Genomic DNA, 140,560 nt, shown 5'->3' on the forward strand with positions numbered 1-140,560 from the left:
GAGGTCTGCTTTGTAACACTCTCGCGTGAGTCTATAGATGACATGGTCAAATTTATGTTGATGTAATGAAGTCATCAAGCGTGATTTTAATTTCTTCAAGCGTAACATTTTAGTCTTAGAGAAGGATTTTTCAGAAGTCCTGAGTAAACAGGTATTTTTAAGATTGATATATACGTTATTTTAACTACACAAAAGTGTCCAATGTCAATGTTAATGTAGCAACCAGCACTTATCTTGGTTTTCGTCTTTATCTGCATCCAAAAAGACAAATTTAAATACATCCAAATACCTCCATACTGCTGGTCTGTAATGTCCAGTTGTTTTTAACGGAATATACCAGTCTCGATAGTAGAAAATAAAATAATAATCTTGACCTTTTGTTGACACGAGGGTGAGTAGAATTTTTAATTTTGTGTCAACTGTTCCTTTAAGATTTTCATCACCGTTTCATTTACATTTTAATACACATGTAAATATGCATTAAACACTTCTGACCATCAGACTGCACTGGAAAAAAAAACAAAGAAACACATTCCTCTAAATATGGAAACCTATGTTTTTAGTGATCACAAAATATAAATGTTCTCTTTAACCTTTAACATTTACTCCCAGCATATTTTCTGCATTGTTAAAACTTCAGCCATGTATTCTGACTGTTTATCCATCTTTTTATTGAGGAGCTGATATCCACAAATGTACACAATGACAAGATTTTGCACAGCACTGTGTGTTCTGGAGGTTGGATCCATTTGTCTTGATGAATAATCGAAGTTGTGCAGAGAAAGTATCAGACCACATTTTTTTGCAGTACACAATGCCAGCAATATCCAGTCGAAAAGTGCAGGATAAATGGAGTCGGTGACACATAAAGCCTGCACAGTTTCAACACAGGCAATAATTCACAATTAGGTCCCACAAACTCCTGACCCGGAGCGGTGCCTCACACAACTGCATCTCCCTGCTGGAAATATGACCTTCTGCCATTGAACCTTTGCTTGAATGTAAGGATGCTTAAAGGGGAATGTTCACTAAAACACAGGATCTTTAAACCTGCGTTAATAATGATATAGATAGTGTTATGTTTATGGAAATACTCTTGTGAGTTGAGTCACGCTTGAAGCCCACCAAACGTGTGATCTACTGCCATCTAGTGGCAATTAAAAAAAAAAGATTTACGCCAATCACGGTGAAGTCGTTACTGGACTGAAATGTCTCCACTTGTAATAATAGACTGTCAACAATATTTCTTTTACGTGCCAAGTGACCCTTAAGAATAGATAAATCTCATTTATTTGATTTTATTATTTAATTAAATCACCCACAATAGTTGGTTTAAAGACCAAGGAATACTTGCAAAGTGTCCTTGGCTAGGATGGAAAATGTGTTGAATGAACTTTTCTCAATCCTGATTTGAAATTCTATCTGAGCTCCCTCAGGTGGAAACCGTGCTCTGCTCGTGCAGCTGTGGCAAATACTCTGCAGGCCTTTTTTACCTCCAGCCAATTTTAGGGGTGATGCTGACGAGCGGCAGCATTTTCTGGGGTTTAGGAGCTGGATTGTCAAGACTAAGTTGTTAACGCTATTAGATAAATGTCTTTCACGTTCTCATAGTTTTACATATACTTAAAATAGTGAGGGAGAGAGAGAGAGAGAGAGAGAGGGAGGGGGAAGAAAAATGTTGGAACATTTCACTGTATTAAAAGGTCATTGGATATTGGACATGGAAATATACCTGTCAAAGTGCTCTGGTTATATGACTCTACAGCTTCGTCCATGAAAACAGACAATAAAGAAGGTTTACTGCGGAGATGAACGAGGTTTGAAAACAGTCTTCCAGTACCGAGAGCTAGAAAAACAGCTGTTCCAGAGATGGCTCATTTTTCTATTTTGATTTCTGCCTCGTATTGCAGGTTATTACCGGAAAGTATTTTTGATTAAAAAATAAATGTTTTTTTTAAATAAAATGAAAATATACTGACAAGCAGTGAAAAAAAACAGTACTGTATGTGTAGGGTTAGATAAATAGGTAAGATAGGTAGGAAAAAACAGATGTGCCAACTGTTCAAATAAATCATTAAGTCACGATTACCACTAAAACAAACATAAAGTTGTTTTTTTTTAATACAGTGGAATCAACCGTTTTGATCATTTCAGAAACCATGGACCCAATCAGTTGTTTATTAGTTGAACTCAATTTGGCTTATATAGATTGTTTCTAAAATGTGTCAACATGAAAGAGAGAATGACTTTGTCATTTTGATATACTATTGATAGTATTGGAACCTTATCAGGTGCAATCATCAGTTTCAGTTTTGTCCACATACTAACAAATTGTATTCAAAGCTAATTGTCCTTGTAATCATTCATATTTTAGATTAAATTAGATAAATTGTATATTGTATTGTATTGTATATTACATTGTTTCTGTATGTACTGTACAGCAAAGCAACAGCAATTTATGTGATGGACTTTCATTATGAAAGTTTCCTTATACTGTCATTGATCAGAGATTTGAAAATAAACTTTGTGCTAACATATATGAATGTTATGTCTGCAAAATAAAAGTCAGCTTGTTCATATTTGGACATGATTTTGTTCTCTATGTGGAGATGTTAATACATCATACGAACACCAACTCATAGCTCCAAATTGAGAAAAAAAAAAAATCAGGAATTGAGATGCTCATGATTTTATCATGATTATTTATTTCACATTTAGGGAAACAAATATATGCCATCAGATTTAAAATTGCTTTATTACATGATTTTAATTGATTAAAAATGAACACTATTCAAATCATTTTAAAATTAATTTGAATTCCTATCGTTTAAAAGTCGATATTTTAGAATAAATTGTTTTACAAAATCAATTTAAAAACATTCACTCACATGTCATTTTCCATTCTCATCCAAGAAGCTCCCTCTGTACCTTCTTGGATGATATTTGAAACCTCTTCCCAAACTCTAAACATGCCAGTTGCCACGTTTGGGACAGGTCTTCAGATAAACCGTGACTTGGACGAATGATCGTCTAAATATATATAAATAACAACTTGCTCTATTTTTCCACCCAATCATGTGCTGCGTTGGTTGTCATATGATACTCTGGTAGATTCCAATTGGCCCTGAGGCATAGGCCTACTTGTTCCTTTGGTGGAGAAACTCAGGTCACTTTATTTTGTTGGATTTACTTTTAAAAGGGAGCACAACACAAGGTAATCACACCTACGAATAGAAAACGTGCAAATAAATGCTGAATCTTTACGCTCATGCAATTTAGTTTAAAGTAACTTGCCTGTAATTTGATTTAAAAAATCATATTTCTTCAAACATAATCCATCCGACGTCACTCAACGGTCAAGGAGAAACAAACAGCCACGGCAATATAAATTCTATTTAGAAATAATTATGGAGAAACGTAAACAAGGAAGGAGAACCAATGCAGGGGAAAAAAACAGGGGAGCTGAGCAAAAAATGTTCAATGACAAAGAAAACATCAGAACACAAACAGGACGCAGCCCAAAAAAGATAAGAAGAAACAAAAAGCGACTCGGATTGTAGAATGACTAAATAAAAAGACAAATGTTCAAAGTCCAGAATACTGACAGGCCTAGTGCGAAACAGGACAACAAAGGAAAAAATGGTAACGAAAAGGCTGAGGTGCCATGGAAGCAGAAAAAGAGGGCAGACGAGGAGAAGAATAAACACAGAAATATTCCTGAGAAGACATATTCCTGAGACAAGGACCACACCGTGAGGGACTCGGGATGACACTCCGGCTCTGTGCAGGAGGTGTCGGTGCCTTTTAAACTCAGCAGGAAACAATCTGGGGAGATTGCTCTCAGGTGCTGATCCATGTCAAGAGGGAGAAGAGAAGGAAAGTGGGGAAGTGCAGCCCCGAAATAAAATAGGAGGGAGGGAGAAGCGTGACACTACTCGTTACATCTTTCACACAAGTTCTGTTGATACAATTGTAATTTAAGAAATCAAATCAATAAATATATAAAGAATAAATGTGTAAAGAAAAACACAAACGTTCATGAACAGAAATGAGAATCCCTGTAAAAAAAAAAAAAAAAGTTTTCTACAAAGTTTTTGAATAGTATTAAATTTGCAGGGGATTCTTATAAGTTATTGTCTTAAGTTTCTTTGGCTTTTGGGTTTTGGTAATAGCTTACCCTCATGTGTGTGCAATCTAATGAATCATAATTAATCACTGAAGTTCAAATTATTTAAACAACCGTCAGTTTACTAGTCTGTTGCACTAGTATGCACTGCCCTCATGTTGAAAAGCCACAAGATGTCACTCTACTTTGTAATGTTAGGAACTATATGGATATTTCAATTGAACCTGGTGTCAATCTTAAACTGAGTGTCATCTAGTGGTCTTTAAAGTGAAAACACTGGATCATGATACAGCTGTGTATTTTGAAAGGCCACTAGATGGCACTCTCTTCTTCACAATGTTAGGGTAAAATCCCATATTTGAATGAATCCTGGCATAATGTAAATTTAGAGTGACATCTAATAATGAAGTTAAATGAAGTCACTGTATCATGATACAGTGTTTTCACTACACAGGTGTATCATGAGGCCTCATCAACCATCACTAATTATTACCTACAAGAATCTTTCTAAGATTATCTGGAACATTGTTTTAAAACCTACATTTTAAAAATACAATTAAAAGACATGTTCTATCACTTACTAGAGTTAGTGACTACATTTAGTTTTTGTTTTAAGAAGAAAAGAGAGTCATGTAGTGAAAATCACGTGAAGTGGGAATTGTGTTCTTGTTGTATGTTCACATTAAAACAAACCCTTTTCTTGCTAGAGTTAAATAAAAAATATAATAATTATTGTAATAAACCATGAATAAAATAGTTTGTTGTGAGGATGGAGTGTGATTGTCATGCAGAGTTAAGTTAAGACTATACTTTCAGGGATCATTTCTATAGTTGTTAACTTGAGAAATGTGTTTCTAGAGTGTTTGGTGTCACTAACCACAATGAAGAGTCATGATATTCCTTCCTGAGCATGAAGCAGACAGAGAATAATGATTTACTTCATATGTTCACTGTCATTGATGATCCTTCTTTACTTCCTTGTGGAGTATTGAGAGGAGGAATATGATCAGAGTGGTTCTTTTATCTTGTTAATATAACATTTAAATGAGAGCAGTTACTGAATTGGTCAAAACTCTCTGACTTTGGTAGAATCTAGATTATTCTCATCAAATATTATTGGATAACACTTAAAGACATTAAGGAATCTATGAACAGTAACTGTTTCATTATTCATTATTTTTAAACAGCAATGAATGTAAAGTGATGGGTTTATGAGGCTTCATGATACAGCTGTGTATTTTGAAAGGCCACTAGATGTCGCTCTCTTTACAAACTTTGGTTGTAATCCAATAATTCAATGAATCCTGGCATCATTTTCAAACTTAGAAGTGACATCTAGTGGCCTCATAAATTAAGACACTATCATGTTGAAGTGTTTTCACTACACAGGTGTATCATGAAGCCTCATCAACCATCACTAATTAATACCTACAAGAATATTTCTAAGATGATCTGGAACATTTTTTTGAAACCTACAACAGAATAAATCTAATAATTAAACAAATTATAATTATTATTTAAACAAATTAAAAAAAAGATAATATGAATTAACTGAATTATCCAAGTATTTTCAGTATACAATGAACATTAGCCATCAATAGGTTTTGTTGAAACATTCTACAAAAGTCATAGACAATTCAAGCAACCAATTCAGTAATTGCTCTCATTTAAATGTTACATTAACAAGATAAAAGCACCACTCTGATCATATTCCTCCTCTCAATACTACACAAGGAAGTAAAGAAGGATCATCAATGACAGTGAACATATGAAGTAAATCATTATTCTCTGTCTGCTTCATGCTCAGGAAGGAATATCATGACTCTTCATTGTGGTTAGTGACAACAAACACTCTAGAAACACATTTCTCAAGTTAACAACTATAGAAATGATCCCTGAAAGTATAGTCTTAACTTAACTCTGCATGACAATCACACTCCATCCTCACAACAAACTATTTTATTCATGGTTTATTAGAATAATTATTATATTTCTTATTTAACACTAGCAAGAAAAAGGTTTGTTTTAATGTGAATATACAACAAGAACACAATTCCCACTTCACATGATTTTCACTGCATGAGAAAAAAAACTAAACTTAATGGAGTCACTGACTTTAATAAGTGATAGAACATGTCTTTTAAATTGTATTATTAGATTTCTTCTGCTGTAGGTTTTAAAACAATGATCCAGATAATCTTAGAAATATTCTTGTAGCTATTAATTAGTGATGGTTGATGAGGCTTCATGATACACCTGTGTAGTGAAAACACTGTATCATGATACATGATATCATGATACCATGATATGATCAGAGTGGTGCCTTAACTTGTTAAGAGGACATTTAAAAATGTGCAGGTATAACTTTAGTTAAATTAAACACAACATTTAACTTTGATAGTTTCTAAAATGTGACCATGAAAGAGATAATAAATGTGTAGTTTTAATATACTATCAAAAAGTATTAATATATTGGAACCTTTACAGACACAATCACTAGAGTTTCAGTTTTGTCCACATACTAACAAATGATTCAAAGCTAATTTTCCTTGTAAACTAAAAATACAATTTGAATCATTCTTAAATTAGAAGATTCTCAAAAAAAAAATTGTTTACAAAGGATTATTAAATTACAGTTTGTGACATTTATGGATCATGATACAGTGTCTTCATGTCTAAGGCCACTAGATGTCACTCTCTCCATTACAGTCTTTTGTTCTAACCCAATTATTCAATAAATTCTGGCGTCATTTTGAATCAAGATTACCATCAAGTGGCCTCATATATGGACACACTGTATCATGATACAGTTTATATTGAAATAACTTTTTTGGTTTGCTACAGTTAAATAATAAATATAATAATAATTGTAATAAACCATGGATAAAATAGTTTGTTGTGAGGCTGGAGTGTGATTGTCATGCAGAGTTAAGTTAAGACTATACTTTCAGGGATCATTTCTATAGTTGTTAACTTGAGAAATGTGTTTCTAGAGTGTTTGGTGTCACTAACCACAATGAAGAGTCATGATATTCCTTCCTGAGCATGAAGCAGACAGAGAATAATGATTTACTTCATATGTTCACTGTCATTGATGATCCTTCTTTACTTCCTTGTGGAGTATTGAGAGGAGGAATATGATCAGAGTGGTTCTTTTATCTTGTTAATGTAACATTTAAATGAGATCAGTTAACTAAATTGGTTGGAACTCTCTGACTTTGGTAGAATGTTTAAAAATGTGAATATAACCCAAAACCTATGAACAGCTAATTTTCCTTGTACACTGAAAATATTTGGATAATTCAAATCTAGAATATTCTCACCGAAATAATATCTTGACAAAGTTATTCAATCACGTTTGGAGACATTTATGGATCTGTGAACAGTAACTGTTTCATCATTCATTATTTTAAACAGAGATAAATGTATATAAAACTAGTTATGGGTTGATGAGGCTTCATGATACAGCTGTGTATTTTGAAAGGCCACTAGATGTCACTCTCTTCTTTACAATCGTTGGCTCTAATCTGTGGGGGTTTTCTGTTCCGGTGAACCGACCCCTCCCCAGACAAGCCAGAAAGCAAAGATCTCACAAAAATGGTGGATCTTTATAGTATCAATATTCAGGTAAATGCCTCTATTCATTGTACATGAGGGATTGGTCGGATACTCTAAACACTTGATTCTAAGATGGCCGTCGCACGTGGTCGTCGTGGAAATTCACCAAAGTTTGTTGTTTTCTAGAGAGAATCTGTTCCCAGCAACTTGCTGGTCTGTTGTGTCTTTCAGGGTGAGTTCTCACGCAGGTTCCAAAAAAACTTTGCTGGGAATCTGGAATTTTTTAATCTTTCTCAGTGTGTGAAAGACTTTATTTGACCTGGGCCTGTGAGTTGTTGCAGTGAATGGATTTTAATGCAAGACAATGATTATTTAATATAAATTAAATTTGAAAGATAATCAGTTAATCAAGTGACTATTTGAAATGTGTGATAAATATGTATGATTGATTACAGTAAAGTTGTCATATCCTTACAAATCGGATAATTCAATGAATCCTGACATCATTTTCAAACTTAAAAGTGCCATCTAGTGGCTCATATATGAAGACACTCATGATACAGTGTTTTCACTACACAGGTGTATCATGAGGCCTCATCCACCATCACTAATTAATACCTACAAGAATATTTCTAAGATGATCTGAAAGATCCTTTTTTTTTTAAAACTAAAGTACAATAAATCTAATAATATGATTTTAACATCTTCATCTACATTTTCTATTACTTATAAAAGTGTCTGACGACATTTATGCTTAAATAAAATAGTTATGCAGTGAAAAGTATGTGGAACATGAGTTGAACCCATGTTCTATGTTTGTATTAAAAAAAACGTGTTATAAAATAATAATAATCGTAATAAACCATGAATAAAATAGTTTGTTGTGAGGATGGAGTGTGATTGTCGTGCAGAGTTAAGTTAAGACTATACTTTCAGGGATCATTTCTATAGTTGTTAACTTGAGAAATGTGTTTCTAGAGTGTTTGGTGTCACTAACCACAATGAAGAGTCATGATATTCCTTCCTGAGCATGAAGCAGACAGAGAATAATCATTCACTTCATATGTTCACTGTCATTGATGATCCTTCTTTACTTCCTTGTGGAGTATTGAGAGGAGGAATATGATCAGAGTGGTTCTTTTATCTTGTTAATATAACATTTAAAAGTGTGCAGGTACAACTTTAGTTATATTTAACACAACATTTAACTTTGATAGTTTCTAAAATGTGACCATGAAAGAGAGAATCACTTTGTAATTTGTATGTACTATCAAAAAGTATTGATAGTATTGGAACCTTATTATCAGGGGAAATCATCAGTTTCAGTTTTGTTCAAAGCTAATTTTCCTTGTAAACTGAAAATACAACTTGAACAATTCTAAAGTAGAAAATGATCATCAAAATAATGGATTTGTTATTGAGATGTACTAGCAAAAAGTTACAAGGTACGTTTTCTTACATACTATACATACAATCAATATAATTACATTCAAGAATATTATCATCAAAATAATATGGTTACAAAGTATTATTAAATCACATTTAGTGACATTTATCACTATAAAAATATTAACTGTTTTGTCATTCATTATTTTTCAACAGCAATAAATGTAAATAATAATAGTGATGGATTAATGAGGCTTCATGGAACAGTTGTGTAGCTGTCTCATGATACACTGCCCTAATGTTGAAAGGCCACTAGATGTCACTCTCTTCTTTGTATTGTTAGGATCTATTCTAATATTTAAATTAAACCTGGCGTCAGTTTTAAACTGAGAGTGCCATCTAGTTGTCTTTGAAATGAAGTCACTGTATCATGATACAGCTGTGTATTTTGAAAGGCCACTAGATGGCACTCTCTTCTTTACAATGTTTGGCTATAATCCAATAATTCAATGAATCCTGGCATCATTTTAAATTTAGAGTGACATCTAGTGGCCTTAAAATGAAGTTACTGTATCATGATACAAGAATATTTCTGGGATTATCTGGAACATTGTTCTAAAAACCTACAGATTTTGTGACTAAGTCTATTTTAGTTTTTTTAAGTCATGCAGTGAAAAGCATGTGGAGTTTGAATTGTGATCTTGTTATATGTTCATGTTGAAACAACCTTTTTTCTACAGTTAAATAATAAATATAATTATTATATTAAACCATGAATAAAATAGTTTGTTGTGAGGATGGAGTGTGATTGCCATGCAGAGTTAAGTTAAGACTATACTTTCAGGGATCATTTCTATAGTTGTTAACTTGAAAAATGTGTTTCTAGAGTGTTTGGTGTCACTAACCACAATGAAGAGTCATGATATTCCTTCCTGAGCATGAAGCAGACAGAGAATAATGATTTACTTCATATGTTCACTGTCATTGATGATCCTTCTTTACTTCCTTGTGGAGTATTGAGAGGACGAATATGATCAGAGTGGTGCTTTTAAATTGTTAATATAACATTTAAATGAGAATGGATTTGAAATTTAGATGTAATAGCAGAACATATCAAGATATTTTTTTCTTATATACTATATATATTCACAATAATTATATTTAAGAATATTCTAATCAAAATAATATGGTTACAAAATATTATTGAATCACATTTAGTGACATTTATTGCACTAACAATTGTAACTGTTTCAAGGTTCATTGTTTTTCAACAGCAATAAATGTAAATAAAACCAGTGATGGGTTGATGAGGCTTCATGAAACAGTTGTGTAGCTGTCTCATGATGCACTGCCCTCACGTTGAAAGGCCACAAGATGTCACTCTCTTCTTTGTAATGTTAGGATCTATTCTGATATTTAAATTAAACCTGGCATCAATTTTAAACTGAGTGTCATCTAGTGGTCTTTAAAATACAGTGTCATGATACAGTTGTCTATTTTGAAATGCCACAAGATGGCACTCTCTTCATTAGAATGTTAGTCCACAATCCAATAATATAATGGATCCTGGTATAATTTTAAATTTAGAGTGACATCTAGTGGCCCTCAAAATGAAATTGATGTATCATGACACAGTGTTTTCACTACACAGGTGTATCATGAGGCCTTATAAACCATCAGTAATTAATAACTACAAGAATGTTTCTAAGAATATCTGGAACATTGTTTTAAAAACCTACAGTAGCAAAAATCTAATAGTAACATTTAAAATACATGTACTATCACTTATTAAAGTTACTAACTTCATTTTGAGGTTTTTTAAATAGTCAAAAGGTGCAAAGCATGTGAAGTGTGAATTGTGTTCTTGTTGTATGTTCACATTCACACCAAGTATTTGTTTGCTTTTCCTCATGTCTGTGCAATTTAATTAATCATAAAAATAAAATGTTTAATCAACCGTCACTTTAATAGTTTGTTGTGAGGATGGATTGTGATTGTCATGCAGAGTTAAGTTAAGACTATACTTTCAGGGATCATTTCTATAGTTGTTAACTTGAGAAATGTGTTTCTAGAGTGTTTGGTGTCACTAACCACAATGAAGAGTCATGATATTCCTTCCTGAGCATGAAGCAGACAGAGAATAATGATTTACTTCATATGTTCACTGTCATTGATGATCCTTTTTACTTCCTTGTGGAGTATTGAGAGGAGGAATGTGATCAGAGTGGTTCTTTCATCTTGTTAATGTAACATTTAAATAAGAGAATAGATTTGTAATTTAGATGTCCTAGCAAAAATAATTAAGGTAAGTTTTCTTACATACTTTACATACAATCAAAATGATATTCAAGAACATTCTCATCCAAATAATATGGTTACAAATTATTATTAAATCACATTAAGTGACATTTATCGCACTACAAATTGTAACTGGTTCAATTTTCTTTTTTTTTAACAGCAATAAATGTAAATAATAATAGTGATGGGTTAATGAGGCTTCATGAAACAGTTGTGTAGCTGTCTCATGAAACACTGCCCTCATGTTGAACGGCCACAATATGTCACTTTCTCCATTACAATCTCTGGCTCTTTTCAAATAATTCAATGAATTCTGGCATCATTTTGAATCAAGTTTAAAGTCTGGTGGTCTCATATATTAACACACTGTATCATGATACAGTTTGTATTGAAATAACTTTTTGTGTTTACTAGAGTTAAATAATAATAATAATTGTAATAAACCATGAATACAATAGTTTTTTGTGAGGATGGAGTGTGATTGTCATGCAGAGTTAAGTTAAGACTATACTTTCAGGGATCATTTCTATAGTTGTTAACTTGAGAAATGTGTTTCTAGAGTGTTTGGTGTCACTAACCACAATGAAGAGTCATGATATTCCTTCCTGAGCATGAAGCAGACAGAGAATAATGATTTACTTCATATGTTCACTGTCATTGATGATCCTTCTTTACTTCCTTGTGGAGTATTGAGAGGAGGAATATGATCAGAGTGGTTCTATTATCTTGTTAATGTAACATTTAAATATGAGAATAGATTTGTAATTTAGATGTCCTAGCAAAAATAATTAAGGTAAGTTTTCTTACATACTTTACATACAATCAAAATGATATTCAAGAACATTCTCATCCAAATAATATGGTTACAAATTATTATTAAATCACATTAAGTGACAGTTATGGCACTACAAATTGTAACTGTTTCAAGGTTCATTGTTTTTCAACAGCAATAAATGTAAATAAAACTAGTGATGGGTTGATGAGGCTTCATGAAACAGTTGTGTAGCTGTCTCATGATACACTGCCCTCACGTTAAAAGGCCACAAGATGTCACTCTCTTCTTTGTAATGTTAGGATCTATTCTGATATTTAAATTAAACCTGGCATCAATTTTAAACTGAGTGTCATCTAGTGGTCTTTAAAATACAGTGTCATGATACAGTTGTCTATTTTGAAATGCCACAAGATGGCACTCTCTTCATTACAATGTTAGTCCACAATCCAATAATATAATGGATCCTGGTATAATTATAAATTTAGAGTGACATCTAGTGGCCCTCAAAATGAAATTTATGTATCATGACACAGTGTTTTCACTACACAGGTGTATCATGAGGCCTTATAAACCATCAGTAATTAATAACTACAAGAATGTTTCTAAGAATATCTGGAACATTGTTTTAAAAACCTACAGTAGCAAAAATCTAATAGTAACATTTAAAATACATGTACTATCACTTATTAAAGTTACTAACTTCATTTTGAGGTTTTTTAAATAGTCAAAAGGTGCAAAGCATGTGAAGTGTGAATTGTGTTCTTGTTGTATGTTCACATTCACACCAAGTATTTGTTTGCTTTTCCTCATGTCTGTGCAATTTAAGGAATCACAGAAATTAAATGTTTAATCAACCGTCACTTTAATAGTTTGTTGTGAGGATGGAGTGTGATTGTCATGCAGAGTTAAGTTAAGACTATACTTTCAGGGATCATTTCTATAGTTGTTAGCTTGAGAAAAGTGTTTCTAGAGTGTTTGGTGTCACTAACCACAATGAAGAGTCATGATATTCCTTCCTGAGCATGAAGCAGACAGAGAATAATGATTTACTTCATATGTTCACTGTCATTGATGATCCTTCTTTACTTCCTTGTGGAGTATTGAGAGGAGGAATATGATCAGAGTGGTTCTTTCATCTTGTTAATGTAACATTTTAATTAGATCAGTTAACTAAATGGGTGGAACTCTGAGACTTTGGAAAATTGTATCAAAAATGTGTCACTGAACCAGAAATTGAATTTTGAAATTTAGATATACTAGCAAAATACTTTAGATTGACAGTTTGTCCTTGTATAATTATAATCCATAATATTCTCATCAAAATGTTTACAAAGTATTATTAAATAACATTTAGTGACATATGTGATCTAAAAACATTAACTGTCTTGTCGTTCATTCTTTTTAAACAGCAATAGATAAGATTAAAACTATAAATGGGTTGATGAGGCCTCATGATACGACTGTATATTTTGAATGAAAGTATCAAGGTAAGTTTTCTTATGTACTATACATATTCACAATAATTATATTCAAGAATATTCTCATCAAATTAATATGATTACAAAGTATTATTGAATCACATTTACCGCACTGAAATGTGTTACTGTTTCAATGTTTTTCAACAGCAATAAATGTAAATAAAACTAGTGATGGGTTGATGAGGCATGAAACGGTTGTGCAGCTGTCTCATGATACACTGCCCTCATGTTGAAAAGCCACAAGATGTCACTCTCTTCTTTGTAATGTTAGGAACTATACTGATATTTCAATTGAACCTGGCGTCAATCTTAAACTGAGTGTCATCTAGTGGTCTTTAAAGTGAAAACATTGGATCATGATACAGTTGTGTATTTTGAAAGGCAACTAGATGGCACTCTCTTCTTTACAATTTTAGGGTAAAATCCCATATTTGAATGAATCCTGGAGTAATTTAAATTTAGAGTGACATCTAATAATGAAGTTAAATGAAGTCACTGTATCATGATACAGTGTTTTCACTATGCAGGTGTGTCTTAAGCCTCATCAACCATCACTAATTATTACCTACAATAATTTTTCTAAGATTATCTGGAACATTGTTTTAAAACCTACATTTTAAAAATACAATTAAAAGACATGTTCTATCACTTACTAGAGTTAGTGACTACATTTAGTTTTTGTTTTAAGAACAAAAAGAGAGTCATGTAGTGAAAATCACCTGAAGTGGGAATTGTGTTCTTGTTGTATGTTCACATTAAAACAAACCTTTTTCTTGCTAGAGTTAAATAAAAAATATAATAATTATTCTAATAAACCATGAATATAATAGTTTGTTGTGAGGATGGAGTGTGATTGTCATGCAGAGTTAAGTTAAGACTATACTTTCAGGGATCATTTCTATAGTTGTTAACTTGAGAAATGTGTTTCTAGAGTGTTTGGTGTCACTAACCACAATGAAGAGTCATGATATTCCTTCCTGAGCATGAAGCAGACAGAGAATAATGATTTACTTCATATGTTCACTGTCATTGATGATCCTTCTTTACTTCCTTGTGGAGTATTGAGAGGAGGAATATGATCAGAGTGGTGCCTTAACTTGTTAAGAGGACATTTAAAAATGTGCAGGTATAACTTTAGTTAAATTAAACACAACATTTAACTTTGATAGTTTCTAAAATGTGACCATGAAAGAGAGAGTAAATGTGTAGTTTTAATATACTATCAAAAAGTATTGATATATTGGAACCTTACAGACACAATCACTAGAGTTTCAGTTTTGTCCACATACTAACAAATGATTCAAAGCTAATTTTCCTTGTAAACTAAAAATACAATTTGAATCATTCTTAAATTAGAAGATTCTCAAAAAAAAATGTTTACAAAGGATTATTAAATTACATTTTGTGATATTTATGGATCATGATACAGTGTCTTCATGTCTAAGGCCACTAGATGTCACTCTCTCCATTACAGTCTTTTGTTCTAACCCAATTATTCAATAAATTCTGGCGTCATTTTGAATCAAGATTACCATCAAGTGGCCTCATATATGGACACACTGTATCATGATACAGTTTATATTGAAATAACTTTTTTGGTTTGCTACAGTTAAATAATAAATATAATAATAATTGTAATAAACCATGGATAAAATAGTTTGTTGTGAGGCTGGAGTTTTATTGTCATGCAGAGTTGAGTTAAGACTATACTTTCAGGGATCATTTCTATAGTTGTTAACTTGAGAAATGTGTTTCTAGAGTGTTTGGTGTCACTAACTACAATGAAGAGTCATGATATTCCTTCCTGAGCATGAAGCAGACAGAATAATGATTTACTTCATATGTTCACTGTCATTGATGATCCTTCTTTACTTCCTTGTGGAGTATTGAGAGGAGGAATATGATCAGAGTGGTGCTTTTAAATTGTTAATATAACATTTAAATGAGAATGGATTTGTAATTTAGATGTAATAGCAGAACATATCAAGCTAATTTTTTCTTCAAAGTATTATTGAATCACATCTACCGCACTGAAATGTGTTACTGTTTCAATGTTTTTCAACAGCAATAAATGTAAATAAAACTACTGATGGGTTGATGAGGCATGAAACGGTTGTGTAGCTGTCTCATGATACACTGCCCTCATGTTGAAAAGCCACAAGATGTCACTCTGCTTTGTAATGTTAGGAGCTATACTGATATTTCAATTGAACCTGGCGTCAATCTTAAACTGAGTGTCATCTAGTGGTCTTTAAAGTGAAAACATTGGATCATGATACAGCTGTGTATTTTGAAAGGCAACTAGATGGCACTCTCTTCTTCACAATGTTAGGGTAAAATCCCATATTTGAATGAATCCTGGCGTAATTTAAATTTAGAGTGACATCTAATAATGAAGTTAAATGAAGTCACTGTATCAGGATACAGTGTTTTCACTACACAGGTGTATCATGAGGCCTCATCAACCGTCACAAATTATTACCTACAAGAATTTTTCCAAGATTATCTGGAACATTGTTTTAAAACCTACATTTTAAAAATACAATTAAAAGACATGTTCTATCACTTACTAGAGTTAGTGACTACATTTAGTTTTTGTTTTAAGAAAAAAAAGAGAGTCATGTAGTGAAAATCACGTGACATGGGAATTGTGTTCTTGTTGTATGTTCACATTAAAACAAACCTTTTTCTTGCTAGAGTTAAATAAAAAATAATAATAATAATTGTAATAAACCATGAATACAATAGTTTGTTGTGAGGATGGAGTGTGATTGTCATGCAGAGTTAAGTTAAGACTATACTTTCAGGGATCATTTCTATAGTTGTTAACTTGAGAAATGTGTTTCTAGAGTGTTTGGTGTCACTAACCACAATGAAGAGTCATGATATTCCTTCCTGAGCATGAAGCAGACAGAGAATAATGATTTACTTCATATGTTCACTGTCATTGATGATCCTTCTTTACTTCCTTGTGGAGTATTGAGAGGAGCAATATGATCAGAGTGGTTCTTTATCTTGTTAATATAACATTTAAATGAGAGCAGTTATTGAATTGGTCAAAACTCTCTGACTTTGGTAGAATCTAGATTATTCTCATCAAATATTATTGGATAACACTTAAAGACATTAAGGAATCTATGAACAGTAACTGTTTCATTATTCATTATTTTTAAACAGCAATAAATGTAAAGTGATGGGTTTATGAGGCTTCATGATACAGCTGTGTATTTTGAAAGGCCACTAGATGTCGCTCTCTTTACAAACTTTGGTTGTAATCCAATAATTCAATGAATCCTGGCATCATTTTCAAACTTAGAAGTGACATCTAGTGGCCTCATAAATTAAGACACTATCATGTTGAAGTGTTTTCACTACACTGGTGTATCATGAGGCCTCATCAACCATCACTAATTAATACCTACAAGAATATTTCTAAGATGATCTGGAACATTTTTTTGAAACCTATAACAGAATAAATCTAATAATACAAATTAAAAAAAAGATAATATGAATTAACTGAATTATCCAAGTATTTTCAGTATACAAGGAACATTAGCCATCAATAGGTTTTGTTGAAACATCCTACAAAAGTCATAGAGGATTCAATCAACCAATTCAGTAATTGCTCTCATTTAAATGTTACATTAACAAGATAAAAGAACCACTCTGATCATATTCCTCCTCTCAATACTACACAAGGAAGTAAAGAGGGATCATCAATGACAGTGAACATATGAAGTAAATCATTATTCTCTGTCTGCTTCATGCTCAGGAAGGAATATCATGACTCTTCATTGTGGTTAGTGACACCAAACACTCTAGAAACACATTTCTCAAGTTAACAACTATAGAAATGATCCCTGAAAGTATAGTCTTAACTTAACTCTGCATAACAATCACACTCCATCCTCACAACAAACTATTTTATTCATGGTTTATTAGAATAATTATTATATTTCTTATTTAACTCTAGCAAGAAAAGGTTTTGTTTTAATGTGAATATACAACAAGAACACAATTCCCACTTCACATGATTTTCACTGCATGAGAAAAAAACTAAACTTAATGGAGTCACTGACTTTAATAAGTGATAGAACATGTCTTTTAAATTGTATTATTAGATTTCTTCTGCTGTAGGTTTTAAAACAATGTTCCAGATAATCTTAGAAATATTCTTGTAGGTATTAATTAGTGATGGTTGATGAGGCCTCATGATACAACTGTGTAGTGAAAACACTGTATCATGGTACATGATATCATGATACCACATTTATTGCTGTTTTAAAATAATGAACGACAAAACAGTTCATGTTTTTATAACCAACAATGTTATTAAATGCAATTCAATAATCCTACGTAAACATATTTTGATGAAAATATTCTTGATTAGAATAATTACGGAAATTATCAGAGTGATTGATTTATCTTGTTAATATAACATTTAAACGATTGCAGTTACTTAAATGGGTGGAACTATCTAAGACTTTGGTACAATGTTTAAAAATGTTTGACTATGAAACAGAATGAATTTACAATTTAAAATATACAAGAAAAACATATTGACATCTTATTTCTCTTGTGCACTAAAAATAGTTTTAATCTAGAGTATTCTCATCCATATAATATATTTACAAAGGATCATTAAATAACATTTAGTGGCATTTATGTCTCATGATACAGTGTCTTCATTTCTAAGGCCACTAGATGTCACTCTCTCCATCACTATCTTTGGCTCTAATCCAACAATTAAATGAATCCTGGCATCGTTTTCAAACTTAAAAGTGCCATCTAGTGGCCTAATATATGAAGACACTATCATTATACACTATTTTCTACACAGATGTATCATGAGGCCTCATCAACCATCATTAATTAATACCTACAAGAATATTTCTAAGATGATCTGAAAGATTTTTTTTTTTTTAACTAAAGTAAAATAAATCTAATAATATGATTCAAACATCTTCATCTTCTTCATCTCCATTTTCTATCACTTATTAAAGAGTCTGACGACATTTAGGCTTAAAAAAAATAGTTATACAGTGAAAAGTATGTGAAACAAGAGTTGAACCCATGTTGTATGTTTGAATTAAAAAACATAAAAACATGTGAGTTATAAAATAATAATAATTGTAATAAACCATGAATAAAATAGTTTGTTGTGAGGATGGAGTGTTATTGTCACTACAAAGGTGTATCATGAGGCCTCATAAACCATCACTAGCTTTTACCTACAAGAATTTTTCTAAAATTATCTCTAACATTGTTTTAATACCTAAATTTAAAAATAGAATTAAGAAATGTTCTATCACTCATTAGTTAGTGACTACATTTAGTTTTTGTTTTTTTAAAAGTCATGTAGTGAAAATCATGTGAATTCTGTTCTTGTTGTATGTTCACATTGAAACAACCCATTTTTTGCTACAGCTAAATAATAAATATAATAATTCTAACAAACCATGAAATATAAAAAACAATATTTTTTACACCTAACTAATATTTTTAATAAAGTTTTTGAATTTAGTTATTTACAATGGATTTTTATCTTGAGCATCTTTGCGTTTTTCAGTTTATGTTATGTATAATCTTGTTGTGAAAATGATTGTGTTTATTTGCTGTGAAATACATCAAGTATTTTTCCTCATGTCTGTGCAATTTAAGGAATCACAGAAATAAAATGTTTAATCAACCGTCACTTTAGTAGTTTGTTGTGAGGATGGAGTGTGATTGTCATGCAGAGTTAAGTTAAGACTATACTTTCAGGGATCATTTCTATAGTTGTTAACTCGAGAAATGTGTTTCTAGAGTGTTTGGTGTCACTAACCACAATGAAGAGTCATGATATTCCTTCCTGAGCATGAAGCAGACAGAGAATAATGATTTACTTCATATGTTCACTGTCATTGATGATCCTTCTTTACTTCCTTGTGGAGTATTGAGAGGAGGAATATGATCAGAGTGGTGCCTAAACTTGTTAAGAGGACATTTAAAAATGTGCAGGTATAACTTTATTTAAATTAAACACAACATTTAACTTTGATAGTTTCTAAAATGTGACCATGAAAGAGAGAATAAATGAGTAGTTTTAATATACTATCAACAAGTATTGATATATTGGAACCTTTACAGACACAATCACTAGAGTTTCAGTTTTGTCCACATACTAACAAATGATTCAAAGCTAATTTTCCTTGTAAACTAAAAATACAATTTGAATCATTCTTAAATTAGAAGATTCTCAAAAAAAAATTGTTTACAAAGGATTATTAAATTACATTTTGTGACATTAATGGATCATGATACAGTGTCTTCATGTCTAAGGCCACTAGATGTCACTCTCTCCATTACAGTCTTTTGTTCTAACCCAATTATTCAATAAATTCTGGCGTCATTTTGAATCAAGATTACCATCAAGTGGCCTCATATATGGACACACTGTATCATGATACAGTTTATATTGAAATAACTTTTTTGGTTTGCTACAGTTAAATAATAAATATAATAATAATTGTAATAAACCATGGATAAAATAGTTTGTTGTGAGGCTGGAGTGTGATTGTCATGCAGAGTTAAGTTAAGACTATACTTTCAGGGATCATTTCTATAGTTGTTAACTTGAGAAATGTGTTTCTAGAGTGTTTGGTGTCACTAACCACAATGAAGAGTCATGATATTCCTTCCTGAGCATGAAGCAGACAGAGAATAATGATTTACTTCATATGTTCACTGTCATTGATGATCCTTCTTTACTTCCTTGTGGAGTATTGAGAGGAGGAATATGATCAGAGTGGTTCTTTTATCTTGTTAATGTAACATTTAAATGAGATCAGTTACCTAAATGGGTGGAACTCTCTGAGACTTTGGAAAGCTGTATCAAAAATGTGTCACTGAACCAGAAATTGAAGTATTTGAATTAAGTATTATATAAATTACATTTAGTGACATATGTGATCTAAAAACATTAACTGTCTTGTCGTTCCTTTTTTTTAAACAACAATAAATGAGATTAAAACTATAAATGGGTTGATGAGGCCTCATGATACGACTGTATATTTTGAAAGGCCACTAGATGTCAATCTCTTCTTTATAATATTTGGCACTTATCTAATAATTCAGTGGAACCTTGAATAATCTTTCGAATTTAGAGTGACATCTAGTGGCCTCATGAATTAAGACACTATGATGTTGAAGTGTTTTTACTACACAGGTGTATCATGAAGCCTCATCAACCATCACTAATTAATACCTACAAGAATATTTCTAAGATGATCTGGAACATTGTTTGTTTTTTTTAAACCTAAAGCAGCATAAATCTAATAATACAATTAAAACACCTTAATCTTCTTTATCTACATCTTCTATCACTAATAAAGTGTCTGATGACATTTATGCAAAAAAAAATAGTCATGCAGTGAAAGGTATGTGTAACATGAGTTGATCCCATGTTGAATGTTTGCTTTAAAATTATGTTATTTTTGTTAGAGTTATAAAATAATAATAAAAATTGTAATAAACCATGAATACAATAGTTTGTTGTGAGGATGGAGTGTGATTGTCATGCAGAGTTAAGTTAAGACTATACTTTCAGGGATCATTTCTATAGTTGTTAACTTGAGAAATGTGTTTCTAGAGTGTTTGGTGTCACTAACCACAATGAAGAGTCATGATATTCCTTCCTGAGCATGAAGCAGACAGAATAATGATTTACTTCATATGTTCACTGTCATTGATGATCCTTCTTTACTTCCTTGTGGAGTATTGAGAGGAGGAATATGATCAGAGTGGTTATTTTATCTTGTTAATGTAACATTTAAATAAGAGAATAGATTTGTAATTTAGATGTCCTAGCAAAAATAATTAAGGTAAGTCTTCTTACATACTTTACATACAATCAAAATGATATTCAAGAACATTCTCATCCAAATAATATGGTTACAAATTATTATTAAATCACATTAAGTGACATTTATGGCACTACAAATTGTACTGCATTACTAGTGATGGGTTGATGAGGCTTCATGAAACAGTTGTGTAGCTGTCTCATGATACACTGCCCTCACGTTAAAAGGCCACAAGATGTCACTCTCTTCTTTGTAATGTTAGGATCTATTCTGATATTTAAATTAAACCTGGCATCAATTTTAAACTGAGTGTCATCTAGTGGTCTTTAAAATACAGTGTCATGATACAGTTGTCTATTTTGAAATGCCACTAGATGGCACTCTCTTCATTACAATGTTAGTCCACAATCCAATAATATAATGGATCCTGGTATAATTATAAATTTAGAGTGACATCTAGTGGCCCTCAAAATGAAATTTATATATCATGACACAGTGTTTTCACTACACAGGTGTATCATGAGGCCTTATAAACCATCAGTAATTAATAACTACAAGAATGTTTCTAAGAATATCTGGAACATTGTTTTAAAAACCTACAGTAGCAAAAATCTAATAGTAACATTTAAAATACATGTACTATCACTTATTAAAGTTACTAACTTCATTTTGAGGTTTTTTAAATAGTCAAAAGGTGCAAAGCATGTGAAGTGTGAATTGTGTTCTTGTTGTATGTTCACATTCACACCAAGTATTTGTTTGCTTTTCCTCATGTCTGTGCAATTTAATTAATCATAAAAATAAAATGTTTAATCAACCGTCACTTTAATAGTTTGTTGTGCGGATGGAGTGTGATTGTCATGCAGAGTTAAGTTAAGACTATACTTTCAGGGATCATTTCTATAGTTGTTAACTTGAGAAATGTGTTTCTAGAGTGTTTGGTGTCACTAACCACAATGAAGAGTCATGATATTCCTTCCTGAGCATGAAGCAGACAGAGAATAATGATTTACTTCATATGTTCACTGTCATTGATGATCCTTCTTTACTTCCTTGTGGAGTATTGAGAGGAGGAATATGATCAGAGTGGTTCTTTTATCTTGTTAATGTAACATTTAAATAAGAGAATAGATTTGTAATTTAGATGTCCTAGCAAAAATAATTAAGGTAAGTTTTCTTACATACTTTACATACAATCAAAATGATATTCAAGAACATTCTCATCCAAATAATATGGTTACAAATTATTATTAAATCACATTAAGTGACAGTTATGGCACTACAAATTGTAACTGGTTCAATTTTCTTTTTTTTTAAGAGCAATAAATGTAAATAATAATAGTGATGGGTTAATGAGGCTTCATGAAACAGTTGTGTAGCTGTCTCATGAAACACTGCCCTCATGTTGAAAGGCCACAATATGTCACTTTCTCCATTACAATCTCTGGCTCTTTTCCAATAATTCAATGAATTCTGGCATCATTTTGAATCAACTTTAAAGTCTGGTGGTCTCATATATTAACACACTGTATCATGATACAGTTTGTATTGAAATAACTTTTTGTGTTTACTAGAGTTAAATAATAATAATAATTGTAATAAACCATGAATACAATAGTTTTTTGTGAGGATGGAGTGTGATTGTCATGCAGAGTTAAGTTAAGACTATACTTTCAGGGATCATTTCTATAGTTGTTAACTTGAGAAATGTGTTTCTAGAGTGTTTGGTGTCACTAACCACAATGAAGAGTCATGATATTCCTTCCTGAGCATGAAGCAGACAGAGAATAATGATTTACTTCATATGTTCACTGTCATTGATGATCCTTCTTTACTTCCTTGTGGAGTATTGAGAGGAGGAATATGATCAGAGTGGTGCCTTAACTTGTTAAGAGGACATTTAAAAATGTGCAGGTATAACTTTAGTTAAATTAAACACAACATTTAACTTTGATAGTTTCTAAAATGTGACCATGATAGAGAGAATAAATGTGTAGTTTTAATATACTATCAAAAAGTATTGATATATTGGAACCTTTACAGACACAATCACTAGAGTTTCAGTTTTGTCCACATACTAACAAATGATTCAAAGCTAATTTTCCTTGTAAACTAAAAATACAATTTGAATCATTCTTAAATTAGAAGATTCTCAAAAAAGTATGTTTACAAAGGATTATTAAATTACATTTTGTGACATTTATGGATCATGATACAGTGTCTTCATGTCTAAGGCCACTAGATGTCACTCTCTCCATTACAGTCTTTTGTTCTAACCCAATTATTCAATAAATTCTGGCGTCATTTTGAATCAAGATTACCATCAAGTGGCCTCATATATGGACACACTGTATCATGATACAGTTTATATTGAAATAACTTTTTTGGTTTGCTACAGTTAAATAATAAATATAATAATAATTGTAATAAACCATGAATACAATAGTGTGTTGTGAGGATGGAGTGTGATTGTCATGCAGAGTTAAGTTAAGACTATACTTTCAGGGATCATTTCTATAGTTGTTAACTTGAGAAATGTGTTTCTAGAGTGTTTGGTGTCACTAACCACAATGAAGAGTCATGCTATTCCTTCCTGAGCATGAAGCAGACAGAGAATAATGATTTACTTCATATGTTCACTGTCATTGATGATCCTTCTTTACTTCCTTGTGGAGTATTGAGAGGAGGAATATGATCAGAGTGGTTCTTTTATCTTGTTAATGTAACATTTAAATGAGATCAGTTACCTAAATGGGTGGAACTCTGAGACTTTGGAAAGCTGTATCAAAAATGTGTCACTGAACCAGAAATTGAATTATTTGAATTAAGTATTATATAAATTACATTTAGTGACATATGTGATCTAAAAACATTAACTGTCTTGTCATTCATTGTTTTTAAACAACAATAAATGAGATTAAAACTATAAATGGGTTGATGAGGCCTCATGAAACGACTGTATATTTTGAAAGGCCACTAGATGTCAATCTCTTCTTTATAATATTTGGCACTAATCGAATAATTCAGTGGAACCTTGAATAATCTTTCGAATTTAGAGTGACATCTAGTGGCCTCATAAATTAAGACACTATGATGTTGAAGTGTTTTCACTACACAGTTGTATCATGAAGCCTCATCAACCATCACTAATTAATACCTACAAGAATATTTCTAAGATGATCTGGAACATTGTTTGTTTTTTTTAAACCTAAAGCAGCATAAATCTAAGAATACAATTAAAACACCTTAATCTTCTTTATCTACATCTTCTATCACTAATAAAGTGTCTGACGACATTTATGCAAAAAAAAATAGTCATGCAGTGAAAAGTATGTGTAACATGAGTTGATCCCATGTTGAATGTTTGCTTTAAAATTATGTTATTTTTGTTAGAGTTATAAAATAATAATAAAAAATTGTAATAAACCATGAATACAATAGTTTGTTGTGAGGATGGAGTGTGATTGTCATGCAGAGTTAAGTTAAGACTATACTTTCAGGGATCATTTCTATAGTTGTTAACTTGAGAAATGTGTTTCTAGAGTGTTTGGTGTCACTAACCACAATGAAGAGTCATGATATTCCTTCCTGAGCATGAAGCAGACAGAGAATAATGATTTACTTCATATGTTCACTGTCATTGATGATCCTTCTGTACTTCCTTGTGGAGTATTGAGAGGAGGAATATGATCAGAGTGGTTCTTTTATCTTGTTAATGTAACATTTAAATAAGAGAATAGATTTGTAATTTAGATGTCCTAGCAAAAATAATTAAGGTAAGTTTTCTTACATACTTTACATACAATCAAAATGATATTCAAGAACATTCTCATCCAAATAATATGGTTACAAATTATTATTAAATCACATAAAGTGACAGTTATGGCACTACAAATTGTAACTGGTTCAATTTTCATTTTTTTTAACAGCAATAAATGTAAATAATAATAGTGATGGATTAATGAGGCTTCATGAAACAGTTGTGTAGCTGTCTCATGATACACTGCCCTCATGTTGAAAGGCCACAAGATGTCACTTTCTCCATTACAATCTCTGGCTCTTTTCCAATAATTCAATGAATTCTGGCATCATTTTGAATCAAGTTTTAAGTCTGGTGGTCTCATATATTAACTCACTGTATCATGATACAGTTTGTATTGAAATAACTTTTTTTGTTTACTAGAGTTAAATAATAATAGTAATTGTAATAAACCATGAATACAATAGTGTGTTTTGAGGATGGAGTGTGATTGTCATGCAGAGTTAAGTTAAGACTATACTTTCAGGGATCATTTCTATAGTTGTTAACTTGAGAAATGTGTTTCTAGAGTGTTTGGTGTCACTAACCACAATGAAGAGTCATGATATTCCTTCCTGAGCATGAAGCAGACAGAGAATAATGATTTACTTCATATGTTCACTGTCATTGATGATCCTTCTTTACTTCCTTGTGGAGTATTGAGAGGAGGAATATGATCAGAGTGGTTATTTTGTCTTGTTAATATAACATTTAAAAGTGTGTAGGTACAGCTATAGGTTAATTGAACACAACATTTAACTTTGATAGTTTCTGAAATGTGACCATGAAAGAGAGAATGACTTTGTAATTCTGATATACTATCAAAAAGTATTGATAGTATCAGAACCTTATCAGGCACAATCACCAGAGTTTCAGTTTTGTCCACATACTAAAAAAATCATTCAAAGCTAATTTTCCTTGTATACCGAAAAAAACATTTGGAAATTCTAAACTAGAAGATTCTCATTAAAATAATATGTTTCCAAAGGATTATTAAATTACATTTCATGACATTTATGTCTCATGATACAGTTTATTCATGTCTAAGGCCACTAGATGTTGTCACATACCAGTGATGTCACATGATATATATATATTGTACGTTTTGGCAAATATTAGCATGTCTGTTTAAAGTTTGATGCTCTATAAATGATGTCATTGTATATTCTGTTTGTGTATGTTGTTTTGAATGGCGGGAAAATCGGGGGGAAGTTTTTTTTAATGGTTTGATGGGAGGGGAGACGGGAGTGTGAGGTGAGGGAAGACACCTGTGTGGAACCAGAGGAGACGCGGAAGAGAAGCAGGATCCAGATGGACAAACTAACCGAGGACATCAAGCGGGGATTCTTCTTTCTTTCTGAAGGACATTGACTCTTCACGCCGGAACTCGGATAAGTAGTTTGTTTTCTTGTTCATCTATCGTTGATGCAGTGATTGCACGCTTGATGACGCGACTTCACGGCAGGCCGACCAGCGTCTCTGCACCTCACCGTGTCCATATAATCCAATAATTTAATGAATCCTGGCATCACTTTGGATCAGGTTTAAAGTCTAGTGGTCTCATATATGAACACACTGTATCATGATACAGTTTGTATTGAAATACCTTTTTTTGTTTGCTAGAGTTAAATAATAATAATAATAATTGTAATAAACCATGAATACAATAGTTTGTTGTGAGGATGGAGTGTGATTGTCATGCAGAGTTAAGTTAAGACTATACTTTCAGGGATCATTTCTATAGTTGTTAACTTGAGAAATGTGTTTCTAGAGTGTTTGGTGTCACTAACCACAATGAAGAGTCATGATATTCCTTCCTGAGCATGAAGCAGACAGAGAATAATGATTTACTTCATATGTTCACTGTCATTGATGATCCTTCTTTACTTCCTTGTGGAGTATTGAGAGGAGGAATATGATCAGAGTGGTTCTTTTATATTGTTAATGTAAAATTTTAATTAGTTATCTAAATGGGTGCAACTCTCTATCACATTAGAAAAATGTTTCCAAAATGTGTCACTGAACCAGAAATTGAATTTGGAAATTAAGATATTCTAGCAAAATACTGTAGATTGACATCTTATTGTCCTTGTATACTTATAATTATAATCTAGAATATTCTCATCACAAGAATATGTTTACAAAGGATTATTAAATTACATTTAGTGACATATATGGCTCTAAAAACATTAACCCCCTTGTCATTCATTATTTTTAAACAACAATAGAACTATAAATGGGTTGATGAAGCCTCATGTTACCACTGTGTATTTTGAAAGGCCACTAGATGTCACTCTGTTCTTTATAATCTTTGGCTCTAATCGAATAATTCAGTGGAACCTGGAATTTTTCTAATTAAGGGTGACATCTAGTGGCCTCATGAATTAAGACACGTGCTGTGTCTCAAATCGAATATTAGGGTACTCAAAGTTAATATTTTTAGTGCGTACGTTTTAAACGGAAGTTACGTCATATATAAATGCATATAAATGCATATACTTACAGGTGCATTTTCAGCAGCAGTAGGAGGATGAGACGTCTTCAGTGCTGATACCAGCTTAAATATCTCACGAATATGTCGATACTCATATTTTTTCTTTATTTCTTTTTTCAAACTGGCAAAACGTGCTGCCAGCAGGTGTCGGCGATAGCGTTCAAACAGCTGGTTGCAACCATCGTTAAATAGAAGTAGAAGAAGAAGCTGTCGCGTCATTTCCTGTTAGTGCGTAGCAGCAGAGTTTGATTTGAGACGTACTATCTGTCGAGAATTTGTGTTTGCGATTTGAGACACAGCAACGATGATGTGGAAGCGTCTTCACTTCACAGGTGTATCATGAGGCCTCATCAACCATCACTAATTAATACTTACAAGAATATTTCTAAGATGATCTGAAAGATTCTATTTATAAACCTACAGTAGAATAAATCTAATAATATGATTCAAACATCTCCTTCATCTAAATCTTTTTAAAGTGTCTGAAGACATTTAGGCAAAAAGAAAAAGAGTCATGCAATGAAAAGTATGTGAAACAAGAGTTGAACCCATGTTGTATGTTTGTATTAAAATTAAAAAGAATTTGTCAGAGTTATAAAATAATAATAAAATTGTAATAAACCATGAATACAATAGTTTGTTGTGAGGATGGATTGTGATTGTCATGCAGAGTTAAGTTAAGACTATACTTTCAGGGATCATTTCTATAGTTGTTAACTTGAGAAATGTGTTTCTAGAGTGTTTGGTGTCACTAACCACAATGAAGAGTCATGATATTCCTTCCTGAGCATGAAGCAGACAGAGAATAATGATTTACTTCATATGTTCACTGTCATTGATGATCCTTCTTTACTTCCTTGTGGAGTATTGAGAGGAGGAATATGATCAGAGTGGTTCTCTTATCTTGTTAATATAACATTTAAATGGAAGCACAGATAGCATTAGTGCGAAGTTGCTAGACTGTGTGTCTATGAAACAGGGAATACATTTGTAACATGAACAAATTAGCAAATAGTATTGGGTAAAGTGTTCTAATATACTATAAATGCAATCAGATATCCTCATAAATATATGTTTACAAGGTATTATTGAATTACATTTAGAGACATTTATGGATCAAAACATGAACTGTTTTGTCATTCATTGTTTAAAAAAGAAAAAAAAAAAAATTAATACTTGTGATGGTTGATGAAGCCTCATGATGCAACTGTGTATTTTTAAGGCCACTAGATGTCACTCTTTTCTTTACACTCTATCTCTAATCCAACGAATCAATAAAACACGGCATAATTTTCCAACTAAGAGTGCCATCTAGTGGCCTCACAAATGATAGTCTTTCGCTACACAGCTGTTTCATGAAGCCTCATCAACCCATCACTAATAAATACCTACAACAATATTTCAAAGATAACCTGAAATATTTTTTTAAAACCTAAAGTACAGTAAATCTAATAATACAATAGAAACATCTTCCTCTTCTTCATCTAAATCTTCTATCACTTATTAAAGTGTCTGATGAAATTTAGGCTTAAAAAAAATGGTAGTAAAGTCGAAAGTACTTGGAGCGTGACTTGAGCCCATAGAGTATGTTTGCCTTAAATTTACATTTTTTTGATAATTATAAAATAATAATAATTGTAATAAACCATGAATACAATAGTTTGTTGTGAGGATGGAGTGTGATTGTCATGCAGCGTTAAGTTAAGACTATACTTTCAGGGATCATTTCTATAGTTGTTAACTTGAGAAATGTGTTTCTAGAGTGTTTGGTGTCACTAACCACAATGAAGAGTCATGATATTCCTTCCTGAGCATGAAGCAGACAGAGAATAATGATTTACTTCATATGTTCACTGTCATTGATGATCCTTCTTTACTTCCTTGTGGAGTATTGAGAGGAGGAATATGATCAGAGTGGTGCCTTAACTTGTTAAGAGGACATTTAAAAATGTGCAGGTATAACTTTAGTTAAATTAAACACAACATTTAACTTTGATAGTTTCTAAAATGTGACCATGAAAGAGAGAATAAATGTGTAGTTTTAATATACTATCAAAAAGTATTGATATATTGGAACCTTTACAGACACAATCACTAGAGTTTCAGTTTTGTCCACATACTAACAAATGATTCAAAGCTAATTTTCCTTGTAAACTAAAAATACAATTTGAATCATTCTTAATTTAGAAGATTCTCAAAAAAAAAATTGTTTACAAAGGATTATTAAATTACATTTTGTGACATTTATGGATCATGATACAGTGTCTTCATGTCTAAGGCCACTAGATGTCACTCTCTCCATTACAGTCTTTTGTTCTAACCCAATTATTCAATAAATTCTGGCATCATTTTGAATCAAGATTACCATCAAGTGGCCTCATATATGGACACACTGTATCATGATACAGTTTATATTAAAATAACTTTTTTGGTTTGCTACAGTTAAATAATAAATATAATAATAATTGTAATAAACCATGGATAAAATACTTTGTTGTGAGGATGGAGTGTGATTGTCATGCAGAGTTAAGTTAAGACTATACTTTCAGGGATCATTTCTATAGTTGTTAACTTGAGAAATGTGTTTCTAGAGTGTTTGGTGTCACTAACCACAATGAAGAGTCATGATATTCCTTCCTGAGCATGAAGCAGACAGAGAATAATGATTTACTTCATATGTTCACTGTCATTGATGATCCTTCTTTACTTCCTTGTGGAGTATTGAGAGGAGGAATATGATCAGAGTGGTTCTTTTATCTTGTTAATGTAACATTTAAATGAGATGAGTTACCTAAATGGGTGGAACTCTCTGAGACTTTGGAAAGCTGTATCAAAAATGTGTCACTGAACCAGAAATTGAATTATTTGAATTAAGTATTATATAAATTACATTTAGTGACATATGTGATCTAAAAACATTAACTGTCTTGTCGTTCATTGTTTTTAAACAACAATAAATGAGATTAAAACTATAAATGGGTTGATGAGGCCTCATGAAACGACTGTATATTTTGAAAGGCCACTAGATGTCAATCTCATCTTTATAATATTTGGCACTAATCGAATAATTCAGTGGAACCTTGAATAATCTTTCGAATTTAGAGTGACATCTAGTGGCCTCATGAATTAAGACACTATGATGTTGAAGTGTTTTCACTACACAGTTGTATCATGAAGCCTCATCAACCATCACTAATTAATACCTACAAGAATATTTCTAAGATGATCTGGAACATTGTTTGTTTTTTTTAAACCTAAAGCAGCATAAATCTAATAATACAATTAAAACACCTTAATCTTCTTTATCTACATCTTCTATCACTAATAAAGTGTCTGATGACATTTATGCAAAAAAAAATAGTCATGCAGTGAAAAGTATGTGTAACATGAGTTGATCCCATGTTGAATGTTTGCTTTAAAATTATGTTATTTTTGTTAGAGTTATAAAATAATAATAAAAATTGTAATAAACCATGAATACAATAGTTTGTTGTGAGGATGGAGTGTGATTGTCATGCAGAGTTAAGTTAAGACTATACTTTCAGGGATCATTTCTATAGTTGTTAACTTGAGAAATGTGTTTCTAGAGTGTTTGGTGTCACTAACCACAATGAAGAGTCATGATATTCCTTCCTGAGCATGAAGCAGACAGAGAATAATGATTTACTTCATATGTTCACTGTCAATGATGATCCTTCTTTACTTCCTTGTGGAGTATTGAGAGGAGGAATATGATCAGAGTGGTTCTTTTATCTTGGAAATATAACACTTAAATGAGAATGGTTTTGAAATTTAAATGTAATAGCAGAACATATCAAGATATTTTTTTCTTATATACTATACATATTCACAATAATTATATTTAAGAATATTCTAATCAAAATAATATGGTTACAAAGTATTATTGAATCACATTTAGTGACATTTATTGCACTAACAATTGTAACTGTTTCAAGGTTCATTGTTTTTCAACAGCAATAAATGTAAATAAAACTAGTGATGGGTTGATGAGGCTTCATGAAACAGTTGTGTAGCTGTCTCATGATACACTGCCCTCACGTTAAAAGGCCACAAGATGTCACTCTCTTCTTTGTAATGTTAAGGTAAGGTAAGGTAAGGTAAAACTTTATTGATCCCTCAGGAGGTCTCCTTTGGGAAATTGTTTTTTTTACAATAGCCAGCAATTTTTCATAAACAATAAAAAATAATACATAAAAAATAAAATAAGAAGAACATAAAGAGGAAGAACAAGATGACACAATCTAAGTCTAAAGACAAAGACAAAGAACATAGGTCAAGGAAAGAAAAACAACAAAGACAAAGATACAAAGACTAACATGGAACAGAACAAGGATCTATTCTGATATTTAAATTAAACCTGGCATCAATTTTAAACTGAGTGTCATCTAGTGGTCTTTAAAATACAGTGTCATGATACAGTTGTCTATTTTGAAATGCCACAAGATGGCACTCTCTTCATTACAATGTTAGTCCACAATCCAATAATATAATGCATCCTGGTATAATTATAAATTTAGAGTGACATCTAGTGGCCCTCAAAATGAAATTTATGTATCATGACACAGTGTTTTCACTACACAGGTGTATCATGAGGCCTTATAAACCATCAGTAATTAATAACTACAAGAATGTTTCTAAGAATATCTGGAACATTGTTTTAAAAACCTACAGTAGCAAAAATCTAATAGTAACATTTAAAATACATGTACTATCACTTATTAAAGTTACTAACTTCATTTTGAGGTTTTTTAAATAGTCAAAAGGTGCAAAGCATGTGAAGTGTGAATTGTGTTCTTGTTGTATGTTCACATTCACACCAAGTATTTGTTTGCTTTTCCTCATGTCTGTTTAATTTAATTAATCATAAAAATAAATGTTTAATCAACCGTTACTTTAATAGTTTGTTGTGAGGATGGAGTGTGATTGTCATGCAGAGTTAAGTTAAGACTATACTTTCAGGGATCATTTCTATAGTTGTTAACTTGAGAAATGTGTTTCTAGAGTGTTTGGTGTCACTAACCACAATGAAGAGTCATGATATTCCTTCCTGAGCATGAAGCAGACAGAGAATAATGATTTACTTCATATGTTCACTGTCATTGATGATCCTTCTTTACTTCCTTGTGGAGTATTGAGAGGAGGAATATGATCAGAGTGGTTCTTTTATCTTGTTAATGTAACATTTAAATAAGAGAATAGATTTGTAATTTAGATGTAATAGCAGAACATATCACTTTTCTTATGTACTATACATACAATCAAAATATTTGTATTCAAGAAAATTCTCATCAAAATAATATAGTTACAAAGTATTATTGAATCACATTTAGTTACATTTATGGCACTAAAAACAGTAACTGTTTTGTCGTCTATTGTTTTTAAACAATACAAATAATACTGCTGATGGTTTGATGAGGCTTCATGAAACAGCTGTGTAGTCAAGACACTGTATCATGATAAAGCTGTGTATTTTGATTGGATACTAGATGGCACTCTCTTCTTTGTAAGGCAATGTAAGTAATTTTTATTTATATAGCGCTTTTCCAGACCACTAAGGCTATAATCCAATAATTCAATGAATCCTGGCATAATTCAAATTTAGTGACATCTAGTAATGAAGTTAAATGAAAACACTGTATCATGATACAATGCTTTCACTACACAGGTGTATCATGAGGCCTCATCTAACATCACAAATTAATACCTACAAGAATATTTCTAAGATGATCTGAAACATAGTTAAAAAAAAACCTAGATTAGCATAAATCTAATTATACAATTTAAAACACATGTTCGATCACCTATTAGAGTTACTGAATATTAATTGTTTTTTTTAAAGAGTCATGCAGTGAAAAGCATGTGGAGTGTGAATTGTTGTCTTGTTGTATGTTCACATTGAAACAACCTTCTTTTTTTTAACTACAGTTAAAAAATAAATATAATAATAATTCTAATAAACCTTTTTTTTAAATAATATTTTACACCTAATTCATATTTTTAATAGTTTTTAATTGTTATTTAAAAGGGATTCATATGATCTTTGTATTGAGCATCTTTGCGTTTTTTAGTTTATGTTGCATATAATCTTGCTGTGAAAATAACTGTGTATTTGGTATGAAAAACATAAAGCGTTTGTTTGCTTTTCCTCATGTCTGTGTAGTTTAGTTAATCACAAAAATGTTTAGTCAACCGTCACTTTAATAGTTTGATGTGCTTGACTGGTTGGAATAAAAACCTACACCACCCTGGCCCTTTTCTGGACCAGTTTGACACCCCTGCTGTAGATTGACATCTTATTATCCTTGTATACTTATAATTCTAATCTAGAATATTTTCATCAGAATATGTTCACAATGGGTCATTTATTGATCTGAAAAAATTAACTGTCTTGTCGTTCATTGTTTTTAAACAACAATAAATGAGATTGAAACTATAAATGGTTTGATGAAGCCTCATGACACCTCTGTGAATTTTGAAAGGCCACTAAATGTCACTCTCTTCTTTATAATATTCGGCTGTAATAGAATAATTCAATGGAACCTGGAATCATTTTTTCAATTTTGAGTGACATCTAGTGAGATCTTCACATCTTGACATCTTCCTTCCTGAGCATGAAGCAGACAGAGAATAATGATTTACTTCATATGTTCACTGTCATTGATGATCCATCTTTACTTCCTTGTGGAGTATTGAGAGGAGGAATATGATCAGAGTGGTTCTTTTATCTTGTTAATGTAACATTTAAATGGAAGCACAGATAGCATTAGTGCGAAGTTGCTAGACTGTGTGTCTATGAAACAGGGAATACATTTGTAACATGAATACATTAGCAAATAGTATTGGGTAAAGTGTTCTAATATACTATAAATGCAATCAGATATCCTCATAAATATATGTTTACAAGGTATTATTGAATTACATTTAGAGACATTTATGGATCAAAACATGAACTGTTTTGTCATTCATTGTTTAAAAAATATATATATATATGATTAATACTAGTGATGGTTGATGAAGCCTCATGATGCAACTGTGTATTTTTAAGGCCACTAGATGTCACTCTTTTCTTTACACTATCTCTAATTCAACGAATCAATAAAACACGTCATAATTTTCCAACTAAGAGTGCCATCTAGTGGCCTCACAAATGATAGTCTTTCGCTACACAGCTGTTTCATGAAGCCTCATCAACCCATCACTAATAAATACCTACAACAATATTTCAAAGATAACCTGAAATAATTTTTTAAAACCCAAAGTACAGTAAATCTAATAATACAATAGAAACATCTTCCTGTTCTTCATCTAAATCTTCTATCACTTATTAAAGTGTCTGATGAAATTTAGGCTTATAAAAAATGGTAGTAAAGTCGAAAGTACTTGGAGCGTGACTTGAGCCCATAGAGTATGTTTGCCTTAAATTTACATTTTTTTGATAATTATAAAATAATAATAATTGTAATAAACCATGAATACAATAGTTTGTTGTGAGGATGGAGTGTGATTGTCATGCAGAGTTAAGTTAAGACTATACTTTCAGGGATCATTTCTATAGTTGTTAACTTGAGAAATGTGTTTCTAGAGTGTTTGGTGTCACTAACCACAATGAAGAGTCATGATATTCCTTCCTGAGCATGAAGCAGACAGAGAATAATGGTTTACTTCATATGTTCACTGTCATTGATGATCCTTCTTTACTTCCTTGTGGAGTATTGAGAGGAGGAATATGATCAGAGTGGTTATTTTGTCTTGTTAATATAACATTTAAAAGTGTGCAGGTACAGCTATAGGTTAATTGAACACAACATTTAACTTTGATAGTTTCTGAAATGTGACCATGAAAGAGAGAATGACTTTGTAATTCTGATATACTATCAAAAAGTATTGATAGTATCAGAACCTTATCAGGCGCAATCACCAGAGTTTCAGTTTTGTCCACATACTAAAAAAATGATTCAAAGCTAATTTTCCTTGTATACCGAAAAAAACATTTGTAAATTCTAAACTAGAAGATTCTCATTAAAATAATATTTTTCCAAAGGATTATTAAATTACATTTCATGACATTTATGTCTCATGATACAGTTTATTCATGTCTAAGGCCACTAGATGTTGTCACATACCAGTGATGTCACAGGATATATATATATTGTACGTTTTGGCAAATATTAGCATGTCTGTTTAAAGTTTGATGCTCTATAAATGATGTCATTGTATATTCTGTTTGTGTATGTTGTTTTGAATGGCGGGAAAATCGGGGGGACATTTTTTTAATGGTTTGATGGGAGGGGAGACGGGAGTGTGAGGTGAGGGGAGACACCTGTGTGGAACCAGAGGAGACGCGGAAGAGAAGCAGGATCCAGATGGACAAACTAACCGAGGACATCAAGCGGGGATTCTTCTTTCTTTCTGAAGGACATTGACTCTTCACGCCGGAACTCGGATAAGTAGTTTGTTTTCTTGTTCATCTATCGCTGATGCAGTGATTGCACGCTTGATGACGCGACTTCACGGCAGGCCGACCAGCGTCTCTGCACCTCACCGTGTCCATATAATCCAATAATTTAATGAATCCTGGCATCACTTTGAATCAGGTTTAAAGTCTAGTGGTCTCATATATGAACACACTGTATCATGATACAGTTTGTATTGAAATACCTTTTTTTGTTTGCTAGAGTTAAATAATAATAATAATAATTGTAATAAACCATAAATAAAATAGTTTGTTGTGAGGATGGAGTGTGATTGTCATGCAGAGTTAAGTTAAGACTATACTTTCAGGGATCATTTCTATAGTTGTTAACTTGAGAAATGTGTTTCTAGAGTGTTTGGTGTCACTAACCACAATGAAGAGTCATGATATTCCTTCCTGAGCATGAAGCAGACAGAGAATAATGATTTACTTCATATGTTCACTGTCATTGATGATCCTTCTTTACTTCCTTGTGGAGTATTGATAGGAGGAATATGATCAGAGTGGTTCTTTTATATTGTTAATGTAACATTTAAATTAGTTATCTAAATGGGTGCAACTCTCTATCACATTAGAAAAATGTTTCCAAAATGTGTCACTGAACCAGAAATTGAATTTGGAAATTAAGATATTCTAGCAAAATACTGTAGATTGACATCTTATTGTCCTTGTATACTTATAATTATAATCTAGAATATTCTCATCACAAGAATATGTTTACAAAGGATTATTAAATTACATTTAGTGACATATATGGCTCTAAAAACATTAACCCCCTTGTCATTCATTATTTTTAAACAACAATAGAACTATAAATGGGTTGATGAAGCCTCATGTTACCACTGTGTATTTTGAAAGGCCACTAGATGTCACTCTGTTCTTTATAATCTTTGGCTCTAATCGAATAATTCAGTGGAACCTGGAATTTTTCTAATTAAGGGTGACATCTAGTGGCCTCATGAATTAAGACACGTGCTGTGTCTCAAATCGAATATTAGGGTACTCAAAGTTAATATTTTTAGTGCGTACGTTTTAAACGGAAGTTACGTCATATATAAATGCATATAAATGCATATACTTACAGGTGCATTTTCAGCAGCAGTAGGAGGATGAGACGTCTTCAGTGCTGATACCAGCTTAAATATCTCACGAATATTTCGATACTCATATTTTTTCTTTATTTCTTTTTTCAAACTGGCAAAATGTGCTGCCAGCAGGTGTCGGCGATAGCGTTCAAACAGCTGGTTGCAACCATCGTTAAATAGAAGTAGAAGAAGAAGCTGTCGCGTCATTTCCTGTTAGTGCGTAGCAGCAGAGTTTGATTTGAGACGTACTATCTGTCGAGAATTTGTGTATAAGATTTGAGACACAGCAACGATGATGTGGAAGCGTCTTCACTTCACAGGTGTATCATGAGGCCTCATCAACCATCACTAATTAATACCTACAAGAATATTTCTAAGATGATCCGAAAGATTCTATTTATAAACCTACAGTAGAATAAATCTAATAATATGATTCAAACATCTCCTTCATCTAAATCTTTTTAAAGTGTCTGAAGACATTTAGGCAAAAAGAAAAAGAGTCATGCAATGAAAAGTATGTGAAACAAGAGTTGAACCCATGTTGTATGTTTGTATTAAAATTAAAAATAATTTGTCAGAGTTATAAAATAATAATAAAATTGTAATAAACCATGAATACAATAGTTTGTTGTGAGGATGGAGTGTGATTGTCATGCAGAGTTAAGTTAAGACTATACTTTCAGGGATCATTTCTATAGTTGTTAACTTGAGAAATGTGTTTCTAGAGTGTTTGGTGTCACTAACCACAATGAAGAGTCATGATATTCCTTCCTGAGCATGAAGCAGACAGAGAATAATGATTTACTTCATATGTTCACTGTCATTGATGATCCTTCTTTACTTCCTTGTGGAGTATTGAGAGGAGGAATATGATCAGAGTGGTTCTTTTATCTTGTTAATGTAACATTTAAATAAGAGAATAGATTTGTAATTTAGATGTCCTAGCAAAAATAATTAAGGTAAGTTTTCTTACATACTTTACATACAATCAAAATGATATTCAAGAACATTCTCATCCAAATAATATGGTTACAAATTATTATTAAAACACATTAAGTGACATTTATGGCACTACAAATTGTAACTGGTTCAATTTTCATTTTTGTTTAACAGCAATAAATGTAAATAATAATAGTGATGGGTTAATGAGGCTTCATGAAACAGTTGTGTAGCTGTCTCATGATACACTGCCCTCATGTTGAAAGGCCACAAGATGTCACTTTCTCCATTACAATCTCTGGCTCTTTTCCAATAATTCAATGAATTCTGGCATCATTTTGAATCAAGTTTAAAGTCTGGTGGTCTCATATATTAACACACTGTATCATGATACAGTTTGTATTGAAATAACTTTTTTTGTTTACTAGAGTTAAATAATAATAATAATTGTCATAAACCATGAATACAATAGTGTGTTTTGAGGATGGAGTGTGATTGTCATGCAGAGTTAAGTTAAGACTATACTTTCAGGGATCATTTCTATAGTTGTTAACTTGAGAAATGTGTTTCTAGAGTGTTTGGTGTCACTAACCACAATGAAGAGTCATGATATTCCTTCCTGAGCATGAAGCAGACAGAGAATAATGATTTACTTCATATTTTCACTGTCATTGATGATCCTTCTTTACTTCCTTGTGGAGTATTGAGAGGAGGAATATGATCAGAGTGGTTCTTGTCTTGTTAATGTAACATTTAAATAAGAGAATAGATTTGTAATTTAGATGTAATAGCAGAACATATCACTTTTCTTATATACTATACATACAATCAAAATATTTGTATTCAAGAAAATTCTCATCAAAATAATATGGTTACAAAGTATTATTGAATCACATTTAGTTACATTTATGGCACTAAAAACAGTAACTGTTTTGTCGTCTATTGTTTTCAAACAATACAAATAATACTGCTGATGGTTTGATGAGGCTTCATGAAACAGCTGTGTAGTCAAGACACTGTATCATGATAAAGCTGTGTATTTTGATTGGCCACTAGATGGCACTCTCTTCTTTGTAAGGCAATGTAAGTAATTTTTATTTATATAGCGCTTTTCCAGACCACTAAGGCTATAATCCAATAATTCAATGAATCCTGGCATAATTCAAATTTAGTGACATCTAGTAATGAAGTTAAATGAAAACACTGTATCATGATACAATGCTTTCACTACACAGTTGTATCATGAGGCCTCATCTAACATCACAAATTAATACCTACAAGAATATTTCTAAGATGATCTGAAACATAGTTAAAAAAAAAACCTAGATTAGCATAAATCTAATTATACAATTTAAAACACATGTTCTATCACCTATTAGAGTTACTGAATATTTATTGTTTTTTTTAAAGAGTCATGCAGTGAAAAGCATGTGGAGTGTGAATTGTTGTCTTGTTGTATGTTCACATTGAAACAACCTTCTTTTTTTTAACTACAGTTAAAAAATAAATATAATAATAATTCTAATAAACCTTTTTTTTTAATAATATTTTACACCTAATTCATATTTTTAATAGTTTTTAATTGTTATTTAAAAGGGATTCATATGATCTTTGTATTGAGCATCTTTGCGTTTTTTAGTTTATGTTGCATATAATCTTGCTATGAAAATAACTGTGTATTTGGTATGAAAAACATAAAGCGTTTGTTTGCTTTTCCTCATGTCTGTGTAATTTAGTTAATCACAAAAATGTTTAGTCAACCGTCACTTTAATAGTTGGATGTGCTTGACTGGTTGGAACAAAAACCTACACCACCCTGGCCCTTTTCTGGACCAGTTTGACACCCCTGCTGTAGATTGACATCTTATTATCCTTGTATACTTATAATTCTAATCTAGAATATTCTCATCAGAATATGTTCACAATGGGTCATTCAATTAAATTGTGACATTTATGGATCTAAAAAAATTAACTGTCTTGTCGTTCATTGTTTTTAAACAACAATAAATGAGATTAAAACTATAAATGGTTTGATGAAGCCTCATGACACCTCTGTGAATTTTGAAAGGCCACTAGATGTCACTCTCTTCTTTATAATATTCGGCTGTAATAGAATAATTCAATGGAACCTGGAATAATTTTTTCAATTTTGAGTGACATCTAGTGGCCTCATAAATTAAGACACAATCATGTTGGAGTGTCTTCACTACACAGTTGTATCATGAAGCCTCATCAACCATCACTAATTAATAACTACCAGAATATTTCTAAGATTATCTGGAACATTGTTTTTAAAACATACAGTAGAATAAATCTAATAATACAATAAAAACACCTTTACCTTCTTGATCTACATCTTCTTACACTTATTAAAGTGTCTGATGACATTTATGCTTAAAAAAAATATGGTAGTAAAACAAAAAGTAAGTGGAGCGTGACTTGACCCCATGTAGTATGTTTGCATTAAAGTACATTTTTTATAGTTATATAATAATAATTATATTAAACCATAAATAAAATAGTTTGTTGTGAGGATGGAGTGTGATTGTCATGCAGAGTTAAGTTAAGACTATACTTTCAGGGATCATTTCTATAGTTGTTAACTTGAGAAATGTGTTTCTAGAGTGTTTGGTGTCACTAACCACAATGAAGAGTCATGATATTCCTTCCTGAGCATGAAGCAGACAGAGAATAATGATTTACTTCATATGTTCACTGTCATTGATGATCCTTCTTTACTTCCTTGTGGAGTATTGAGAGGAGGAATATGATCAGAGTGGTTCTATTATCTTGTTAATATAACATTTAAATTAGAGCAGTTACAACTTGAGTTAAACTATACACAATATTTAACTTTGACAGATTATTTCTAAGATGTGACCATGAAAGAGATAATGACTTTGTAATTTAGATATACTATCAAATATCATGGGTATAGTATAGTATTGGAACATTATCATCAGGCGCACTCACCAGAGTTTCAGTTTTGTCCACAAAATGTTTTTAAAGCTATTTTTTCTTGTAAACTGAAAATACAATTTGAATAATTCTAAACTAAAAAAATATCATCAAAATAACATGTTTACAAAGGATTATTAAACTACATTTAGTAACATTTATGTCTCATGATACAGTATCTTCATGTCGAAGGCCACTAGATGTCACTCTCTACATTACAATCTTTGGTTCTAATCCAATAATTCAATGAATCCTGGCATTATTTTGAATCAAGATTACCATCTAGTGGCCTCATATATGAACACGCTGTATCATGATACAATGTCTTTACTGCCCCACTGTATCATGAAGCCTCATCAACCATCACTAATTAATACCTACAAGAATATTTCCAAGAAAATCTGGAACATTGTTTTAAAATCCTACAGCAGCATAAATCTAACAATACAATTTAAAACACATGTTCTATCACATATATTTGTGTATTTTCACATTGAAACAACCTTTTTTGCCGGAGTTAAATAATAATTATAATAATAATTATAATAAACCATGAATTAAATAGTTTGGTCTGAGGATGGAGTCCGATTATAAAAATGGAAAATAAAATAAACAACAAATTTCTAGATTTAAAAAATAAATAAAAAAAACATTTAAAAAATATATATACTGTATATGAAGATAAATTAGCCTCGTCCAAGCTGAATGGATTCCTCTTGTCATTTAAAAAAAATAGCTAGAAAAAATATATTATTTTATTACGAAAAGCAAGTGTTTACACTTTTGATTTACCATTGTAAATTGAGGTTAATTTTAGAAAATATACAAACAAATCTCAGTGTAAATTTAAATCGACACTAAAGGAAACAGACACTAGATGGCGCTTTTATACCCCTGTTTTATGAAGGTAAGGTAAGGTAAGGTAAAACTTAAAAGAGCATGTTTACGATAGTCAATGTGATTATCACGAATATAAATGTTTAGAATAAGAATTCTTTTTCCACCAACTACATGAAACATGAAAAAATAAAATCTTAAATACAGAAAATCTTAAACAAAAAAATACAATTGAACTATTAGGATATTTAAATTATTATTAATTTATCATATTAAATTAAGTGTTGCTGTGAGTGTAAAGTGTGGACAGATAACATACTAATCGCATTTTTTTCTTGTGAGTTGAATTGTTGCTAAAATACTGTTTAAAAAGAGAAAATAAAAATAATGAATATATAAACAAATATAAACAAAGTGTTGCTTGAAGCGATCCACCAGAATCAATGAGGTTGTTTTTTTTTCAATTTTATGAAAATAGATGTATTCTGTAAATACAATCATTTTTATATACTTAAACATATTCATATTTACTACATTTTAATGTATTTTATGCAAAGTCTTGCGTCTTGCCTATACGTAACTTGGAAAGAGAGCTTTAAAATACATAATGTTTTAACTATCAATTTCAAAATATTAATTAAATAGAATTATACATTTTTCACTTTGTATCAATTGCTCCAAATCATCAGAAAACTTTGGTTTTCCCTGGTATCCACTTTTATTTAAAGTTGTATTTCTAAGTATTTTGTTGAATGTCTTCAGTTCCAAACATCTCAACAAGACCATATTTATTTCTAAGCAGTCTGTTCTTTATCGCTTCCTCATTTAACTATCATTGTTACTTTATAATAATATAATCATTTAATAATAATTTCCAAAATCCAAGGTACACACTGTGGGACAGAACATACCAGCTCAACCATCAGGGGCAATGAGGTCACAAGACTCGTTTCAGTTGTGTATTTCCACAAATATCTTTTATTTTAATGACATCACAAAAACTAAACATAAATAAAAGCAAAATAGTAAATGTCAAAATAGGTGATTTAGAATATTTGACGAGCGGAACCATGCACTTGATTCTGGTGTTAAAGCTTCGTGGTTGTAGAACCCACTGATCCTGGTACAGCATCTGACATTTGCCCTCAGCAACTGCAGCCGGAGCTTCTGAAGGGAAAATCTAATCAATGCTCCATTGACTCTTTCAGAGCGTGATGGAAATCTAATTAAAGCCCCCGAGGGCACAACTGGTCATTTTATGCAGCCGAGCACTCTGACCTGCAGATCAAGCCACAAATATGGGTACTGCAGCAATACTCCAGAACACTTGTTCACTGGATTGCCCCGAAATAGTACCTTAGATACCGTTTCACGTGTTGACATAAATCTCCGTTATTTCGGGTGATTTTCCAAGGAATTCTGGTATAACTGCTAGTTTTTATCTGCTATCCCCAACCATAGCAGACAAGATTGGTGTGAGATCTGCACTCTGATCATCTCCAAAATAATCCCACTTGCAGATTGAATCCATTCGTGAACAAATCCAGCTGAATCACGTGTTTCATTCTATACAATCATGACATTTATGAATCCGGTGACACTGTATCCACTTGACCGCGATAAATTCCTGTTTTTTTGTTCTGTCATCACTGGCACCAAATTGCTATGCATGTTGTGTGATTTGGTGTTTTCGGATAAATATTTAGGCCCAATCCCATTATCTCCTTTAACGGGCCTCGTTTCTTCAGGCTCAACCCTAAAAGGTCAGTCCTCAAAGCTGGCCCTAAAAACTAAGGAATGAGGCTCATTTGCCGACTTAGAAATGGGACACACCTTAAAACACGAATACGTCGTCCATTACCGTCAACATAAAATTACGTGACGGTTAACAACAGAACCAGCAAGAATTGTGAAATGTATCATTGTAGGTTAACCTAACTAGCCGACCAGGTCCTAACGCAACAAGTTCCTTTTATCATAGTAACGTTGAAATGGTAACATTGTGTCCATCCATTAATGATAACGTATTTATCCATGTGTTGTTGTGGGTTAGCGAAACTAGTCGACCACTTGCTAACACAACAAGTTCCCTTTTAACGCTAGTAACTTTTAAATGGTAACATTGTGTCTATCCATTAATGATAACGTATATATTCATGTGTTTTTGTGGGTTAGCGTAACTAGTCGACCACTTTCTAACGCAACAAGTTCCCTTTTAACGCTAGTAACTTTTAAATGGTAACATTGTGTCTATCCATTAATGACAACGTATTTATTCAGGTATTGTTGTGGGTTAGCTTAACTAGTCGACCACTTGCTAACGCAACAAGTTCCCTTTTAACGCTAGTAACTTTTAAATGGTAACATTGTGTCTATCCATTAATGATAACGTATTTATTCAGGTATTGTTGTGGGTTAGCTTAACTATTCGACCACATACTAATGCAACAAGTTCCTTTTAGCGTGACTAACGTGCTTTGTGATCAAAAAGCAGATGCTGTTGTGGGTTTTTTTTGTGATCATTTAATCTAATTATATGATCTAATATATTAATTCAAACTTTTTTCGTTCCCTAATGTATTTCCCAGAGTTCCAGACAAAAATAGCAGACCTCAACACAACACAGCACATTGTGAGCTTCTAGATCAGCAATTTCTTTTAACTAATAATCATAATAACATTAAACATACTCCATCAAACTGAGGCTGACAAATTCCTTCTGTCCCATTGAATATGTCTTCTCTCACTAACACTCGTCCAACTTCCATTGGTGTGCTGATGTTGGTAATCAAGTTTATTCTGACTTGCTTTTTTTGTTGTTATCCATTGGATTGTTCAAGTGTCAGTTGCGTTGTCTGGTATATAAATAGAGAAAAGGGTCGACGGATGCTATTCAGTCCGAGCTGAGTCCACTTCTTTGGGATATGAACCGGACACATCATATTCCACAGCAGCAGGACCGATCCTCCGGATGTTGTGGGTGTTGCTACCAACATTCACGTGAGAGGCTGTGCTCACATCCCTCGGGGATGCGTTTGCCATCTCAGTCCAAACATCCCTCCCACTGTTCCAGTTTAGATCCATCCAAAGTGACGACAAAATAGATCAGTCAGGCTACTGAAGAGATTTTTTTTTACACACACTACAAACACATGATGCAATACTGTTTTTGTTTTACCTTTGATTAGTTAACCGCAAAGAACATCGGCAAGAAGATGTGTTGAACATACAAATATCAAATCCCCTCTGAAGCAGGGAGATCAACAGATATTGATGGTACTGTTTGAAATGTGCATTACCGGGGAGGGGGGACGGGGTGGCAGGGGGCGAGGTTGTGGAGGCATTGTCCCGTCGGGAGTTGATCAATGGTAACATCCTATGAGCCTGGCCCGGAACATGGAGAGCACTCCCACCACACGGACAGCACACATACACACACACACACACACACACACACACACACACAGATGCAAACAAAACATCAAGCTGAGTGGATGGGAGACTAGGATCGGGAACCAGTCGTCCTCCAACCATGGGGCAGTGAACTGATGGTATCCTGGAATGTAAGAAGAAAACACAATGAATCGCAACCAAAGGTAAGAAGAGAAGCCAAAGCCAGAAACATAAGTAGGCCGTTACAACTTTGCACGTCAATCATATGTCTTTTTTTTTCCATTACAGTTTGAGGGCATGTGACACTGAAGGGTGGAAAAACTGACCATGGGTGACTGGAACCTTTTGGGCAGCATCCTAGAAGAGGTTCACATCCACTCCACGATCGTGGGCAAGATCTGGCTCACCATACTCTTCATCTTCCGCATGTTGATCCTCGGAGCCGCGGCCGAGGACGTCTGGGATGACGAGCAGTCGGAGTTCGTCTGCAACACCGACCAGCCGGGCTGCAAGGCAGTCTGCTACGACCGTGCCTTCCCTATCTCACTGATCCGGTATTGGGTGCTACAGGTCATCTTCGTGTCCGCACCATCTTTGGTCTACATGGGTCACGCTCTCTACTGCATCCGGGCGCTGGAGAAGGAACGCCACAAAAAGCGGATTCAGATAAAGGAGGAACTGGATGAGACGGATTTAGATCTGGACGAGCACAAGCGGCGGGAACGAGAGTTGAGGCGACTCGATGAGCAGAGGAAGGTGAAGAGAGCGCCACTCCAAGGCTCGTTGTTAAGAACATATATCATCCATATCCTTACACGTTCTCTGTTGGAGATTTGCTTTATTTTGGGACAGTATTTACTTTACGGTATCAAACTTGAACCACTGTTCAGATGTGAGAGAGCGCCGTGTCCGAACACAGTGGACTGTTACATTTCGCGGCCCACGGAGAAGTCCATCTTCATGGTTTTCATGATCGCTATTGCTTTTGTTTCTCTTCTTCTCAACCTCTTGGAAATATCTCACCTGGGCATTAGGAAGATCAAGCAGACGCTCTATGGGGAGCGCTACACAGAAGATGACGGTCAGTTCTGTAAGTCCAGGAGGAAGGCTTCGCACCTCTGTGTCATGAGCAACGCATCGCCACACAACGGACCTTTGACCCAAACTTTCAAAGTCATTCCAGAAAGAGACATAAAAACTCCTGATTACACCGGAATGAGACTTAATCAGGAGGCCATTGGGCACAATATCCCGCCGAATCTGGGACACGAACAAACCAGTTACATTTGCCCAAAAGCAGGGATACTTACCAGGTCCCTGCAGAACTGTGACTCACAGTTCCTCTCCAATGTGGACAAAGGATTACAATACGATCAAGATGATACCCGTGGATCACCACAGCTTGTTCAGTTGGAGGCGGTAATGGCCAGAAGCAGCTTCAGACCAAGTCTCATTCAAGACCTAGACGACAGCAGGGAGTCCATGGGTAGTGACACCCATTATTCCAACGCCAGGAAAACCAGTTTTATGATCAGGCCGCCATCTGAGAGCCTGTCATCAATCAGTGGCACCATGAGTCCTTCTCTTCACTCCTCCGAAGAGTCAGATGAACTCGGATCCTTGCAAGGAGACATGCCCATGATGCCGCCACCTGGGGGTCGAAGAATGTCAATGGCAAGTAGAGTGATGTATTATTTACTGTTGCTTACTCACAATGACGCGATATTTTCTAAACTGATCATCATCTATACGTGTATACTAGAATATAAATGATGATTAGTTATTGGTCAATCCTCGAGGTTTGTCACCAAGCGTCATCCATCCCAGAAGTCATCACCTCCAAGGATCTCGTTGTATAAACAAAGCGGGTGCATTTACAGCTGGCTTGAGGAGTAGTGAAGCTATTATTACATCAAAATGGACTCTCGTAACCTCTCGTTCACTGAGGTATCAGGCGGGGGAAAACTTTATCAAGTTAGAATTTCAAAACATGGTCATGATGAGGGATTTACTGCATCTTGGAGAGGAAGACTAACATTTGAAACATGTGAATAAGTCAGTAAATAAGTCAGCCAATAAGTATTTCTAAGGTGTTCACATTATGCATAATATGGCATAAACTGGATTTTGTGATTCACTCCTTGTAAATCTCTTTTGAGTGATGCTATAAGAACCACTTTGTCACAGTTTGAGCCTCATCATCTTCAATAGTGACCAAAATCCCTTGTGTTGTCTCTGAGTCAAGGTGAATGACCTCCGTGGCTGCCAGAAATACATATATACATATGCAGTCACCTTAACCCAGAGATAACACAATTCGTAGATGATCAGAATCCGTGAGAAAGTATTTTTCTCTACCTATTATGAGTATCAACATATTAGATCTTAGCAGATTCCTATTCGACAATCTATACTTATAATCATGAATTGAACCTAAAATACATTCAGAATCATACGTGACTGCCCAAAACTACAGGCTAAGATAAGAACAGAGCCAACTATCACAAAAGGTATTGAACTTTCGACGAGCGACTTTACAGGTTTGATTGAATTCAATTTTAACACAAATAGGGCATTCATAGAATAGTTTGTACATAGTCCTATGTCTTTGAAACAGTACCCATTTAAAAACTTTAAATACTTACTACCAGACCATGTTCACAAGCACACTCCTTTCACTATTTAAGCTTCTGGAAAATAAAGAGGATTATTGACTAAATCTGCAACTTTTTAGGTCGAAAAACACAAGGTTAGTTGAAGTAAACCTGGTTCTACGATTGTTTTTAACGCACACTATCAAAGGATTTAATATTGGGTTACTTCTCAAAAATGACCAATGTATAATTACCAGCCACCATGATGACCCCCCTCATCATAGGGGACCACCCTACAAAAGGTGTCAAACTCCTCAATTGTCATTTTAGACTCAGCATAATGGGTGAAATGCCTTGCACACACTGGTAGAATCTGTGTTCCTTCTTTATGTATCCAACCACCAGAGGTTCACTATTGGGAAAAAAACACCCAAATACTCGTGCTCTCTGCAGACCACGAACAGACTAAGAGCCATTAATCTTGTCCAAAGAGGTCTTGCAGAAAGTATACTTAACCTGTGGCTTCAGTTTTTTTTATTCTTTGACCTTGATTTGAATTTAAATGTTACTATTATAGATAGAACCCAAACAGAACCGTGTTTCAGTTTCTTATAGGAACTGCAACAGCTGGTCTCTTAGCCTGGAGGACTTTATGAGAGGGACTCACACTGGCTGTACTTAATGTGTCGCTCATAAGTGGGACAGACTGAGAAGGACCCTTTGGAGCCTATTGCCATCAGGACCTTGGAGAGCGCCTGAATTCAATCCACTATTTTTGTATGTAAATTAAAATGGAGTTTTTGTCACATTGGTGCTCAGGCAGGCTGTAATCTCCAAAGTCCATTTATCTTTTTAGCAAAATAATGACCCAGGTGCTAAAAAAATAAATCAGGAGGTATATCTTAATCAGATATATGTGTAAAATAGGAAAACACAAATCCGAAATTCATTGGGATCCAAAGCATGAATCACAATTTCTTCCCTTGCTTGAGATTTCAGTCTATTCTCTCTCTGTTTGTACACTTTGAACAGCTTATAAAGAGATCAGCTCCTCTGATGCCTCGAATATGAGGTCTTTACTTTAAATGTAAAACCGGTAGAGAAGAACCACGTGTTGAAAATGATGAAAAATACACTCTTAGTCTGTAAACTTGTGTTTCACTGATATCTATTCAGAGCCTCTGTATGTCATTGTGACTGTATATGATCTGCCTTATAAAGATTGTTAATTGGTTGTGGGAATAAAAAAAAAGTTAAATTAAAAAGGTCCACGATAGATTGATGCAGAGAAGTAAATATTTGTTTTGATATACTATTATTTTGCCAGCCTACTACAAGAATTATATTTTTCGGCAGGTCACAGATACAAACCTGTACATTCATTCATTTCAATATGACAACTACAGTGAACAAATAACAAAATCAACATGCAATATTATGTTACATTTTTATGTATGTGCTAAATATACAGTTACAGCCAAATCTATTAAAATATTTGGTCCACAGTGTGAAACACTGTACTCAGGTTGAGGAGAACGTTTACCCGTATCTAGAGACTTAGAGATAATCTTCTCTTTTTTTTCTAAAGATTGGGAATAAAATTCAGCTTTCAAATGTGCTTCTAGTTGAAGGAAGCTAAACTACAGCTGATTTTAAATAAGATTCGACTTGACATGATAACAGGGAGGTGTTGATTATAGACACCTGATGGTAGGACTATGTTGATTAGCCATATTCAAACAGGAACAGTTTTTGTAAGCACAGATGAAAAAAATGTGGGCAGGATATCAACCCGACCAGAGGATGACCTTATACTGACCAGATCATTTAAGCCATGAAGCGTGATGGGGTTGAAACTTACCAGAATTGATAGCTTATGTGTCAACAGAGTGCATGGAACAAGAGAGGGGGCGTGTTGGCTCCTACATTATCAATCTTTTCACAAAGAACAGGAAGCTTGCAGACTATGTCAGAAAAGACAGGGACATCAAGGTATGGCAGGAGTAATGGTCTCAAATGTTGCCTTCTGTAAGCAATCAAGTTTGAAATGTATGATATCCACGCATCTTTACCCATGATATTATGTTAAATTAAAAGATCTTCGTAATGTAGATTTCCACCGCCGTTCCATCCTTAAACATGTTTTACTAGTAGATGCATATAAACTTAAATTTTTCTTTCATTGACTCATTGTTTTTTTTAATTATTTATATAACGCCTATAAATGTCTGTGTAAGAGGACAAAGTCTCAAGGATCTATAAAGAAGAATTCCGCTGAGAGACGATTTATAACTCTGTGTCTGCAGTCAGGTGCAGATTAAATTAAAGAAAAATAAAATAAAGTTAAAAAAAAACAAGGTTAAATGTATGCTTGTTGTTGTATGGCGGTCCAGACACATGTTGGATGAAGTTAACTTTTTTTTTTGTTACTGATAAAATCAGAAAAAGAGCTGTTAAAGGTATGGTAAATGTATATGTTGAAATCACCAACCATAGGAATGTTGTCCAAATTAATAATAGATGTGAGTTATTAACAATATTCTGGAATAACTGTTAAAATCAAGAAGGTGGTAAATTAACACACAAAAACAAGAGATTATCAGTCCCACCTTCGAAACCTGAATCTCAAAGCGGAAGAAAATACACAAGTTTACTCTAAAGCGATGAAAATAATTTCTAAAAACCACAACTATCTTCCTCTTAGACGTAAAAGTCTATTAGAGCAGATAATATTGTGGTCAGGTGGACATAGTGTGGGATGTAAAATGGTATTTGCCAGGATTCTGTCAGTAACATAATCAAAGCCTTTGGCAGTAACATAACTGTTTAGAGTCAATCAATTCTTCACACCAAAGGAACCATGATGGCCAACAGAGGCACTGGCCAGGCGGTGTAGGGGTCGAGGGACTGTCCACGCACGTGCAAAACACCATCAGTGCTCAAAGTCTGAATGCAGTCGTGAACCTGGGCAGAGAACCAGTGATGGCTCAGATCTAACATGAGAGAGTGTGGTCTGGAATGACATAGGAGCGGTAGAGGGACATGATCCCGGTTTTTCAAGTCCCTTCCCTTCAGTCAATAAATGAATTTGGGTCCAGTTAGTTTCCGGTTTTGTGCAGATATTCAATTATTATCACAAATCATGCTGTTAAAACTCAGTATGAACAGAGCTCTAGAAGTTTCAAATGGTATGTTGCTTCTTATGAAAGCTTTATCATCATGTTAATGATTTTTTGATGTTTGATTATTTTTTTAAAGAATTTTGCCGTTACTAATAAAGCATCGTTATTACTGAACCAAGAAGGACATGATGATCGAACGTCAACTTATTGTTGTATTGTGTATTTAAGTTAAATTAATCAGTCATTTAATAATAAGCAGATTATCCAAAGTGTTTTGGTTGTGCTTTAATTTTAAAATGCATATACTAATGAAAATAAGTTTTGAGTGTGATGTGTACCGACTAATCCATGGAATAATGACTGGCACTGACCTTTAGCTCTCCTGGCTTCTCCGAGGTTCCATGAGATATTACAAAAGAGAGGGAAATAGTAGGGATGGATTGATGAGGCCGCATGATGCCGATCGAAGTGAAAATACTCTATCATGATACAGTGTTCTACCAATTGATTTTGAAGTCGAAAAAGTTGCCAGGTTTCATAGAATTCTTGGATGAGTCGTTGTAAAGAAGAGTGCCATCTAGTGGCCTTTTGTCCACAGCTGTATCATGAGGCTTAATCACTAGGAAACACTATAAATTCCATCAAAGCATAACCCTAAATTGTTTACCTAATAACTATTGATGGGTTGATGATGCGACTAACGATTCATCTGTGTAGTAAGGACACTGTGTTATGATACAGTGTCTCCTTTATTAAGGCCACTAGATGGCACTCTCCGTCATAAAAAGTGATGCCATAATTGTCCTATAGTGGAGCCATTAGGGGACATTATGATACAGTGTCTTGTATCATGAGGCATCATCAACACATCAATACTATTAATGTATTCTCAGCTGCAAATAAATCATGACACTTGGGCAATCGAAAAAAAACATATTTTTGATGGTATAATTGTTTTGTTCATTATATAAAGGACGTGTGTGACCTTCAGTCCTTCAGTTTCTTTTAATCATAAAATGTTCCGAGGGCTAGACCATTCAATGTTTAAAGAAAACAACAATTAAAAATACAATTCTAAAACTCACAGTCAGCCAGTGACGAGAAGGTCAAACTTTGACTGTAATGTTTTTCCTCATACTGTATGTGACAAAGATGACAGTAGTTGCAGTACTTCCAGACGAGTTGTTAAATTGCTTGCGCACACTACACAATTCAATGAACACAGATTGTAAATGCCATATTGAAGTTATGTTCACCAAAAAATACAGTCAAAAAACATTTTAGTGCATTTTAAGCAACATTTTTAAAAGTTAATTAAGTATAATACACAACTAATCGTCTATAGACGATGTTTTAAAACTTTTGAAAAGTCATGCATCAACAACTGAGACCTGACGAAACAGTTTGAAGGGACCGTACAGAAGTACAGACAGAAGTACAGACGACCCTGACACTTTGGCCTCGAACTGTCTGAGGATACAACTCAGCCGACCTGCTGAGCCCAACGTTCAAAGGGATCAGACTGGTCATGTAACCTCTTGCAAACGGAATCCATGCCTGTTGAATAAGAGTGTTCTGGTCGATAACCTCGGCCATGTTGTAAGAGGAGTCTGTGGGTGTTTTGGATATAAAGTTGTTTTCTCATTTGGTTGTGTGTGTGTGTGTGTGTGTGTGTGTGTGTGTGTGTGTGTGTGTGTGTGTGTGTGTGTGTGTGTGTGTGTGTGTGTGTGTGTGTGTGTGTGTGTGTGTGTGTGTGTGTGTGTGTGTGTGTGTGTGTGTGTGTGTGTGTGTGTGTGTGTGTGTGTGTGTGTGTACAATGATTATTCCTAAGGCTAGTATTTTACACGGATTGTCTGTGTGTGTGTCCATTGTGTTCATATTTGTTTTGATTTATCCAAATTGTTAAGTCCAAGTTGTGAAAATTCTTCATCATTATCAGTACCTGACTTTTGACAAACACAAATGCAGATTTCGAAGCTATGGAAAATGTTCTCTCATTTATAAAAGCTCAAAGTAGAATCATATTTACAGTAAAACAGTATTCATCATTTTTTAATGTGTTTCTGAACACTATCCTTTTCGTCTTGTCATCCTCAGAGTATGTTCCTGGACATCTCCTCTATCATGAAGAAGTAAGGTTCAGATCAGGGCCAGTGGATCCCAGCTCTTGCAAAACCACACCGCCTGTCAATGATCCAGCCAGTCAATTGATCAACGCTTCAGTTCCACGGCGTGAGCAGTAGCATGAAGTGCCGCTCGTGAAGCTGATGATGAAAAGCTGCCTGCGTGTCATGAACACAGAAATGGTATATACCTTTTATTAAAATAAAATAAATAAATTCAGTATTTGTCTGTCTGTTTCATTACGAACACTGCAGAACTCTGCCTTCTGGGGAAAATATTCTTTTTATATTTATTCAGAAACAAAAAAGGAAAACATTTACAAAAGAAAAATACTTTATTTTAGTAAAAGGTCCTTTATTGTCTGCCTTATTTGGCTCTGTGGCCTGAACATGCAGCCATGGTGATGTTACTTTGATCTAGTTATAGTAAATTACAATTTCAGTTTTTTGTTAAAGGCTATGCAACTAATACGTTATAATTATCAAGTTCTGTAAACGAAAATCGTTTTCTCTTAATAAAACCCATTTTATTTATTCCCCAAAATGCTTTATTCTGTGATTGTTACCTGATAGTCTCTGGTTCGAATTTAACTGAATAACAATCCGATTAATTAGTTTAAGCTTTCTAGCCTTAAATGTGATGCTTTAAGATTTCAAATCTTTTTATTTTTTGTTTTATTTTCAAGCCAACACTGTTCTCTGATATAAATTAGTTTGTTTAGCCGAGTGTTTTTGAGTGAACATTGTTTTTTCCATTAACTCCATTTAACGCTTTTGAATAATTATTAACACAAACATTTATGAATTTGTCATCATCAGTCATCGCTCTATCTATTCTGCAGTTAACTGAACTGGTCAACACAAACAACCCTTTCTAATGGCTCCCTCGTGTGGTCCAGATTTTAATTACATACATTTTAAAAACAATTTATTTATCAATTGATAAAGAACTGTGCGCTCGAATATCGTTTAAAAAAAAAGTTTTCAACAGAAACAATACACAGACTATAATCTAACCTTCCACAACCAAACTAAATGATCATTCATTCATTTTCTATCACTTAAAAACAAATCACTTACTGAGGAACAGAAAAATAAGAAATGAGGCAAATATAAGTAAGTAAGTAAGTAAATTATATGTCTAGAGCGCTATTCCAGACCATGGTCACAAAGCGCTTAAACAATCAAAACAAAACTCAATAAAATATATACTTTAAAGATCAAGATAACACTGAAAGCAAAAGACAACTCAATAATAGTAATAATAATAACATAATAATAATACATTTGGTCAACAAACCTCAAAGTGCTACTGTTTTAAAACAGAATACAAGCATTGAAAACTCGACTTGCAATAAACAATATTAAAAGTTAACTATATGCTTTTCCAAAAAGGTAGGTTTTGAGTCCTTTTTTAAAAGCATACTCTGACTGTGGATCCGTGACGTGGCCAGGCAGGCTATTCCACAGACGGCAGCTTTGAAAGCTCAGTCCCCGATGGTCTTGAGTCATGTCCTGCGGCAGTGAGTGTCTATTCTATAAAAGAAAATCGAGATACATTCTGCCCCTGGAACGTGCTTGAGGCAATACACCGACTAAAAGGTATCTTGTTGAACTCGAACACGAATACGAAATGTGTTTTGGGGTCTATCTCTCTCTGACACATGCACCTGGTTGTACCCACCAGCAAGATCTATATTTGAAACCAGCCAGCACTACAGAGTGTATCCAGTATCTGCTCATTGAAATGCAGAAGGTAAAGCACCTTATGTAATATGTAGTATGTCTACTGTTGGTTGCATAGAATGGCAATACTAACTTTATTCTAGTACGACAACAACACAACTGTTATTGTATTTTCTCTTCTAAAGCAACTTTTTATCTTCATCTTTATTTTTAATATCTCAAATTACTCAGCCACACCACACAAATTACTAACCTCACCTCAATGATCCTGTCAGTGAAGTCTTTGATTTTGCAGTTATTATTCTAGATTGCTGTTCAATATCTTTTTACAGATAACTTTAAGATAATTGTTATCGCTACTTTTTGCCTCCAATAACAAAAATAAGATTTCTATAAGTGGTCTATTAGTAATTCCTATTTTGATTATGTTACTTTCTCACTTGCTCTCCCTTTTTTTCAATGTTAGGCTCTAATCCAATAATTGAAACCTGAATGAACAAAACCTAGTATTATTTTCAAAAATGATGACACTGTTAATGATACATGGGCCTCATCAACCCGTCACTTATTATCAGTTTTCTCTTGTTTTGAATAAATGTGTGCACAGAAAAAAAGACGATCCAACTATGAATATTCTAAATTAAAAAATATATATATTTATGTAGCCTTACATATTGCAGGTTTGAGTTTATGACGTGGTGGGTTGAAAGTTTGGACCAAAATATGTTATTACAGAAGATGATAGAGAATGCCTTACTGTCAAGTATTGACTATTAATAAAATAACATCATGTTCTCTGACAAGATGATGTTTCTGACTTTTTTTCATTTTTTTTCAACCTTGAACAATTCAAGTCGTTTATGATTATTTAAGCGATCATAGGTGATCTACACTGACAGATTCTCTGTAAATAAAATAAAATAAAATAAAATAAAAATTCAGTTCACTGATTCAAATGTAATAAATACCTTACTTAATACTTAACTAAATTAAAAACTATCTTCTGTGGAGCATACTCAACCTACAAAGTGGTCGGTTTCTGGTTAATGTATGATAACAAATCAAAATAATGATCAGTTGTACAGTGTTGTTCATTCGTTCATTTGAAGTTTATTCAACCAATTAAAAAAGCTTTGGAAAATCCGCTCGCAACTGCAGGAAGTGACGTCACGGTGTAGGAAGCCGGTAGCCGGTGGCAGTTTTTCGAATTCGGTCTTCCTCAGTCCACTTTGGCATTTATGTCTACATACACACCATACAATGTCTTGAAAACGTATTTTTTAAGTTTTCGTTGGTTTTAGTTTTATTATTTTTCCTCACCCATAACTACGCGTCGTTTTGAACGAGTGGTCCCTGAACGCATCATGGTCGCGCTCCACTTCCTGTCATAAGTTCACTGTTGACACTCCTCAACATCAACACTCGTGTTCCCACCATGTTCGCAGCACCGTAAGTGTTTTTCTTCTCTTTCAAACCTCCATAAAGAAGCTGAAGGAACCGCCGTTTGCTGGACAAATGCTAATAGGCTTAGCAAAGAGTCCATTATGAGTAGGTTACAGTCAGACTACGACATGCGTTTAAAGTTGCTTTGCAGCTCGTGTTTCAGAAGTAAATAGTCACTGTAAGAGACAATTTATACTTTAAAAATACTCCGTTCAGATGGATACACGTTTGGTTTATGAGGGGATCTGGAACTCCTGGTAGAAAGTTGACAGCCAGGCATGAGAACAACAGGCGAGGATTAAAGTATGCAAAGTAAAGTATGTTAGCTGCTCTGTGGGGGGCGTAACCTTCGAGGTGATCCTGGAGCGAGGAGTAAATTTAGTCTTGGTGCTCGTAAACAGTTAAGAAATAGCATAACCAAACTATGATGGCCTAAAAGGAATACTTATTGTATTGTTTCAACATTTGTCGTGTTGGTGACGTTTGGATTTGGTCACAAGGACCCGTTCTGGTTTTCAAAAGGAAAAAAAAAGAAGAGAAGGAATGTTGTGGTTTGGGGGAAATGAGTCATTCAGAACTATGGTAGCAGTGAATACAAAAAAAGTACATTCTGCTACTGCCAAAATGTATTTTATTGCTCACAGGTCTTAAATATTACTTTAACGACAAGTGGAAAAAAATAGTAGCACCACAAAAAACCTAATATACTAGTTATTTGAACATTCTTTACTGCATATGAACATTGGATTTAAAAGAGATGTATCAATCCAAGACTGTAAACAAAAGGATTTGAGACTGCTCCATGTTGATTTAAAAGTAATTTTATACATTTCGGTTTAGCTTGATATTAAAAAACTGAAACCACTCTTTATTCATCTTTATCCTTGGTCAAAATAAATTATTGACCATGTTCATAATGGACATGTTTTCCATTAAACAGGACATTTTGTTACTGAAGTTAAGAACCAAAGATTTATACAATCACATTAATAAAAATAATTCTAAGCAAGCCCAGTGTATTTTTGTCACAAGGGCAAATATCAATTATTCCTGGCAAAAAGATGCATGCACTCACAGAGTGGGAACATGTCTGATACGAAAGACCATTCAAATGATCTATTCTGTCGCTTAAATGACGAGCAAGAAAACCTAATTTTTCTCCTAAGAGACAGCAGAAGCAGTGATCGAGGAAGCTACTCCAGTGACCGTGTGACAAAATTAGAATTGTGCCATGCTTCTCAAAACACAAGCTGCTTGTTTAGAAGTTAGACAAAATAATTTTGGCGCTGTTGCCAAGTCAGCTGCTTCAGTTTTGTATGTGCCGACAGGAGCGTTCTGTTCTTTAGTCTTTATTTAACAGGGCATGTACACAAACAGTGATTGTTAGACTTGATGTTAAGTATGAGAAAATAAAACCCTTGTTAGTAGCACTTGTTTTCAGCATAATACAGAGGGGACACATTATAAGAGGGAAGAGAAAGTAAGAATGTAACTACAGATTTATACACTACATGCTGGAAAGATGAAGCGAGAAAAGCAAAGGGCAATGCAAAATAAGGTATAATATCAAGCAGGTTTCATTCATTTAAAACCTTTATTAATTATTTTGATAAAAGGATATTGATAAAAGTGTTTCTAGGTGCTTGATATTAAGTAATATACAAAAAGTAAATCAGGTCGTACTAAAAACTTTGTGTTAAATTATCATATACCCTCCACAGTCTGTAAAATAATTGAAAATAACACAGACATCTCGAGCATTGAACTAGTAAGTGATTTAATAGAGAGAATTTGAACAAAACGGGTCACAGGGCAACTGACAATACCACTGACAGTTTATACAGTATATATTTATTTATATAATTTCCTTACTTTGTCATCAAAGTTAATCAATTCTACAGCAACTATTCTTTGCTAAAATTAAAATCTAAATTAAATGCATAATAAAAAAGGAAATGTGATGGGATACACATGCTTGACATATTTTAATTCCTCTGTAATAGTGAGGGAACAACTGGAGTTCTGCCAGGAACAGCTGGATTGTTGCTGACAGGTAAGATTACAAAAGAACACAATGTTCATTATCTTTGTCCAGGTAATGGTGGATTGATGATATCTGACTGCAACAAGATGCTTTGCCTTCTTCTCGCAGGAATAGTCATGACTCAGCAGGAGTTTACTGAGAAACTGGAGGCAGCACACTCTTGGATGCAAGCAGTCCAGGAGAGATTGAAGGTCATTGATAACACTCAGGGACCCCTGGATGCCTTGAAGATCCGACTGCAAGAATCCGAGGTGACTAAGGAGACGTGCTTGTGCAATCAGATGTTTGTTGATAAAAAATTATGCATTTTCTTAGTGAGTTGAAAACCTTTTTCACGGGGTATGTAAGATGTGTGAATACATAAAAAATCAACATTTTTGATAGTAGCAAATTGTATTTGCAGAACATCCACCATTCGCAGCATGAAGGTCTTGAGAAGATTGACGCGGTTATGGCGGCAGCTGAGAGTCTTCTACAGAATGGAAATGAAGACCTAAGAAACCAAACAAATGCCCAGCTGAAAGAGATCAAAAATGACTGGGAGGAAACCAGCACCTACATCGTCCACTGTCATAGGTAACTCAATCCTGACATAATCAGGACATTTTTAATATGGTCATAACCCATCAGTGGGTTAGTCATTACATTTTAATAGCATTCTAATTCTGTTCCCTCCACAGTCGGATTGAGTGGGTGTACCTGCATTGGAGTGAATACTTAAAAGCCCATGAAGAATTTGAGCAATGGCTGATTAAGACCCAACGGATCATAAACGTGGGCCCGGAAATGCAGCTAGGAGTGAAGGAGAAGCTCTGGCAGGTCGACCTGCACAGGGTGCTCATGAGTGACATCCATGGTCAGGAAACTTTACTGGAAAGGTTGCTCGATGAAGGAGCAGCTCTATATAACCAAACGCAAGACTCCAGTGTGGAACCTGAATCTCAGGAGAAACTGCAGGAGGCATACAATGACATCAGGGATAGAGCTAAGGTAGGTTGTTCCCAAAAATCACTTCAGGGTTCTTGCTAACGTGGTTAAATGTAAACCAAAGTTTCAACCAACATAGAGAGAGTGTTTCGCTACTGTTTTTTTTGTTTTGATTTTGTAGATATTGAAGGTATAAAACTCAAGGACTAAAATGATTTGGTTGTACTGAGAACATGATTCATCTTTCCCTGACAAGTATCTATACCCAAGCTTGATAATGTATCAGATTTATTTATTTTTTCAAAGCGAAAAATACAACTTGTGACGAAAAATGTATTAATTTTTTTTCAAGTATCACTTGCATTGAGGTAAAAGTAGTAATTGCATAACAATATAATATCATATCATAGACCTCAACATGGATGGTAGTGTAGGTATAACTGTTAAGAAACATCTTAAGACATTTTTATTTGTGCAGGCTATTCCTTGATTTTCTGGAACTCCTGTGTTGTTGTTGTTGTGTGTTCGGTGTTATCTTGACCTTTTAAGTATATATTTTATTGAGTTTTGTTTTTATTGTTTAAGCGCTTTGTGACCCTATATATATTGACATTTAGTTGCATCCAAAACTATATCCTAAAAGTCAATGTCCTTACCAGTGTAAAAAATAATATAAAAAACAATAACATAAATTAGGTAAACTTTTACTCGCTTGTGACAAAGTCAGCACATTCTAATTGTGTTCTGTAAACATAATCAAAACACACTTTAAGTTAAAATCTAGTGGCTAACATAATAAACTGGTAAGAAGTTCTGTAAGCATTATTGTAATTATAATTGATATTAACTAAATATTTAGCACTAATGTAAGAGACTCTCGTCGGGGATGTGTGTTAAAAAATGTTTTTTTTTTCTGCAAGGAGACCGTCGGGCTGCTTCACAAAATAGCGGAAGACCACGAAACATTCCAAGGCTGTGTCCTGAGGTTCCAGTCCTGGCTTCTATCAAAGACCAAGGAGCTAACACATCTGATGGAGAAGGACGATACACCTGAGCTCAAACTTCAAGCTTTGCAAGTAAGTTCGTAGAAACGTACATCAAAGAAGAGCCTTTAAGGCTACATTTTATAAATGTATAACTTTCTCGAAAAACTATTCCTGCATGTTGAGGTTCATGTTTATCTCTTTTATACAATGATTTTTAAATCCACTGCTTATAATACTTTTGGTCTTACATTTCTTCAGATCTGCTGCAAAGCCTTTAAGGGTCATTATAATGTGTTATTAATGCGCTTCATAATGCATTATACAATAGAACTTCTTAGAAAGTATTGACAAACGTCCTAATTTCTCTTCTGGTGTCGTCCCTTGTCCTCTGTCACCTCAAAGTTGCTGCTGCACAGAGCCAAAGATCTGCCGCAACAAATGTAACTGCTAGTTTTGTATGAGTCGCACTGGTGCACTTATGGGGAGGAAGATGTCTCATGGTATACTGGCCTGTCCCTTGGACTCTTGCATCAGCACGCATTGATGTGCCTTCATGGAGGATCTGTCCTATCTTAAAAACCTTCTAGGGTGTTGAGGACAAAATGGACCAAAAATCTCTTTAAAAAGGACTAGGACAGGTAAATGGTCCATAGCATTTGTCCACATGAGCATTTCTGTGGCGGTTGTCTTGCTAATTCCCTAATTATTTGTTTAATTTGCACAACAGCAGGTGGAATTGATTGATTTATGATTTTTTTTTTATTATGGGACAGTGTGATTAATATGGAGTTACATTGTGATTTACCCTTTTTTTTTTTAAATATTCATATGTGTTTCCTGTAGTTGCTAGATGGTCATGTGGCAAATGAGGAGAAAACGCTGCAGCACATCGAGAGCCTTGTGGAAACTGTCAGGGCCAAGACTTCTCCAGCCGGAGCTGAGATCGTCCTGGAGGAGGCTGAGGAGCTGAGACTGGGCTGGCAAAGGCTAAGGCAAGGGCTTTGTGAGGCCGAGGACGGACTTCGGATGAGGCTGGACTCCCATGGCCAGTACGTGACCAGGTGCCAACGCCTAGGAGAGGACCTAGGACGATTGCGGGTGTTGCTGCAGGGCCTGGATCAAGAACTGGAGAAAGGGGAGGTTGACAAAGGGGGCTGCAGTGAGAAGCAGCTGCTTGATCAATGGACAAAATATGTGGTAAGTTCACAGAAAAAGTAGGAAGTTGTCGCCTACTGTCGACACATTATAAAGGCTTTGATGAGGATCTCAAACTGTACAACATCTGTTAGCAAAGTAGACTTGCATTTTCCTCACAATTTCTTTTTTAACTGTACTCTGATAAAGAGGCATGTTTTATAACGTTAATGTTAAGAGCAAATCTTGCTGGTTTAATGCTTTAAGGATCAACAAAGCCTTTGTGCTACAAATGAAAAACATTCAATTCAAAAATTGTTGTTGTTTATTTTCCAACGATCCAACAAACAATGTTAACTAACCAACTGGAATTTATTTAGGGCTTAAAGGATTTATGATTCGACATGATTTGTAGCACAATGTTGCGTATTTAATCGAGATGTAATTGCAGAGCTTGAGGAATACTCTGGCGGACGAAGAATGTCGAGTGGAGCAGGTCAAATCCCAGCTTAAGGATTTGCTTCAGTTCTCTGAAAATTCCCGCCGTCTTTCTGAAGATGTACTTGCTGTGGTCAAAGAACACCAGAGGTATTTCAACATCATTTCCTTATTGTGCACTATTGTGCTCCACAATGTCATTTAAGTTTTTTTTTCCGACAAATATCTAATAGAATACCATGAAAAAGTAAAGTGGTGCTATTAAATATTATTTTATTAAAATTTGTCATTAATCTAAAAAGCTGAAGTATCGCATATAATTAGAAAACTATATAAAAAATATTCCATACATGCTTGCTTTTAAGGCCATGTAGTATTGTGATCTTATAAAGAGAGTTTGGGAAGAGGTCGTATTTTAAGGTAACCTAATAGAGGTAGAAACATTATAGACAAGACACTATTCATTTTTACTTGTTGCGGTCACATTTTTCACAAGCTGTTATCTTGGGCTCTTTATATACAACTTGCACATGAACACCAACCCTGATTTTGTGTTTCTATTTCAGTGTTAAAAGCAAAGCAACACGGCTATGTTCCGAATCAGAGTCTGGACTAAGACACTCCCTCCAGGATCCTTTGCTTGTCTATAACAAGTGGAGCGATATGGTCTCTCAAGTTCTCGAGGCTTCTGCTGAGGAAAAGGATTTCTCTAGCATTGCTACATGTGTCAGAAAAATCGAGGTACATTCCACTTTTATTACTCCATATTTCAACCTTTTAAGCAGAATTTGCCATAATTTCTGGACTATAGAGAACCAACGAAAAGTTGGAACATGAGATACCTGTAAAAAGACAAAAGGGTTAAATGTTATACATTACACTTAAAAAAAAAAAAACCTGCTGGTAACACGGCAGTAAAACGGCAGTTAAACAGTTATTTTCTACTTTGGCAGCCCAATTTAAAATCTGCATCATATGCATTTCTCTGTGTGCTTTTCCTTCATGGTGTATGCGTGATACACAAATTACTGTTCAATACAAAATCGAACTATGGTCATCCTCTGTGCATTCGCTCTTCCACACAACTGTCTCACCCTTGCGCTTCCGGCTACAGCGCCTCATTGAGGCCTTTAACCGTAAAAATCAATAGATTGACTGCGTGATTGAGAGCTGTAGGGTTAATAATGTGTATTGAAAAGTACATTTTATAGTCTGGAAATTATGGTGATTATGTTCATGCAAACTCGAGTAGAGGTTCGAACGGATGACCTGCTGAAAGGACACTATGTTTTGATCAGTTCTATTCAATGTAAATGGTTAAACGAAGGAAATCGACTAAACCAGAGATTGTTAATTTGTCCGGCAGTGCTTACTGAAAGATGGAGAGCAGATTAAGGGGCGCTTGGATCAGGTGCAGGGTATGGAAAACCTGCTGAAGTCTATTCTTGGTCATGAGAGGTCAGAAACTTTCCAGGCTGAATTGGCCTGTGCCTCCAGGAACAGAGATCTGCTGTACTCTCAGCTGATGCAGAGGAGAAGCAGGTTACAGGTCAGAGTGAAAATGTCACTAATTTTTGTAAATATTCTCACTAACTGTTTAATTTTTTTTCCAGGGCTTACTATCCAGAACCAAAGATTTTGATGGCACCTACCAGTTGATTCAAGCCAAGCTGACTGATGTGCAAGACAGACTGGTGTCAGCTGAAGGCCTGCAGCCTGACCTTTTAGCCAAAAAAAGTCAATCCAACCAGTATAGGGTACGTAGAAAATCACAATAAGCAGGAGCGACAAACACATTTCAATGTAAAAAAATAGGTTTACTATTACTTCACTTTGTAAGAGATTAGAAATATTAGAGGAAAAGCATGACATCCAATTATTTAACATTTCTTAACACACTCTCTATACTAATGAAATCCAGAACTAGAGATACTTTATGTTTGCCTGAAGTCTAAGGGTCAGTTCCAGTCTCCGGTCAAATCTAGTTACATTCTAGAATAGTTCAGGAGAGATTCAGGATGAGGATTTTTTCCATGGTAATAAATCTGACTCTGCACTTCTTTTTGCTTTTAAGGACATCTCTCTCCTCATGAGTCAGAGTTGGATAAATATTCCCTTAATTAACTATAAAACACCTCTATCAACAATTATCGTTCATTCGTTCACCCACATCACAGAGTGCATTAAAATAACTATGATAGCTAAAAATATGATTATCATATAATGTAGCCAGACTTTCTCTTCTTTACTGCAGTACCTGTAACAGTTTATTCATAAAAATAAATCACCACGTTTCTTTTTTTCACAAGCCTGCTGTTTTAGTAAAATGCGGGAAATCAGACCTTGTTTTTTCTGTTTGCACGCAATTTTTTTTCCCCAAATTGGTGACAACCAGTCCTGACAATAACTACATAATTCTGAATACCAATCGATTCTAAGGCGGATAAATAAAGACAATGTTCTCTTACCTGTCAAGAAAGAAGACAGCCATGGCATCAATTTAAATGTTTTTCTGCAATGTATTTTAAATCAATGATTGTCTTATCCTGTGCTTTTTCATCAGACTAGTATCACAATTATAAGTATGAATAATGAACTAAACAAAGTTGTTGTTTTTTTTATCAGACGATTCAGACGGAGCTGGATGACTGTGAAGCACACATCAATGTTTTGGAAACTCTAATTTCCAGCCGTCAGGACAAGTCACAGTTGGAAAAACTAAGGAACAACTTCATGCAATTGTGCAATATGCTCAAGGTATGTCACGTTATAGTGAAGGTGTGAAATGTTAAGTCTCTTCTCATCATCTCTCTATAACTTTTTAAGTATAATATCAGTGCTTTGGGCCATTGTGTTAAATAAACAATGTGATACTTTGTTCAGAAGTATTCTAGCCTTGATGGTAAATTAGAGCTTTTGAGTTATTAAAGATAATTGCTATGATATTTCTATAGTATTCCTATAATAAGATTATTAATAAACTTAACATTTCAAAGTTTTGAAGAGGGTTTTGTTAGGGAGCATTAGATAATTTGCCACTGCATAAACAGGTTTTAGACAAGTTAAGAAACAAGGTCAGAATAGGCAGAATTCTTACACTGATGTAACACCCCTGAGTGGTTTGTATATTATAAATATTATTTATTCTAATGGGACAGCCCTAAAATTGTGACAAAACAAAACGATACAAAACAGTAGGAAGTCCTACCACCATGATACTCTGCAAAGACGCATATTTTCTTTGAAACCTTCAACAGTTTCCCACCTCACATAAGTTTGTTATCATGGTCTCTTTATAAATAGAGTAATGTATGTCCTTAGTTTGCCTGTATTCAGCAAACTGTCTGCTGGGCTTTTAATAACACTCAAATTTAATGCTGTGGTTTTCTATACAATTGGCAAATATAACATCCCTTTATGGTATGGCCAATGATATAATAACTGTATAAAACCTTCTTTAGAGCTGGCGTATGTAGTGGCTTAAATTTTATTTTTCCCTAACTCGGTTTACAGAAAACAACAGGAGCCTCCATCACCAATTGCTTCTGTTTCTTTTTCTATATTAAGTAGTTATTAATGGATAATTTATTTTAGGACCAGTAAGTTATAATAGACATATTAGTCACTGTGTTTTCTGTTTTGTGTGGTTTCCATATGCCCAGGTCCAATTGAGGAAGAGTGACGAGTGCGTAACTGAGCATGAAGGTTTCCATGAAAACCTCCTCAACTTTGAGAAGTGGCTTAAGATCTACAGTCAGAAGATCCGGTCTTTCATCAGCCCTTCAGGACAGTGGAGCGTTGAGGGTCGTGAACAGGAAGCACAGGTCAGCCCTTCAACATTTAAACAAGCATTACTTTTCGAGATGTCGTTTAACTGTGCCTTGGTTTGAATCCTTCGATGCTTTGCCTGATTTATTGATTGTTTTCTAACTAGCATGGTGACTGACTAGGATTGTGACTTCTCCTTATCTTAAGATACACCCATGAGTCATTCCGGATATTTGCTATGTATCAGAATGAACAGTTATCTTAGCTTTCTCTGTTCACGAGCTTTTATCTCTGTAGTGAAAGATTAACACTGAAAGTACTCAATAGTTTGAGTGAATCAGTAAAACTCGCAGCACTCCACCTTCTGACATGCATGTAAAAAGTCTTTGAATTTGTTTTTTTGTTTTTATGTGTGCTCCTGTAAATTGTTGACACGGACAAAGACGGGGAGAAAATAAGTACATTTCTGTAATGGATATGTTGCCTCCATTTGCAGAAGATTCTGCAGGAGTTACCTGAAAAGGAGCTGGAGATCCAAGAGCTTGAGGTGAAAGGAGAACACGTACTACAGAAAACTTCAGATGAAGGAAGAGTACACATTACTAAGGATCTTAAGCGGCTACGAGAGTCCTGGTTGGAACTATATAACATCAGCTCTATTCTTCACAGGTATTTGACTTTCTGTAAAAATGTTTATTTTTTTTTAGCTCTGCGTTACTTCATTTTATGCTTATTTATTTATTGCAATAAAATTATATTTCCCACAACAAAAACTGAACACAAAACAAAGTCCTAAGTTATAAAATGGAAGAAAATTGTTTAGAATGTTATGAGCAAGCTGCATTTGAGTATCAAAGTCTAATTCTCTGTGTTGAAATGATTGAAACTATTCCTCTAAAGCTGCACAAGATCGATCACTCAACAGGATTTTTAGAAAAATACCAAAAACTATTAACAGTTAAATGCCTAATAATTAGCAAAAACAACATACGTTAACTAAGGTTTGATACGGTCAGATATCCTCATAATTAGAGTGATTTGTATTGTCTCATGTTGATCGTTCTTCGGTTGATATTTTTTGTTAACACACATCCAAAATTCTTTTGTTGTTTGAGTTGTTTTTTCAATTTTATGTTTTACAGACTCTTTGGCAGCACAACACAAGCAACAGGTCCAGATTCCCTGATGATTGAGGGTCTGTCTGAGGCCTCTGCAGTCTTTGGAAGACCTGTTGAAGGAGAAAACATTTTGTTTAAAGATGAGTTCACCGGAAACCTCTTGGACCAAAAGGATCTTGATGCAGTGGATTGTTCTGAAGGGAAGATGAAAGGAAATCTTCAAGTGTTCACTGTACCACCTGAGGAAAGCCTTACACTGGCAGGACGGAAGGCGGTGTATCGTAATAGGTCCAACATAGAAGAGGAAGTGGCTTCCTCTTTTTTGACCGCTGACGTCGGAGCAGACTACCAAAGTGAGCAGATACATGATGGAGACTCTGACATTGAATCAAAAAGAAATATCTCGGCCCAAGTAGGAATGACCATCAAAGGAAGTATAGAAGGGCAGGATAAGGTCGTGGGACAAGAACAAATTGTTTCACAGGTAGACTACGGACTTTCAGGACTGGGAACGACCTTTAATCGAAGCAAGATTTCAAAGGTATTGTGCTGAATAATTTCTCTTTTTTTGATTCGATCGTAGCTCTGTCAGACCCAGAATTCTATTTTTTGTGTGGAATATAATAAGAGACAGGGATGGGCTTTTTGTTTTCATGACCGCATACTTCCATGACTTTTAGCTGTAATACTAGCAACTAGTGATGTGTTGATAAGGTATCATGATACATCTGTGAAGTGAATACTGAATCATCAATCATACACCCTTGTATATTATTGCAGAGCGACAAGAAAGGGTCCAGGCGTATGAAGTTTGAGGCCTGGCTCCTCCAAGAAAATGAGCTGTTGTCAGATGTTCTCAACCAAAGATCACAAGAATCTCCAAACTCGGAGCAACTGAAGAAGCAGCAGCAGACCCTGGAGGTAAAGTGTAAATGTAAATGTATCAAACAGAAGTTTCAGCCTCTTTAATATGACACAGGCTTTGAATGGAAGACTGGGCTGGGGCCAGGAACAGTTCCAACTTCTGCTTCAGACTTCCGATGATGCTCAAAATGCTACAGAGTTGGAGGATCTTCGCTATCACTGGATGCTTTACAAGTCAAAGCTGAGGGCTGCAGGAAACTTTCAAGCTAAACTTGTTGCCAAGGTGAGTTAAAGGGAGAAGGTGTAAGGTTATACAAATCAAACTAAAGGTCACATCAAACAAGTGAATCAGCCTAATATGAACTTCCCTTCAATTATTTAGTTAATTTTTTTTTTTTTTAATATATTGCCAATTCTCAGTAAAGCGATGCGTTCTTGGAAATTCACTTTCACTTATCAGACCTTACAGTTGCACAACATGTCCCCCATGCTGAAGAAACACCAATTCACTTTTCAGTTATGAAATAAAAATGTCTCTCTAGTACTCATGCAAATCCCACAGTAAGAATACAGGCCAAAACTTTGTACTACAGTTGGAAACTTATTCTAAAATTGGACCCATGCTCTGGTGTGTTGTATGTTTGCGACTTTGAGCAAAGACTTATTGAGTCGTCCTAGAAGTTTTCCTTGATCTAGGACAGTGATAAAATTGATGTATGCGAGGATGTCTCACTATTTAAGTTGACATTGTTTACTCCTTCAAACACTTGGTTCCCTATTAAGACTTAGATTTTCCAAAAAAAATGATTCTATTAGCTTAACAATTTCACCAGCCATCAGCAATTTTTTTCTTTTGTTTTGTTTGCTATGCGGGAAATTAGGAGGCTAAGCGCTCATAAGTTAGAGGAATCATTGGCACCGAATCTGGGTCTCTTATAAGTCTCTTATAAAAGTACATTTCTTTCTTCTTGCAGAAAGGTCCAGCTGAAAAGGAGAACTTTGAGGAAAGGATGCAGAAGGTAACAACCAAAATATTATATCCAGCGACAAGGCCTGTCCTCGGGGTGGTAACCTATTACAAATTCGGTAGAGGGCACAGAACACATTAAGTAGAATTCTTAATTTTATAACCTTGTAAGACAATAGGACATAAAAATGAGCGATGTGCTTCTGTTAAAGACTAGTTCTTACTTCTGTCTTTTCAACTCAAACATGCTTGTCGTTCTTAATATGTTCTGCAGGGTGTTCATTAAGACTAACAAGATGCTTCCTCTCTCAACAGTCGCCGAGCTTCATGCAGCGGGTTTGTCGATGTGCGGTTCCTCTCTGGCTCTTTTTACTCACTTTGCTGCTGTTGGCATTCCTTTTGCCTTTGGTGGACGAAGGCAGCAGTTGCTCGCTTTCCAACAATTTTGCCCGATCGTTCAACATCATGCTCCGCTATGAGGGACCACCACCGACATAGGAAAAGGAGTTTGATCTTTTGAGATTACAGCGATTGAAGTACATCGGAATGTCTTAAGCCATATATTGCTTCTCATAACTCTCTGAAGATATTTAGTCTCAGAAATATCCTTTATTTGCAGTTTCTAAACGTTGTATTGTAGCCCATATCAAATGATCAAGATTGGTGCTGAAGTCAAAAAGACTAATGTATGACAAAGTCTAAAAATTAAATAAATTAACATTTTATTTATTATAATTAATTTTAACAAAGTAAAACTAAATACACTTGCCAAGTGCAAGAACAAAGGTGTTGCCGTCTTGCCATCATGTTTGTTGTTTTTCATTTCTTAAAAAGCCATGTTTCTTCTCCCCAGACAAAATAATGTTCTTACAATTTTGCTACACACAATAAGGTTATGTTATTGTATGACACTTGGACAAGACATTTTATTGTTGTTTCTGAGTTTGAAAATAAACTATTGGTTACATAAATGTCCCAGCTGTGAGCATTTCTGAAATAATTGTATTAATCATATTCACACTCAAAGTGAGCTTCATCCTATTTGGGACTCATAATTGTTAGAATTCATGTTTGTCATTTCAGTTGTATGGATTGTAGGGACCTCTTTCAAAAACATTTTGACACATTAATGCCTGAAATGTATTGTGTTTGATCAGATATTCCAAAGTTGTTTTTTTTTCTTTCCAGAGTCGTTTAGATCACCTTTGAAGTTTCTCCTCAGTCATCAGCTGTTAGTACAACTTAGTATTTAGACTATTGAGATTGAGTCAAAAGTGTGGACTGTTAAATGATTATTCTATGAAGGATCCGCTCTGCATTTGACACATCAGACTCATTTGAAGGCCTGATCCTTCTAGTGTAATTTATAAGTGATTGAGGGAATGAAACAGGAACAATACAATTGCCACGTACCAGTTTGTTGGATCCACTCTCCACTATGGTCCCCATCTGGATGCTCCACTGTCCTTTTGGTCCTGGAAGTTTTCATTCCCTTCCTGTTACAGAGTCAGGTGAGACACACTACATCATCATCCAAATATAATAATAATAATAATAATAATAATAATCTCTATTTATATAGCTAATATGTTAATGATATCCATTTGGAATGGAATTTGAGTATAGTAAGATTGTGTCATTCAAAGCACATACCAGGATCTTAAAAGTCAATCTTAGTGGTAATTGATACCAAAAATGTATACCCTCACTTTTCACAAAGGATAAGTACTGTAATAATTTTTGTCTCACCACTAAAGATGGACAAGAGCACTTATACAATATGCACAGGAGGACTATTATGTCTAATTCCATGCTTTATTTTCAAAATGAATGCAATTTATAAATGGCTCTGTGTGTCATTTTTGGAATTTGTTATAATCATTTAGGTTGGCATATGTGTCAAACTTTAAGAAGGCCACTGGTGCACCTGTTTTATAAAATAAATAAATGTTAATATTGCTCAGTTTATATAACGTTTATGGAGCCCCTAAGTGGTCAAATGGGGAAAGTTCAAATCATTGAATTTGGTTTTGAAATGTTCATTTAGTCCAGTGTTATTAACTCATGTTATTACATAAACTTTTTTTTTTTTAAATCAAATTACAATTATGCTACTGAGTTGAAATCCCACCAAAGGGTAAAGGTCATCATAATCTGTTAAATAGAATAGAAAATGTTTATTTATCCCCAGAGGGGAAACACACTTTTACAACAGCACAGTTGAAAAAAATAAAGTGCAAGGAAAAAAGAAATAATAAAAAAGATAATAAAAAAAATAAAATAAAACGATCTTAAAAATATACAGAGTATTTACAATATTAGACATTTAACACTATTAACAAAATAAAATAGAATAAAATACAAATAAAATAAAATAAAATAAAAACAAAAAATAAAATAAAAAAATAAAATAAAATAAAATAAAAGTTTTTTTAAGGTTTTACAATAGATACAGTCAATGATTCCACAATCATTAAACAAAGAAATATATAAAAATCTGACTGACAAAGCTTTATTTTGAAAGTGGTTGGACACGACGGACAGATCCGTAAGTGACGGATCAGTTTCCGGTCGCGACTGAGGTTGAGGCCTACGTCTCAGGAAGTAGCCGTCGAAAGGCAGCACACAGTCTGCTCAGGTGCAAATAGCCTATTGAACCAGAGACGAGAACTGCCTTTTTTTTTTTTGACTTTTCTGTCTGCTCATTATTTCAATTCAGGTGAGGAGGTGCGCCATTTTATTCCACGGTCATGCAATGGAACGTTGTCCCTATTCCCTCTCTTGCTAGCCTGAGCCATCTAGCTAGCTTGTCTGTGTTGTGTCTGCGTGGTGCAAACTTCAACTGAAGTCAATGACAAATAACCCATTGTTTTGTCTTTAAATGTAATATATAAATTAAAGATATAGATGAATACACATTTTCGTTGCAAAAACCCATTTAAGTATGACTTAAAAGTGCCGATTCGGCATCCGTGCAAGACTCCCATTTACCTTTGATTTGACATTAGTGTTATTGTAGTAATAGACTTATGGCGCCTTTTATATGCAGCTTGTTTCTACTTTTTAGAAATGTTAACTCGCAGCTTGACATTTATGTCTTGTATCTCAGATTATACCTGAGAGTCTGACGGCTAACGTGCTAGCTTGCTACGTCAGCATGGTCTTCGATTTTTCGTAGGCGGTGATAGAACAGTCAATGTTGACAGTGTAGAAATACTTGGGTCGTATTTGTGTTTACTTTGATAACAGAAGATTCAAGTGAAGTCATTTTATTCTGGCGAACATTCATACTAGTGTCTGACTGAAGTTGTGTCCTCATTTATGGTGGTCCTCAAAAATCATATATATAAATGTACTTTTTTATCTGTTGTGTCAGCAAAGACATGTTTTGATTTCAGTGAATGCCCTAGTTTTATGTATTTAAAAAAAAATCTAGATGGGATAATAATATAAAATATAATAAGAACAAGAGAAATAAAGAGAAATAACACAATTACACAATCTAAGTCTAAAGACAAAGAACATGGATCAAAGAAAAATAACAAAGACTAACATAGAACAGAACATCCAGATACTTTCACTCCACTCCTGCCCCCGAACTCAGAATTGTACAATTTAATAGCCCGAGGAATGAATGAGTCCTTGAGTCTATTAGTTTTGCACCTGGGAAGGAGCATTCGTGCACTCATTCTGACTGTACCTTAATGTTAACCTTATGTTCTTTATCTTTAGACTTAGATTGTATCATCTTGTTCTTTCTCTTTATTTCTCTTTGTTCTTATTTTATTTTGATTTATTTTTTATGAAAAATTGCTGTATTTACTGTGGCTATTGGAAAAAAACAATTTGTGTCAATTAAATAAAGTTTTACCTTACCTTAATGACTGAGGAATAGTGTGTTTAAAGGACTCTTTTTTTTTTCTCATGATATTGAAGGTACCATGGTTGGTTGTACAGTACTGAATTATTTCCAAATCGTACATAACAATCCAGTGCAGTTAAATCTTATTTGTGGTTTTTATAAACCAAGGGTGGCAATATTAGTCTATGGCATAGAGAAGAATACAGTGATTTCTTTTGATGTGATTGAATGGGGAAAAAAATGGAACTAAGGTCTACTATAAAAAACGGTGTTGGTTCTTTCTTACAGGAATTTCTTTCCCGCTGATGTAAATAGGAACATCTATAGGGGATCAACGAAGATCTTGAAACATGATTTAGGTGTCGCCTCCTTCAATCTTATAACATGTAAGTATGTGACATTAGTTTGTCAGTGACTGTAACCTGATTTTATTTGCTCTCACGTATTTGGAATGTGTAAGTTGAGATACAATCCAAGCCTTTAAAACAAGGCTAAATAATATATGAATAGGTTCTAATTACATTTAAGTCTATATATCTATATAATCACCTATTTGAACTCCACTAATATTACAGTTTTTTTTCTCTTTGCCAGTGAACATCAATGAAATGAGAAAAGATAGACGGCCGGAAGAGTTCCGCGCATGATGTCAACTTTTTAAAGCATGGCAGGCCTAAAACTCATCACCCCAGCAACATCATCCATGGGGCCTTTCTTTGCTCTTCCATGGCAGCAGGAGGCTATTCATGATAACATCTACACGCCGCGGAAATACCAGGTATTTGAACTGTTATTCTTTGTTCACTCTTCAATTATTTTATTTACCGAATCTGGGATATTACAAGCAGCTTAATAATAACATATAACAGCAATACATGTGAATGAGCTCACTTAGAATGAACGTAAAATATGTTTTAATGTGTGTATCTTTTTTTTGTTGGATGCATTTGAATTTCCATGGGGGTCTTGTGACACCCCCTTACCCTGGACTTGATCAAGTCGCCCTCCCCTCTACATGCTAATTTTGTTATCATGAAGATATTGCTCTAATTGCTCAAATATTTGATATTTTTTTCAACTTCCTCAGTGTTGCTATAATCTATACTAATTATATCACAACACCGTAATTTTTCTTTCTAGTGATGTAATGGTTAAAAAAGGTATATGATGTCGTGACTATATTCTGAAATTGGATAGTCTCTCTAGTGTTCCGTGTAATCTAAAAATATCTTCTGTAATACGAGGTCTCTTATTGATCATCGTTTTTGTAAGTTAATTAGCAAAAGCTTTTCCACCTTGAAAACCTTCAGTGATTAATCATTCCATGATAAACTTTCTATTTCAGCATCTTTACAATGTCCTCGTCATGTGTTATTAAAACAACTTAAATTAAGTCGAACCCTGTGGTTGTGTTTCGGCCCAATTTAAACTTATCTCTGAAGCCCATATTTAAAAATTCGGCTCTGGATCAACGAGCCCCCAAAAAAATTCCCTCTACATTCCTTTTTTGTTTTGTTTCTTCTAAATTTTTATTTGCTCCCCATCTTTGTCCACAGGTAGAACTTCTTGAGGCAGCTTTGGAACATAATACAATCGTATGCTTGAACAGTGGCTCAGGGAAGACATTCATTGCAGTACTGCTAACAAAAGAACTCTCGCACCAAATACGTGGGGCTTACCAAGAAAATGCAAAAAGGACTATATTTCTTGTCAACGCAGGTACCCTCTCTTGTCCTTGAATAAGAAAACTTTGAATAGGTTTTTTTTCCCCCACAACCTTTATAACTTATTTTCCTGTGAACATATTTCAGCCTCCTCCGTAGGTCAGCAGGCAACAGTACTCCGAACTCACTCTGACCTCCTCGTGGGAGAATATACAGATTCGGGGGAGACTTTATCATGGACGGACCAACAGTGGAGTCATGAGATAGTCAATAAACAGGTGAGTAAAGTTATTTTAGTTCTAACTTTTAGACCTTTTATCACGTTATTATCCAAGTCATTTGCATGAAAATAAACTGTCAAATTTACGAATTTCAACATAAGAGAAATAAGATTATTTAATAATTCTCGTTATTGATCTTGCCTGGTGCAGATTATTTATTTTGTTACAAATGGACCAGTAGTACTTGATCATGCGATGAGCAAATTGTTTTTACACTTAGTTCCAAGAATGTGTTGATAGCATGCAAGTAAAAATAAGCTTAGGAAGCTTTTTTTACTTGCATGCTATCAACACATCCTTGAGAGTAACTGTGCTGCTGTCCTTGGCCTACTTCTCCTGCACAGTCCTATCAGCTCACAGGATTAAACATTGATGAGAACAGAACTTAATTTAGTCTCTGCTCCATGATGTCGATGCTGCTGGATTTAATGTGATAGTTCACCGATGGTGCAAAAGTCACTCTTTTTCTCATGTCGAGTAAGGGTTGGGATTATTATCAGATTAATATGTTCCTTTTAAGAGTTATAGACAAAAATGTTTGTTAATTTTAATGAAGCTGTTTTTTTTTAATTCAGTGCTTTTCCCTCGCCATATTTTCCAACATGTCAATAAATACTTGTTCTCTTTCCAGGTCCTGGTCATGACTTGCAATATATTTCTTCATATATTGAAAAGTAAAGTCTTACCTCTGTCAAAAATAAACCTGGTGGTTTTTGATGACTGTCATCTGGCAATCACAGACCACCCTTATGGCAACGTTATGGAGGTGAGGATCTCGACATGTTAAGTATATTTTTGACAAAATTAAGTTACCGATTGACCTTCCCCTTTTTCTGCAGCTTTTCGATGGCTCGTCCTGCCCTCGCATACTTGGCCTCACAGCGTCCATTCTAAATGGAAGGTGTAACCCATCGATATTGGAGCAAAAGATCCAGAGTCTTGAGCGAATCCTGAAAAGCAATGCTGAAACTGCTACTGACCTCGTGGTCCTTGATAGGTTTGATTTGCACATTATTTCAGTTATTTGAACTTTGAAAGGGTTTGTTAGTTTTTAGTTGGTAGTTTTTAATGATATCTCAGTCAACATGCTAGTGTAAATAAAAAAATAAATCAATTTAGTCACAGAAACAGTTTAATGTGTGTGTTGTTGAAACATTTTGTATTAAAACGCATATAACCTTTGTAGGAAATAAACCATTTTGGTTAAGCCTCGAAAGAAGGAACCAAGTTAAACCTCTGTCTGAAACCCTTAACTCCTATTCCAGTGGAGAGTCTTATAGGAGTTATTGTTATTATTATGTTAACATTTTTGCAGCGTGTGAAAGATGACACCAAAAAACACTGATGAATGAATGTAAGGGAGATGATTTAAAATGTATTTAGTGTCATATATAGCTCTATTACCAATTGTGTATTCTGATGGTCTGAGGTACACTTACTTCAGTAGTTGTGTCTGTGACATGTCTATTGCACAATTTTCTCAAGTTTCTTATACGCACATGTATTCATTTCAGACACGCTTCTCAGCCACGAGAGGTTGTGCTGGACTGTGGAACGTACTTGGATGAGAGCGGTCTCTCATCGTCTTTGATGCAGGAGCTGAACAGCGCTCTCCACTTCCTCAATGACTGCAATATTGCTTTTGGAGTCGAAGAAAGGGATCCCACCTTGATCTCCAAACAGGTGAAAAACACTTAAACACTAAAGCATGACCTAAATGTATTTGTAAAGGAAATGAATGGGTTAAGTCAGCAACATTTATCTGTTACTTCTTATTAGTTTAATGTGTTGTTGTAAATATTATTTAAACAACAGCTGAGATGAGAAATTGTTCTTGGTAAAACTGTAATTGGTCACTTGACAGGGCAGCTAAATAAATGAATGTTCTGAAACTCGATATTTATTTGATTGATTAAAGCAATTGCTAGTTTTGTGAAATATATTCTGACCTAAATTCATGGAAAATTATCCCCACAACCTCAGTGTCAAAACATGAAAGTACTAAAAGCATAAGCTGGGGTAAACTAGCACTGTTTTGGAACCGTACTGTAAACTTAGGAAGTAACATTTTCACTTGTCTTTTGCAGATTCTTTGCGACTGCAGGGCTGTGTTGCAAGTGCTTGGGCCCTGGTGTGCAGATAAAGCAGCCAGCATCATGGTCCGTGAGCTTCAGAAGTACATCAAGCACGAGTTGGAGGATTTCAATCGCAGATTCTTGCTCTTTACTGAAACCATTCTACGTAAAGTTCATGCCCTCTGTGAGGTGCACTTTTCTCCTGCCGCTCTGGACCTCAAGTTTGTCACGCCAAAGGTTCTCAAACTGTTGGAGATCCTACATGAATACAAGCCTTTTGAACGTCAGCAGTTTGAGAGTGTTGAATGGTACAACAACCGCAATGAGGACAACTACGTCTCATGGAGTGACTCCGAAGATGAAGAGGTGGAGACTAAAGAAAGACCTGAAGCAAACTTCCCTTCGCCTTTTACGAACATATTGTGTGGAATCATCTTCGTGGAGAGGCGCTACACCGCTGTCGTCCTTAATCGGTAGGTTATTACATCACAATGTCCTGTCCAATTGCCTGTTTTGTTGAAAAACAGGCAATTTGTTCTGTTGACACATGACAAGCATGTCTCCAAGAAGGAAACCAGAGACAAACGCATTTTATGTTTTATATACATTCTAAAGAAGCTGGAAGTGATTTCAGGGGATAAGGAAGTATTCCTTTAAAGATATATGGGTGGAATTATACATATACTTGTTGGTCTCTTAAATTTTCCCAATGTGGGAAGAATAAAGTCAAATCTTACTCGTAAAAAGTGTTACAAATACTCATTTAATATGTCTTAAATGCTACTTTAATTCAAAACCAATGCCCAAATTTCAATCTTCTTTTAAAGTGTTTATATTTTAAATGGTGACACACTCAAACTAAAGTACCTGCACCAAGAATTGACAAAACAGCAGCAGTACCTTGATCATGTAGTATCAATAAAGTTATGAATAAAGTTGCTTTTATTTTTAACATACAATTCTGAAGTGCAACAGAGATCATAAAAAAAATACTCCACGAATGCTCTTAAAAGATTGAGGTGTTGTTGAATTAATCCTCTTTTACTTTTCTTCTGGGAGTTATTGCTTAGGTTGTTAAAGATATATATGTAAATCCCCTACTGAAGGGATGAGTAAGATGTTGGGGTAGAATAAAATAGAAAATTGTTCTTGACCCTTGTGTTGCAGCAATTGCGTCAGAGAACCTCCATTTTATTCCCCGCAAGACCCTGTGAATAAGAATGATAGATGCCTTGATGGGTTTTCATTTTTCTTTTCTTAGTTGACTCTTCTTCTTTTTCAGTCTAATCAAGGAGGCAGGAAAGCAGGATCCAGAGCTGGCCTACATAAACAACAACTTCATTACTGGCCATAGTATTTGCAAGAACCAGCCCCGTAACAAGCAGATGGAAGTAGAATTCAGGAAACAAGAGGAGGTAAACATCTTTTAGTTTTCCCATTGAAGTCATTTTATATCAGTCATAAAGGTGAACCTTTTGATTTCTTCTTTTTTTTATATATATATACAGTATATATATAAATTTACAAAAGATTCATTAAATCTAGTACGACTAATTTTATTAAATCAGTTATTGCTTTTGGTCTGTTTAGTTTGTCTCTAAATTCTTTGTTATAAATCATTTGCAGGTTCTGCGAAAGTTCCGGGCTCATGAAACAAACCTGCTTATTGCTACAAGCATTGTGGAAGAAGGGGTGGACATTCCAAAGTGTAATTTGGTGGTGCGCTTTGACCTCCCCACCGAGTACCGGTCTTATGTCCAGTCTAAAGGCAGAGCCCGGGCTCCTGTCTCCAACTACATTATGTTGGCAGATAGTGAGAGAACAAAGTCTTTTGAGGAAGATCTCACGACGTATAAGGCCATAGAGAAGGTAAGGCCCACATACTTTATTTAGAAGTTGATTATAAGGCTTGCATATATTAGGGATGCACCAAATGTCAAATTACGTTTACGGTTTTAAGACGAAACTGAAAATGATTGAAAGCCAGGGCAAAAAAAGAATCTTTGCTGCACTCAGCCAACATTGACTTTACAACACTGAGACTGAATAGGGAACAGGTTTTCTCTTTCTGTCCAGTTTTGGCGGCTTAAGAGAACTGGGGCCTCAAGTATTAATAATTCTGTCAATTTTATTGTTTAAAAACAAGCATACATTGAAATGTTTTGCACAAAAGTATTCACATGTATGAATCTGTGCGTGCACAAAAATCCAACCACATTTCCTGTGTACCTCCCAATAAACGTAGAATTAAGCCAAGAGGTTAACGTACCCGACCTCTCCCTGCACGACCTGATTTTTTTTTTTTTAAACATGATTTAGAGTTTCTTATTCTTAGTTTTAAACAATACTTAAATGGATCAAAGACCAGAGCACATCTGCACACAAATTAGTATATAGATTCTCCCGTGCAAATGTTTATATTTTTCATACAAGGTAATTCAAACGGATAAATCTAGGACTTGTTAGACAAAACAAGACTGAAAATATTTTACCTAAAGCGCTGACTAGTGATGTAAATGTGATTTAATTTGCATTGCGAACACCTATTACATTGATGGGATAAAAGTGTTTCCTGTTCTCAATCATGCAAGTGTCAGCATATGATAGAGCTTCTATAGAAATGTGTGTTTCAGGAGATGGCTCTCATCACTTTGGGAAAACTGTCTCTCACTCTTTGATATTGATCTGTGCAGCCGCAAGTAGACATTTGATATAAATGGCTGACATGCAGATTATTCCGTCTCAGAATGGCATTGGTCTGCTCTTGGACGATTGGCCAAGTCTTGATCATCCGGGGAGCTCGCTTTTTGAATCTATTACAATATTTATCGACCTACATCCTGCCTGAATGATCCGGCTGAAAAAAAGAACGTCTGCAACTCTCGATGAGTAGAGTTGAAGCGATCAGACACAGATAAATCTTAATTATAGTATTATTTTTTAAATCCTTCACATTTCCTCGGAACCACACTAATTTCATTCTTGATACATATAAACGCTCACGTGGTAAAGTATATATGCCACTATAATTCTTGGTACATGAGGCCCCAATCTCCTCTGATGCAACTGCTTCAATGTCTTTCCTTTTAATTGTAGAGACGGATTACAAATTGGAAATGATGAAAAATACTCCAAGTCTGTCAACGCGTGGGAACCTGGTTAAAGCCACCGTGTGTAAAATGGAATCTTCGTTTTGATGAAATGTTCTGTCATCCGACAGTGAGTTAGTTACAGGCCTGTACATCTTAATAAGCAAAGCATAGTTTGATAATAAAAATATTTTGTTTTATTCAAATGACACACAAACGTTTGTAAAGCACCTATCAGATCCCCGGGGTCACAAACTGGTGTATACATTAACAGTTGATGTATTTTTGTAATTTTTTTATTTTACTGTATTTTTTGAGCAGATTTTGAGGAACAAGTGTTCAAAATCAGTGGAGGTGAGTGAGTTTGACACTGATCAAGAGTTTGATGATGACAACATTCTTCCGCCCTATGTTCTTCGATCTGAAGATGGAGGTCCCCAGGTTACCATAAACACAGCTATTGGGCACATTAACAGGTATTCAGAAGTGACTGTTTCTGTTTTATTTATTTTTTTAAATGATGATTGCTCACAAATATAACCCATTACCTGTGTTTTTTTCCATTGTGCATAGGTATTGTGCCAGATTACCCAGTGATCCTTTTACCCATTTGGCACCAAAGTGTAAAACTGTGGAGACACAGTATGGAAAGTTCCAGTCATACCTCTATTTACCCATCAACTCTCCATTGAGAACCCCTGTTAAGGTAGTTCTGAAACATATTATTTTACATAACAATATTCTACTGAATTTATCTCATAAATAACTAAATATTTGTCTATCGTTAAAGGGTCCTGAAATGAGTTGTGCCAGACTGGCAGAGAAAGCAGTTGCACTAATATGCTGTGAGAAGTTGCATAAAATGGGTAAAAACACTTTCTAGATGCTCAATTATGTTTGTTACCACATGCATTTTTTGAGAATCCCATTTTTTTTGTCATGTTAACAGGAGAGCTGGATGACCATTTGATGCCAGTGGGAAAGGAAACTATAAAGTATGAAGAAGAACTTGATCTACATGATGAAGAAGAGACCAGCATTCCAGGCCGTCCTGGTTCCACCAAAAGGAGGCAGTGTTACCCCAAAGCTGTAAGGCATAGTATTAAGTTACCTCATGTCTTTAAAATTTGTCTTATGATATACGCTGCTTTAAAAAAGGGAACATGGTAAAATGTTAAATTGAAAATCTTTATTAATCAAATATTTGAATGACAACCAAATAACAATGGATCCAACTTTAGTAGAAATTCCTCAGGACATGAAGTGTGGTTGACTTTGAGTTACATTGTGTTGTTACGGTGCTCACTATATTTTAAAAGCAGTGTATATGACCTGGTAACTTTCGTAGATTGAGTGCATTCGTATATCCTGCCATGCATAACATTCAAACTAAGGCAGTTCAATATAGAATGTTAAATGACTGGTTCCAAGTTACTGTGTTAGTACTTCTTCAATATGCATGTTATTACACGGAAGAATATCTTTGGCACTCGGTGCTTTAGAAACCTTTCCATTTTGATGATTCTTGAAAAACACCACTTTCTGAGCGATTCATAAAATGATACTATGCTATTCTCTTCTGCTCTGCAGATACCAGAATGTCTGCAAGACAGTTATACAGAGCCAGAGCAGACTTACTACCTGTATGTGATTGGGATGGTCCTAACCACCCCCCTTCCTGACGAACTCAACTTCAGACGCAGGAAACTGTATCCACCAGAGGACACCACCAGATGTTTTGGCATCTTGACTGCTAGACCTATACCACGAGTAAGTAAAATCTGGCTTCTCATTGTAATGATTTACCTAATTATACAAATGCCAACTGAAAACTTACAACTACAAAAACCTTCGACAGATCCCATATTTCCCAGTTTACACCCGCTCAGGGGAGGTGACCATCTCTATTGAACTGCAAAAGTCCGACTTTAAGCTCACCTCTGGCCAACTTGACCTCATCACTCGCCTGCATCAGTACATCTTCTCCCACATCCTCCGCTTGGAGAAACCTGCCCTGGATTACAAGCCAAGACTGGCAGACTCGGCTTATTGCGTTCTACCTTTGAATGTTGGTAAGTGGATAAGCCCGTGCTGAGATGTATGCTACGACAAAATACCTGCTTATACTAGTAGTAGATAGTTAAAGAATAGTTATTCCTGGATGAGCCTGGTGTAAGGAGGTACAGGAAAATATACTCACGCCCTACATTATGGTGTTTAAAAGGGCCAAAAAAAAATATTGTGTAGTAATATTCTAGGTGCCCTCCTCCGCCACACAAACGTGAGTCAGCATTTTAGGTTTTTCCACAAATGTAACCATTAATGATCATTTCAAAACAAAACCTGCCTGATTACATTTCAGCCCATGTTCTTTAGTTTCTTTGCTTAGCAGATTGTTGCACATGTTTGTCAGTTATCATTATTCATTTATTGTATATTTTTGTCTTTTCAGTTGGGGATTCTAACACTTTGGACATTGACTTTAAGTTCATGGAGGACATCGAAAGCTCCGAAGCCCGTACTGGTATTCCCACCACCCAATACACGAAACAAACCCCCTTTACTTTCAAACTGGAAGACTACCAGGATGCTGTGATCATTCCAAGGTACTTAATTTGGAATCTGCTCGTGGATTTCTGATGCGTTTTCAATTAATTTGACCGTTTTGTTCTCTTCTTCAAGATACCGTAACTTTGACCAACCTCATCGGTTTTATGTGGCGGACGTGTATACAGACCTGACGCCTCTCAGCAAGTTTCCCTCACCAGAGTATGAGACTTTTGCTGAGTACTACAAAACCAAGTACAACCTGAACCTCTCGAACCTGAACCAACCTCTTTTGGATGTAGATCACACGTCATCCAGGTGAGTCAAAGTGTGAACTCACAAATTTAGATTAAAAAAACAGGATAAAATACTAGTAATGTTTTGACAAAAAAAAGCATATTGAATGGCCAATCCAACATGTATCATTACTGCCTTAAGCTTGAAAGAGCAACCTTTATTCCGGTTTAGGAGAAAAGCAATGATGTCACTTTAAATAGTGTTGCAACATCAAATCAAATGAATATCCAAGAGGTAGGGAGATAAACACAACACACAAAAAAATTTTTGTTACCAAAAACTGAAAAATTTAAATAATGATTTTACTATTATTATATACTTTTTTTGTAGTGCTACTGAAAACATGACATAGACACCTACATATGCATGCATAGTCCCGTGAATTCTTACAATGGATTTAACTTAAAAGATGAGCATTAACTTCGGGACTTCAGCTTTAAGTTGAGCGTATTTGCATTCAAATCGGATTATCTGTTTTGAAATTATATTAGTTTGTATATTTGCTTCCCACTTTTTAGGTGACCAAAAGTGATGCAAGGGTCAAATGAATTTCAATACATGCAAATCATTTTCAGATCAGATCAGTCATAGCCTGCAGTCTGGTTACATCACCAGGCACTGGGTTTATCCCTGGTGATGCTCTGACAGGCCTCTACTGCAAATGTCATTAGTCCCTGCTGGCGTTATACTCTGGGGTTATTATCCATTGAAATTGAGGTATGCAGTCCAATGATTTCTGAAGCATATAGCTTATCTTCCTATAACTCTTATTGTTGTCTCATATCTCCAGAGGAAGTTTGAATCATTTGCCCCCTTTCACCACTTTACAACTAACTTGTGTATAAATATATTGTTTGAATTGAATCAAAATTGCTTTGGCTCCTTAAACCTCCACTGAGAGATCAGAAGTCCACATGCTGGCGGTTTAAATTTAATCGAAATTGGACGCAATAAAATTTCCCTGGGGGGGGCGAATGCTCCCCCTGTTGTCACATTTCTTTCAACATGATTGAGTTGTTCTGAAACCTTCACTAAGGATTACTAGTCTACATGCACATTTCCTTGAAATGTCGAATAAAATAGGTGATACAAAATGATTGTGGTCTTAATCGACAGGGAAATGGAAAAATATTTCACATGCTTATATGATGGTAAGAAAGAAAACCTCTGGTCTATATTGTGTAAGCAGATTCCTTGAATAAGAATAACTACAATATGGAAACTATACGCCTCATGAGCTTGACCTTCAATTCTCTTGTATAGAACTTGATTATTATTAATTCCCTGTTCTGATTACAGATTGAACCTGTTAACGCCTCGACACTTGAATCAGAAAGGAAAGGCCCTGCCACTCAGCAGTGCAGAGAAAAGAAAGGCCAAGTGGGAGAGTTTGCAGAACAAACAGGTTTGGATGCTTTGGCTTTTTCCCACAAAGATGTATTAATAATTCATTAAAGTTCATGCTAATTCCAGCCATTAATCCCTGGAATAGAAATCAGCGAAGCCTTATATCAGTCATTCCAATTACGTACATAAAACATCGCCTTTTACCCTTTAATGCTAAAATAATTGGCTCGGCAATAGATTAAATGTTTAGCGCTGCTTAAACCTAACAATGAAAAAACTTAAAATAAAAGTTGTAATAACATTTCGCCCAGGTTGTATGTCAGTGTCAATTACAGTTGTCTTTAATAATTTCTAACACTTTATTTAACACCGACTTTCGCACATTCAAAGCCCCGCTTCATGGCTCGGAAAAAATTAGACGGTGACCAGAAATTACATAAAAATGTGCAAAGCACATAAGCATGTTATTGTCGGGTGTCAGAGCTTTTACTGGTTCTGCACTCCAGCTCACAACCCAATCTTATAACGCACCTTCACTCACTGAACATCCTTGCAAGAGGCTTAATACTGCTTAATAATAATAATACATTTTATTTAAAGGCACATTTCTTGACACTCAAGGTCACCATACATAGGTTACATCCATAAAACGTTTTAAAACAACAATAAAATATGTATAAAATAAAAAGAAGCAGACAAGGGTAGAGCAATAGCATCAAATGGAATAAGCAGTTTTAAACTGAGATTTGAAATGGGGGAATGAGTCAATGTTTCTGAGTTGGGGTGGTAGTGAATTCCAGAGACGAGGAGCAGAGCGGCTGAATGCTCTGCTCCCCATGGTGGTGAGACGGGCGGTGAGGACAGACAGATGTATGGAGGACGAGGATCTAAGAGAGCGGGACGGAGTGGGAACATGGAGGAGATCAGACAGATATGGGCGGGCAAGGTTATGAATGGCTTTGAAAGTAAACAGGAGGACTTTAAACTGGATGCGGAACTGAACTGGGAGCCAGTGGAGCTGGTGAAGGACAGAGCCCTGAGGCACACCTGAAGTGACTGAGGAAGGGATGGATTTAAGGGACTTTAACTGAATGAACTGAGTAGCAATGATGGTTGGAGTGGGACCAGACAGTTCGCAGACAGCGGATTCAAACGAGCTGGAGACAGGCGACGACACCGGCTAGACTTTCCACTTCTCATGGAAGATTATCGCGAGACCTCCTCCCCGGCCGGAGCCACGGGGTTGACAGGTGTAAACAAAAAATAAATATACAAAAAGGTTTTTGACTTAAAGTAGAACAGCATCACATTTCAAACTGACTCACTTTCATGACACCATTATCAAAAGTTTTGACATTTTGTCCACTTAAAATGACTGATGTACTTACTCTTAATAACGATTTCTGCTGATGAACGGCTTTAAAGAGTGCGTCTTTCTGTTTCCATTTCATTTTCAGATTCTAGTCCCAGAGCTTTGTGCCATTCATCCCATCCCTGCCTCCCTTTGGAGAAAGGCGGTGTGTCTGCCCAGCATTCTCTACCGCCTACACTGCCTGCTGACTGCTGAAGAACTCAGATCCCGAACAGCGAAAGAAGCCGGAGTGGGCTCTCAGAACTTGCCTCCTGACTTCAGGTATTACACTTTTAACATATAATCGTTACAAGGACATTTGTAGTTTTACAGAGACTGGTACACTATTCACTTTATACCGGACATTTAGATTTTGGTGGAAATGTATTACACTATAATACTGTGGATTTATGAAGCTATTCCAATGATGCCTTATTTTTATCAATGGACACATGACATTTGTAAACAAATGCTCAACAATGGTTGAGATGTATTCAACAATTATTGTTTCAATAATTAGTCAAGATTAGAAAAAATATTTTTATCATATATTTATGGGGTATTTCTTGCCTAAAACTGCCCTGCGCGTATAAGTACCTTCTTTAATTACTGAAGTGGAGGCATCTTCTCCCAGATTTTTACAGAATTCTATTCGTGTGTGTATTTAGTTTTTATCTCGCTATCAATTTATAAGGCAAAGAAAATGGTGGTTTTATAAACATAAATATTGAACTTAAATCAGCGATAGATCAAGGATGCACAGTGTGAATTGTTATCTGGAAAGGGATTGCTCTAATCACTTATACCCATTTATTTACTTAACCCTCGTTATCTCAGGGTCATTGTGACCCGAAGGCCGGGATTCATTGTTTTGTCTTGAGATTTGTAGCTCTTCAGCCTCTTTGTTTCTGCTGTCTGCCTTCTTATTGTAGTGAGTCGGCTTTTATTGTGGCCAGCTGAAGCACGGATGTATGCCGTATGTAATTATTATACTGTTGGCATAACATCTTGATATTCCACACCTGTGAGGCGTATGAATTGGGAGAAGTGCTCACTAACACAGACTGGTGAACGATTTTTATGAAAAATGTGCCTTTTTGTGATAACAAAATGTTTTAAATTAAGCTCATAAAAAATGAGAGCAAAGGCAAAAATGGTCTGCAGAATAACAGTGCTTTTATACAGGACGATTAGTACAATCTGTTTTACCCAAGAGTCCTCTCAGTATTGTATTGAATCATCTGAACATGTGACTTGTCTTTGTTTTCTGCTACTTACTCATCTCTCTGAATTTGACAGATATCCAAACCTGGACTTTGGCTGGAAACAAACCATTGACAGCAAAATATTGATCTATGCTGTCGAGTCCTGCTCCGTTGACAGCGATGATGACACTACACCTTCAGAACAATTTGCCCTTGATTGCTCAAACCCCACCTTTCTGAGCCATCACGTCTCTGACCCGCCTAAAGAAACCACCTGCGCCATGAGCCACATCAACGGTAGTTCCCCTGATGCCAAGAGTAATTCACAGGAGGGGCATCTTTCCCAAGATGAAGGTTTTTCACTCCCCCGTAACAGCTCGCCCGAAGTGGGAAGTTCTGAATCACTGCAATGCCCTACCTCATCTCCTGTAAAACCCCGTCGCAGTCTGAACAAGTCGTGCACGAGCCCTCATCAGCATAATAATAAACAGACGCCCAAGAAGTTTTCCGAGCACACAAGTATAGCTACCTCTGTCGAGTGCAAGACCCTCACCAGTCCCACTGCTCACGATACATGCACAGTGCTCTCAGTCCCTTCATCGGACTGCAATACAGGCCCCCAGTCTAAAGAAGTGACGGTTTTCCATAAGAGCCTGGGACCAAACCCGGGTCTCATCCTGCAGGCCTTGACGCTATCCAATGCCAGTGATGGTTTTAACCTGGAGCGGCTGGAGATGCTGGGCGACTCTTTCTTGAAGCATGCGATCACCACTTACCTCTTCTGTACCTACCCAGATGCCCATGAAGGCCGACTCAGCTACATGCGCAGTAAAAAGGTGAGATTTTTATCTTGGTACTCAGCATTGAAGGCAGAGTAGATTAGTCGGGTTTAAAACTCTCTGTCAGACGGTTGGATCGCACAGACCTCTTGAGTTAGACATGGGTAGAGTGACAAGAATAGATGAATGCATTAGCTGCTGCTATTACACGTTTTTCTCTTCTTTTTTTAACTTTGATAATGAACTTTCACATTCGGTTCATATGGGAGAGTTAAGGTGTTGTTGACTGATTTCTTAGTTGTATGTCAAACACTTGATGATCAAACACTCACAATGATTGAGTCCTACAGTTCATTTTTCAGTTTAACATTATTTGTATATTAAACAAAAAATATGCAAAACAAGTAATGGCTAATAAAGTATTACATTATAAGACATATATGGCATAAATGCAGTTATTCGATGCACCTCTAAGAAAATAAATAAGAAATAAAATGTAATGCTTTTTCTTGAACCTTATTTCCATTTGTCCATTACACTATCTGATGAGTGTTACATTGTTCAATGTTCTACTTGTTTGGCAGGTAAGCAATTGTAACCTGTACCGCTTGGGGAAGAAGAAGGGACTTCCCAGCATGATGGTGGTGTCCATCTTTGACCCCCCTGTCAACTGGTTGCCTCCGGGATATGTTGTCAACCAAGACAAGAGCATCACTGACAAGCTTGAAGAAGAGGACGAAGAAGAAGAAGAGGAGGTAGGTCTGTAGTTTGATGCAGAAGTACCTGATTTACAAACGCATGTCTCTGATATTCTTGTTTGATAGATTTTTAATGGATTTGATTGTTTGTTGTGAATTTACAAAGGCTGAATATTTCCTTGGCTTATTAAATTACATAAATGCCCTAATGGAGGAGAATTAAAAAAAAATCATACTTCACTCATTTTCTACTCACCATCTTCCTCTCTCTTTGCGCTTGATGGAGTCTACTGACTCCTTTAAGAAACATCTTAAGACGTTTTTATTTGTTCAGGCTTTTCCTTGATTTTCTGGAACTCCTGTGTTGTTCTCAGTATTATCTTGATCTTTAAAGTGTATATACTTTTTTGAGTATTGTTTTGTTTGTTTAAGCGCTTTGTGACCCTGGTCTGGAAAAGCGCTATATAAATAAATATTACTTACTTACTTATTTTCCGATTAATCCCTTCCTTTTTTTGGAAATGGGCAAAAATGTATGTTCACGTTAATGTAGCGACTGGAGCTCAGTTTTCATCGCCCGAACAGAAGCACCACAACATCCAAATACCTCCATACTGCTCGTATATAATGTGCCTCTTGTGTTGAATCCTGAAATGAGAATTTCTTTCGAAAGGAAATTAACTAATTGTGAAGCGGTTACAAAGGATTTTTTTTTTTTTTTTAAGTTTCTGCTTATTCAAAAACAAAACAGTGATGTACTTTTAACACTGAAACCTCATCTAAAGAAAATTGCATACTATATTTTTTGGAATACAATTCGCATTTTTGGGAAATGTATATTCACAATATCTGAGACCAAGAATAGACATTTCATGTTGAAAGGCAATACTGATAATAAAAAGAGATAACAATAGTATCCTAGTGTAACGCATCTATGGCTATTCAATAATTAATATTTAATTATTAGCAAGTTCTTTATTCTATAGTTATAAGTCTGAATGAACAAGTTTACCAAACTCTCAATTTTACTCCAAATTAAATCCATTGCATTCTTTATTATCATTTATTATTCCTCTGTGTAGTTTCTGCAGGGCTACAGTGCCCCCTAGCGGTTGTCAGCGGGAAAATATCAAACGGCTAATAATATTAAGTATTATATCTATCCTTTTTTAATCCCCATATAAGTATCTTGAGTATTAATCGATTATATTCCATGAACATTCACTAATTTCTGGTCAACAGGGTACACTCTTTTAGTTGTGAAATTAACTTTCTCAATATCTACCCAAATTTTTGTTGGTATCATTGGAAAGCTTGCTTAGCAAAGAAACCGAACAAATATGTTTCATTATGTAATAAGGATGTTAACCATTTTTAATTCAATTAATATTTTTAACCCATCGCAATGCATTTTTAACAAATTAACTTTCAAGTAGAAGAATTTGGCTCTCAAAATATACATATAAAAATCAAATTAATAGCCCGGATTGAACAAACATGATATAAGTTGTTTAAGTGTACAGTAATGAAACATGAAGCACAGTTACGGTGTATTATTAGTTGGTCAAATTCATGAAATTAGGTTGGAAGTGACGGAAAATGTCAGTAAACATGGCTGGTCAGACTCGACCAGATACTTGCAGGTCCAGAAAAAAAAAAGTTTAAATCGATACATTTTAAAGATTTTTGGCACCTAAATGTATAATTTATAATATAATGGGGATTATAATGAATATTCTACTCACCGAAGATATTTTGCAAGGGAGTTGTCGAGTGACAGTTCAGTTTAGTTGTTGAAATGGTATAACCGATCATGGACGTAAGGGATTTGAAGACTTTATGACATTTGTATTGGCTAAAAATCAATCTAACTTGTTCTAATGTGTCTATTCCATTCAGGCTGATCAGGAGACCCTCGCCAACGGGGATACTATAGCTGATGAGGTGGAGGAAGAAGAGGTTGATCCAGACAGTGAGCTTATTGTGCAGGAGGAGCCAAAGGACGAGGCCAACATGGAGGATGATCTCGAGTACTACAACGAGCACATCAAGTTCATAGACAACATGTTGTTGGGATCAGGAGCATTTGGAAAAAAGATTTCTCTCGGCGGGCCACCTGCGTCTGACCCTCCCGCCAATCCAACCGTTTCTCTGCCGGCAACTTACGAGTGGAAGTCTCCCAAAGCGCAACTCAATTCTGCCGTCGGTAAATACCACTCGGAGACGGTGACCCGGGCACATTCCGTGGAGGAGTTCGACTACAGCTCCTGGGACGCCATGTGCTACCTTGACCCCACCAAGGCCAGTGAAGAAGACGACTTCGTGGTGGGTTTCTGGAACCCGTCGGACGAGAACTGCGGAAGTGAACTCGGCAAACAGTCCATCTCCTACGACCTCCACACGGAACAGTGCATCGCCGACAAGAGCATCGCTGACTGTGTCGAGGCTCTGCTGGGCTGCTATCTGACCAGCTGCGGCGAGCGAGCTGCCCAGTTGTTCCTCTGCTCGTTGGGACTCAAGGTGGGAAGAAGATGACTTCATTCATTTAATGCTTGAATGTCTTCAGATGGTTGGTAAATGTTGGATGTCTACCATTCTTCACAGGTTTTACCTCTCGAGCAGCAATACAAGCAGGCGTCAGGAAAGGCACTGCAACAGAAGTCGGCGTTGGATCAGTGCTACGGCTGGCTCAAGATCCCGCCTCGCTGTATGCTGGACCATCCGGACACCAAGCGCCACCTTCACCACTTGATATCTGGATTTGAGAACTTTGAAATGAAGATTAACTATACGTTCAAGAACAAGGCCTATCTTTTGCAAGCCTTCACCCACGCTTCGTATCATTACAACACCATCACAGGTCAGATTCCAGCTAGTATAAATTTTTATTTTTAATTCCATGTTTGGGTTTTAAACATTTTATTTATGATGTTTACTTTTTCCCTCCGTCTCTTTAGATTGCTACCAGCGTTTGGAGTTCCTCGGTGATGCAATTCTCGACTACCTCATAACGAAGCACCTTTATGAAGATCCCCGGCAACACTCCCCTGGAGTGCTGACCGACCTGCGCTCGGCACTGGTCAACAACACCATCTTTGCATCCCTCGCAGTCAAGTACGACTACCACAAGTACTTCAAGGCCATTTCCCCAGAACTGTTTCACGTCATCGACGACTTCGTTCAGTTTCAACTGGAAAAGAATGAGATGCAAGGCATGGATTCTGAGGTAAATTTTATTTAGTTAATATGATATCAACACCTGAGTATAAATGATATCACTTGACATTTGGAAACAAGAACTTTTACATAATCAAGTTCTTATTAAAGCTGTTACTAACAAATTATGGTTTTATTATTATTTTCTTCTGTTAATTCAATAAGCAAAATACGCAGGTGTTTCATCTGGTGATTCAGGATTTTTTGAATATTGTTGCTAATGACTCAAAACGATAGGAATTTAAATGTACAGTGAACACATCTTAAGCGTCTGTTTTCTATCAGCTGCGTCGCTCTGAGGAGGACGAAGAGAAGGAGGAGGACATCGAGGTCCCGAAAGCCATGGGAGATATATTTGAATCGCTTGCCGGAGCGATTTACATGGACAGTGGGATGTCTTTGGAAATGGTCTGGCAGGTGTATTTTCCAATGATGAGGCCACTTATCGGTAAGAAAGCATGAACGACTTCCATCGATGATCCGTGATTGTGTTTGTGAAGAACCTGTTAAGAACGTCTCGTGTTCTTTTTTCTTTTTTTTTGCACCTTCAGAGAAATTCTCTGCTAATGTGCCACGTTCTCCCGTGAGAGAGCTGCTGGAAATGGAGCCGGAGACCGCAAAGTTCAGGTACGAGATCAACGTATAGACAGCGATGGATTTATGGATGGACTTTATTGATCCCTCTGGAGCACCGTTTAGACTAACAACTGTCACTCAAAATTAGACAGAAATAAAAGTCAGTTGAACACGACCCACTTCATTAAAAAAGGCTCAAAAGATTATGACGATAAAACAAGTATGAAATACAAAACAACAACTGTACTATATTTTTTTAAAAATTAATGGTATTTCTCAAATGTATAACAGTAAACACTCACTCTGAGATGTGGAAGCAGCATGTTACAAAACAAAAAACGGTGAAATAACCTCTAAAAGAGCTGTTGAAAATAAATTCTGGGCAAAACTATATTCAGAAATTTCCTTTAAAATGTTGTGGAATCAATGTCAAAGTACATTTATTCATCCTAGATATCATCTATGCTAAAAAACAAAACTAGTCAAATAAGTAACTATGTACAGTATCAATTTTATCAACTCAAGGTCTTATCCGTTTCTTATTTCATGGCCTCTGGTGTTTTATTTTTATGTTGAATTGCTCACATCTTTCCCAATATGCAGGTGGTTCAGGTGGAGTAAATCATTGATTGAAACCTGAAATTAAACTTTTGGTTTGAATTAGTTTATTCAAATTTAATTTAGAAACTTCCTCATGTGACAAAGGGTATTAAATAAATGTAACCAACCCAGAAAATAGAAACATTAAAAATAAAATGCTATGGCGTTTTATTTGTGCCTATTTGTTGAGCGCGCCGGTTGGAAATGTTGTGCTCCTGAGAATATGCACGCAAGTGACAGTTTGCATGCAATTTTTACTCCAGCAAAAAATAAAGTGGTTTGAGGAAACCAAAATCTCTTTTTCGTTCAATAAATCTCACTTTACGCACGCCCTTTTCTTTTTACGATCGCTCAACTTCTACACAGCGCTTCATTTGTTCCAATGAGCCAACCAATCACAGAGACCGGAGAAAGCTTTAGTAAAAATGACGTGCAAACTGTCACTTAGGTGCACGCAAAACATATTCTTAGGTGCTCAAAATTTCTAACTGCGCGCTCAACAAATGGACACAAATAAAATGCTGGTGACATGAAAGGTCAATTATTTTCTATTGCCTGTGTCAAGTCTTGTCTCTTGAGCGAACATCACGTACTGAACTCCCTCCTTCCTTCCCGCAGCCCGGCAGAACGCACCTACGACGGCAAAGTGCGCGTGACGGTGGAGGTCGTGGGGAAGGGCAAGTTCAAAGGTGTCGGCCGCAGCTACAGAATCGCCAAGTCGGCGGCGGCGCGACGAGCTTTACGCAGCCTGAAGGCCAACCAACCTCAGGGTCAATGTAACTGATCGTGGTGGACGACCTTGTGGCGTCAAGAGGCTTCGACAACTCCGCGGCTCAACTCAAAACAAAGATTTCGACAGGATATTGATCTCTTAAACATATTTTAAAAATCTTTCACATTTATTTGCGCAAATACAATCTATATGTTCTCTCTTCGCTTTTTTTTTTTTTTTTTTTGGAATCACAATAGCGTTTGAAGCGAGTGGTTCCGTTCGTTGGTTCAGGCTCCATTATATAACTTTATGGCTCTAATGTGTCCTCAGAATATAACACGGCAGCGTTTTAATGACACTTTTTGCACTTGGTCCAGTAGGGTCTGTCGTTCTGCAACCAGTGGCAGAAAAGAGTAATTATTCCTATCACGAAAATATATTTGAAAATAAAGTCATTTACCTTTTTGTTTCCCAGGTTTATGTTAAATGGACTTGATTTTTTTTTTTAACATTCCTACCTAAAGAAAAATGATTGGATTTGGTTGTGAAAACTCAGTTGAAGATGCCAGCCAGAGCATTTTGTATGCTTAATGTTTCAAAAGATCACGTTGTAAAACTTCTTCATGGAGTAAAAAAAAGTCCACTTCACTGGCTTGTTTTTTTTGTTATTTTTTCACCCCCTTACAGTTCACCAAAGCTGGAGCTAAACTGACAATGTGATCCGATAAAGTCCTAGTTTATGTCTTGCTTGAGCTTCTCATCTGTCACTGAATTACCTCAGTTCATACTCTTACCTTCTCGTCTCCATTTCAATTGGTGCTATGTTTTTGTATGATGCTTGATTTTTTCCTTTTTTATCTATATATTTTTGCACTGTAACTGTAATACCTCTGTGTTTGTACATACATTTGTTTCCATAATTTGCGATTTCTTCTTTTTTTTTTGCGCTCTAGCTCCTGCTTCGGTATCACCGTCTTAGTTTGTCACTTATCGTATTCATAAGCCAAATGACTTTTAGCGTTTCTTTGAGCTGGTTAAGTTAAGTTAAGCCTCGTCGTACTTCAGTGATGGTGAACATGTCATCGTAATGTTCTCAAATGTTAAAGCCATTTTTTTTTTTCAGTATGTTTACAATAGGAATACTTACTCTTTTAAGATGATCTAAAACAAGCAAACGCGTATTGTTTGTTTCTTTAACCCTAAACCACATCCACTCTTAAGCCCAACTCAGTTCTGTCCCAGTTTTTGCCCCTTTTTATCAACGGTGTTGTTTCAAATGTAACGTTCGCTCGAAGCTTTAAGTCTATGTTGACTCCGGAGCCTCCACCTTCAACACATCATCACCAGTGGCCACAACTGGCACGTGAGACATCAGCCTTTTTTTGGGGGGAAAAAGAAAAAAAGTCCTAAAACTTGTGAAGGTTTATGACACGCGTTGAATCTTGTAGCGAAATAATTCTTGTTTTTCTGATACATGTAGCACAATTGACTGTTGCACTTGGACACCATGTTTTACCTCATGTCGTTTAAAAGAGAGGGAAAAGTAGGGATGAATTAATATATAAAGGCATTTTCTTTCAATATTTCTGGTGTGAGACATATTTAAGTGTGAGATGACACTGTAAGACTGGACAGGACAAGTTGTCACGTCCGGTTCATGTTCAAAAACACACACTGGGGAATAAAAGAAAAATTGGACTTCATTTTTAAATAAATTTGCAAATCATGTTTAATACGAAGCGGTGCAGATTCATGAGACCTGCTCACACTTTTTTTTCCCGTGCTGTAATGAACCAGAACCTTCTGCTGCTTCTTCAGAGGAGCACGATTTGCCTACTACCTCAGCAAACAGCTATGCTTTACTGCGCCCTCAACCATGTCACTCTATCTTTTCTCTGACATTAGTTACCAGCACCCCCCATATGATCAAAAGTGAATGTCTGGAATGTCAGACCTCGGCAAAATATGATGAAGATGTTTTGTTTCATAGTACTGGGTATGATGGATTGGAATAAAGTTGAAACATGTATGAACTGGTGATTTATTTTTTATTAGCTGTGTATCTGTGATGTTCATTATTATTAAGTCTGTTTCCTGTGTGAAGATTCTTCTTCATCTGTGCTTTGAGTCCATAAAGAGAAATGCAGAACATCTTTAAATTGAGTTGTAGCTTTTGTAGTTTTGAGTTCAGTTGTTAAACGTGTCAATTTAACTCAAAGGAACCAGACCAGGAACGATTTCAAAAGAAAAGTCAATAAGATGAACTGGCCTGGACAGGTATCGTTGGCACATCAACCAGTTATTGTTCTGTTTGAATCCATCACTCTGTACGAAGCTTCCCTCTACATCAGGGCTGGATCTGCGTACGCACTCTTGGTACATGAAGCCCCTGATAATGTGCATCTTAAAATGCAGCACATGGAGGTCAAATGCCTATGGAAAATCTCAATCCTTAAGGCCGGTGGCTTGAAGAGTCAATAGATAGTGAAATCTTTAATTCAGGTAAAGGACTAAACCTGCTTTTTTTGTCCTCATGTTTGTCGTTTTGCCAATAATATAACTATCTTATTACAGCTCCCTTGATGGCCGTGAACGTGTTTTGTCCTTCATCCAGGTCATTGTAAGTAAGTTATTTTTATTTGTATTTTTATTGTTACCCAGAGTTCCAAAGAAGGCAACTGGACTGGGTAGAGTTTGGGGAGATGTTCTATCCAAGAGGTATCTTCAACTTATCTTTCTTTAAAAAATGTTCTCAACCAATCATGGAGTTGAAGCAAAAGTCCAATCCGCCTTCCTTGTACCAAACGTGTGCTGGTGCTGAGAAGTGGAGACGATTCAATGCAAATCATTAATAATTAATAACTGATAATTATCAAAATAAACATGTTGGTTTCTAGGCTTCAGCCATTGCTGGTGTTAAATTACATTTTCTTTCAGATACTGGTTCTCCAGTCACAACTAACCTTCTTTTGCTCCAATAACTGGTTTAATGTCACAGAATATTTTGACGGAACATGTGAGGCGCATTCCTATTATTGATTTGTATTAAGTTCAATTAAATTTATATGTAAAATCACATTTTTTTATTTAAAAATAAACGGCCATATTTTTTTTAATCTAATTTCAAAAGATCACTGGGTTGTTGTGCTTATCATACGTGTAAATGTTCTACAGTGATTATGGATCAAGAATGTTGGCTTCAAGCTGAACACGTGTCCTTTCTGTGTGCAGTTTGTATGTTCCTCGAGTGTTCTTGTGGGTTTACTCTGGGCACTCTGGTTTCCTCTCTCCGTCTCAAAACAACACACCGTTTTTTTTCTTACCTGAGCTCATAAAAATATAATTCAATCTTAAATATTGAATTATTAATGTCTACTATAAATTAATTGGTTTTTTTTCCAGAATGAACAACAATCAATTAAATGTGAATCACAAGAGCCTCATGTTTGTATAAAAAATACATATTTATAGCAAAGTCAAATATTTACAACACATCACTTTCCAACTCCACACGTGAAAAACTAAATAAATATGACAATCGAGGCTCAACAAAAGTGTCTCCTTTGTCAGGTGTTCCTCCAGAGGAAGGCCTGATGGTCCAGCACACGAGCCAGCTTCTGGTTAAAAGGCTGGTAGTATTCTCGAAGGAGTGTTCTGGTTCTGAGAAGCATCGGACCCAAGTCCTTGTCCTTTTCCCGCCGGCTGTTGAACATGGGTTGTCTGGTGAGAGCGGCGTCCTCCAGCTCAGACAGGGGACCTGATGAGACGCAGAGGTCAGACCGTCGTTTACACTGAAGTGATTTTTCACGTCGTTTTTTACCCAACGATAAGAAGTCAAAAACTTTCTCGATGCTCTTTTTGAAGTCGGCGGCGTAATCCTCCAGTCGGAGAACCAGAATCTGCTCCCGTTGAAAAACCGTCAGCCAGTCCAGGAGGAAGACGACGTACATGCCCAGATGAAGCCTCGTCTGTGAGGAAACAGATGTTACTTCTTAAAGGTGAGTTATGAAGTAAATGTTCAGAAATATAACACGTTTTTTATACAACCCTTGACCCTGAAAACAATTGAGTTTATAGTACCCCTTGTGTTGCTTCTGGGTCAGGGTGAACACATTTGTTTCCGGGCCTCTGGGTCACCTTGACCCCGAGCTAACACAAGGGTTAATGTTGTTGAAGAAAAAATGCATCTACTTTTCTAACATCGAGACATGTTCGGAATTATTTTAAATAAATGTATAGAAAATATTAATTAAAATACAGATTAGTCTCAACCTGCAATGAGACTTACTTGCATCAACTGTAAGAATTGTATAACCTTTTTTTTTTTTACAATAAAATATTGCTGAAGGCGCCTAAAAAAAAAACACGCAAATTGCCATAAAGTAGTGCCTGTTTCTCATCATATAACTTTATCAGAGGTTTATAATTTATCCACGTCCTGCCGAGAAACTACTCTTAAAATATGGTTGAGAGCTGATGAATGGTCTTTCTCCGCCCTCTAGTGACCGTATGTGATTTTACAGCTTAATTGGTTCAGGTGAGTTTGAGTAGCTGGAATCATGAAGATGTGGATTCATAACACAAGAGTTTACAGTGTTTAAGAAGTTGTTGTGTAGCAGATATTACTGACCGGCATCATCCTTGAGAGGCTGGTGTTGTACACGCACGACCTCAGACTTCTCTCCGACATGCACGACTGGAACAATCTGATGGACTCTGAGACGCGTTGATGGAAATCCTCCGCCGACTTGTTGATCGTGTTGAAATACAGGTAGTCGGAATACAACCTGCAGGGGGCGCAGCGTGACACAAGACCAAGTGGTTAGTTAATCACGTAGGTCTCCCCGGAGACTCCTGAGCCAGAGTGCGGTACCTCTGCCCGGGGTCTCGCAGCATGACGACGATCTTGGCGTCAGGCTGGACTGTGTGGATGAAATCCTGGACCAGGAAGGGTGGTCCTGAGTCGCTGTCTCCATGGAGATAACCCCAGGCCTTGTTGTCCCACATAGTGGAGGCGCTGGCTTCACCTGTCGACACACACCGACACTCAGAGCGACATCTAGAGGATCACAGGTGTAAAAGTTACCAGAAGAAAGTGATTACCTGTGACGATCTGACGTGTGTCCAGGTCTCCCGTTGAATTCCCACTTCTGGCCTCGTGGATTTTAAAAGCAGCATGGTCGAATAAATCCAAATAATCCTCCAAAGGGAATCTTCCACTGACGCCATCTTTGAGACGGACGTTACCTGAGTGACAAAATATTATGAAAGTCAACTCACTGGAGACAAAAACCTTTTTTCTGGTCAATATTGTCAAACAGTTACACGCGATTAAAGTTAATAATAGTTTTATTATAGTTGATAATAGTTTGATATTAGTTAAAAATTGTTTTGATTACAGTTTAAAATAGTTTCATTATAGTTTAAAATTGAAAGAGTAAAGTTCATAATAGTTTGATTATAGTTTGATAATAGTTTAAAATTGTTTTTATTATAGTTTAGTAGTTTTATTATAGTTTAAAATAGTTTGAAGTACAAAAATAGTTTGAAAACACTTGAAAAATGTTTGATTGTATTTTTTTTTTACAATTCTACAATTGTAGGTTCTGATCTACAAAACAGAAATGTGTTTTATTCAAGGTAGCAACTGTTTCAAAATAACTATAATGAAAAAAATAATTTAAATTTACACGACTAAAAATATATATAAACACATTTTATATCTTAAAAATTAATTTGTGGCCAGATTTTTTTTTTAACCATTTCATGCTGCTTTATACTATAATCAAAATACAAAACTTTCTTTCAAATATATTTTTATTTTGTCTATATAATATAACATTCTTTTATCTTAGTATCCCCAACATGAAGAGATATTGTTTTTTCATATACAATTTTTTTGATCATTTTCAGACTTGTATATATTTGTATGGAGGCATTTGAGGCATTCTATCTTAGTTTTTATACTATTTCCCCTCTTTAATATATCTAAAAAAATATATTAAAATACGTATATATAATGTACACTTTATTTCATAATACTTTCTTCTATTGATAATGTTGCCACAGTAGGACTGCAGGTGGCAGGAGCGTCACAAGAGACATTAGACCCAAGAACATCAACATTCCCTAAAGTGTATTTATTTAATTTTCCTTTTTCTTACCGAAGCGTCTTCTCGTCCACCAGTGAGGTTCCTTCATGACGTTGAACTTCACCTCCGGGTGCATCAAAAGCCTGTAGAACAAGTCAGTGGTGCCACACTTGGGCTGACCGATGATGTAGAAGTAAGGCAGGCAGCGCAGGCGGTACAGCGCCCCCTCCTGGTTGTAGATCTGCTCGAAGCTTTTTCTAAGACGTTCCGTCACCGTTTTAAACACCGACTTGCTGTTGTAGTGGTTGTTTTTGTAAAGATCTGTGGGGACCTGCATGGAAATCTTCTCGTACCAGCAGGGACTTTTGATTCCTTGTTGGAACTGGTGTGGGAGTTGAGAGAATAACTGGAGAGGGGAAAAACAAACAAATATAGAAGGTTCATGTAAGTAAGTAAGTAATAGTTATATGTAAAGCACCTTTCTACAGTTTATTTGGTTTCTAAAAAAAGGAGTTGTCTCGCCTGCCCTTATATGAAACTCTGCAGCAAGAATTCTGAGCCACTCTAGTAGAAGAACTCACATTTCCCCGATCCTTAAATATCTTCACTGGCTGGCTAGTTTCTTTCAGGATCAATTTTAAAATTCTGGTTCTTACTAGTACTACTGGTTCCTATTCATGGTCAGGCTCCTCCTTACATCTGTGATCTGAATCTTTTGAAAATGTAATTACTTTTACATATTCTTCTTTAATGATGATCTCACGTTGAACATTCTAGAGAAGTCGATAGATATTCATATAACAATCACTTGGTTTGAAGACCCATCCAGAGAGTCTGTGAGGGTCATGTGACCATCAAACAGTTTTATCAGTGGATCACAGTGGAAACTGTGTTTTCATATGAAGTTCTGAGAGACTTACTGATCCTAAAAGAAGATAAAAACAGACACTAACACGAGAGTCTTTATCTTGCTTTGTGAACAAATGATGTATGTGGTAACATGTAGTTACAATGTTCTGACACCAGGGGGAGACATACAAATCGTTTTCAATCCTATGTATGGCTGCTTAAAAAACCATCCTGTTGCGTCAATGTCTTTATATTTATTTCTGAACTTACTTGTGAGTCATTTCTTATGACGTCCTTTTCATCGGGAACCCTCCTGGCTGGGTCCTCCAGTCTAGACTCGATGAGACCCGCCAGGATCTTCATGTCCAGTAAATGTTGTTCATCAGAAGAGTTAGTTGGAAGGACGCTGGTGAAGATCTGACACGGAGACGGGATGAACAAAGGTCCGTCTGTGCTCCCCGTCAGCACGTACGAGGCTCCGATGACGAACGTCAGCGTCAGGGCGAACAGAACGCTCACTAACTTGAATTTTGAAAGGTTGCACAGGTCGGCTTGTCGGGGAAGCCACGTGAGGTCAACTCGGTCTGCATCCAAAAACGTCTTGATGGGTGCTTTTCTGATGTCTGCCACCAGGGGCGGACTGTTGAGGTGGTCGATGTGCAGAACCCGGTGACATTTGTAGTCCACGAGTGACATTCTGACCAATGGCTGATGTTTCTAATGTCTCATGAAGCCTGAACATGTTCTTTTGTGGATGAGACTGAAGGCATGTCAAGTCTTGATGTCTTGTGTCTTCATCCTGTCAAGAACAAGAGGAACATCAACATCATCAGTGTGAACTTTTTAGCGATGAGAGAGTAGAGTAATGATAGGTTGATGAGGCCTCATGATACATTTTTGTAGTGAATATACTGTATCGCCATACAGTTGTGTAGTGAAGATAATGTATCATGATACAGCTGTGTAGTGAAGACACTGTATCATGATACAACTGTGTAGTGAAGACACTGTATCATTAAACAGCTGTGTAGTGAAGACACTGTATCATGATACAGCTGTGTAGTGAAGACACTGCATCATGATACAGCTTTGTAGTGAAGACACTGCATCATGATACAGCTGTGTAGTGAAGACACTGTATCATGATACAGCTTTGTAGTGAAGACACTGCATCATGATACAGCTGTGTAGTGAAGACACTGTATCATGATACAGCTGGGTAGTGAAGATACGATATCATGATACAGCTGTGTAGTGAAGACACTGTATCATGATACAGCTGTGTAGTCAAGACACTGCATCATGATACAGCTTTGTAGTGAAGACACTGTATCATGATACAGCTGTGTAGTGAAGATACTGTATCATGATACAGCTGTGTAGTTGTTGTTTTTTACATACAGTATACCCACAAAAGATATAACTTTCTTGATATCCTCACAACACCACTGTCTCTTCTGGGAAAAAATATTTACCTTTAAACATTTTTCAATGACTTCATTTATGTGCATCATTTAATTTAAAAGGTTTTTTATTCTTTTTAATCGTGACCCCGGCCCCCTTGTGAACGAGAAATAAAAATAAAACGTTGTCGTCGCTAGACTTCATGTATTTTTAATGATTATAGCTCCACATAAATAATGTAACGTTTATTTGTTGAACGTAGTTCAGTCCTTGCATTTTCGTGCAGATGTTATGATCATGGGTGTCAGACTCAAATCAATATTGCGATCCAAGTTAAGACAAAAAAAAAAAAATGCGTTTACCAAACCGTCAGTAAAAGGAAGGATGATGTTATCTTCTCTTTCTTGGAGTCTCCAGAATCTTAACAATTTTATCATCCGTTACTAAAAACCCCCGAACAAATTCCTTTCACTCTACATCACTTCCCTAATTTTGTAAGTTTCTGTAAAATGTTTGACATCAATCTTCTCCTTATCTTATCATCAACATGGTTACGGGTCACAGTATCAACATTAATATACTCTGATTTCCAAGCATCTGGCGGCTTGAGTTTGACACATGTGACCTAGAGAGTCTTTTTATAACGTAGCCAGTGTTCGTGGAAGTCATTACTAAATATTGTTTTCAAACTCTGGCCAGGATTGTGAAAATACTGGCACAGCAGAAATAAAGGTGTCTGAGGTCTGTGTGTGTGTGAGAGTGTGTCAGAGTGTGTGTGTGAGCGTGTGTGTGTGTGGTACTTCAGGATGAAAGCGCACCAACACTGGCCTTCTTTCAGCTCAGGATAATAGTCACTCTGTAATTGAGCACTTAAGAAACACACGATTATTCTTCGCGAGCGAGCGCCTGCTGAGGGGTCTGTTTGGTTAACTCGTGAACATTATTCATGCGCTGGAGATTTCTCACAGGCTTCCGAAAATTTGGTATTGATGCAGGTGGACGTGCAGCTGGGCGAGCGGCCGCGTCTGTTTTTCTTTTTTTCAGGCCGCGACGATGACGGACACGCTTGTTACATCCGGAGGTCAGTAATGTGTTACAGGTGTGGAGGAACCGACCGGGAAGTAGAAGTTACCGAGTGGAAAGTTTGGATTTACATTTAGATCTGACGTGTTATGGCTATAGAGCAGGGAAGGAATCTCTTCACTATACTGTGAATGTTGAGAGCAGCCATCGAAGCTGAAGGAAAAGTAGAAAATACAAAACTGTGATGATATGATGAGGCCTCATGAAACAGCTGTGAAGTCTTTTAAGGCTAACTTTAAGAATGATTTCAGGGTTCATTGAATTATTGGATGAGAGCCAAAGATTATGAAGAAGGTAGTGACATCTAGTGGCCTTTTCAAAATGAAGACATTGTATCATGATACACTTCACTACACAGCTGTATCATGATACAGTGTCTTCACTTCACAGCTCTTCAGAATACAGTGTATCACTACAAAGCTGTTTCATGATACGGTGACTTCGAAATAAAGATGTATCATGATACAGAATCTTCACTTCACAGCTGTATCATGATACAGTGTATCACTACACAGCTGTAACATGATACAGTGTCTTCGAAACGCAGATGTATCATAATACAGAGTCTTCACTTCACAGCTGTATCATGATACATTGTCTTCACTACACAGCTGTATCATGATACGGTGTCTTCGAAACGCAGATGTATCATGATACAGAGTCTTCACTTCACAGCTGTATCATGATACAGTGTATCACTACACAGCTGTAACATGATACAGTGTCTTTGAAACGCAGATGTATCATAATACAGAGTCTTCACTTCACAGCTGTATCATGATACATTGTCTTCACTACACAGCTGTATCATGATACATTGTCTTCACTACACAGCTATATCATGACGCCTAATCAACCCATCACTAGAATTAGTAGGTCGGAGTCAAACCTTATGAAACAGTGTCATCTAGTGGCCTCTCAAAATGAAGACACAGTATTGCTTGATGAGAACTCATCAACCCATTACTATTACAAAGTAGATTTTTCGATGATGAAAATTGTTTTAGAGTCACCTAATAGAATAGATTTGATTAACACTTTATTCATAATTTAGAATTGTTGTTTGTTTTCTCTACAGTTCATATGGTATACTCATAATATAATGTCATAAAATAAAGCATTAAAGATTTAACTAACAAGTATTCAGAAGTGAACTTGAATAATAAATTAAGTAAAGTTTTTTTATGTTACATATTTTAAACTAAATTGAACCAACATGCTAACAAACTTTATTCATGCTATGAAAGTGTTAAAGTAAAGTGATAAAATCAGAGTTCTGCTGTAAATTCATGTTATCTATTGTTTAAAGAAACCCCCTTGAATGTCAATATTATTGTCTAGACAGAAAAACTGTTTTCAAAGCAGACGAACAACACGCTTCAAGGGTGAAATCCAAAAGGGAGAAAGGAAGTAGCAGCAATGAGATGATGAAAGTGAGAAGCATCGACGGATCAGCCTTCAAACAACCACAGTCTTAAAATAATCAATAATGGCCGATCGCAGCGAGCAGCGGGAGGTGCAACTTGAACCAATTATTACCTGCTTCGACTTTTTTCTTAACTTAGGATATTGTTTCTCTGACAAGAGGACGGTTGAGTTGATCTGCTACGTAAAAAAAATGCAAGAAGGTTGCCGGTTCTCTTCCAGGTCAGGAAGCAGGAGGCAAATTGAAACCTTTCTGTGTGGAGTTTGTATGTTCTACCCATGTTGCGTGGGTTTACTCCGGGTACTCCGTTTTCCTTCCACAGTCCAAAAACATACAGAGTTTGATTGAGAACTAAGGCAATGTCCGTTAAGTATGAGTGTGTGTGTGTGTGTGTGTGTGTGTGTGTGTGTGTGTGTGTGTGTGTGTGTGTGTGTGTGTGTGTGTGTGTGTGTGTGTGTGTGTGTGTGTGTGTGTGTGTGTGTGTGTGTGTGAATGGTTGTCGGTCTTTGTGTGCCCTGTGACAGACTGGTGTCCTGTCCAGGGTGTCCCCCAACTCTCACCTGAAGAGACTGGGCAAAATCTTCTTCAAGTAAAATTTGAAAAGTTGTACACGTCAACGCCTCGTCCAGAGCGAACAAGAGTTAGTTTCACGGACGATGTTTGCCGAGGAGTCAACGCCACATAAGAATCAACGGCATCCGTGCTAATCTGATTCATAACACAGACGAGCGAGTATGGACCTGCTCGACGCTCGCTGAACTCCCACATGGTGGATTCATTACACGGCATCACGACTACAGCAGGGAAACTATCTCGCTAAAGCCCTGAACCGGATCAGGATCGTTCCCCCGCTGACGCACCTTTTTATTAACTTTTAATTTCATTTATAATCCAAACCTTCGTCTTTATTTCGGTCGATGTGCCGAAAATAAATGATGTCATGATTGCCGCTGTCTCCATTTGATAACTTCCTTTTTAAAGTTCATAAACCAACTCTAAATCTCGAAATACTTGTATTAATATTTACACTGACCTTAGATACACGGTAAGTAAGAAAGATATTTCAGCTCATATTTAGCTTCAGAACATATGGATTCGATCGGCTAATTTCACAAACTGTCTTCTTTTGTTGAAACTGGAATAACCTGTTGTGACACTTGTGATTGGTGATGGTTTGACGAAGCCCCATGATGCAGTTGTGTAGTGGAGTGTATCATGATACAGCACACCTGGGCAGCCCGGGGGCCACATGCGGCCCTTTCACTTTATTTATGCGGCCCTCATGTCAAAGTATGATAATGTATAAATGGTTCTAATGCATTAAAAATTGTAGTTTGTATTTATTATTAATTTACATTTTCACATAACACTTCCCTCCTTTTTTTTGTGTAATTTTTCTAGTATATAAGTTAACTGAAGAAATGTTTTAGCTTATTTAGCTTAATAAATGTCATGGCCTAATGACGCATGTCCTTTTTTTTAGGGATTGTTTCGTCTTTCTTTTTGCTTGACGGCCCCTAACAAGATTCACAGAATTGACTGTGATACAGTGTCTTCATTTCGAAAAAGCCACTAGATGGCACTCTCTTCTTTAAATGTTTGTCTCTAATCCAATAAGTCAATGAAACCTGGCATCATTTTCAAACTGAGAGTGCCATCTAGTGGCCTTAGAAATGAAGACACTGTATCATGATAAAAGTAAACCCAAATATCCCAATGAAAAAAATGTAACCTTTTATTTAAAAATGGTATAAAATAACCTTTTGAACTATGATCTCAATATTCACTTAAATCATTTTGAGTGGAAATTAATATTCACTGAAAAAAATGAAAAAGGTCAGTGAAAAAGATGTAAAGAGGAAATAGATTAGTGGAAATATGTTAAATTCAGGTAAAACACTTTGACCTGAAGCGAATCTTGAACAACATAGATGTTCAGCTACAGCCCATCGTCGTTCAGAAGTCGCAAGAATAAAGAATGCATCCTCTCACCCAGAAGACATCTGTGCACCTCGGCTTATCTCGTGACTTTCGTAGATCTTGTCCTTGAGCGGAGACTTGCCGGCTGCGTTGAAGGATTGTATTGTCTCTGAAGGTCCTGTTAGAATTTGAGCTGAACTCGAGCGCAGCTGAAAACACAGGATCTTATGAGGACTCAGTGTTGGTGGTTAACTATCATTTCTATAGTTCTATAGTTCAAACTATCACTATAGGTCGAATGTAAAATCATCACAGGACAATTGAAAGGCTCAAAATGTCAAGTCATACATTTAATTTTTCCATTAAAATTGGGTATTAAATTGATGTTTTTGGAATACTTCTGGAATACATCTTGCTGCCTAAATAGGTTTTCTGTATAAAACTTGGACTGCCTTTGTTACACAATTTAATATACAATTAAAAGACTGATAATAAGTATAAATATATATAAGTATAAATAAGTAGAAGACTTAAAGCAGAACTACGTATCACTTTTTATTTTTCTGTAATAATCGTTTTAAAATTGAACTTTCTAGCTATTTTTTTTTTTAAACAATTCCCTTTTTAAAACTGGTTTCATACATAGTACTGAGATGTTGTTGTTTTTTAATACCAGGAAGATAAAACCAGAAACTGACACAACAATACGTCTTTATCTCTTTTTCTAGAGTTTTGTGAACAAATGCACATGTGCTGCTTGGCAATGGCGCAAAAGAGGAGTCACCGCATTACAGTTACACGGTTCTGACACTAGGGGTGTACTAGAAATAACACATTTAATCATGCTTTAGCTTAACTTCTTGTTGTTTATTCTTAATGTATTACTATTAACTCTAGCTGCTTTTAAATTGCTCCATTAAGTAATGTTTAACAGATGGTGAAACAAACTGTCCGTGGAGGTTCTCATGAATTCCGTGTCATGGTTACTGTCAGCCAGTCAGCTGGATTGTGTTGAAGATGATTCAAGTCTCATCCGAGAAGTTTCTTCAGAACCTTTTTGATTACCAACAGAAAAAAGCCCCAAATACATATTTCTGACACAAAAAAATCTCTTGAACATTCTCCATGAACCTCATGAGTGTTATTATTCAAACCCGCTGTGAGCCAAACTATTAAGATCGCAGTCCAGCAGCGTCTGACATACCTGATGCTGGAAACATCTGTGTTCTTAACTAAACATCTTGACATGGCGGGAGCGTTGTCGTGAACCGTCCGGCTGCTATTATTGTAAACTACTGAGCCGGAGTTCTGGTCGTCGTCCTCCACCTGGACAGATGGAGTGCAGATGTGGTCTTTAGGTCTCGTTGTGTGTATCCAACATGTAAGCCGGTGTTTACATCTGCATGTGTTGTGTTTGTATTGGCAGCGGAATATAACAACTGTGGCAGGAACAGGTTTAAATATAGCAGAGTTTTATCATGAGCTCATGTATGACGCTCCAACATTCTCTGACACGTATGTACGCTATGTAGGTCTGATTTGATAAATTCAACGCGTTAACATACACCATTTTAAAATAAATGTAATTATACAATAATGTGCAAATGTTGCAAAAAGTTCTACCTAACCTAAATTACCTTCTTTATTACTGCAAGATCAAAACTAACCAATCTGCTGGCAAAAAACATCACTTCATCTCAATTTATACAGGTGTATTTATAGAGCTAGTCAGAAGCCAAAAAGTGTTTTATTAAAAAATGTAAAAAAAATAAACTGTTTGAGTTTACATTAAGCAAAATAAAGAAGTTTTTCTCCACCAGTGACTAATTTGATAATCAACGGTTAGCAATAATATAAAATACTTGACAGTACAACAATCGTAAATCTAAACAATCTATGTTTAGATTTATTTATATTTGAAATTTTCATTTTCATTAAAAAAAAAATTCTCAACAATTAATATAGTGAAAGCTAATATTAAAAATATAATATTAAAATTCAAACTGACGTGAACGAACCTTGAACTCTTAAAGTGAAACTCAAGCTTCTCTTCTTTTCTACTCGCCCTCATGTCGACTAAAGGTTGAGATTATTTTCAGTTCCTTTTTAGAGTTATAGACAAAAATGTTTGTTCATCTTAGTGTAGCGACTGGAGCTCAGTTGTCTTTGTCTTAATCTTTGTCCATAAATAAAACATCCAGCTTGTATTGAAGCCTTGACATTAGGAATTGTTCCGGGAAAAAATCGAACAAGTCTCTTTTCAAGATGTTTTTAGAGGAAGATCCATGAGCGTAAATGTTTACACTGACTCTTGCAATGTGTTTGAATGAGGAAAGACTTCAAGCAAGAACTGAGAGACATGGATTTTTCGCTGAAAACAACTAGTTAACTAAAAATAGTTACTTGGATGTGTCTAAACAATTCCTCATGTTGAGGCTTCGATACAAGTTGGACATTACAGACGAGCAGTATTGAGGTATTTGGATGTTTTTAAATGTCTTTTTGGGCAAAGAGGACGACAACTGAGCTCCAGTCGCTACATTAAAATTAACTTCTTTTTTTTTTCTATAACTTCAAAAAGGAGCAGATTACTGAAAATAATCCCAACCCTTAGTCGACATGAGTAAAAAATGAGTTTGAATTTTGAGTCACCTTTCACTATAAAGCAGCTCTACTGAGGATTTATTAAATTTATTGAAGTAGTTTAATGGCATTGCTATGGAAACAGAAGTGTCTCCAGTCATGACTCTTTCAAATTAAAACAATCTTCCCAGAAAATGTGGGGGAAAAAAAGGTCGTCGCTGCTTTAAATGCACACGTGAGAATAAATAGTTAAACCAGTTGGTGTTGTTCAACTGCCACTCAGATGAACGTGTAGCTGCCGATCCACGACCTTCTCGAACACACAAGCACATGTCTCGGCTTGATCACACTCCTAAGTGATGTCCTCTCTTTGTTCACGTATGACTGGAGAGTCACAGCATTCATTCATCACCGTGAAAACCTCATTTGATCGTCACCAAGAGTCGTTAAAAAAATATTCTTTTTTTTTTTTGCCGGTTTGCGGTTCCTGATTTCAGCGCACGTGTTTATCTTGGGACGCTGCCGGCAGCCGCGTTATACACAGTGGAAACATAAGGGTTGTGATGTAGAGCAGATCTGGCTCTGACTTTCTGCTCGCTCCCATGTTGGACACCAAACTTTCTACAGACACAACTAGAGTGAGAGTTTTTGACAAGGACAGCACACACTGATTTAGCTGAAACGCAGTTGTAAATGTACATTTTTTGACACAAAAATTGATACAATTTTGACTGATTTATGTCAGCTAGTTGAGATCTCGTAAAGTGTAAGTAAGTAATTTTTATTTGTATAGCGCTTTTCCAGACCAGGGTCACAAAGCGCTTAAACAATCAAAACAATATAAAAAAAAGTATATATTTTAAAGATCAAGATAAAACTGATAACACAACAGTAGTTCCAGAAAATCAAGGAAAAGCCTGAACAAATAAAAACGTCTTAAGATGTTTCTTTAAGGAGTCGGTAGATCCATCAAGCGCAAAGAGAGTGCAACCTTTGAGGATTTTATTTTATTGTCCCTCGAAGTTTTAATATAAATATAGGTATACATATTTTAAAAAAAAAATAGAATTAACCATTTTAACAGTGTAATTATCTTTTTTTTAATCCATATTTACAACATTTCTACGCTAGTATTTTATTTTTTTATCATAGTTTCCGCATCATAGTCACTTATTTTATGGATCTTCTTTATTTTGGCGTAACGTCCCCTCACATATGTCCCATTACAACCACAATGTGGCCCCTGAGGATAGTTAGCGAGTTGTAACAACATGTTAACTACCTATCTTTACAACTGGCCTCCTAAAATCAGCATCTGGTACTCTGCTGCAACCACCAGACTCCAGACAGGTTCAGCAAAACTCCCGTATGACATCAATGTCTTGATTAAAAAGGATGATGATAATGGAGTGATGGAAAAAAAAAGAAACAATGTAGAATAAAGAGAGAATAAAAGGCAGAAACAAGCGAGAAGATTCAGATTCAAGGCCCAAAAGGGAAAACATTTTCTGCAACTTGTTTTTAAAATTCTGTCGACGATTCAAAAGCCGATAAACAATGCAGAACCTTCGCCTCAATATTTTTCTACATTTCAAACCAAAACCCCGCACAACAAAGACTAGTTGTCACCTCATCATGAAGATCCATCTCTTGAAATAGAGCCTCTGAGCAGCTGCCAAACACTTCTCCACAGCATCGTGAAGTCCTCCCACATTCCTGATGCTGCTACAAAATGCTTTACTTCCATGCGTGGTCGTCCCCCCCGGAGTCCAGCCTAAACACTCGTACGCTCCATCTCTTCCTACATTAGCCGCGTTTTTTTTGGGACGGCAGCGAAAAGATCCTTAGAAAAAAAAACATTTTTTTATTTTTTGGAAGTAAGCCCCAGCTGACCCTTTAAAAATGGTCCTCTTTACGAGAGAATAAGAAGCTAATATAGCTGATGCTTTTCTTACATTTCTAATTGTGAATGACTAAAGGTGTTGTAACTTGAAGTATGTTGGGGGAGTAAATTCTTGGCGCAGAGGAGTTGTTGCTGCAAGAGAGGTTTAGTGAAATGAAGAACTGCAGATTAAAAGTCAATCTCAGGTTGGTGTTAAAAACATTTACGTGCGAAGTTTCTTAATTTATCTGCACATATGTCGTTGTTAAATTTTAAAGTTCAACTAATGTGTAGATTTAAGTGTGTCTTAAATAGATCTTGGACTCTATTGTACTCATCAGTGTGTGTCTGTTTGTACAAAACAATTTTTTCATTGAAATATTTACATTAGAAAATGAGTTTAAGCCACGCCCACTAAAAATGTATTGTTTACCATAACCACACCCACTCTGCTGTGATTGGTCAAGCTTTGAGGATTGGAGAAGTTACAGTAGCTGATCGTGTTAGTAACGAACATATTTTAACGTTGACACTTAAAGGATTTTGACGGTGTTAATGGATCTAGTTTCCTCTCCACATCCCTCTCCGGACCCTGTTCTACGCTTTTCTCTCTTCTCCCTCACAGACGCTCACACTGAGTCTGGTCCTGCTCAAGGTTTCTGCCTGTTAAAGAGCACATTTTTTTGACTTACTCATTGTGATTCTCTGGGACCTTTTTTCTCTTCCCTTGTAAAGTTTTATATAAAGTGTCTTGAGATTACTTTGTTATTTAAATAAAATTTAATTAAATAATTAAAAAATATATATATTTTGATTTTCATTTTGGCAAACTTCCTTTAAAAAACTAAGAGAAGACTCTGGATTAGGATGTGTTTCTCCCTGTACTTGCATGTGTTTCCTCTGGTTACTCTATGAAGAAGAATGAAGGCAACAGGTGGATGATGAATATATGAATTATGACCATGTATGGAAGCTTTCACATGATCATTATCGGACTAAACATGTCACAAGATAACGTGAGTCACGATAGCATCTTGTTCCGTCCTGCACACTCAGCAGTTTCCTGGTAAAAATGTACCTTCATCTACTGATCTTATCTCTTATAACCTTTTCTATTTTTAAATTAATTTCAAACAATATCAATAATTCATAATTTATATGAAAATATAATTAAAAAATTAACATTCTCACTATTTACGCACACATTTTAAAAAAAAGAGTGGAACCCTCAAAAGGTCATGCCGACCGGTCAGACCACATGACTTAAATATAAATAATCAGTATTTCAAACATGAGATGACACATGATTGTTGACACCAAATGTTTACAGTGGCACATAAAAAGTAAGTGTGTCGGTTCTGCATAAACAGATTATAACAGATGATTGACTCTTTTTCTACCTTTTTAAAAAAAAAACAACTTTTTATTAGCTTTTATTTAAGATGGAATCAGATAAATCATCTTACACTAAATACATTAAATGATCTGTATAACGATCCGTATTTATTGTTATTTTTAAGCAGTCTGTTATTTAACTATTCATTCATTTGAAAGTGAAGTGAATATACATATATATAAAGTTATTATTCTCTGGACTTGAAGTGAATAAAATGGGAAAATAAATCAAATTAAATGTTGTATATATGAGCATAAAATAATGAAAAAAAAGAGACTCACTGCTTGATCCAGACTCCTTCTCGTGGGTCTTCTATTCCTCGGGTCCAGTCGAGCTTCTGCTGAGAGAAGAGACGCGTCTGAGTTCGCTGGAGAAATTCAACAGAGCCTCCTCGTGACCGCGCACCGTGCGCGCCACACGGGGACGGCGGCGCGCAGAGGAGGCGCGCACCAATCGGTATAGTCAGCTAAAAAAAAACACTGGAAATCTGTTGATCAGGAGAAAAAGATATTTCACAACATGCAAGTTTTTTTATGAAGATTTTAAAACCAATAAATAGCGATTTATTTTATTAAACATAATTATCAATAAAAACAAAAAATGTAATATAAATATTGAATATACTTGTTTCTTTGGTTTGGTTTGGTTGGATGAACATAATGCTAAAGAAAAGAAGAGTCCGCATCATCATCTAAGTGTATTCTTAACGTCATTATTAAATGATTATTATTAAATATCTTGATGTGAACTCAGTTGGTCTCTTGTGTTCAATGCTGAATATTTGCATGTAGGAAGTGTTGAGCAACCAGGGGTTTGAATCGATTATGCAACAAAGGCATGAGTGTGTGACACATCTTTAAAGTGGGCCATTATGTTCCGGAGATGCAGTTTAAAGAAGTTGACTCAGTGGAGGAGTGGGAGTGAGAGACCATCGACACAAGTGTATGATTTCTGCTCTTGTTTAGCTCTGCTAGGTGCAGATCAACAAATGCATCATGACTGTACTTGAGTATAGTTTATATAGTAAAAGTCATTTGGAATAATACATGTTTTGTTGGATGGATTCACGTCTGTTTAAACTCTTTCTACTGTTAGAAATAAACGCAAAAAAAGAAAAGAACTCAGAACTCATCTGATGACTCAACACTTTTGATATACCGCGATAAACTTCTATTTAGGCAAACTTTTTTCACTGCTTCAGAGCCATCCTTTTTTATTATCATTATTATTAGTAGTAGTTGTAGTAGTAGTTGTTAGTGGAGTAGTAGTACTCATAGTTGTAATAGTTTTGTTAATATTAGTAGTAGTAGGTGTATTGTTAATATTATTATTATTATTTGTATTATTATTATACGTATTAGTAGTAGTAGTAGTAGTAGAAGTATTTTTAATATTATTATTATTATTATTATTTGTATTATTATTAGTGGTAGAAGAAGGAGTAGTAGTAGTAATAGTAGTATTGTTAAGATTATTATTTGTATTATTATTAGTAGTAATAGTAGTAGTAGAAGGAGTAGTGTTAATGTTATTAGTAGTAGTAGTAGTAGTATTTTTAATATTATTATTATTTGTATTATTATTATTATTAGTAGTAGTATTGTTAATATTATTATTATTATTGGTATTTGTATTATTGTTAGTAGTAGTAGTATTATTAGTAGTAGTAATAGCAGTTGTAGTAGGAGTAGTAGTAGTAGTAGTAGTGGTATTGTTAATATTATTATTATTGTTGTTTGTATTATTATTATTAGTAGTAGTATTAGTAGTAGTTTTGTTAATATTATTATTATGATTGTTATTTGTATTATTATTAGTAGTAGTAGTAGTAACACTTGTATTACTAATATCCTGGTCTAGAACGGCGCTATATAAATAGAGATTATTATTATTATTATTATTAATATTATTGTTATTGTTATTATTATTACTATGACTAATCACCGTACATGTATATCTACAGATCATACGTTTCCACAGGAAACATGAAATGATGCTCAACTAAGCGGAGATGGTTCATCTTCAAGCCATCGTGAAGTCTTATCGGTGATGTGCGCACAAATAGTTGCGTCATTTATCTTGTTATCTCAGTCACAAATGTTCGAGGAAAAACCTCAAACTTAAGAAACTAATTTCATAAACTTTGATTATTTGAAGATAAATACACTGCTCTGTATAAAAACAAAGGACGTACTCTGCAGGTCATAGGATTGCAAGTGAATTTCATCTATAACAGCGTGAAACAGTTCAACAACATCCAGTTCATTACCCTTCAGTCAGAGAGCAGCGAGAGGTTCACTCACTCGTGTGTGTGTGTTTTAGTGTGCGTATTTGTGTGTGTGTGACAGACTGTAATTAGCTGCCTCTCTCTCAGTGTTATTAGCTGGACTGACCTTTCACAGCATCAGAGGAACAACACGCCTGTTGATGTGACTCCAGGAGCAAGCGTTCTGCTGAATAACAAACAGACAAAGAAGCCAAAGATCCGATCGTAGCCATGATTTCAACTTTTGATTCATAATCCACTGAAATCAAGATGATATAGCTAGCAAAGATGCTAAATCAATGCTCACATCAGACGTGGGGAAAGTGCGGCCCGGGGGCCACATGCAGCCCTTTGACTTTATTTATGAGGCCCTCGTAATGTCAAAGTATGATCATGTATAAATGGTTCTAATGCGTTAACAAATATATTTTGTATGTATTATTAATTGAAATTTTCACATAACACTTCCCTTCTTTTTGTGTGTCATTTTTTGTGTATATATGAATCCCTAAAAAAAAAAAAGTTTTAAGTTCGTTGAAGAAATGTTTTGAAAAAACTCATCTTTACAAGAATAAGGTAAGGTAAGGTAAAACTTTATTGATCCCTCAGGAGGTCTCCTTCGGGAAATTGTTTATAATATATATAATATATAATAATATAATTGCATCTTATTTAGCTTAATAAATGTCATGGCCTAAAGACGCATGTCCCTTTTTTTTTTTAAGGGATTTTTTTCTTTTTTCTTTTTGCTTGACGGCCCCTAACAACATTCCCAGAATTGAATGTGGCCCTTGAAGCATTTTAATTGCCCACCCCTGGGCTTGATAATGCTAATCTTCAAATGCTAATCTTCAGAATATTGTTCGACTTTTGAATTCATAAAATTATGAATGTGAAACATTTTAACAACAGAATATTTTTATGTCTATGTATATGTTTGTATAAAACAGTTTATTTTTTTTAAAGGTTTATTAGTCTTAACTAAGTCATGTTAATTGATTTGAGTTAGGATTGCAGACACAACATATTTGCAAAGGATTGTGAGATAGTTGGGAAGCGTCCATGTCCATTTTAATGGGATATTTATAAAAGTATAAAAGATGAAGGATCCACAGAAGCTCTGTTAAAAAAGGTTTAAAAAATACTTTTATCGTAAGCACTAGTTTGAAGAACTGCATCAGAATGACACACTTGTGCGCTTAATAAAAACAATGTAATTTCTTCTGGATAAAAACAAAGTGCAGAATAGGATGAACTTTAAATGGTCTTTGTTTGGGGTCAGATCAAGGGAACGACGTGGAGACTTCTTCCAGTCACCGCCTAAATGTGTTTTCACTGGAAGGTCGCCCGCTTGTCGTATCGGATTAATAATGTGGACAAGTTTGTGGTTGTTTCTTTACGCCATTGAACTTGAGATGAGCTGAGAGAACTTTTGTTCATTTTTCATCCCGTCTTCCACTTCCTCCTGCCGATGAGAGGAACCAGATCTCAGAAGCAAAGCCAGACAGACTTGATTCTTTTACAGTCTGTTCTGGACTTTCATGTACTGTGGTCGGGTTCACTTCGTGAATGGATGGGATTTTATTCATACAAAAAAAAGAAAAGAAAAGAAAGTGCTTAAACACATGAAGACAAAAGGAAGTGACACGATGAGACCCGTCGTCAAATACATAAAGATGGAAGGAGGCTATGAATGTTGTTTATGGTTCTGTTTTCAACACATTTTCTCTCATATCGAACCTCATCCAATCAGTTCCTTTCTTTCCTTTTGACCTTCTTTGGAAGTCCAGAGATCCCTGTGGGTGTCTGCAGATGGCGAAACACACACACACATGCACACACTTGGAAATTGTCTATTCAAACTTATTTATTCAATCCTCCTCCTCATTCCTCTGCTCAAGATAAGAACTGTGACCTGAGGACGCATTTCCTCCCCAGTTCATAAATAAATGTTTTATTTAACATCAGACTTTATCCAGACAACATTCCGTCCCTTTCAAGAGGAGTTTTAAGAGTAACAAATGGGACGTTTACTGACTTTATCTAACAGCTGTTTCGAGATTATAATTTATTTTTAAAGTGGCATTACATCCTAAATTTGACTTGCAAACACTGCCTCCTAGTGTTAGTTATTAGTAACTTTTTTAAATAAAATGATAATTTCTGAATCTTTATGAGAGCTTATTATTTTACAATCATAGTTCTGCAGTTTCAGATGCTATTCCGTAACATTATTTATATTTAGATAAAATATGTTCATATATACCTAAAATAATCAATTAAATTACAAATTCAGAAGCATAAGTTCTCGTCATGCAGAAACACCTGTGAAAAAAATGTGCTATTTCTTCATAGTACGGTACAATTTGCCGTATTTTTTTATACAGTATTTGTAAACATTTAATTGTTTAACGAGGCAAAAGCTGATGTTTCATATTTTATTTCACATCTTACAATGACACGTGATAAAATATGTGAGCATTTAAACAGATGTTTTCTCTCTTTTCACGAGGGAAAAATAAATCTTTGGAAAAGTGAAGAAATCCAATGACGGCTGCTCGCGATGAGTCCATGGTCTCTTGGCAGCGTTAAAAAATCTCTGTACAAGTTCATGAAGAGAGGGTTTCGTTCAGTATGTTTCATAGATGATGGTTGAAATAATTGTGTTGAACAAAACCACTGGACATGTAAGGATGCAGCAGCCCTCCAGTGGAGGAGAGTGGTACTGCAGCGGTGGCGGGGAAGATGTTAGTATAGGTTTGAGGGTAGTTCCCAGGATTTGACCCACATGTGACTGGACTGGGACTCAAACTGACTAGGGAGCTGGAGCAGTGACCCGGCTGCATTGTGCTGTCCGCCCCAGGGTTCTGCTTTTTCCACTTTGTGCGCCGGTTCTGGAACCAGATTTTCACCTGGGTCTCCGTCAGGCTCAGGGACAGGGCCAGGTTGAGTCTCTCGCACACGGACAGGTACCGGGTTGTGCGGAACTTGTTCTCGAGAGCCACCAGCTGCTCGTACGTGAACGCCGTTCTGGCCCGACGTGGTTTGGCGCAGGCCGGGTCTGTCCGGCGGCGTTTTTGTGGGGAGCCGTCGTGAGGCGAGGGGTCATCTGAGGGGTCGTCTGCGGGGTCACGGGTTCCACCGTCACAGAGGTCAACGGGGGGGCTGAGAAGACGTGAACCCACGGATACCGAGCCGTCATCTGTTGCTGTGGTTTCCTCTGAAAGTACACAGACATACATTAAACATCTTCAAAATACGTTAATGTCAAAACTATTAGAAGTGACTTAAATGCTCTATATGTTTGTTATAGAACAGTAATTATTTCCCCCTTACTTATTACACTCTGTTAAATGACAGTAAAACGAAATGATAGGAATGTCTCTGTTTCATTTTCTATAAAATCAAAAACATATTTTATCATTAGGTTGGTTGAGAGTGACATTTATTTACTAAAGATGTGGATGGTGAAAATATAAGAATATTAGTTAATTGTTTTTTAAAATCTATTTAAAAAATTTAAAAAAAGATGGTTTAGAATTTACTATACTGACACGTTTTAGTTTCTGTCATATTTGATTGTCTCTGTCCAGTTAGAATAAATATACTCCAGATAAACGGCATCAAATATAAGAGTATATTTGAGTTGTATCTTAGATTTTATTCAATCCTCTTCTGTTTTGGTGAATATATCATTTTTGTAGCTGTTTCTGTTGTGTTTCTTTCACAAAATCTTAGAGTATAATTTTTAATTTAACATTTTTTGAGCCCATTCAGATGATTTGCACTTCAACTATATCAGGTTATCATTAGTTATGTGTTCAATATCTTATGAATATTTATTATATATATATATATATATCTGTAAAATCAAAGATTATAGGTTGAAGAAAAGGTGTTGAAGGTCATAAATTAAATTGACATTGTTCTCCAAATATATGCTTTTCACAACTTGTCTCTATAACTCTTAAAGTCTCGACTAGATTCAGAATTACTGATCAATCACTTATTTATGATCAGGTACTTCAGGTTCCAGAGAGATCAGGGAGAGACGACCTGAACCAGCCCTGGGAGAGCAAAGTGGTTTTATCTCAGGATATTTCAGAAACAATTTATAAAATACTTTTAAATGTGCTTTAATAACAAATATGAGGAGATTCAGAGTTGAAAACAGTTGATGAAAATGTGGCGATGATTCAGGGGTGCACAAGTAACTAGTAGTTGCTAATCCTTAAATAATTCATAAAGAGAATCTCGTCTCATGTGTCGTGTAGCGGAAAGGAATCCCACCTTTAATCCAGCTCTGGATCCTGAGCCGCGACGAGCTAATGGAGTTTCATATTTTGGAGCCGGATCAATAAGTGTCATCTATTTAAAGGGGGTTTGAATCGAGCTATATTTGGGGGATCAGGCCTGGACGGGGGGGCGTGGGGTTTGTACCTGCAAGGTGCTGAGGGGAGATATGCAGGATGCAGTAATGGGATATCGATCACGGGCGTCCTCAATGGGACGATTTAAACAATTATCAGAGCTGCCTGTCCCAGTGCCAATCACAGGCTGGGAGCTCTGGGAGACGCTTTTGTGAGCGAGGGATGAAAGAAGGTCAGAGTGATGACGAGGAGCTCATGACATTGATCATCATTAGTGGTCTTAACACAGAACCACGATCATCACTCGCAATTGGAATATTAAACAAAATGTATTTTTAATTTTGTTTTAGAAAGTGGTTATGAAATATATTTCTAAAAATGTGAGAATTTATTTTTAATTACTTTATAGAATCATGAACAATTCAAAACGAAGAAAACATCTATGTGATAATATTTAATAAAAGCTGTTTTGATTTTTGTCATTCAGACTAACAAGGTCAGTGAATGCATCACAAGATTAGAATGGCAATGGCAAAATGGCAATTTTCCTTCTTGTATTTAATCAAATAAGAAAGATTAGGATTGTCATCAATTATTCTCAGAGACTCGGAGTGGAGCCTCCACTTATCAGTGAGTTTACAAGTTAAAAAAGAAGGTTTTGGATATTTTTTGTGATATTTTTTTTACTTTTTTGTCCTTTTCAATAGGTATGTAATTATATTTTGATCTTACTCTAAGTGTAAAACACTATATTAAAATTAAAATTCTGTTTTTTTTTTGTTTTTTTTTACTAAAAATAGTGATTGTCAATTTTGTAAAAAGAAAATATGTATATTTAATGTCTTTTATTCAATTTGACATTGCAAAATGTGATCATAAGTCCGATATCAACGCTGGTTTAATTTTGTAATATATTTTTATTTCGGTTGTAAATTTCAAATGCTTATAATTCCGATGCAAGTGAACGCACCATCCAGATCCTCCTGTCGCCATCCTATCGCTAAGTAAATCTAGTTTATTTATTTTTGTATTTTTTTAAATAACGGCTGCTATAACGTTATACATTCTGGTTCAACGGGTAAGAGAAACACGTTATCTTCTAAAAGTGATGTAAAAGTGCGCACCTGCTGTCGCTCTCTCCTCCGCTGATCGACACAACTTTCCTCTCCGGCTGTTGAATTTGTTTGGGTCCAAAATGTCGAGGATGGAGAAGGAGATCTTGTGCGCGGATGTCGTGGTGGTCGTGGTCGTCACGGCGCACTCTTTAGAATCCACCATCCTTGAACGGAAGTCAGAACCGCGAACTTTTCTCAGTGTAGTTTCTTCATCGGTGATGATGATGAAGATAATGAAGGTCCATCCACATGTGATGCTCCGCTTCTGTCTGTCAGCTTTTAAAGAGGGAGGGTCGCGCTCTTTTAAGCGTCTGTACCCCCCACCCCTCCTCAAACAGACCCACCCACGTGACACAAACACTATTAGTGTTTCACAGGACCCCCTAATGTGTCCTGAGCTGTCGTCGATTATCACCCATATCATTAGATTCAATAATGCAGTCATAAGTGGGCACAGATGGTTGTGATCCACGATGTTCATCTCTTGGAATGAGATGTTTTCACTCTGGTTTCCTCCCGCAGTGTGAGAGCATAGATACGATTTGTAAAATAAATGGATAGAATTACATATTATTTGTACTTTTTACTATTAAAATGATAGTTCAGAATTCAGTTTCACTTGTTTTCTACTCAAAATCCTTGTGTTGACTTAGATTTGGGATAATTTTGGAAGCAATCTGTTCCTTTTTAGAGTTATAGACAAAAATGTTTGTTCATTTTATTGTAGTGACTGGAGCTCAGTTTTGCATGTCTTAATCTTCGTCCAAAAAGACACTTAAAACATCCAAATACCTCCAAACTGCTCGTCTGTAACGTCCATCTTTTAATGAAGCCTCAAAATGAGGAATTGTTCCACAAAAACTTGAACAAATCTATATATTAAACTAGATTTTAGCCGAAATTACCAGATTATCGGCACGAATCTTGCACTTGCAATGTGTTTCAATGAGAAAAGACGTCAGGCAGGAGCCAAGAGACTGATAACTTCTGCTACAAATAAACTTAAAATATAGATTTATTTATTTTTTTGTAAGAATTCCTCTTATCTAGGCTTCAGTTCAAGAGGGACGTTACAGACGAACAGTATGGAGGTATTTGGATGTTTTTAAGTGTCTTTTTGGACGAAGACAACCAAGCTCCAGTCGCTACATTAAAATAAACAAACATTTTTGTTTATAACTCTAAAAAGGAACAGATTACTCTGAAGATAATCCCATTCCTTAGTCGACATGAGTAAAATAAGTAAAATTCAATTTAAATCATTACAAAAAGGGTCAAAACCTACAAAACAAAAGTATAGACAGAATAAAAAACAATTTGAAATGAAGATATGGATGTAAATTCCTCCAGGTCAGTGAATGTTGACAGATGTGTGATGGTCTTTTCTCACCTCGGGCGATTGATCAGCATTCACGATCAATCGTCGTCGCTCTTCTCTGTTATCAGCGAGCAATATAAAGTGACACCGGCGTGTTTAAAGCTATGGTGCCCTCTCCATGACTAAACTGGTGAAACAGGATCAATATTCCCACCATGTGTCCGATATAGATAAACACTGACGGCCACAGACATTTTGGCTGCTGGGAGAAGTAAACATGTGACGACCAGTTCAAGACAGTTTTTTATTAGGTCTACAGCTCCAGGCTCTCTATATAAAGTCGATAAAAAGCCACTTTCTGTAGCATAGGTTAGCAAAATATGTTGAAAATTCACAATAATTATTGTATTATAAGTGTTCAGAGAGGGGGAAAACATATTTTATTTCATAATACAAACATTGAGTCAGATATTTTTGATTATATTTGTAAATTACTCTTTTTTTTAGTATTTTTTTTGTAGTAACAGTATTTTTGAGTTAAAAAAGCACCAAAACAGTGTGTTATTATTCCTGCTCTATACTGAATTGGTAGAAAATCTTACGTAGCTCTCTGATGTTGAAGCACACCGGAAAATTCAGATGTTTTATTCAAACTTTATTTTGATGATACAATACAACGAAAACATTTCACAATGTTTTAATTAGGAATAAATCCATCATTAGGAAGAATAAACACTAATACTGCCACAAAAAAAGCACTTTGAATCATGAAGAGCAACATTTTTATGTGATTTAACATGACAACAGGAAGTCTTCAATCATCGTTGATAGAATGAAAGAAAGAGGGAGATTATTTAAACGTTTTTTATTTTCAGAAACAAAGACAAACTCACCTGCCAGGATCATAGGTGTCGGTCACATGACCTGTAAGTTTCAGTTTCATAAAGCTGTTCATGCTCCGATCCTCAAACTGTTTTATACGTTTAAATCACTTGTTGTTCCTGATACTTGGCACTGATACAAAATGACGATTAGAGTTTTAAATATTTAATAACATATTCAAGTTGACTTGATGAGCGGTTTGGAAAATATAAAGGCTATTAGGGCTTCTAATAGGGCAGGAAATCAAGCTTTGGGGCCAGATTTGGCCCTCCAAGTCCTTTTATGTGCTCCACAAGTGCTTGAATCTGAGTCTGTTGAAACCAACGTGTTTTTTAAGCAAAAATAGTACAATTCTTTCAAATTCTAGAAAGAACTTGAGGCTAATTTAATCTCTGATAATGGAAATGAACGACAACGACTCATTCTGTTTGACCTTTTGTTTTCAGACGAGTCGATATTTATAAATATTAGACTGAGTTAAAAATGTTAACCTCTTGAAAGTAAATATATTATTTATAATTATAATTATTTATGATGAGAATTTCAAAAATCATTTATTTTAAATTTAAATCCCTCATGATGTAAGTTGGATTTATTCCTCCTTTAAGTACGTTTACTTTTCGCTCTTTATTTCCGAGCATTACCATATTTTACCACTGGACCCTGTGAGGTCTACGAGACGGCAGAAGGACTTCGCTTCATGTCGGCCACTTGGGGGATCCACGCTGTCCACGCAGTGTTCAAAGTCCCTCTCATTCTCGACCACGCTGTTTCCTGTGTGACTTATATTGTTCCGGTCGCTCCCGGTCTGGTGGACCCGGCACGTCGAGCCGCAGTTACATAGTCAAACATTTGTGGAAGTGGCCCCCACTGGGGCGTCCGCTTGTCACCATTAGCATGTGTATGGCCCTCGCGCAGGCATCACTGTAGGGCCTCCATATGAATAGAGCCGCCGCACACTGGAGGTTTACAACTTCCTACGAGAAAAGCCCAGTGGCCGTGCATCTGTTTGTGTGGGTCCGCGGGATAAAGGAAGGGCCCCCGAGGACAATGAGGCCCTCGGGTTAACTTCACAGCAGCCGACGCTAGCGAGTGTGTGCAGGGCGCATGCAGGACCTCGGAGAGAGGAGGAGCGGGTCCCGTCCGGCACAGCAGGGGGCCCGGGGAGACACACTTCCACCCGGGACCCCCCTCCAGGGTCCATAAAGTCATCACTTCTGCCCCCAGTCTGCTAAGTGTCGGATAATTTGTCTAATGGCGGCGACGACTTGATGAGGTTCTGCTCGCAGACGAGAGTCCGGGTCTCCTGCGGAGAGAAACAAACGGTCGAGGCAGTGTCTGCTCGACCCAAAGAAGTCATAAGAAGGTCGTTACGTCCTCGACGCCACATTCCTGAAGCCGCTACGCACGTCTGAGTCAACGTCATCCACTTCCTCCCACTTCCTCTGATGTTTCGTTTTTCTTTGGTCAGGATCACATGGTACAAAGTACATCAAGATCTAGACACGGTTACACGGATAACAAATCATAAATGTTTCAAAAAATCAATAACCGTATACATGTTTTATTTTAATTTCTCAACAATATACCATCAAATGACGCAGAGCTACTGTTGGCCAATGAGGCGTGTGGATTTTGGTCATGTGATGTGCGACTCAGATGTGAGACTGTGGTGTCAATAATGTTTTGAGACTTGATTGATAGCGACAACTCATATCCTTTATGAAGGATTATTGAAGGATATGACAAGTAAACAAAAAAATTTATTGATACATAAATGTTTAACGTATTTATACAGGATTTAAAATGCTATAAAATTACAACATAAATTGAGTGCGGCTTCATAGTATTTCTGTAGCGCCGTGTACAACATTAAAATCTATTTAAGGTCTGTAAGTAAAACCAAAATTATTACAAAAGGATCATATGACTGTAGACGTTTGAGAAAATTAAATGATTTTAAGTGCGCCTTATAGTCCAAACAATACGGTAAATGAATTGACGTGATTTATCTGTTATGTTGGCTATAATTTAGTACCTACTTGAAGAGGGTCTACAAGAATAAAAAAAAAAGTTTGTCTGATAACTACTGTAAGGGCTTTGCTGTAATGGGATTACAATGTGTTTGAAAGAAGACCGAACCCTCTAGTGGTTATAGAGCGTAATGTGTGTAACAGGTACATGATGGTTACATGCCGTGAGTTTCGCTCATTTTCTACTCACCCTCATGTCGACTAAGGGTTGGGATTATTTTCAGAGTAATCTGTTCCTTTTTAGAGTTATAGACAAAAATGTTTGTTCATTTTAATGTAGGGACTGGAGCTCAGTTGTCTACGTCTTCATCTTGGTCCAAAAAGACACTTAAAAACATCCAAATACTTCCATACTGCTCGTCTGTAACGTTCACCTTGTGTTGAAGCCTCGACATGAGGAATCGTTCTGAGCTCATTTTCACATTTATACACATCATTCTGCGACGAGACCCCAACTTTCCGAAACTGCACTTCCATGGAGGTGTTTGTTCGACTCTCCGGCACAAGGTCAGCGGCGTTGGCCAGTAATTGTCCTAACGGTCTGTACCTGTTGGTGCGGGCGAGTAATGAGAGTTTTTCATTACGACGGGACGGGTGAGTGCGCCCGGCAGATGCTGACAGGCAGCAGATGTGTAAAGTTGTGGGTGATTTGTAAAGGGGTCAACTACATCACGGGAGATGATGGTGGGCGACGAGGGGGAATATTACGCCAGGGAGTGTAGGGGAGGTTGGGGGGCAGTGGGGGGGCGCTCTCAGTCAAAAACCTGGCCCCTGTCACTGCAAGGTAAAGGTCGGTTCAGATGTTGTTCACGGCTTGATGTGCTGAACAAACTTTCTGCCTCATTGTTCGCTTAAAATGTGTTTTTTTGAAAATTGTGTTTACCATACAAAACTCAGAAATACTCAGTTGAAAAACTCCTTGTTGTTGTTTGAGAAGTCGGCGACGTCAGTGACACAATTTGATTCATTCAATATACAACCATGGTCCCTAACATTTGTTACAGGGCTACACAGAAATAAATAAATCGTTTATTGAATTTCTGTTTTATTGATTATTACTATTTAACGACCGGATTTCTTCCATTTTAATTCCATTGTCTTTTTGGAAGAAGATGAAGCTCCAGTCACTACATTAAAATGAACAAACGTTTTTTTCTATTACTCTAAAAAGGAACAGATTACTCTGAAAATAATACCAACCCTTAGTCGACATGAGGGTGAGTAGAAAATGAGTGAAGTTTGAATTTTTGGTGAAACATAGAGACCTAGATGCAGGAGAAGTCAGAGTTCGGGGTTAGATCAAACAGTTTTAATCACATTAATACAGTCCTTAAAATCCCCAAAACTTATCCTCAAAAATTCAAAATCTAAAACGTTTCCAAGAAAAAGGTCCAAAAACCTAACGTGTCCACAACAAAAAAACAGAAAACGGACACTAAAAATAGAAGGAAAAAAAAGACTCACTTAAGAAGGGAAAAACGAGGGAGCCAAACCTCGGTCAGGAGACATAATACTCTGACGGATTCTTCTGGGAAGACACGCTCCTTATGAATGGAATAAGAACCCGCCAATCATTTGGCCCAACAGTGCACACCTTCCTGCTTCTGTCACAGAGAAAAAAAAAAAAAAAAAGCATCACATGGTCACCATTCTTGATGGAGTCTACTGACTCCTTTAAGAAACATCTTAAGACATTTTTATTTGTTCAGGCTTTTCCTTGATTTTCTGGAACTCCTGTGTTGTTCTCAGTTTTATCTTGCCCTTATTATGCCCTTGAGTATTGTTTTGATTGTTTAAGCGCTTTACAAATAAAAATGACTTACTTACTTACTTACCATGACACTACCCCTTAAATGTGAAGGTCAAAAAAGGCCAATCATTTAGTACTACATAGGGTTTGTTGTCATGAATCTTTACATTTATTTAAATACTTGTCTCTGTCAAGAGTTGATCTTTTTCCCCTGTGAAGAAACCAGAAGTGGAAAGATCTTGGTCAAAGAAAGACCTTCATCTTCCAGCCGAGCTTCTGTCACTCAGCGTTGATCATTGATTGGCCGTTGTTCGTGAGAAGGTCACGTCATAATTCACCAACAATCATTAGCGCGTGGATGCCACCTGCACGCCTCCTGCACGCCTCCTGCACGCCGCCTCTCTCCGACGCCACGTTAAAGGACGGGCGGCCACGGCGGCGGCGGCGGCGCACACACACGGAACAATGGTAAAGGCAGCGGCTATTAGTTACATTATCTAAATGGAGCCGTTTAAACCTGCGGAGCCGATTCATGAAGGACAATTAGCCCGCGGCCGTAATTGATCACCGCTAATCACTATTAGCACGTATAAATAGTGGCGCTCGTCGTCATTGCGACGCCGTGATGGAAGGTTGAGGGTTAGAAGCCATTTGTCTCCATCCTGCGCAGAAAACAGCTTGTGTTTGTCTCCCGACTGTTATTGCCCGTTTGGTTTTTTCCTGTCCTTGCCCAACGGCCCGTGCACTCTGGCAGCTGACGCCACCGTTCAATATTCACCTCCACCGAGTCCATGTGAACATGTCAACGTACGTGATGGATCTTAATAGATCAATGTCGTGTTGCAAAGTGAAAGAAATATTTAAGGAAAATACTCGCCAGCTGTTGGAGACGATACACTCTGACTCTATGACCGTCCCTCCACTAACGTGTGTGTGTGTGTGTGTGTGTGTGTGTGTGTGTGTGTGTGTGTGTGTGTGTGTGTGTGTGTGTGTGTGTGTGTGTGTGTGTGTGTGTGTGTGTGTGTGTGTGTGTGTGTGTGTGTGTGTGTGACACTAGAGTCAAGTTGAGTTTGAAGGAAGCCAGATCAAGGCAACACAAGGTCGAGTGTCGTCAACCCCGCGGGGCCAACAATGTGCACAAAAAAGGGGGCAATTTAAAGCCACCCACACTATCTAAACAACGGCATGATACTCCAGCACCCACAATGCTTTGCTCTTTAAAGTGACGTCGGCCCGATTTAAATACAAATGCGGAGCTTTCTTAGCTGATCAAATAAACAAATGTAAATGTGAGAACGCCGCTGTGGACGTGTTGACTCAGATGTCTGACGATCACACTTTTATTGCTTTATTCGGCAGCCTTTGAATGAATCATTAGTCTTCATTGTGTGTGTGTGCGCGTGCGTGTGTGTGTGTGTGTGTGTGCCTGCATTTGTAAGTAGGTAAGTAATTAGTATTTATAGAGCGCTTTTCCAGACCATGGTCACAAAGTGCTTAAACAATTACAACAATACCCAATAAAATAAATACTTAAAAGTTCAAGATAATACAGAGAACAACACAGGAGTCTCAGAAAATCAGGGAAAAGCCTGCACGATTAAAAACGTCTTAAGATGTTTCTTGAAGGAGTCAGTAGATCCATCAAACACAGAGAGAGAGGAATATCGTTCCAAAGTTTAGGAGCAACAGCCTGGAAGGATTTCTCTCCTCTGGTCCTGAACCGTGTTCAGGAACCATCAGTAGATTCTGATCCACAGACCTCAGAGCCCGAGCTGGGATGTAAGGCTGGATCAGATCACTGATGTAAGGAAGAGTCTGACCATGAATAGCTCTGAAAGTAAGAACCAGAATTTAAAAATTGATCCTGAAAGAAACTGGCAGCCAATAAAGAGATTTAAGGATCGGAGAATGTGAGTTCTTCTACTAGAGCAGCTCAGAATTCTTGCTGTAGAGTTTTGTATTAACTGCAGGTGAACTGTGAACTGCAAACACATGGATTATAAACTCCAGATCATGTTGTGACAACATTTTCCTAAGTTAAGATCTTTTTTTCAGTAGAAGGAAACAGTTGTGTGTATATGTGTGTGTGTTTATGTGTGTGTGCATGTGTGTGTGTGCATGCGTGTGTGTGCTTGTCTGTTCATGTGTATAGGTGTATGTTTGTCTGTGTGTGTGTGCATTTGTGCGTAAGTGTGTGCCTGCATCTGTGTGCGTGTGTAAGTGTGTGTGCGTGTACTGCATGTCTATGTGCATGCATGTGTGTGTTTGTCTGTGTAGGTATGTGTGTCTTTGTTTGTCTGTGTGGGTGTGTGTGCATGCATGTACATGTTCATGTGTCTGTTTTCTGTCTGTGTGTGTTAGGGGAGGTTTGTGTGTGTCTTTCTTTCCTTCTGTATGTGTGTGTGTGGTGGGTAAAGTCTGTGTGTGCACACATATGTGTTTGTGTTCGTTGTGTGTATCAACACATTGTTTACAGCTAGACTTTTCATGACTTTTTCAAGGTCTGTAACGACCGATAACTAATAAGTTGTGCGTCGACTCATTTGAAACCAGTTTAAGAAACTGACTCGAGTCAAAGCCAGCTTGATCAGTGACAGTGAAGCCGTCAGTGACGTCACTAAACACACCCCCTCTGTTCACACGAGTCATGTATGCTAAAGACTGGGCCCGACAGACTGAAACAGCCACCGGCGACTGACGGTTGCTGGTAATTGCTACACCGAGAGTCGGATCACTGAAGCTGCTCAGATCAATAAAGTCTTCATCAGCCATTTCCCCCGATGATTCTCCCTCATTTCTCCCTTAATTGTTCTTTTATCAAACAAGATCTCTGTGTGTGTGTGTGTGTGTGTGTGTGTGTGTGTGTGTGTGTGTGTGTGTGTGTGTGTGTGTGTGTGTGTGTGTGTGTGTGTGTGTGTGTGTGTGTGTGTGTGTGTGTGTTGTCAGGAGGCTGCTCTCGATGGACTGCAGCTAACAGATTGCTAATGGAAGTCGGCTTGAAAACAAGAGGGAGGTACTATTGTGCCCCTAAACCAGACCGTGACCTCCACGGGTCGAGGATTACTGTTGATCCAGGATCGAGGTTCCCCTGAGTGCCCCCTGCACACAACACAACCTCAGTCCAAAACAAACTTGTGGTACCTTCCACAATTTGATAATTTGAACAAGATACATTTTACATTGTTTTTTGTTTTAGCTTGAAGTATATTTACAATCCTACCTGCGACGCCTCGTCACGAAGAGAGTCGGTCACCTTCTCTACAGCAATCTTTGACAATTCTGTATCAGGTGCAGCAGAATACCACGTGGTGATGAGGAAAGTTATGAACTACAATGAGAACGATTACGATACATTTCATGTATGTTTTTACATTTTCTCTTGCGTTGTTTTTCTTCAAAACCAGTTTTAAACCATCTTATCTTAAACACTATGATGGTCAAAACATCAACATGAACATAAGCAACTTTTATTAAAGGGTTAACATAAAAACCACTTGAAGGAACAGATTTGGCCCCCGGGCCTTAGCATCTGTCAGTAATGATCTCTGTCAAGAAGATGTTTGTTTATGGGTTTTTTTTTAATTTATGTTAGTAAAGTTGTTTTCATGATTTTTCTTTTTTACTGTTAATTTCTGAATATAACATATAATTACTCTGTCTTTGGATTTAATTATAAAGCTTAGTGTTGTGATTCACTTTGTGTTTCTGTATCGGCTGCTACATTATCAACTCGGACTCGCTTCTTTTTCCGTTGTCTTGCTCCTTGGCAGAGGTATGCGCTTGTCTATTTATTCCATAACGGGGGTTTCAAACATAAACGTTTGTTTGACTCCATCGTCCTCCACCGCTCACAACCTTCATCCTTGGATATGTTCGGCCGACTGACGGCGCAGAAATCGGAAACGATGGATGTATAATTGTTTTCCCGGAGCCGTTATTGTCCTTCTGTGGCTGTAAAATGGTTTGTCCCCGGGGAGGAGGGGTGTCTTCGCTAAGCTCCCCGCAACACTGCTCATGTGGAGAGTCAGAGGGAAAGATCTCAGACAAAAACATCTTCCTTTTAACCATCAAGATGAAAAGTATGTTGTTCAAACCTTCGCTTGATGTCAAACAGAGACTGGAAATGTCTAAAAAGTTTCTTAATTTATGACTTTATGTTGAGATCTTTCTGTTCTTGGACCTAATTGTCTTGAGCCATCAGTTTAACGATAGGTTGTCCAGATGGAGGTTCTTGCTGCTGGACCTGGTCACGGTCAGTGTTTGATGCACATGTTCTTCAGTGAATTAATCAATAACACCAAAAGCAATTTTCCTGAATCTTTATTCTACTTGCTAAAGTCAACTTAGCTCGATCTTAAACACTCTCCTAGCTGAACTAGCGGAACTAGCTAAACTCTTCTTTACCGGCTCATCATTCCTGTGTTTGATCTTTATTGGGAAAATCATGTTTAGTCGTCTAAAAGGCCAAAACCAATTCTGGACTCTGTCAACGATGTTTGTGGCTTCCATGGACGGATCCCATTACCCAGGTCCCCCCTGTTTTATGGCTATTTCCATCAACTCTTTTCGGGGGGCGCTGACGGAGAGATGATCCTGTTTGACGCTCCAGCAAACACACACACACACTCAAATCTATATAAACTCTGGGATGCTTCGGTCTCCATCAAAGATGACTCCGGACGTGATTTCGGACATGAAGAGTGAGTCTTCAGATGATGAGAGTGAGTTTATGTCAATCTGTATTTACAGCTCAATCACTTAAAGACAGCTGGCTCTATGAGAGCTCCATCTATCTGGCCGGCTGACAGTCGGCAGCAAATGGAGCAGCAGAAGGGACAAGAAGGTTAACTGATAAGACCGCTGGGTTTGAACAGGGGAGGATGATGGGGGGCGGGTGGGGGTCCATTTGTCTCACTTTGATGCTCCACCTGCATCGTCGTTAACCACGGTTTTATTTTGACAATCTAAAGCTAATTGAGTTTTTGTTGGAAGATAAAAGTTGTTGAGTTTTTAATATTACAAATGAATTTAAGGTTAATTTTAAAAGCTAAATAAATTTTGAGGTTGAACTAATTTATGATATCTATTAAGGTGTTTATTTACCTTAATTTTCAATTTAAGTCCTGATTAATCTAAGTTATAAACTTTATCTTACAGAATTTTAACATAAAGGTCCAATAGAAAATGAAATAAATACTGAATATCAAATTAAATTAAGGCTATGGGTTGAATATCACCCTTAATGAAATATTCTATAAAATGTAAAAGTTCATTGTGAATTCAGTCATTTCTTTGTAAATGTCTAAAATATGAACTTGAAAATATTCTTGATGAAAAAACTCACCTTTACATGAACAACTTTAAGTAGTTTTTGACGTTTTGGTAAGAAATTAATACATGAATAAAAAAAAAGAATCGTTGACTTAAGTCAAAGATATTAAATGTGTTTATTTTTACAAATCCTATCCACAGCCCTTTTTTATAATGGATAATTCATAATTTACACTAACATATTACTTGGTAAAAAGCCCCAAAGCATATTTAAGTTATTATTAATTCTAAGCCAATAAATAAGCTTGATAGAAAAACAAAATTAGATTTTTGACGTATAGTTTTGTTTTAATTGGAAATTAGATCATAGTTAACCATACACAACATTGTAATGTAATAATTATAAGCTTAATAAATAAATCTTGTTCAACGATGCGGGAGGGGTTAAAACTGTACTACTACTCCATCTGCTGGTCAAATCTAGCACTACACTATCATCAACATGGTGCTATTTTCGTTAAGCTAATACTTTTGTGTCAACTAATGTGGTTTAACTTAAGTGTTTCTCTACTTTTGGTATTTTTGTTGCATGTTCATGGAAATTCATCTTTTTGTCATTTTGTGTCATTGTGAGAAATATGAGTGGATTTAATAACAAATACTGTAGACGTGCATTAGGATTATGATACTGTATGTTGCATTTAAATGCACTGAGGGGATCTGGAATCTAAAGAAGCAGATTATATTTTTATTCTGTTTTTTAACTGTAATACTTTCTAGGATGAAAGTTCAGCGCCAAAAATAAGGGCCTCATGAGACCTAAAGTCTCCCAGGCAAATAATATGAATAAACACTGATTATATTCTGTTTATTAAAATATTCTTCATTCTGTTGATGGATGATACAGTTAATAATGGCCCCCGGCAGACTCTGGTCTATTCAAATACTAATGACAGCTATGTTTCATGGTTCAGCCAGATTCCTGTTGGATGAGCTGCTGAAGGTGACGAACAGGATAATTATTAGATTTACGCTTCAAACATGTGAAGCTTGAGGTAATATGTTGAGCCAAAAAAAACAACTATAAAACAAATGTAGAACGGAGTAAACCGGTTTTCCTTTTAGAAGATGGTATCTGTGTGAGTTATTGCTTAACTAAGTGTTTTGATGTTTTGATGCTGATGTTATCGCGAGAGCCTGGAGCTCAAACACACTGAAGCCATTTCATCATTAAACACTTTCGATAAATTAGACGATACAAACAACCGAAGAGACAAAAATAACCTAATAAGACTAATAAATACATACAGTAAAACAGAGACAAAACAACCAATAGATCAGCTTTTTATTTTATTTACTGTCAGTGTTTGATCAAGTTTACACACTGACAACAGCAACTTGACTTGTGTGAGGATGTTTTTAAGGGAGCAGGTGTTGACTTGACACTTATGTCTCTTGGTTTGCAATAAATTAAACTTTACATTCGGAGTGAGCCAGAAAAAAAAGACAAAGCTAGTTTGAAAGAGCGCGCTCTCTTGTGGACGTAAGGTGAAACTGCTTCAAAAAACCTGCTTGAGCTGTTTTTAGTGCTTTTTACTTGTTTTATTTAATATTGTTTTATCTTTGTGCTTTATTAGCAATTTAATGTCGCTGTACAGAACTTTGTATGGACTGTTATTGTTTTAAAGTGCCTTATAAATAAAGTTGAGTCGGGTTGTGAGGTTTGTAGTTGTTTTAAGCCTCGCTAATGTTTAAAACCTGCTCAAAATCCATCTTTCATGCAGTGAAAATCAAAGTTCATAATTTAATCCAACTGTAAATCTAAATTTCTTTGAGCTATTCTATGTTTTTTTTAAATAATTTTTCCTTTCGTTTTAATAAACCGAATAAATTAGACGATAACTCTTTATGTTGATAAGGTTTTAATAAAATTCTAAAATATAAAACATAATAACAACTTTATTATTTTTTTTAATACAGTTTTTAACATAGTTCACAATGTGGCCCACAAGGTCATCGAGTTGTCTACTCTGGTCTAAATCTTCCTCCATAAAATCATTATTTAAATCCAGAGCAGTAGTTTGATGTTATTCAATGGATCCAGCAGATCCTGGATCCACAAGCAGGTCTTGATTGAACTTGTGTTCTCGTTCGTTGTGTCAGTGTTTGATGTAAATCAGACAAAAGCAGGTCTCCAACCGCCTGATCTATTTTCTCGTTCTGTAGTGTTGTCTTTGGCAACGTTCCAGCTCTGGATCAACAAAAAGAAAGTTTGTCACGTAAATGTGCGACGACAGACGTGTCTGGTTGTTCGTGACATGTGCGTCTGTCACAGAACATCTCTCGACATATTTAAAAAATCACCTCATGACGGCGAGGACTTCCTGTCCGTCTCAAGTGTTCCTGTGTTCGCTGACGAACCCCTTTGCAAACATCTCTCATGACCCCTCCGGCCGGGGTCCGCTCGCACCCCTTTCCTCCTCCATCTTCCCCTCCTCCAACTCCAGACCTTGACTCATGCACCCCCGGGGCCACCCAATTCGAAAAAGGCAGACGTCCCACCCCCACATCTACTCGCCCCTGACCCCCACAAGACCACAACAGGAACCACATTCTTTCCTTTGTGGGCCAGTCTTTCATCCTTCTCCACCACTGGAGCACCAGAAATAAACCTGAGAGCCAGAAACCTCAGGTCTTTTGTGCAGGACTCGACGTGCTGCTGAAGTCAACTTCGCCATCGCCACCTCCTCCACTTGTCTGTGGACAAAAAGTTATTGTCCCACTTGTTTGGAGATCATTTCCTCCTTTGCATCTCCTCGTGTGACAGTTGGAATTACTTCATCTACTGGTGACGGTTTCAAGTTTCATATCTTATATTTGAACAGTTACTGATGATTTATTGTGTCATTGTTTGATCAATCTTTGTGCATCTTTTTTAGGAAACTCAGTGAAACAATTTTAAGAATTAATTCCCATTTTTAGATTATTTAACTATTTACAATATGTTTTGTTTTGCAAACATATTCATGATACAGTGTCTTGACTACACAGCTGTATCATGATACAGTGTCTTGACCACACAGCTGTATCATGATACAGTGTCTTCACTACACAGCTGTATCATGAAACAGCGTATTGACTACACAGCTGTATATTGATACAGCATATTGACTAAACAGCTGTATCATGATACAGTGTCTTGACTACACAGCTGTATCATGATACAGTGTCTTCACTACACAGCTGTATCATGATACAGTGTCTTCACTACACAGTTGTATCATGATACAGCATATTGACTAAACAGCTGTATCATCTTTGTTGATGTAGTTGAATGTTTTTTTTGTGATATTTGTTAATTTATTTTAGCTTTCTGACACTTTTTATGCCAGATATATTTCAGCTAGCATGTACGCATCAGCACATGTTTTTATGTGCTGATGCGTACATGCTAGCAGAAACGTGTGGATGACTATGACCTTCAACTTGGTACTTTTCCACTTCTAAAGTGGCTGATGAATGGAATGAAAGGATGATAATCCCTGAACTGACTTCCTCCGAAAGGGACCTGGCAGCTCTGTTTACCTCGGGGCAGAGTGAGACAGGACCGGACAGGAAGAGACAGCGAGAGGTGTGGTGTGTTTATTTGCTGCTCAGGACTCCTCCATTACACTTGGACTTCCTGCATGACTTCTAGACCCTCCTCAGCTTCCCTTACACCAGTGTATCGGACGTGTCGACTTGTCAAACCTGTGATCAGACAGAAGCTGAAAATCTTTGTGCTGATTAAGAATTTAACCTTCAGGCATTCCTAGCAGTAAGACGATATGTCGACACAAACAAGATAAAAACACAACAATAGCATTTCCTTATTGGATCACTTTCTGTGATGAGGTAAGCTGCTTTCAAAACACATCTACCATAACATTACGACCACTGCTATAAACAAGAACAATGATGACTCTTGGTGTTTTTTTGGGATTTTATTAATGTTGAAGTGGCAGGTAAACGTCAAGGGTCCTCCTCACACAGTAGACATTCAAAGTGGCTGAAAAGGGCAAATGAAAGTCAAATCTCTTAAAGGACTAACATGAAAACCTAACTTTCCTGACTCACTCACATGTTTCAAATTTTGAAGTCTTCCTCTCCAACATGCAGTAAGTCCCTCATCATAACCATGTTTTGAACTTACTATTTTATAAAGTTCTCCCCTGTCCGAAATCTCGGCAAACAAGAGGTTACAAGAGCCATAGAGTCCATAATAACATAATAATAGCTTCACTCCTCCTCCAGCCAGCTGTAATCACGCCTCTCTTTGTTTATACAAAAAGTCCCTTTGAGGTAGAATTCCGGGATTGATGACGCGTGCTGACAAACCCTGGTGCTTGACCAATCACAGCAAAGTGGGTGTGGTTATTGCAAACAAGATAACATAGAAAGTTTTTTCAGTGGGCGGGGCTTAATCACATTTTCTAATATAAATATTTAAATGAAAAGAGAGTTTTGTTCAAAGAGACACATACTGATGATACAATAGAGTCCAAGATCTATTTAAGACACACTTAAATCAACACATTAGTTGCCCTTTAAAACTCCTGAAGCAAACTCTGATGGAGATTAAGCAGAAACAAATGTGTTTGTGCGATAACTCAAGGGTACGAAAGTACTTTTCTGGCCACAGATGTTTTATTTTGTCTCATGTTGTCATCACATGTCACGGATCGTCGCGGCAACAAGCCTCACATATTTCACACATGATGTTTAACTCGATCATCATCAGGAACATTTCACTTGAAGAGAAAAAAAACAGCGCTCGTGATGTTCAAAAACAGAACCAGGACGTTCCTCTCGACACACGATCGACTCGATCAGATCACTCAGGTTACATAACGCTGAGCGGCTGAAACTCATATAAGTGACAAGAGATGAATCGTTCACATGTTTTAAGTTCACGTCATCATCCAACTATGGTTGGTTTAATCTTTGGTCCAGTCCAACGCAAATTAAAACCATATATTTTAGCGACCTTGACTTAAGGAGTCAAAATAGTGGATCAAAACAGGTTCAGCTTTATGTCAATGTAAGAGCCAACTTACAGCCAGCGTGTCAAACTCAATCAAAACCAAAGTAGCAAGAAATAATTAAAATGATTTATTTTACAAAAGGGACGAGACGAGATATGAAACACACAGGTTTTGAAACCAGTCAGAGAAAGATGGATATACCTTGATAAGGACACGTTTTTTATAGAAATAAAGCACATGTTTGTCCACATCAGCGCCTGAATAGAACAAAAATTATTTTCATATTGTCTGAATTATCATCATCATTATCCAATTCAAATCAAAATTAGCTGAACAAAAATTACTTGAGCGGTAATTTAAGAAGACGTTTTTTCCAGATGGGAATCTGGAACGACAATAACATTTTCATCATTTCCGAAAATTGAATACTTTAATAACATGTTTTTGTTAAATCATCTACTCACTTTGTACAACTGTTGTAATTATAAAATCATAAAATCACAGTTCCAAAAACAAACTGAGGTTGAGTATGAACTTGTCTGTAGGTATGAGTGTGTGTGTGTGAATGGTTGTGTGTCTTTGTGCGACAGACTGGCGTCCTGTCCAGGGTGGCCCCCCCACCACCTTTAACGGATTAAGCGGTAAAGAAAATGAATAAAAAAAAAAAAAAAGAGTTTGTCTTTCGGTAGTTATGATGTTAAATAGCATCAAAACTGTTTCTTTTTTTGACATATTTATGCCTCACTTCTTGATCTGTAGCTGAAACACTAACAACACGTGTTCCACCTTGAAGAAGGAGTAGATAAAGGGGTGACTCGTCTCTCACACCTCATTCCAAAATGCCCCCCCCGACTGGTTCTGCTCCATTGTTTATCTACAATGAGCAGACTTTGGTGGATGATGATGGGAGTTCATTCAGTTTTTTTTCTTCTTTTTTTTTCTCTCCACTTGTTTGAAATCCAGGCATGTTTGGGTTTTCAAGTGGAGTGTTGGGGGTCCCGGGAGAACCACCCCACCATAATGGTTGGGTGGAGTGGGCGGGCGAGGAGAGAGGAGGGGAAAAAGGATCTTTTGCTTTTGGGGCTTTCCAGAGCAGAACCTCTCTCTTGAGTCCATGACTGCAGGCAGAACCACCAGGAATGTTCTGTGTGTCTATTTGAAAATGTGTTTTGGCGTCACAGACTGAAGTTTTCTATATAATAGTGTTATTGAAAAACCACGATTGTGAGATTGTGTTGTTCATTTATGTGAACACAAACATACACACAACTGCTTCAGCTGCTAATGATCTGTACATGTTTGTGTTTCTTCTCTGTTCACATGTCCCCGTAGCATTCTTAGGTTAGGTTAGGTAGAACTTTATTGATCCCTCGGGTCTCCTTCGGGAAATTGTTATTTTCCAAATTTTCCACAGCAAATACAGCAATTTTTCATATTTCCTATGTGTCTGTTTGTACAAAACTGTATTTTAATCTAAATGTTTACATGTTTACACTTGAACCCCGCCCACTGAAAACACATTTTTCTGGAGATGAAATCTTGTTTACCACACCCACTCTGCTGTGATTGGTCAAACATCAAGGTTTGTCACCATGCATCATCAATCCCGAAAGTCTTCACCTCAGAGGGACTCGTTGTATAAACAAAGCGAGGCATGATTACAGCTGGCTGGAGGAGGAGTGAAGCTTTTATTACCTGATAATGGACTCCGCTCTTGTAACCTCTCGTTTGCTGAGATTTCAGACGAGGGAGAACTTTATAAAGTAATATCTTCAACACATGGTCATGATGAGAGACTTACTGCATCTTGGAGAAGAAGACTTCAACATTTGAAAAATGTCAGGAAAGTTTTTAGTTTCCCTTAAAAAAAAAAAGCCTGGACTATATCTTAATATTTTATGCAAAGTGTAAACGGCTCTTGTATTATGGAGTGAGTCACTTGTGAAATAACTTTAGAACGGATCCTGTTTCAAATCAAAGAACACAGAGTTCAGGGAGCAGTAAGACTCAGCAGCTGTTCAAGTGAGCTTAAGAAATCTTTCTTTTCGAAAACATCAACAAGCTTTAACAGATTTGATCTACTGCAAACACATTGATGTAAACAGTTGATCTTATTTCTCTTGTCATCCCCAAAAATGGACACCATTTGTGACACTCTTGGGAAAATGAAATGTGTTTACTCTCCTCCGAAGACTGAAATCACAACTATGTTTCTCTTTGTCAAACACAAAGACACATTTGAGCGTCAACATCATCCAAACTCCTGAAGACCATCGCGGCTTTACTCGAGAAACATTGGACTTCATTGTGAGTCTTGGTCTAGGAGAGAAAGAAGAAAAAACAAAATCTCACGCAGCCGGTTCAACACGACACACAAACTCAGAACAACCACAGTGTTTGATCACTGACAGACTGTACACAAACAGTCCAGAAACAGGCTGCACGCTTGCAGAGCACACACAGGAAGAGGCTTTCTATTGTCAGTCATGCAAACCTTCAGGGGCTCAACAACAACAGGCACCAGTCCCTTCTTTGCTTACCTATAGCGCCCTTTTGTATGGACAGAAAAGGCAGCTCGTCGGCTCTCTGCACACACACAAAACCTCCTACGGACAAATGTTAATAACGTTGACAAATGGTGATGTCAAGTTCAAACTTAAACATTACAAAGGCTGGGAAAGTGTGTGTGTTTACTTTTAGAGGCTGGAGCAAAACACATAAAGTTCCTCTCCAACATAGATAATAGCGATGGGGAGGTTTTTCCAAACTCTTTAATTTTCCTGCTTCCCAGATAGATCAAACACAACTATCAGTGTCTGCCCTTGACTGAGACCCACACCGGAGCATCAACATGGAGATTAGAAACCGTGCAGAGGTCAGTGGGAACCTAAATCCCTAAGGTATCAAAAGGTCTGGATGACATTCCGAGATAGTTTTACTGTTTTGTTTCATTATAAAAATGAGTTTTTAGTGGAATTGGGTTTATAACAGATTACACTTGATTACACCTAACCTTATCAATGTTTCTTCTCTTGACTCGACCAAACTCCATTTTTAGTTAAGAAACATAATAATGAAATGAAATGCCTCTCAAAGCTACACAGTTGGAGCACGTTTTAAACATCCATGTGCATGCCGGATTTATAAGTTAACATTGTTTACTAGACGTAACAGCATGGTATACTTGTGGTTCCAGAGTTTCCTTCCTAAAGTCGGTCAAAAGACCTAAGTCTTAAAGGGTGTTCACCAGAGATGATGTATGCATTGAAAGAAACTGATCTGTAGAGGCACCCTTTAAAGTAGTAGTTTACCTAAAATTCAAATTTCACCAATTTTCTACTCCCCCAAATGTTGACTAAGGGGATTATTTTCTGAGTAATCTGTTTCTTTTTAGAGTTATAGACAAGGACCTTTGTTCATTTTAATGTAGCGACTGGAGCTCAGTTGTCTTCGTCTTCATCTTTGTACAAAAAGACACTTAAAAACATCAGTATACCTCGATCTTTTAGCTACTGTCTGAGTCATTTCCAATTGAAAAACATTGCAGGTGTCAATGTGCAAGATTTAAGATGATGGCCCAGCAGCGCCCCCCCCCCCAAAAAAACTAAACTTCAAGATGGAAATTAGAGACAGTATGAAGTGAATTTTGATTGTTTTAAGTGTCTTTTTGGATGAAGATGAAGACAAAAACAACTCAGGATCAGTCGCTACATTAAAATGAACAAACATTTTTGTCTATAACTCTAAAAAGGAAAAGATTACTCGGAAAATAATCCCAACCTTTAGTCCACATGAGGGAAATTAGTTAATCTTGAATTGTGTTTGAGCTATCACTTTAAATATCTCTGGTTTGCATCAATTTTGAAGAATTCTATACCCGAGCACTACACCACATACTCGTTTTTCTTTGCCGTTTCCACACATGTGTTCGTCTACATTCATCCGTCAGAGACACAAAGTGTGTCCAGTAGATCCTCGGTCGCCCAGGTTACGGTTCCTCTGAAGGCTCCAAAACGTCTACACAGTGATGAAACTTCACTTAAAGACAGGAAGACTTTTGGAACCCGTCAGTCTTGTCGTTTCTACAGTTGCAGCAGCTGCTCACACATCCCAGCGAGTGTTTGCTCATCAGCTCACAATCAAGCAGTTGTTATTTCTTTCGCGGCAGTAGTTAAATATAATTAGTTTTTTTCTTATCTCCCCGCCAGACCGATAACATCACCGGCGGCTGCCAACTTGTCTGCTCGTGTTTGTCGACATGCGACAGCGACGTGCGCTTGTTAGACGAGTGTCAGGGCAGCTGGAGGAGAGATCTGAGGTTTGTTGACTTGTTCTTTTTAAAATGTAAGTAAAGTACACACACGCTAATACGCTGAGCAAATGCAAGTTTATTGAAAGTCACGTAGACAAAGCTGGGCCACTTGTTGTTGCCGGAGCCGGGCTTGATGCGGCGGATAAGACATGCTACATCGTTTGATCGCGTGACCTTGAACTGTGGACGGAGAAAGACCAAAAGAAAGACATTCCATCCATCGAGACGTTTTTTTCCCTTGAGCACTTTCATGTGTATTTTCCAGGCTACAAAATATCTCGTAACATTATTATTCAATCCATTATAACGTAATAATGGGGCTTCACTTCAGCTATAATCATGCCTCGCTTTGTTTACACAACAAGTCCCATGGAGGTGGAGACTTGACTGGATTGATGACGCGTTTTGACAAACCTTGGTGTTTGACCAATCACAGCAGAGTGGGTGTGGTTAAGGCAAACAAGATTTAATCTCCAGAAAACAGTGTTTTCAGTGGGCGGAGCTTAAGCACATTTTCTAATGTAAATACTTAAATGAAAAGAGAGTTTTGTACAAACAGACACATACTGATGATTACAATTGAGGTCAAAAATCATTTTAAGAGACACTT

General features: G+C 36.0%; 5 protein-coding genes, 31 non-coding genes and 1 pseudogene across 41 annotated transcripts; 33 read left to right on the forward strand and 4 right to left on the reverse strand.

Annotated features, from left to right (window-relative positions):
- The first annotated feature begins 4,926 nt into the window (after positions 1–4,926).
- Positions 4,927–5,142, forward strand: LOC148069496 (small nucleolar RNA U3). Its single transcript, XR_015713116.1, has one exon. It is a non-coding gene; the product is annotated as a small nucleolar RNA U3 (small nucleolar RNA).
- A 679-nt stretch (positions 5,143–5,821) lies between these two features.
- LOC148069497 (small nucleolar RNA U3) lies at positions 5,822–6,037 on the reverse strand. The gene has a single exon (XR_015713042.1). It is a non-coding gene; the product is annotated as a small nucleolar RNA U3 (small nucleolar RNA).
- Positions 6,038–7,061: 1,024 nt separating this feature from the next.
- LOC148069498 (small nucleolar RNA U3) lies at positions 7,062–7,277 on the forward strand. The gene has a single exon (XR_015713117.1). It is a non-coding gene; the product is annotated as a small nucleolar RNA U3 (small nucleolar RNA).
- A 1,327-nt stretch (positions 7,278–8,604) lies between these two features.
- On the forward strand, positions 8,605–8,820 carry LOC148069499 (small nucleolar RNA U3). The gene has a single exon (XR_015713054.1). It is a non-coding gene; the product is annotated as a small nucleolar RNA U3 (small nucleolar RNA).
- Positions 8,821–9,898: 1,078 nt separating this feature from the next.
- LOC148069500 (small nucleolar RNA U3) lies at positions 9,899–10,114 on the forward strand. Its single transcript, XR_015713053.1, has one exon. It is a non-coding gene; the product is annotated as a small nucleolar RNA U3 (small nucleolar RNA).
- A 970-nt stretch (positions 10,115–11,084) lies between these two features.
- LOC148069501 (small nucleolar RNA U3) lies at positions 11,085–11,299 on the forward strand. The gene has a single exon (XR_015713136.1). It is a non-coding gene; the product is annotated as a small nucleolar RNA U3 (small nucleolar RNA).
- A 570-nt stretch (positions 11,300–11,869) lies between these two features.
- Positions 11,870–12,085, forward strand: LOC148069502 (small nucleolar RNA U3). The gene has a single exon (XR_015713118.1). It is a non-coding gene; the product is annotated as a small nucleolar RNA U3 (small nucleolar RNA).
- A 970-nt stretch (positions 12,086–13,055) lies between these two features.
- Positions 13,056–13,271, forward strand: LOC148069503 (small nucleolar RNA U3). The gene has a single exon (XR_015713045.1). It is a non-coding gene; the product is annotated as a small nucleolar RNA U3 (small nucleolar RNA).
- Positions 13,272–14,494: 1,223 nt separating this feature from the next.
- Positions 14,495–14,710, forward strand: LOC148069504 (small nucleolar RNA U3). Its single transcript, XR_015713119.1, has one exon. It is a non-coding gene; the product is annotated as a small nucleolar RNA U3 (small nucleolar RNA).
- Positions 14,711–15,321: 611 nt separating this feature from the next.
- Positions 15,322–15,535, forward strand: LOC148069505 (small nucleolar RNA U3). The gene has a single exon (XR_015713056.1). It is a non-coding gene; the product is annotated as a small nucleolar RNA U3 (small nucleolar RNA).
- Positions 15,536–16,412: 877 nt separating this feature from the next.
- Positions 16,413–16,628, forward strand: LOC148069506 (small nucleolar RNA U3). The gene has a single exon (XR_015713047.1). It is a non-coding gene; the product is annotated as a small nucleolar RNA U3 (small nucleolar RNA).
- Positions 16,629–17,281: 653 nt separating this feature from the next.
- Positions 17,282–17,497, reverse strand: LOC148069507 (small nucleolar RNA U3). Its single transcript, XR_015713032.1, has one exon. It is a non-coding gene; the product is annotated as a small nucleolar RNA U3 (small nucleolar RNA).
- Positions 17,498–19,368: 1,871 nt separating this feature from the next.
- LOC148069508 (small nucleolar RNA U3) lies at positions 19,369–19,584 on the forward strand. The gene has a single exon (XR_015713143.1). It is a non-coding gene; the product is annotated as a small nucleolar RNA U3 (small nucleolar RNA).
- Positions 19,585–20,197: 613 nt separating this feature from the next.
- On the forward strand, positions 20,198–20,413 carry LOC148069509 (small nucleolar RNA U3). Its single transcript, XR_015713120.1, has one exon. It is a non-coding gene; the product is annotated as a small nucleolar RNA U3 (small nucleolar RNA).
- Positions 20,414–21,193: 780 nt separating this feature from the next.
- LOC148069510 (small nucleolar RNA U3) lies at positions 21,194–21,407 on the forward strand. Its single transcript, XR_015713041.1, has one exon. It is a non-coding gene; the product is annotated as a small nucleolar RNA U3 (small nucleolar RNA).
- Positions 21,408–22,337: 930 nt separating this feature from the next.
- LOC148069511 (small nucleolar RNA U3) lies at positions 22,338–22,553 on the forward strand. The gene has a single exon (XR_015713121.1). It is a non-coding gene; the product is annotated as a small nucleolar RNA U3 (small nucleolar RNA).
- Positions 22,554–23,123: 570 nt separating this feature from the next.
- LOC148069512 (small nucleolar RNA U3) lies at positions 23,124–23,339 on the forward strand. Its single transcript, XR_015713122.1, has one exon. It is a non-coding gene; the product is annotated as a small nucleolar RNA U3 (small nucleolar RNA).
- A 612-nt stretch (positions 23,340–23,951) lies between these two features.
- Positions 23,952–24,167, forward strand: LOC148069513 (small nucleolar RNA U3). Its single transcript, XR_015713050.1, has one exon. It is a non-coding gene; the product is annotated as a small nucleolar RNA U3 (small nucleolar RNA).
- A 779-nt stretch (positions 24,168–24,946) lies between these two features.
- Positions 24,947–25,162, forward strand: LOC148069514 (small nucleolar RNA U3). Its single transcript, XR_015713138.1, has one exon. It is a non-coding gene; the product is annotated as a small nucleolar RNA U3 (small nucleolar RNA).
- A 570-nt stretch (positions 25,163–25,732) lies between these two features.
- LOC148069515 (small nucleolar RNA U3) lies at positions 25,733–25,948 on the forward strand. The gene has a single exon (XR_015713123.1). It is a non-coding gene; the product is annotated as a small nucleolar RNA U3 (small nucleolar RNA).
- A 1,026-nt stretch (positions 25,949–26,974) lies between these two features.
- Positions 26,975–27,190, forward strand: LOC148069516 (small nucleolar RNA U3). The gene has a single exon (XR_015713124.1). It is a non-coding gene; the product is annotated as a small nucleolar RNA U3 (small nucleolar RNA).
- A 1,244-nt stretch (positions 27,191–28,434) lies between these two features.
- On the forward strand, positions 28,435–28,650 carry LOC148069517 (small nucleolar RNA U3). The gene has a single exon (XR_015713125.1). It is a non-coding gene; the product is annotated as a small nucleolar RNA U3 (small nucleolar RNA).
- An 808-nt stretch (positions 28,651–29,458) lies between these two features.
- On the forward strand, positions 29,459–29,674 carry LOC148069518 (small nucleolar RNA U3). The gene has a single exon (XR_015713126.1). It is a non-coding gene; the product is annotated as a small nucleolar RNA U3 (small nucleolar RNA).
- Positions 29,675–30,288: 614 nt separating this feature from the next.
- Positions 30,289–30,504, forward strand: LOC148069519 (small nucleolar RNA U3). Its single transcript, XR_015713128.1, has one exon. It is a non-coding gene; the product is annotated as a small nucleolar RNA U3 (small nucleolar RNA).
- A 780-nt stretch (positions 30,505–31,284) lies between these two features.
- Positions 31,285–31,500, forward strand: LOC148069520 (small nucleolar RNA U3). Its single transcript, XR_015713142.1, has one exon. It is a non-coding gene; the product is annotated as a small nucleolar RNA U3 (small nucleolar RNA).
- Positions 31,501–32,719: 1,219 nt separating this feature from the next.
- LOC148069521 (small nucleolar RNA U3) lies at positions 32,720–32,935 on the forward strand. The gene has a single exon (XR_015713129.1). It is a non-coding gene; the product is annotated as a small nucleolar RNA U3 (small nucleolar RNA).
- A 1,375-nt stretch (positions 32,936–34,310) lies between these two features.
- Positions 34,311–34,493, forward strand: LOC148069522 (small nucleolar RNA U3; annotated as a pseudogene).
- An 807-nt stretch (positions 34,494–35,300) lies between these two features.
- LOC148069523 (small nucleolar RNA U3) lies at positions 35,301–35,516 on the forward strand. The gene has a single exon (XR_015713135.1). It is a non-coding gene; the product is annotated as a small nucleolar RNA U3 (small nucleolar RNA).
- A 1,025-nt stretch (positions 35,517–36,541) lies between these two features.
- LOC148069524 (small nucleolar RNA U3) lies at positions 36,542–36,757 on the forward strand. The gene has a single exon (XR_015713139.1). It is a non-coding gene; the product is annotated as a small nucleolar RNA U3 (small nucleolar RNA).
- A 1,244-nt stretch (positions 36,758–38,001) lies between these two features.
- On the forward strand, positions 38,002–38,217 carry LOC148069525 (small nucleolar RNA U3). The gene has a single exon (XR_015713130.1). It is a non-coding gene; the product is annotated as a small nucleolar RNA U3 (small nucleolar RNA).
- A 571-nt stretch (positions 38,218–38,788) lies between these two features.
- LOC148069526 (small nucleolar RNA U3) lies at positions 38,789–39,004 on the forward strand. Its single transcript, XR_015713140.1, has one exon. It is a non-coding gene; the product is annotated as a small nucleolar RNA U3 (small nucleolar RNA).
- Positions 39,005–40,838: 1,834 nt separating this feature from the next.
- On the forward strand, positions 40,839–41,054 carry LOC148069527 (small nucleolar RNA U3). The gene has a single exon (XR_015713131.1). It is a non-coding gene; the product is annotated as a small nucleolar RNA U3 (small nucleolar RNA).
- Positions 41,055–45,747: 4,693 nt separating this feature from the next.
- Positions 45,748–53,313, forward strand: LOC148069528 (gap junction Cx32.7 protein-like). Its single transcript, XM_087802001.1, has 2 exons — positions 45,748–47,135; positions 53,275–53,313. Exons 1-2 carry the CDS (start codon positions 45,789–45,791, stop codon positions 53,311–53,313), a joined length of 1,386 nt encoding a protein of 461 aa, XP_087658127.1. The 5' UTR covers positions 45,748–45,788.
- A 2,868-nt stretch (positions 53,314–56,181) lies between these two features.
- On the forward strand, positions 56,182–69,646 carry syne3 (spectrin repeat containing, nuclear envelope family member 3). The gene is made up of 19 exons (XM_087802928.1): positions 56,182–56,435; positions 58,433–58,482; positions 58,582–58,724; positions 58,877–59,049; positions 59,154–59,463; positions 60,321–60,476; positions 61,230–61,583; positions 61,972–62,108; positions 62,525–62,699; positions 63,325–63,507; positions 63,572–63,715; positions 64,584–64,715; positions 65,621–65,782; positions 66,223–66,395; positions 66,869–67,385; positions 67,625–67,765; positions 67,824–67,991; positions 68,683–68,727; positions 68,991–69,646. Exons 1-19 carry the CDS (start codon positions 56,422–56,424, stop codon positions 69,171–69,173), a joined length of 3,360 nt encoding a protein of 1,119 aa, XP_087659054.1. The 5' UTR covers positions 56,182–56,421; the 3' UTR covers positions 69,174–69,646.
- Positions 69,647–71,291: 1,645 nt separating this feature from the next.
- dicer1 (dicer 1, ribonuclease type III) lies at positions 71,292–95,007 on the forward strand. The gene is made up of 29 exons (XM_087802012.1): positions 71,292–71,394; positions 72,826–72,923; positions 73,132–73,315; positions 74,094–74,256; positions 74,349–74,479; positions 75,114–75,248; positions 75,322–75,479; positions 75,997–76,165; positions 76,570–77,030; positions 77,840–77,972; positions 78,184–78,426; positions 79,968–80,122; positions 80,220–80,352; positions 80,437–80,512; positions 80,596–80,735; positions 81,237–81,416; positions 81,505–81,718; positions 82,099–82,252; positions 82,329–82,511; positions 83,790–83,895; positions 85,295–85,470; positions 86,488–87,229; positions 87,757–87,927; positions 89,770–90,390; positions 90,475–90,730; positions 90,828–91,096; positions 91,372–91,534; positions 91,638–91,713; positions 92,881–95,007. The coding sequence occupies exons 3-29, from the start codon at positions 73,202–73,204 to the stop codon at positions 93,044–93,046; spliced, it is 5,688 nt and encodes a 1,895-aa protein (XP_087658138.1). The 5' UTR covers positions 71,292–71,394; positions 72,826–72,923; positions 73,132–73,201; the 3' UTR covers positions 93,047–95,007.
- A 1,209-nt stretch (positions 95,008–96,216) lies between these two features.
- On the reverse strand, positions 96,217–112,005 carry LOC148069531 (carbohydrate sulfotransferase 15-like). Of its 6 annotated transcripts, none has more exons than XM_087802830.1 (10): positions 111,891–112,005; positions 106,953–107,074; positions 105,821–105,957; positions 100,186–100,714; positions 99,139–99,472; positions 98,078–98,221; positions 97,848–98,001; positions 97,605–97,761; positions 96,795–96,942; positions 96,218–96,731 (listed from the first exon to the last, which is right to left on the reverse strand). In XM_087802830.1, exons 4-10 carry the CDS (start codon positions 100,609–100,611, stop codon positions 96,541–96,543), a joined length of 1,554 nt encoding a protein of 517 aa, XP_087658956.1. In that variant the 5' UTR covers positions 100,612–100,714; positions 105,821–105,957; positions 106,953–107,074; positions 111,891–112,005; the 3' UTR covers positions 96,218–96,540. The 6 variants fall into 6 exon arrangements, with proteins under 6 accessions (XP_087658961.1, XP_087658956.1, XP_087658959.1 ...); XM_087802833.1 differs by lacking the exon at positions 111,891–112,005 and adding an exon at positions 109,961–111,860; XM_087802834.1 differs by lacking the exon at positions 106,953–107,074 and having other exon boundaries at positions 111,891–111,986.
- Positions 112,006–116,514: 4,509 nt separating this feature from the next.
- On the reverse strand, positions 116,515–122,772 carry nkx1-2a (NK1 homeobox 2a). The gene is made up of 5 exons (XM_087803239.1): positions 122,542–122,772; positions 122,205–122,368; positions 119,370–119,524; positions 118,316–118,325; positions 116,515–117,124 (listed from the first exon to the last, which is right to left on the reverse strand). Exons 1-5 carry the CDS (start codon positions 122,770–122,772, stop codon positions 116,515–116,517), a joined length of 1,170 nt encoding a protein of 389 aa, XP_087659365.1.
- Positions 122,773–140,560: the final 17,788 nt, after the last annotated feature.

This window comes from Callionymus lyra, chromosome 11 (assembly GCF_982586985.1).
Source record: "Callionymus lyra chromosome 11, fCalLyr1.hap1.1, whole genome shotgun sequence".
NCBI classification, from domain to species: domain Eukaryota; kingdom Metazoa; phylum Chordata; class Actinopteri; order Syngnathiformes; family Callionymidae; genus Callionymus; species Callionymus lyra.

Excerpts from the sequence above, each read along its gene's own strand:
- LOC148069528 (XM_087802001.1), top strand. The coding sequence starts at position 45,789 with ATGGGTGACTGGAACCTTTTGGGCAGCATCCTAGAAGAGGTTCACATC. Across the intron at positions 47,136-53,274 it reads GGGGTCGAAGAATGTCAATG|AGTATGTTCCTGGACATCTC; the intron begins GCAAGTAGAGTG and ends TGTCATCCTCAG.
- syne3 (XM_087802928.1), top strand. Across the intron at positions 59,464-60,320 it reads ACATCAGGGATAGAGCTAAG|GAGACCGTCGGGCTGCTTCA; the intron begins GTAGGTTGTTCC and ends TTTTTCTGCAAG. Across the intron at positions 68,728-68,990 it reads TTGAGGAAAGGATGCAGAAG|TCGCCGAGCTTCATGCAGCG; the intron begins GTAACAACCAAA and ends CTCTCTCAACAG.
- dicer1 (XM_087802012.1), top strand. The coding sequence starts at position 73,202 with ATGGCAGGCCTAAAACTCATCACCCCAGCAACATCATCCATGGGGCCT. Across the intron at positions 74,480-75,113 it reads ATGAGATAGTCAATAAACAG|GTCCTGGTCATGACTTGCAA; the intron begins GTGAGTAAAGTT and ends TTCTCTTTCCAG. Across the intron at positions 80,513-80,595 it reads TGAGAAGTTGCATAAAATGG|GAGAGCTGGATGACCATTTG; the intron begins GTAAAAACACTT and ends TCATGTTAACAG.
- LOC148069531 (XM_087802835.1), bottom strand. The coding sequence starts at position 100,611 with ATGTCACTCGTGGACTACAAATGTCACCGGGTTCTGCACATCGACCAC. Across the intron at positions 97,762-97,847 it reads CTGCGAGACCCCGGGCAGAG|GTTGTATTCCGACTACCTGT; the intron begins GTACCGCACTCT and ends CGCCCCCTGCAG. Across the intron at positions 96,943-97,604 it reads GCCTCTCAAGGATGATGCCG|ACGAGGCTTCATCTGGGCAT; the intron begins GTCAGTAATATC and ends GTTTCCTCACAG.
- nkx1-2a (XM_087803239.1), bottom strand. The coding sequence starts at position 122,772 with ATGACTTTATGGACCCTGGAGGGGGGTCCCGGGTGGAAGTGTGTCTCC. Across the intron at positions 122,369-122,541 it reads ACGGCCACTGGGCTTTTCTC|ACCGGGAGCGACCGGAACAA; the intron begins GTAGGAAGTTGT and ends CGGGTCCACCAG. Across the intron at positions 119,525-122,204 it reads GGGTCCAGTGGTAAAATATG|GATGGTGGATTCTAAAGAGT; the intron begins GTAATGCTCGGA and ends CTTCCGTTCAAG.